Source organism: Desmodus rotundus, chromosome X, assembly GCF_022682495.2.
Source record: "Desmodus rotundus isolate HL8 chromosome X, HLdesRot8A.1, whole genome shotgun sequence".
Lineage (NCBI taxonomy): Eukaryota > Metazoa > Chordata > Mammalia > Chiroptera > Phyllostomidae > Desmodus > Desmodus rotundus.
Window position 1 is genome coordinate 100,235,479 of NC_071400.1, and position 134,986 is coordinate 100,370,464.

The window sequence follows — 134,986 nt, forward strand, 5'->3', positions numbered from 1 at the left end:
GGGAATTGAACCCACAACCTTTTGGTGTATGGGACGATGCTCCAACCAAGTGAGCCACCTGGGCAGGGCTATTGTATGTGTTCAAGGGCAGTGATGATGCTGCTGATGATGCTGATATATCATTATATATATGTCATTAGCAGAGTCCGCGTGAGGTCAGCGCTGCGGGGTTCTGCTTGGCTGCTCACGTGTCTCAAGTGTTGCTTCACGGACCACGCGTCTGTGTAGTTTCTTAGCTGCACTCTTTTGCTCGGCCATCCCCAAGGTCACCCCGATGTGAATGGAACCGCAGCAGACAGGTGAGAAAAGTGCGTTAGCGAGAACGGACCCCAGACTGGGGTGTCTGAACCAACAGACATTTGTGGACAGGAAGATCCTTCAAGTATTCCGTCTGCTCCTGCTTCCTCACGTCCACGGACACTGAACGGCTGCCGTGGCAGATCGTCTGACCTCGAGGGAATGTATTAGTCGCACTGGGAGATCCTGTCGGAACGCCACGTGCAAGGACATGCTTCGCTTTTCTGATTAATGATGTGCTTCTGTGGCCCCTTCCCCCTTCCGTACGCTCACTCCATTCGTCCTGTGAGAAGAAACCCGTGGCGGGGGAGGGGGACCAGACATTCAGACATTAGGCTCCTGAGGTCAGCAGAAAGGGTCCTTCGTTCAACAGCGTGTGTGTAATTCCACACGAATCTCCTCTAACCAGGGCGAGACTTAGGACAAAAGCAGGCTGCTCCGCTTAGAAATGACAGCCAGTCCCAGCAGCCACGCTCCAGGTAGGATTCCCCCCACACCCCCGAAACACTCATCGGCGATACGGTTAGGAGGAACGCCGTTTTTGCACGCTGCATGGAATGTTTCCTTCATCATTCGTGGGGAAATAGCCCTCTGCAGAAGCAATGTGCTCCATGCAATTGCCCTGTCCCTGGGGGATGCTCTCACTGATACAAACCGTGCCCAGGCCCCCAATGACTTGTCTTTGCATTGCATTTGCCTCCGCAATGCAGCCACTTACGCAGACAGAGGTTCCTCAGTGGGCCCCCACACACGGATGACTTCAATAAGCTAATTCGATGGAGATGGTCCAGGACTGGGAAATAAGAATTACGAGACTATAGTTTCTAATCCTGCCTGTGACAGCTACTAATACCACCGAATAAACTGTAAATGTATATATCTATATATCTCCACTTTCTTCAGCATGCATCCGCACACTGGCCATCGAGTAGGGAATGTTCCGACTCGAAGACTCTAGCTGAAGGTAGGGAGCCGGGAAGCTGTGCTGGGCACAGAGAGCCTGGAGGCCCAGCACTCCGGTTTCCACAGAAACTGAATCGTGGGAATCACTAAACGCCATTGTTTTAAGCGGCTACCTGGTGGGGTGAATCGTTACGCAGCCAAGGCGAATCTGCTTTTGCACCCAAGATACAGAACGTGTAATTCAGTGGCCCTTTATGCCGCTGAAACACACAGACAATCATCGTTGGCAGAGTGCGTATTTGCGGGTTCACCTGGTTGCTACAAATGTCTTTGTAACCCCCCAAATCAACACTTACAGGGCTGGGTAGGATTTCGTTGTTTTCGACAGCCGTAATCGCCTTCCACTGTGTGAATGTAGCACAGCTCGGTTAGCCGCTCGTTGGCTGATGGGTCTTCAGGCAGCTTCCACGTCTTAATGTCCACCTCCCCGGCAGCCAGGAAGCAGAGAAAGACAGTGACCGCGTGTCTGTTCTGTGTGTTTGCTTGGCACACGTGGTAGACTCTACGTAAGTACCTGGAGGCTCCACGAGAACCTCAATGGGTCAGTTAACGCCTGAATGGATGGAGGGACCGTGACGAGCAGCGTTCTCCACGCCAGGGACATTGCAGGACAGCGAGGGACCTGGGATCCTCAGGTACAGGTGTCGGCGGGCCTCCCCCAGAAAGGCAGGCCGAGGGCCCACGCTTTGCTCGGCAAGAGCCGCTCCACAGTGAGCAGCCCCGGGGAGCTGTCGGGCCGCCACGCTCCTGTCCTCACAATTACGCTGCATCTCAGCGAGTCCTTCGCACACACAGACTGTGCTCCTGTTATAATTACGGGCCTTCTTCGGTGCCCTGCATGAGAGGTGCCTGGCATCAGGCGTCCCCCACCCTGCAGGAGAGGGAATGAGGAATAACATTGAAGAGATGACGCCTGAAATTTCGTTTCGGAAGCCTTGCCCTAACACCGATATCCAGCAGGACCTCGATTTTCTTGAGAAGGCCCCGGGCTGCAGGTACTGAGGAAGCCCACACGAATCCACAGGGAGCCCTGATTTAGGAATGTATCGCCTCCCTGGGCAGGTAGCTCAGTTGGTTGTAGCGTCGTCTGGATGCACCAAGGTTACAGGTTCGATCTGCAGTCACATCCAAGAATCACCCAATAATGCAGCAACAAATAAATGGAACCACAATAAATGTCCTTCTCTCTCCCTGTCTCTCTCTCACTCCTCACCCCTTCCTCTCTCTCTCTCTTAAATGAACCAAAAAAGAGAAACAGATTTTTCCAGGACCCCCTCTCACGCCAAACTTTCATCACGCAACACCAACAAGCCCTTCTCCTGGTAAGTAAATCACAGGAGCACTCAAGTCGAAGCCTAGCGAGCCCGCTGTGCTGTGGGCCTTACGCAAACAGAGACCTCGGCTCTTCCTCAGGACGCCGGGAAAGGAATCCCAGCTCTCAGAGGGCGTGTGTGTGGGCAAAACTCCGCGCCACTCACAGCTACGCCAAATCCGCTGAGCAGTTTTGTGCTGGCCGCTCAGTCGCTGCCTGTGATTGTAAAGGGCAGTGGCTCCTGAAACGCTTGCCGTGAGTTCATAGGCAATTGCACGCTGTGATAAAAAATAAAAAATAATAAAAAAAAAGGTGACACCTGACTTGCTTCACCTGCCTGACAGGAGACAGCTTTCTGCCACGACAAGCCCACGAAATGACTTCAAACTGGGCATTTGCCAGAAAATACTGTAGGATCAAAGTCTCACTCAGCCTTACTCGTGCGCTGAGAAACCATTGTCGTCACTCAGCATAAGAAGGTTGAATAGATGTGGCCTCTGCTCTTGACACTGTCACCAGATTAACCTAGAAAAAAGAATCCAAAACTCGTGGCGGAAAAGAAAAACTCCCTCGGCAGCCAGAGGAGATGTCAGGCTCCCCGCTGCTGGGAGCTGTCTCCTGCATTTCCAAGATAAGCCGGCGCGACGCTTTGAAAGTCTGGTGACTCTCCAAGGGCAGAATCAGAACACTTCCCGTCAACACTGCTGAAGACAGGAGGAAGCTGGCGGGGGTGTCCAGAGCCCGAGTGTGAATATAAGCATTTACTCTCCTGACTACACGTGGCTCTGAACCGCCACGTGCTCGAGGGAGTCTTTGGAGAAACCCTGATCAGGATGTGGCGGGAATGTCACCCGATCCTACACGCCTGAGGACAGAAAGCTCTGCAGTTGACCTAAACCCACCGTGCGCTATGACAGTCCCCTCTGATTCGTGACAGCCCGTGCATCCCCGTCTCGGCGTTTTCTGCAGCAGGAGGCAGGAAGGCACGATGCATAATGCAGAGCTGGGACAAATGAATGCCGCACCACAGAGACCCTTGGTTGACTAAAATTCTCTTCCCTTCTCACACGTGGGCGGGCCTCTTTCTCCCACGGGAAAAGACACTGGGTCCTTCCACTGGGAAACCAGTTGCTTGGGTGAAAATGACGCCTCCCTGAGTGTGAGCTGTGTACCGAGTCTTATGACTTATTTCTTAATGAAACCCCTCATTGTTGTTTTTTGTTTTGTTTTTTCTTTTTGCAGAGAACAAGGAGAATGAATGCAATGTTTGCGATGAGATAATGAAGGTTTTTTGCGAGTGTGAAGAAAGCTTTCGAGCCGTCACTTTGAGAGGAGAAAACTCGGCCATGCACTTCCCCCGTGCAGCAGCCAGATGGTGCCTTCGACACAGGCTCAGGGCTCTCTGCCTGCTCACCCAGGTCTCAGAGCGCGGGGACCCACCTGGGAGCCAGGTGTGGGCGCTGGGCAGAACGCACCTTCGATGGTCATTATAATCACCAGCACCCGCATCACCACCGTCAGCAGCAGCAGCATCACCATTGAAACCCACACCATCACCATCATCTCCGCCGTGATTAATATCCTGCCGAATTTGGCATGCTATTCCCAGGCTACCATAACGATGTACTTGAGCCCAAATCAGTTCAGAGTAAGATCCTCAGAGTATTTTTAAAAAGCAGATGATAGCTGGACAAAAGTTATCACTTTTATTCCTTTGTTTCTTTTTGTTTTGGGGGTGGCTTTTGGGGAGGATTGGGGGTGGTCGTGTTGGCTTTGCTCTGCTGTGTTTGGGGTGGCGTGTCTTCCTGGTGTAGAGATGAAACAGCTATGGCGGTGGGTGGGGATGAGGGTCGCCCACCCGCGTGAGTGCCCTGGGTGACCCTGAACTATATATACAGTTAACACGGTCAGCGGCTGTTACGGGCATCTGGCCAGAATTAAAACACACACACGCAGAGTTGGATTTATCCTCGTCTCCTGATTTCCAGGCATCCGCAGGGACACATCCTCCCCTTGTACCGGACCACCCCCTTCACAGGGCGCACCTGCCCACCGCTCCCAGAGAATACTTTATATCCGTCATCTTTCTTCTCCCACACTGCTCAAGTGACCGTTTGGTCGGAAGCATCCTTCCCTGAGGACCACGCGGCAATGTTTTGCAGCCAAGCCACACGGAGCACTTTTGTGGGGTGACTACAAGACGTATTTTCATCTGCCACTCGGTTGCAGAGCCTTCTGACGAAAACGCAAAGCCCGAGCGAATAGCAGCTGCTATTTGGCAGCTGAAACCCCAAGACTCAGAAGGCGGATCGCGCGCTATCCTTGGGTCTGGTAATTAACTCCCCAAAGACTGCCTGTCTCCTGGAAGCAGGGACACTGCCCCCACTGCCAGGAGGGAGAAACAGGTGTGCTGTTCCTCCACAGTCCCCAGGGCTCGTGGACAACCTCACAATTGCCTCCATGAGAAATAAACATGATGCTTTCACAGAAAAAACTTAGTCTCCGTGTGGGAAGCTTTCAATCATGGGGCCCAATACATCCAGGGCGACTAGAAAGCTATGACCACGTGGGGAACGTCAAAACCTGGTACACACCTAATGCAATTTTACCAAAGGTAGGTGGACCGGTGGTGTGAAACAAGTTCAAGTTTAATTTTTAAATAAAAGGAGCAGGGTGATGATTCAAAGCTACACTCACATCACACTAGCTTCCCATGTTTTAACACCATATTGACATTGCCCCTCTTTACCTAAAACTACTTCTACCATTCACTGCACATCAGAATTTTCTCATCAGCTCCACTTTAGAGTCTGGATGTGTCTCCAACTCCCTCTCAGAACCTGTCTGTATCTCCTGTCCTGCTTCCAACATTCTATTGGTTGACAGGCTTCCCACACAGCCAGCACATGCGACCGGACTGGCGAGGTGTTGTTTATTCACACCTGGGATTTTAGAGCGGGGGGAAATGAGAGGTAATCTAGACCACGTGTCTCGAGTGATGAGTTTTTAAAAATCGCAGGTGGAAACAACCCAAGTCGTCATCAATGGGTCAAAATAGGGTTTATTTATGCAGTGGAATATTATATAGCCATGAAAAGGAACGGGGTACAGATAATAGGGATAACTTTGAAAATATTATGCACAATCCCCTGGCCAGGGTGGCTCCGTGGATTGGGCATCATCCCACAAACCGAAAGCTTCCCAGTTCAATTCCCAGTCAGGGCACAAGCCTAGGTTGTAGGTGCAGTCCCCAGTTGGGGCATACCCAAGAGGCAGCCAATCCATGTTTCTCTCCCTCTCCAATAAGCATGTGCTTGGGTGAGGATAAAAAATAAAAACTGAAAACAATCTTTAAGGAAAATATTATGCAAAATAAAAATAGTCACAGAAGACCACATGCTGTGTGATTTCACTCATGTAAAATGTGCCGGAACAGCCAATCCGCAGAGAGAGAAAGCAGGATAGCGATGGAGCTGGTGAGGGGGACAGGGAATGAGTGCTCGAGGGTGTCGGGTCCACTTCCAGGTGATGAGAAACTTCTGCAGCTGTGTAGAGAGAGTGGCCGCACCACACTAATGCACTGAATCATACTGAGGTGCAGCCTTCAAAAACGTGAATCTCACATTATGCTAGTTTTACTTCCATGAAAAAAATCGACAGCAGTCATCCTTCACTTAAGAGCAGACAGACTCCTGGCCCCCCAACCCCTCCCTTCTCCAGCTCCATTGGCCCACGGCCAAGCAGGGTCTACGCTTTCTTGACATTTTTTGCCTGACTTGAGGATGTCAACAGATTTCTCTGTGCACTTTTGGGGGTCATTTCTGCAAACACGTATCTCCATGAGACTTTTGGAAATTTGGAAGATGGAGAAATCGTATCCTCTCTGCAACTTTCACTGGTGATGCACAAGACAATAAAGGTGGAAATGATATTGAGGGACAATATGGAATCAGCGGAAACTCCATGAATTAAGAAAGATCCATAAGACGTGGCTCTCCTCCTGAGAAAGATTTGGGCGGATGCGGCACCATTAGATCCCTGAGGGAGCAGATAATCAAGAGTGTGGAGAGGTAACGCCCCTCGGAGGCTGTCCGAGACCCCTGGAAGAAGCACCCCAGGGGTGTAGAGCGGCCAACTCCAAGTGGGCACAGGTGAGTCGGAGCTCTTGGACCTGTCCCAGCACGCCCTCCACTTTCGCTGTGTTTATTTTTGCACACGAGCTGAGCTGTGACTCATTAGAGAAGTCCCAGCGTCTGCCAATGTCACACTGCGTGGTGCTGAAGTGCCTACTTTCTCCCTCACCGGGACTGTGGGTCAAAGGGAGACACATCGAGACGGGCTGTGGTGGGCATCCCCAAGATTTCTAGGTTGAAGTCCTAACCCCAGTGGCCTTGTGTTTACAGATATGGGCTACTAGAAAGTAATAAAAGTTCAGTGGGGTCCTGGTCCCACAGGCTGGGGGCCGTATACAAAGAGAGTGTTAGTGTAATAATATCTGAGTATAATAACAACAGGTGTGCATGACTTCTGTTATGGGCTGAACTGAGCCCAGCCCAACCTCCAGGACCTCAGAAAGGGACTGTGTTAGGAGATGTGGTCTGTGGAGAGGTGACTACGGTACAACAGGGTCCCTAGGGTGGCCCTGACCCCGTAGGACTGGGGTCCTTATAAGAAGAGGAGATGGGGACACAGACACACCCAGAGGGACGCCCGTGTGAGGACACAGCGGGGAGACGGCCGTCCACACGCCCAGGAGAGAGGCCTCAGAAGGAGCCAACCCTGCCCATCCTGGGTCTCAGATTTTAGTTTGCAAGACTCTGAAACAATACAGGTCTGTTGTTTAAGCCGCCCCGTCTGTGGTTTTTGGTTATGGAACCTCTAGGTGACTAAACAGTGGGGCTTTGCCTTCCAACCAGGGACACGTGCGGGTGAACATGTCAATACAAGAGAGCAATGTCGGGATGGAAGCTTTCAGTCCTCGGCACAGACAGTTTGAGCTGAAACCCACGGGGACCAGAGATTTCACCCAAATCCCGCCCCAAAGGTTGCACAGCACCATGTTGGGAGAACAAGGTGCACACACAATTGCAGGTGCAGGGGACTGTGTAGCCTGAGCGATAGCTAACTGATGCTTCGCCCGCTGCGTGAGACTATATACAAATAACGCACCGGAGTGTGCCGGCGTTGACCCCACAGTGCGTCCAGCTGTGGCTCACGGCATGTGCCCATTTCTGGCTCTGCAGAAAATCCAAGCCAGGTCTCTCACCTGATCACACAATGCCACATCTGCATGTACACCCCAAATAACTAAACGTAGGGTCTCAAAGAGATAGCTGCACCCCTGCGCCCTTTGCAGCATTCTTGATGATGGACAAGGCATGGAGACAACCCAAGTGGCCCTCGATGGATGGCTGCATAAGGAAGACGGGGTGCCTACCTACAATGGAGTATTACTGAGCCGTGAAATAAGACGGAAATGATGCCGTGTGTCACAACGTGGGTGCACCTGGAGGGCCACATGCTGCGTAAAGTAACTCAAGGCACAGACAGACGAATACGGGAATATCTCCCTTGCATGTGGACTGCAGTTCTCAAGCCCATGGAAGCGACTCGTTTTCCCAGGGTCTGTGGGGAAAGAAATCAGGAGTGGGTATGGGTATATCTTTAACAGATATAAAGCATCCATCATATAAGACGAGTAACTTGTGCAGACCTGCCGGGCAACAGGCGCCTGCAGTTAATAATACCGCGTTGTACACTTATAACTCTGCGAAGAGGTTAGCTCTTAAGTTAAATAGTGTTCTGACCACATTTTAAAAAAAAAATGCATCATATGCAAGTCCCATCCAAATGTGGGTTTTCTTCATTTTTTTCTTCATCTGAATCGCCATCACGTAAGAATTTTCTTTGGTGGCCTCCCCAGCCCAAAGGGGTTGCATCCCACTCAAAGCTGGGCCACCTACAACCTTCCTTCAGGCTGTGCTGGCAAATGGCTAGGAATTCTCTAGTCCCTGGGCACAGACATCCTCATTTCTAAAATAGCCCTAGCTACCATTCTGCTAGCTGGTGCTTTCATAATTTCCCAGAGCCACGTCCTGCCTGAGCGTAAGGAGAGCCGTTCCCTGCCTTTGCAGTTCACTCTGCAAAATGAACAAAGCGTCTACTTGCGGATTCGGTAGCTGGAGGAAGGAAGCGCAAGTGGAGAGAAGTCACACGTTCCCCAAGCACCCTGTCCGGGTGACATGTTTTGTACGCGGAATTCAAGGGAGGATTTGGAAACCCCCCAGACTGAGGTCAGAAGGACTGGCATGGGATGATGGCTGCACCGGGGGCTTCTCTGTGGGGTCGCAAACCTATTCTAAAGCTGGCCGTGTGCACGATTACCCAACATCGTGAACATGCTAAGTGTTGTGAACTCGAACCCGCGCGAACGCACTCACAGCACCTCGTCCATCCCGTGCGTCCTACCACAGAAAAGGAAGGGGCTCAAGGTCTCAGAGACACAACCCCCCCCAAACCCCTGCTGGGATCTGAGACCAGGAAGGGAGCCCCCCGTAGCGGCAGTGGTTTGGGGGGGACTGCACGTCCCAGTCCATGTCTGCAACGCTCACTCACTATGTCTCTCGTTTAGGGGGAGTGTTTCGTTGTATCTCCGTCAAGAGCTGGAGGGAAAAAAGAAAAGAAAAAATAAACAAACAAACATGTGCATTGTCCCGGCGGGTGTTACATTTCTCCCAGGTGTCTCCTGTTGCAACGGAGCTGCTGCGAGCATCGGCACCCACACTTGCAGAGGTGTGCAGGCGTCCTCACCTCACCCCAGGCAGCACCTGGCACCTGAGCCCACCTGTGCATACCTGTCCAGGTTTTTCCATTGCAACAGCTTCCAATCCTAGCGGCCCTATTCCCCCAGACATCTGGGGAGTGCAGAGAATATCTGGGGGCCGCGTGGGTCCACGGAGCTGAGAGGGGCAGCACGGGGTCCCACACTGAACATTGAAATGCCAGGGCCTCCCCAAGCCTGCTTTCCTTCTTTCCACCACAGGCAACGCTCGGGTGCTCCCACGGGTCCTCCTCCGAGCAGCTGCAAACCCCAGGCTTGCCGGGGAAAGCCAAGGGCTTCTTTCCTTCCTTCACGCCCCCAAACAGCCTCGTTTCTGAATCACAGCCAGCGCGCCTGGGAAGAAACCGCTGCCGCTGAGGATCAGAGGGTCACCGCCAGACAAGACTTACTTTAGAAGCACTGAAGTTCCCTGCCCCACAGGGCCTCCGAGAGCCTCGCCCCACCCCGCCCCGTGCAGGATCTCACTGTTCCCTTCCAGGCCCCAAGTGGGACCCACCTGTACACACACACACACACACACACACACAGAAAAGAAAAAAAACCCAGCTGCCTCTCTGTCTGAGGCTAGATTTCGACAAAGACATTTGTTCTATTTGGGGCAGCTCTTCCCAAAGGGACTGCTTGAAAGCGGGGGTCGCAGGGTCTCCCCTTTCCCAAAGCCCCCTGCGCCTCCCGGAGCCAGCCAGCCGCGTGGGAAGGGGTGAGGGGATTGTGTTTCATCCGCGGTGCCCGCGCTTTGTTGGGAGACGTCCCCAGGGAGGCCCGCGGGGCCGGGTCCCTCCCGCAGCCCGCGCACTCTCTCCCTGTTCTCCGCTTTCACCCTCTGCGGCCGACTGGGCGCGAAGCCACCACCGTGACCTCGATTCGGGCGCAGTAAGAAAACCTCTTCCAAGCCTGCAGAGCACCACGCGCGCCGAGGGAGACATTCAGGGGACACGTCCGCTCAGGCTAGCATCCGAGCTGCGGACACCGTGGTGCACCCGGCAAGAATGAAGGGCAAAATCGGCCCGCAGGACCCTGGGCCAGCGGGGACCAACGTCCCCCCACGTGCCCACCTCACCCAGACAACGCAGGTGGCTCTCTCAGCAGCCTGTCCGCCAGCTGCTGACCTCCCGTTGTTGGGAAAGGGTCCAGCGGGTGTGGAAAATTCCTCCTTAGCCCACGGAGCTCGCCGAGGGGAAACCTGAACCACCATGAATAAGGCAAAAGCCCTTGGCAACGTTTGGGGAGCACAGGCAGTTGATTGAGGGGCGGAAAGCCTGGGCCCTCGCTATTCTCTTGGCCCACGCTCTCTTCCGATGCCTCATCACAGAACAAAGTCCAGCATGGATGGCAGCTTGGAGGAAAGGGCCTGGTGGGCCAGTTGCAAAGTGTCTTCCGAAGACCTGGCTGATTTAAAATCGGCTTCGAGCTGGAGGACACATCTTCCTTGAAAGACTCGGTGTCACGTTGTGAATTAAACATAATCTTTATTTACCTTTTCATAACACGTGCCTTTGGGGGTGTAGTTCTGAGGTCTGGCAGCATGCAACAATTGGTTTTGCATCTTTATTCAGTTCGATTGTAACGTATTTAAAGGGTGCCTCTGTATTGGATACAATTACAAAAATATATTTAAACTACACATTTGATAGATGTTTACAATCTGGAAAGATCGTATACCATCAGCTAGTTATGCACACATCCCTCCCCTTAACGTATCCCTCCTTTTCCTTTAGTTTGGTGAGAACCTGTAACTTCTACCCTCTTTCTAAATTGCAATTATGTAATACGGAATTATGGACTGTAACAGTTTCTTTAAAAAAAAAAAATCACAAACAGTGGATTGAGCACCAGCCTCGTGCGAACCAAAGAGTCGCTGGTTCGATTCCCAGTCAGGGCACATGCCTGGAATTGGGGGCCAGGTCACCAGTAGGGGGCACACAAGAGGCAACCACACATGGATGTTTCTCTCCCTCTCTTTCTCCTTCCCTTCCCCTCTCTCGAAAAATAATTAAATAAAATCTTCTTTAAAAATCACGAACGACAAAATTCCAGCTGTGACCGTTCCCTGAACAGGAAGAGGCAAGAGGAACCTGTGGCTCCCAGGGGCTCCGTCAGCTGTAGCCAGCCACTGTGTCACATGCTCAGGCATCAGAGAAAAAATTACAATAATGGGTCCCCGTGACCCCCTTTTGCAGACAGAAGTGCAAACGTGGGCTCCCCTTTAAGAAAATGCCAACTCACCCCCAGGCACTCTGGGACACCGCTCGTCCCTGGAAAGGGACCTCTTCCACAGGGTCTTGGCTGTGAGTGCCCGCCCCAGCCCGGGACCCGTCGGGAAGGACTCACACCACGTGTGCTGGAGAGAGGGTGCCAGACAGGCTCTGCCACTTTCTCAGAATCACAGGATGAGTGTCAGGGTGCTGTCCTTTCCAAGCTGTGTATCCAGGGGAAAGCACGTGGCCCAAAGTATGTTTAACCTTCTGCCTTTGTGCATCAAGCGTCCGCACTGTGACCGGGGGCAACGCCAGTGGCAGAACCCAGACAGACCCAGAGTGGTCCAGACCAGTGCTCTCTGGGAACGAGAGAGAGTCAGGGCCTCCGAGCACTGTGACAAGCTGAAATGAGGCTCCCTGAGAACGTCTTGGTGGTTTTCTTGTCTTCACACCCGAGGGACAACGATCCAGAGAAAAAGCCCACAGCCGCCGACTCATTTCCTCGGCGGGGACGGGTCTCAGAGTCTTGCTAGCTTCGTGCAGTTACTGTACAACATCCACTGTAACACTTTAACAACAACAAAGAAGATATTCGGAGGGGGATGTTACAGCCCCTAGGCTGATACCCGAAAGAACTGAAAAGTAGGTCGCCCATGTACACACACCTGTAGCATTACTCACAGTGCTCAAAAGGCGAAAACAAACCACGTGCCCAGTGGTGGGTGAAAGCATGAACAGAATGAGGTCCATCTATGCTGCGGAATATTATTCACTCATGAAAAAGGGCTCAAGTACTAAGTCGAGCCATATCCCCAGCCAAGCCAGCAGCTTCCACTCAGCACCCACTCTCCAGGCCATGCATGGGGCCATCTCGGGACTCAGTTCTCTGCCACGCTCCAAGCATCCCCACCTATGCCCCAAGGAACACCCCGTCCTGCACCGGCTACATCTTACAAAAAAATCTTCGGCACATGACAAGGGTGCCCATCGGCAGAGCTTTTTGTCATCTGTTCTCTCTTTACCTGACTGACGCACACCTGTCTCCTTGGAGACGGGTACCTTGAGTTCCAAGCCTGTTTACCCAATTCCCAGTTGCTTTGTGAGCCATCTGAGAGGCGTCTCTTCCAAGAATGAAAGAACCAAAACAAGATGCCTCAAACATCCCGAAACACCCCCACAGAAGCCCCACTGGTCCGGCAAAGACAGCCGCCAAGCTCCTGTGCATTTGCCTAAAACCCTCGGCTGCCATTCTCTCCTTTGCTTTGCAAGTATCTCTTTTTCGTCTAGGTGGGGCTGAGATGGGTTTTATATGAATTCGAATGTTTATGTTTTAACACCACTACCCATGTTCTTTCTTATAAGATTCTCTCTGGATGGAGAGAAGCCGACAGTGATCTGAATGCATTGCCCAGTTTTTGCTGTGCCCTGAAGTGTGATCAGTTCCAAAGCGTATCACCCTGGCCAGGTAGCTCCGTTGGTTATGAACCCAGAAAAGACACCGGCATTCGGGCCGCCCGTCACTGCCAAACCCAATAAGCAAGGACAGCGATTGAATCTTTGTGGGCACTTTATTCAGATGGCCAGAGATCTGAGAAGATGGTGGGTTCGTACCCTAACAGACCATCTTCCCTTTTCTTTCCAGGCCAAGGTTTTTATAGCAGGGGATAAACCAGGAGCAATGAGGGGGTTTGAAATTCACGGAAAAGTTAATTGGATTAAAAAAAAAAAAACCCTCAGCATTCTTGTCCTGGGTGGTGGTCTTTAGCTGTGTCCTGGGTGGTGGCCACCTCCCCCTGGAGCACTAGGGCTCAGATATCATCTTGAATTACTTGCAATCCTGAGGCTCACAGGTGGAGTTGCTCCTGGTCTCCTGGAGTCAGGGTGGGTCCCACCTTCAGTTCCTGGAACAAAGCTTTTACATGCATAGATTACTAAGCTTATCAGCTATCACTTAAACTAAAAATTTCCAACTCCTAAGTCTCCTATCAGTCAGAGAGAATTCCCAATACACCAAAGTTGTGGGTTCAATCCCCGGCCAGGACACAACCACAAAGCAACCAATGAATGCATCAATATGTGGCAAAATAAATCCGCCCCCCCTTTCATCTCTCTAAACTGAATGATAAAATTTTAAAAATTATTTTACAAGTACATCAAGGCTGCTAAAGGAAGGCCGGGAGGCAAGGGAAGGGAAGCTGCTTGAACTCTGTGAGCTGAAGGAAAGAAGGACACAAAGCCGCCTGCAGACATGGGCGTGGGCGGAATGCCTTTGATCTGAAGTTATTTTCAGGTGACTGCCAAGATTAAAGACGAAAACCCACAGCGTCCACTAGCATTGGGAGCTTCGTGAGGATGTGTGAGCAGAAGTATTCTGGCCCCTGATAACAACATAATTGCCTCAGAGGCCTTCCCCCGCCTCCTTCGGAGTGTGTGCACCAAGCAACCGTCGGCCTTGGTGAAGCTGTCATTGGGTCTTATGTCACAGGCAGCTGAGTCGACTCTGAACTGAGTTGACCCTCGTCCAGGTGGGCCTCTCACCTGGAGAGATGGAGGTGTCCCTGTTTCTGCGTTTCTTGCTGACTTCTTTTTTTTTTTAATTGCTTTTAGAGAGAGAGGAAGGGGGAGACAGGGAGAGAGAGAGGGACTTCAGTATGAGAGAGAAACATCAGTGAGTTACCTCGCATCTGTACCCGACTGGGGGTTGAGCCTGCAACCCAGGCCTGTGCTCTGACCAGGGATCGAACCCGCAAACTTTTGGTGTGCGGGACGATGCTCCAAGTCACTGAGCCACCCGGCCAGGGCTTTGCTGACTTCCTACAAGCGGGCAGAACGGAAAGGGAGACTAACAATAAACGAACTTGGTGGGAAATCCAAACACAACGAATAGATCGTTTACTCTAAAACCTGTGTCTAAGTAACGCTTTCCAGTTCACGCACGCATCCCCGGTTTGCAGCTGAACACCAAGAAAACCGAGGCCGTGACTTCCTTCCCGATGCCTGATTGTAGAGACAGCTCTCTCTGAGCAATGACTGAGACTCCCCGAGTGGAAGCCCTGTTTGATCTATCGCTGCTCCATCCTGGGAGAAATGTCATTTCGCCGACAATGGAGAGGAGAGCACATGGCAGGAGAAATGCTTTTCCATCCACTTAGCGGAGTCCAGCCGGCCACAGCACCCGGGGAGGACAGCAAAGACGAGGAGGCCCTGAAATGACACAGGATAATACATGGAGTTTTCATCCCGGGGCATTTCATTGATTTTGGTGCGTGCCTTGCCTTCCAGAAACACCCGGAGCCAAATGCAGGAAAAGGGTTGGAGGAGACGTTCAGAAATGAGCCCCAGTGGTTCTGAAAGGGGGCTCCTTCTCTGGAATGTTCCCTGCCCAGAACCAAAGGAGAACCCAGGTGTCCTTTCCAGAAGCATGCATTCGAACAAAAGGAAGCATCGTGTGGTCTTCTTGAGAACAGAACGATCTACCTTCCCCCTCAGCTTGGACACAGAGGAGTGAAGCCACACCTCCCCGGCGACTCTCCTGGGACTTTGCGGTTCCTTCCTGTCTATGAATCCCTTGCCAGCAAGACACAGGATGGCCCAGACAAGAGTCTGTTGATTGGTGCAGCAACTTCCCAAAAGACTCATGCACCCTTGCACGGTAAAGTATCCCCCCATACTTTGCACCCTAAGATCCTTTGGATCCCACCCAGCAAAAGCCTCGTGGGTACTTCCAGCAGTCCGGGACCATTGGAACTTAATCCTCACTCCTGTTCAGTCTACTCAGCAACAGAACCCAAAAAGGCAAATCTCAGCCCATTTTGGTCCCTTCCCACCTCCTACAGAACACACCCTGGTGTGGAGGAGACTGTGACCTGCGGTGTAGGTGGGGCGCTCCCTCAGCCTTGTCTCATCCGGGGGTTGTGTTTCTGATGTTCAGGAAGCCAGCTCTTGACATCGCCACACACCCACGCAAAGCCACAGCTGTCACTGAAATCGGGTGATGCCGTATTTTCAAAGACGTTTTGTTTAATCCAGGAGGTATTTTCCAACCTGTCTCTCTTTTTCTTTTTTTTCTAAAGGAGATTTAAAATCCAACAGAGATTAATGGATGCTCAGGATTCAGGATAAACCTTAAATCTTACTGCAAAATGTGTCCAGTTCTGTAACTCTCCTTATACCATCAACTAATTTTTTTAATGTGGAGACTTTATTTTACAAAACTACCTGCTTTCTAAAACATGTTAAGGCAACTCATAGAAATTCTGAGTAAGACAGTAGCAGAGCAATTGTTTGCACAAAAGTCATACATAAAAGCATAATTTTTTTTAAAAAAAGAGAGAAAGCTCATTGTAGAAGAAACACGAACAGTATGACATCATTTATGTAAATTTGGTGGAAGTGTTTTTAAATTACTGTATAGGGCTCAAGGCAAAACACCGACCTATCAAAAGTGTGAAGGCAGCGGTTTCACTTGCTCGGGGCTACTGTAATAAATTACCATAAATTGGCTTAAAACAACACAAATTTCTCATCGTACACTTGTGGACGTTGAAAGTTTACAGCGGTTCTCGGGAGACTCAAATCAAGCTGCTGGCAGAGAGGAAACCTTCTGGAAACTCCCAGGGAGAATCCGTTTCCCCCCCAACGTCTCCATTGATGTCACCTCCTCAGAGACAGCCCCAACCTCCCCATCTAGAGCAGTCATTGGGATGGAGGACTTGGGAGATGGAAATTTTTAGTTAAAGCAACAGCTAATAAGCTTAGGGGTCAATGCAGGTAAAAGCTTTTGTTCCAGGAACTGAAGGTGGGACCCACCCTGACTCCAGGAGACCATGAGCAACTCCACCTGTGAGCCTCAGGATTGCAAGTAATCCAAGATGATATCGGAGCCCTTGTGCTCCGGGGTGAGCTGACCACCACCCAGGACACAGCTAAAGACCACCGCCTGGGGCACAGCTAAAGACCACCGCCCAGGGTGAGAATGCTGAACTTGGTTGGGTTTTTTTTTAATCCAATTAACTTTTCCCTGAATTCCAAACCCCTTACCTACACTTTGATCTCCTTTATAAGGCCATTTTAACATGGAATTTAAGATGGTCTGTTAGGGTATGAACCCGCCATGGTCTCAGATCGCCGGCCATCTGAATAAAGTGGCCAGAAAGATTCAATCCCTGTCGCTGCTGATTGGGTTTGGTAGTGACAGGCAGCCCAAACACAGGCGTCTTTTCTGGTAAAAATTACTTTCTATGGAGAGTCGTCCCCAAGTGGAATTCCCACCCTAATCCTGAGCTCTCCCTTGGGTACCCACCCACACATCTTTCCATCCCACCCCTGCTTTGCATTTGCACCAGCTGCACCCCCCACATCGTGCTCGGGGGAAATAGAGGCTCCCTAATTGTCACCCCTGCGTGCCCTCCCCTTGCCCCTCCCTCTCAGGACCCCTTGTATCTCTTCTCCCTGGCACTGTTCCCAGCCGGCTATGTTTGCCCCTTGCGCGCCTCGTTTTTTTCCAGCCTGCCGGCCTTGCCTTCTCTGGGTTACTGGACACCACTTCTAATTTTAGCGCTGCTGGTCCATTTCACAGTGACGGCCTTGATAAGGAGAGACAGTTTCCCGCCAGCCCTGAGGAGACCGGTCCAGATCCATCAGCTTAAATGATAACAGGAGCACCTAACTCGTGGGCAGGTTGAAAATAGCTAGTGAGCGAATAAGGATGGGGAGTCGGAAGACAACTGACCCACGGCAAGCACTATGTAATTGTCGGAGCAGGAGAGGAAGCTTCAAATTAAATATGCACCCCCCCACCCCCCACCCCATCAGAGCAGGCAAAACTTCTCCATAGGGAGACTCCTCATTTAAATACCTTTCTCCTAACATCATCACTTGCCTTTGGTCTGCACCTCCTTCAGAAGCATGTTATGCTGTTGCAGCCTTTCCTATCATTCCTTTTCTCTACAATCCACTCCACCCCAGTGGGGACTCTCCCCAAATCTCAGTCAGTTGCTCTGGACGCTGGGGTGTCAGACTCCTTTGCACCGCGGGGCACCTCAGCCTTCGCAGGGCCGAATGTAATTTGAGGACTGTGTTCATGTAACTGCTCCTTAACAGGGCCTTGTGTTTGCCACCTGTGCCCTCGAGCGACTAACTCCAGAAGGTCTCAGAAGGACCACTGTAGTAGAGGTTGAACCCCCAAAACAGCCATTGAGAGGAGTTTGGTTTTTTCAGCTAAGGCATGGCACACCAGCCTTCCTCGACGCCTCCTCACCAGTGTGGACTGCAAAGCAATCTTGCTAATTCCCCAGAACATACAGAGAGGATTGGTAGCCATCCGCACTCACAGAGCAAACTCAAAATCCCAAGTCAGAATATCCTCAGGGATGTCGTCGTTTCCACATCCGAACCCTAAAAGCAAAGCCAACCCAGGTGAATATTTGCAACGCGGGGCCTTTTTTCCCTCCTCCTCCTCTCCATTGTTCCCTCTCCTTCGCTTCTGAACAGACTCCATGATTTCAAACTTGGTTGTACTCTTTTATGAAAACACAGAGAAAGCTTAAAAATTAGTCCCTGCCGAGAGGCGATCGCATTCTCAGGGGCAGACCATGCCTCGTGCACGATTGGGGTGTTTATTTTTCTCTCAGAGGCATGCGAACAGAACTAAGCTCGAGTCTGCAGATGCCACAGCCCAGAGCCTAAACCTGCCAGCACAATGCCGTGTAGAACATACTAGAAGGGAAATACAACCTCAGTATCTAAACCTGCCAGCACAATGCTGTGTAGAACATACTAGAAGGGAAATAGAACCTCAGTATCTAAACCTGCCAGCACAATGCTGTGTAGAACATACTAGAAGGGAAATACAACCTCAGTATCGTCAGAGTGTGGGTTGGTAGACTTTTTGTTGAGAAGGCAAACCCACATGTCACCTTATTTTACAACATGAGCTTCACAAGCGCTTCTACGGCAATGGTGGTGAAGGGTGGTCCCTGGACCACAAGAACAGCACCTCAGGAACCAGTTGCAAATCAGATCTTCCGAACAAACGCAAACCACCAGATGCACAGACTCGGAACTGTGTTTTTCCAGCCCCCCTGGGTGTTTCTGATCCCCAGTGACATCCCCAGAGCTATGGTTTCAGGTGCCACGTTCTCCTAAGGCGGTTAAAACCGTATCGGGCGTCTGGTGTCTGGAATCCCATTAAGGCTCCATCAGAGCAGAAACCGCAGTAAGCAGAATCCATCCTCGGGGTAAAGACTCAGACGTCGGGTGTGTCTGGTGAGATGAGGAAGCACACACTCTCGGGAGGAAAGCGGGGCTCAGACAAAGATAAACCGCCTCCTGCAGAATCCTGAGGCTGAACACCTTGCCCGTCCGACCTAAAACATTATCTTGAAGATGATGGGTTTACCTTGAACTTGTCCGTGAGGATCTTTGGGGTCACAAATGTATCAGGAATGTGCATCCGTACTCACTGCCTACAGAGAGTTTGCTGCAAAAGTAGAAGGAACTTGGCCTTGGCTGGGTCCCTCGGTGGGTTAGAGCATCATCCCCAAAATGCCAAGGTTGTACGATCCCAGTCAGAGTACATTCCAGAGGCAACCAATGAATGCATCAGTGAGTGGGACAACAAATCGATGTCTCTCTCTCTCTCTGTGTCCCTTCCCTTGTCTCTCTAAAATCAATCAATCAAATGTTTAAAAAGGAAGAAGAAGAAGGAACCCTGGGAATGCCTGGGAAATGCTCTGCATTGGGGTGATGCATGTAGACGTTTGAGTGGGCCACTAGAGGAACACACAGCCACACAGGAAAAGAATCACCAAGATTTGCAGTTCATTCCCTTGTAAGTCCTTCCACCCAGCACGTGCATGAGAAGCAAATACACCCAGGAGGTGGGAAGACCTCAAAGGATTAGCAGGAACCATCCCTGGCACTCACACAAAGCTGTTCCCACAAGTAAGAGCACGAAACAGCTCATGAGTGTTGGAGGCATTGGGTAGAATCGTCCAAACCATATCGGTTCAGGGCTGGGTGGAGGGGAGGAATCAATGACTGAAGCCTGCTTTGGTTCTGCCTAACAAAACTTAAAACAAGACTCAAAAAAAAGAAATCATTTCTGACAATTACGTGCCAGAACTCACCCTATCTAGCTAGCATGCGTGCCCTCCCCCACATCTTGGGAAATGGCCTCTTTCCGGATTATTCTCCAATCAGAAAACTTGAGTATGCCACGTTTCCCCGGCCAAGATCCCTCTGAATCCACCCTGCTTTTGGGGAAAAAGCACACAGGCTGATTTTCGTTGGTAGGCCCTGACTAAGCTGCGTAATTAGGATTATGTAACGTGAGACCGATCTTCTGCCAACATGTCCATTTTCTGCCGTTATTAGAGGGCACGCCCGTGGAGAGCGGCTTCTTTGCTTTTATCGAAATGACCATTGAAACGCTGGTAGGTTGTTGGAGATCATTTATAAAGAATGTTTTGACTTCAAGTGACTTGGAGGAAATGTCCGCTGTGGGAAATAAAGAACAACGTTTATAGTCACGCTCTTTTTTTTAACATGGGTTTCTAGGACCCGTGGGTATGAGGTCAGGGCATAAAACTGTTGCAGGTGAGCCAGGGCATCTAGGAAAACCATCGTTGCGGCTAGGAGAGGACATGTGAGTCATTTAAACAAAGTTAACCCACACAGACACTTGGATTCCCCTACGTCCTTGACAGACAAAAACTCCTACTTAAAGAAGCTTAGTGGGGAAAACTAAGGTTACACATTGATTATACTTATGGATTCTTTAGCTATTTCCACCCCTGCCCCCCGTGCAATGTGTACTAACAGGCACGACCCACCTTCACTTCATGTTGCCTGTGCTGTGACTCACGGTGTTTAACCAGAGCATTGTAAAGATCCCATTTCAGGCTTGTAGACATGGGTAGAATGTATTGGGGGGAAAAAAGGTTCATTTGAGAACAAAATTCCATCTGAAGCCTGAATGTAACATAAGCAATTTGGAATGTGTTGGTAGGATATGACCGATTCCACATTACACAGGAAATGTTGGATTGTCAACTTTGCCTGGGAATTTTCCCAAATGCTTGGGATTTATACTTTACCTGAAGTGCAAGCCAAAAAATCACGTTTCTGGTCCAGAATTACAACTGGCATTTGGGCAGGGGGTGGGGGGGAAGCTTGCTCTGCTGCTTGATTCTGAAACTCACTCTTATACTTTTTCTGATGCCCACACAGACGGTCTTGTCTGAGCTCCTCAGACCGCTCCAGGTGCGGTAAATGTCTTATAGTCTCCCACATAAGTTGACTGAAGGCTGCTCACCTGCAGGGAACCAAACAGGAGAGAAATAGAAGAGATCAGAGATAACATTCAACCCGTTTGTAGAAGTTGCAAATTACGGGAGTCGTTGCATAGTTGGTGAGGGACTTTGTTAAACTGAATATATATACATTTCCCTTCCCTTCCCTTCAGGTCCACATCTCTTCGCTTTTGAATTTATCTCCTGCCCCTTGGTAAGTAAAGCAAAGGGGATATGCATTATTCCACGTGGGCTTGGGCGAGAATCCAGCATCCTGAGACACCAACGCAGCTCGCTGAGAATAAGGGAAAGAGAAATCAGGAATCTGCAGGACCTCTAGGCTGGTGGAAACAAATACAGTTGCACACTCAGGAATCCTGAATTTAAAATAGATGGTGGCGGGAGTCCCAGGTCGGGAAATGCAGACAAGAGAAGGAGCAGAGTGATGACGGAAATTGGCAGGTGGTAGAAGAGAGAGAGCAGGTGAGACTCGGCATGCAGAAGCAAGACTCAAAGCTGGGCAGACCGTGGAGCCACATGGAAGGACAGAGGGGAAGCTCCGGTGCCTCTTTCCGGGGAGGTGCAGGCTTGGAATACCCAGGACTCCTGGGTGCATCTCGTGTGCCGGCTGCGAGGGGCGGTCTGCCTTTGTACAAGCTCAGGAGCCTGGGAGCCGTGAGACGGGAGAAGCCACCGCAGGTGATGCTTTGCAGAAGGAGATGCAACCCACGGGACCTACGTAATGAAGCAGAGAGCCACGTGTGGTGTCCCTGCTGTTTCCTACTCATACCATCTGCAGCCTGCTCCCGAGATGTCCTCTGGGCAGGTTTCTCTTCCACCCTGGAGTGTGGCAGCTTACAGTGACAACTAGGACATGCCTGGACCAGTGGGGAGCTGCCGATTGGCGGATACCGCATTTCAGCCCACTTTCCCACACCATGTTAAGATCCCTGGATTCCCTATGCGTAGGAAGCTTCCGTCGAGGGAAGTAGCTCCTTTCTTGGCTTCCTTCCTTCCTTCCCTGGCCTCACTGTCTCATCCCACTTCCATCAAAGCTTCCTCATATCTTCCTCCCCACTCCCCATCCCCCCCAAAACACTCAGAGGCAATTCCCTAGCTCTGGTTAGATTCCAAGAGAAGCCAGTGAAGCCCCCTGTCCCTTTGAGAGTTCAAAGAGGGTGGAACTGTTTTGGGGGGACAATACTGATGGGAGAGAGACCCCAGGGATTTTCCTAAATGAGCTGGCGTTTCAGGAGAATGTTGACGACTGGACCAAATACAGACAATTTGGGTAACTGGGCCTTAGAAGGATGCTGGCCATTGTGCCTCAGAACGCAGCAAAAAATGACGCAGGTGACAATAAACAGATAATTCAAGGTAAGGCCACACCGTCAGAGCACCTGCCTCTCTCTTAGTTAATCTTTTTTTTGTTTAGAAGCAGCAAAACGTGTAAAATTGATCCTTGTCGCCAGGATAAATAACCAGAGGAGTAACACGAGTTCTGTCCTGGGTCTTCTCATGCCCTTAACCAAATAGTGTGACCAAAAACTGGGGATGGGGGGGGATCCATAGAAAGTAACCTCCCAGGCTGATCTGGTCTTGAATCCCTCACTGGGCCGGCCGTGGTGGGGGTCACTGCGCAGTCCCATAACTTTGGCTTTGCACAAAGGTTTTAAGCCGGTCCTGCCCAATGCTCTTGTATCTGTAGCTAAGCACACCTTTGGAATGTCATGGGTAACACACCTCAGAGGGGATACCTGCCCTGAACAGGGCGCATAATCTTGTTAACTGCCCTGGAATCCGGGCCCCACCTTGCTTTCTCCCACTCCCATGGAATCTTCCTTATGTTCCCTCCTGCATTCCAAACTCATTTAAAAAAAAAAAAAAAAAAAAAACTGCCACAACTGTCATTCTCTGGAGTGTTTGTGACCTTGCTCCCCCGCATCTGTTGTCCGTGTGGCTCAGACAAACTCTCAGAACCGTTCTCCTCCGGGGTGGGTGGGTTTTGCGTTGATAAGGGAATCTCCCGAGCAGGCCACGGTTTCCCCAAACATTCGGTTACAGTTCCTCTTGTCTTTGTCAAGGCTGGTGTGTCTGCCTGTGTGCTAGAGCTTCCCCATCACGGTATTTCCATTCCTAACGAGGGAGGCTCTGGAGACAGCCCGAGGCGAGCGAGCGTTGTTTTCCATTCCAGCTGCGCGTCTGCGTTCCTACCGACAGCAGTTCCTGGAACCTGCAGGACATTATCGGCCACCTCCGAGCGCTTCTGGCCTCGCCACGGAAGCACATCTCAGCAGAGGAAGTGCTTGTCTGCGCTTCAGCTCTGCTTCTTAAAGTCCACAGGAAACCTGAGCCCGGAGACAGGAGAGAGCAGCCCACACCTCCGCGGGGCGCTCAGGAATCTCTCCCTTTCTGCCTGTCTGAGTTTGCGGCAGTCTGGTTTTTTCCACAATAAAGAGAGTATTGACAGACTTTAAACACAAACAAACAAAAAAAGACGACATTTGGAATCCAAACCAGGTTTAGATGTTATGGGAAGATGGCAAAGTGTGTAAGTGGTCAGCCCCTTTGAACTCCATTAAAGGAATAATTCTTGGCAAACGTGTTCTTGCTTTGCGCTGGAAGCCGGTCCATCAGCCCACTGTGACCAGCAGGTCAGCACCATAGGGACAAAACGACCCACCGACGGACACATGTCCCTCTCCTCGGACCTCGTCCATCAGCAGCATGGGGGTGACGCCTTTGCTAAGGCTGTCAGGCTGCTTTGGTTGATACATGTCTGTCCCTTCTAGTGCCTTGGATCTTAACCATCGACATCTCGGGTGCCACCTGCCGGGCCCCCTTTGTGAGGGGATGACCCCCTAAGAATCCATGAGCTCGGGGTGAAACCGAGCAGACTCCAGGCTTCCGAGGGGGGCTCCAATCAGTCCCCTCAGTGCATTCCCTGGCCACAGAGCATGCCTCCGTGAGGCCCCACGGACCCTTAGAAACTCCTGTTAAAACAGTTTCTCCCTCAGAGCCGCATGTGCTGAGTGAAGGGAGGGGATTCGGAGTGCTGCGGCCACAGATGAGATCTATTCAGAGAACCCTCAAACTGCAGGACACACGGAAAAAGTAGGGTGATTCACAAAGCGGGGAAGCAGTGAGGGATGTAGCCCAACAAGGCTGTGGGCGCTTAGTTAGAGGAGGCAACACATCCCTCAGAAGGGAGTGTGTGAGAGAGAGAGAGCGGACACAAGCAGATGAAACAGGCCCCCCGTCCCATGCAGAAGAATCCATAGTTTAAAGATGCCTCACCCTTATGCCCACCAGCCCCATACCTCCCCTTTCGCCCGCTCAGCCACACCCTGTCTGTTCCAACCCATTTTCCCACCTTCACCCCAAAGGGACCACAGCAACCAGAACAGGTCATGTCTCTTCGTTCTATGTCGTGGTGAAAGACTCATCTGTCTTTGTGTCAAAATGCAGCCCCGACAGGGGCACGAGTCTGCAGAAACTTCGGGCTCTGCTAGAGAGCGGTTTACGGGCACAGACACTTCCCAGAGCACCGGTTTTGTGTCCCGGACTCCGGCTAGGACCCAGCAGCCAAACACGGCCCATCGCCCCTGTTGCAGGCAGAGTGGAGGAAGGGTGTCTACGTCGCTGATTGCCCGTGGCAGCTGTCAGGGCACCACGGCGAAGAGGGGGGCCAACTTGCCGACAACCCTGAAATATGTACCGTTTGGCCCTGACAGGACATGACTTCATAGTGCAGAGATTCTTAACCTTGGCTGCCGGCACTAGGCGAGATTTCATAAAATATTAACCCCTGAGTCTAATTTATCAGAGGCTCTGACTCCATTGGCCCGGGCGTCAGCAGCGGGGGGGAGGGATGGAGTTTTCAAAGCTGCCCCCAGTGATTCTCATGCACGAAGGCGGTCCTCTGGTCCGCCGCTGTCTCTCTAAGGAAGCGATATTCTTACTTCTTCCAAGGGGCTGGAGCAAGACGCCGAACTTGTGAGAGATTCGTTTGTCACAGATAGGAATTTTGCTTTCTCTGTAGGCAGCGAACGGATCCCTTAGGGGAAGCAGCCCACGGCAATGGTCGTCAATCAAGAGTGATTTTTTTTTTGGACGAAGGGATGCTCGGCAGTAACTGCAGACACCAGGAGACTTTGCTCTTGGCGTCTAGTGGAGGCCAGAGATGTTACTAAGTATTCTGTAATGCACAAGACAATGCCCCCACGTCAAGGTGGTCGACAATGTCCGCACTCTGGACTGACAAACCGTGAGACTCGGGGAAGATCTTGCCCACCAGCACAATTATACACAGGTCAGCATCCTCCGTGCTTCTCCCTCTTCTTCTCTGAGGGGTCCCCACAGGGTGTGCTTGGTTTGCTGAAACAGGTACGACCAATTTGGGATGGAAACAGAGCAATGTTGGGGCAGGTAAGATTACTATGAAGGCTCAGGGGAGACTGACTGAGAAGGCCTGTCTCCAGCTTCTAAGCGTCCTCTGCATGTTTGTTATCTAGGTCAGCGTTCCTCAGCCTCCACACAACGGACATTTGGCGCAGGGTGACTCTCTGCGGTGAGCTTTCCTGTGCATTTTCGGGGTGCCGAGAAGCATCCCTGGGCTCCGCCTGCAAGATAACAATGGTACCCCCGCACACAAGTAAGGGTGACAATCGAAAATGTCCCCAGATGTTGGCAATTGTCCTATGAGAAGCAGAATCATTCTTGACTGAAAACCACTGTGAGATAAATGATAGATACCTAGATAGATACATAGATAGATAAAATAGGTATATAGATTGAGAAAGAGATGGATGGATGGATGGTTAGGTGGGTGATAGATATGGAGATAATAGAGATGAAGGTGGATGGATGGTTGGATGGGTACATGATAGATGGATAGATAAATAATAGATGATAAATAACAGATCACAGATCCATGATACCCATAGACATGACAGAGATGAACGGAACCAGATGGATGGAATCCGTCGTGCGAAGGCAAAATCTCTTCACTTCAGCGCTGCTGACATTGGAGGCTGCGCCCTTTTGGGGTGCTGTGAGTCTGGTGCTCTGTGAGGTGTTGAGCCGCAGCCCCGGCCTCCACCCACTAGGTGCCAGCAGCACACATGTCTGTGATTTGTGGCCACCAGCTCCATCTGCACCCATTGCCAAGCATCCCGGGCAACAGCTATGCAGCCTTTGCTCTGGAAGGAAAAGGCTTCTCGGGCCCGTTGGGAACGGTTCCTGTTCTCCAAGGCCGACACCGTCAGCCAGCAAGGCTTTGCATTCTCCTAGGATGGAGATGAGTCTCGAGGGTCCACACGGTGTGGCCCCCTCACGGGGCTCCCTATTTCCATCCCTGGGGGATTGACACCATCACCCTGCTTTTGCCCTTTTCCTCCTGGGCGACGTGTGCTTTGGTTTATGCTGTTCTGGGACATCTCCCCCATGTGGAAGCAGCACTCTGTCCCCTGGCTCCCGGAGAGAAAGACTAGAATCTAACTTTATTCACCACACGCGTATGCTTGCGGACGGTCAGATTGCTTGGCAGAGAGAGGGTGTAATTGTCCACCCCCATGCCAGCCTCGTTTGCACGGTGAGAGGCAAGCTACAGCAAAAGCCCGGTGCCGCCAATGCAGGGGGCAACATGACCCCCCCTCCACAGCCAGGTCAGGGCACAGGTCATGCTGCATGACAATGGGGTGGATCTTCCATGTCGACAACTCACCAAGGGGGCAACTGGAGCCAGAAGCGCCATCTGCCCTTGGCAAGACTCTGGCGCTCTCCAGCCACCGCCAGCAGCCATGCGTGCCGGCAGCTCCCAGGAATTCCTGGAGCAGAGACAGAAAGACCCAGGACAGCAGCAGATGGCGCCTGGAAACCTGGCCCCTTGCCTCCTCTTCCTGGAAGGCATATCAGCTCCCCACCCCCCACCTCAGAGCCCAGAAATCACTGAGAAAGGGGATGTGGCAGGAGGACATTAGAAAGACAGGATTTATCCGGAAGGGACTCTATCAAGTCTCGGACTAAAATAGCAGCCTTGTACGTGTCTCCTTGTGAAATCAATTCTATGTGCCAATTCCAGTTTTGAAAAAGCTACGCTGTGACAAACAATGATAAAAAGCATTTCCGTACTAATTAACGCCAAGCAACCTTTAGTCTTCTTAGGTTTCCTTTCTTCAATGGGACTCCATGAAAAACGTCATAAAGGTCGTAGCTGATGCTCCAACATTTGACACGCTCTGTAATCGTAAAGATGAGGAGACCAGTAAAACGCATTATAAGTTTGACTTTCAGTTCTCCAAAAATCCCCATTGAAATGGAAGTATGGAAGCACTGAAATCCTTGTTTGAAAACTCAGTTTGGGTGTGGGTGGGGATTACTAAAAATAAAACAAAAATCGCAACTGTTTTCCGAGAGATAGGAACAGGAAGTGAGTTGCTGAAATCAAAAGCCAAGAAAAAATTCCGTACGTACGACATTGTAAGACTCTGAAGGCCGTGCTCAGCCCTCACACGGTATTTCATGTTCACAAAGCTCATTTTCTCCTGTGTAGTAAATAAAACCAAAAGAAATAGAAGTTCTCAGATTTTTTCATACTTCCATGGATCTTTTTTCCTTCCCTGAGAACACACTCCCTTACGTATCAGCCATTCTAGAAGGCTCTGTCGGAGAACTTAGAAGGCGGCAACCCACCGGGATCATGAAGGCTGCCTCCACGTGGCCAAGAAAAATGATCTCAACCCCCCAACACTCCCAACCTCAAGGCCGTCTGCCGATGGAAGAGCCCAAATACGGGGGCACCTTACTCCCTCGGGCCCGATAACTAAGCACGGAACCGCCTCAAACCTGTAGTCTGGCAAGACGCATACCTTTCTCTCCAGTGAAACATGTTCCTTCTCACCTGAGTTTCGGACACTGGATATTATTCCATAATGAGCATCTCAGTGGTCATTCTCAGCGCACTGTTTGGCCAGCATCAAGAAAGGAGCAGGGCACTGTCTCAGTGGATTGAGCAATGACCAGCCAAAGGGTCGCCGGTTCGATTCCCGGTCAGGGCACATGCCTGGGTTGCAGGCCAGGTCCTTCTCCCTCCCTTCCCCTCTGTCTAAAAATAAATAAATAAAATCTGTTTTTTAAAGGACCAGAGAAAGCAAGAACCCAACTGTGCATCCTATCTCTGACCTCAGTCAATAGTCCTCTGATATTGGGATTCGTGGAGTCTATTCCGTGGTATCTCCAACGGTGGCCTGAGAACCCTGTGCCTGTGGTCAGCTGAGCTGCAGGTGAAAATCGTGGGTTCTGGAGTCCATCCCTGCCTGATGGGTCTCTGGGCTTTGGGTGTGCTCCACAAATTCCTAGTCCAACAGGGTCCCCAGGAGACGGGGGAAATCAGCATGTGGTGGAAACTGGAGCTGAGTCATGTCTGGGACTGAGGTCGGTGCAGGGAGTAGCCGCTCTCTCCGAAGCCTGTCTCGGACACCCCATGGCCCACGGCCTCTCCCGCTGAGCTCCATTTCCCTCGTCCTTCATCTCCCTGCTGACCCCTAGCATGTCTCCACATCGTGTGCTTTCAGCGGAGGTCCCATGCTCAGCCCACGGAAATAGCACCTTCTGAGTTCGGGTTGACCAGATATTCCCGCTGACTCCTAATCTTAACTCCCCCATCAGGCTGTCGAGCAGCCATGGTCTCACGCTACCCAATTTCTCCTCCTTCTCCCGCATGGGCTGAATGCAGAGCTGCTTCTGTGTTTGATCAAATCCCCTGCGGTGGTCCCCGCTCATCTTTTCTAGCAGGGCTCCCCGCACGTCATGGGTCACTGCCCCCTCAAGGGTGGCCCGTGTCCAAGTCAGGTGCTCTGCGTGGGTCGTCCTGGCTGAGCCTGAAGGTCAGAGGTGGAGCGCAGGTTCAAATGATGGGTGATGTGGTCGGGGATGTTACGTGCCCGTCAACCAGTCTCCCCGTACTGCCACGGTCCTGGCTCAAGTTCAAGGAGAATGACTGAATAACGTCCGTCCGTCAAACTTCTCCTTTATCCCAGTTTCCATAACGGTCCCCTGTGCAAATACCCCATGGTCCCTCGCATATGTACATTTACAGGTTGGTTTATGGTGCGACCTCTGTCCCTGTAAGCCATTTGCCAACCCATAGGCCGACCAGGTAAGGTTTATTGATTTTTGAAATCGATATATTGAGTACCAGACAGGCACATGAGCATCATCTCGTAGTCACGGATGGTTAATAGCTGCAAAAACAAATTGCCTTCCGTGGACAAATGCACAGAGTGAGAAAGCAGATTGGTGGTTGCCAGGGGCTTGGAGAGCAGGATGCCAGGGGAGTCTGAATGGGGGTGGGGTCTCCTTTGGGGGGGACGAAGATGATTTGAAACTAGGCAGGGGCAATGGTTGCCCAATACCACAGAATTGTACACTTAAAAATCCTTAATTACACATTATGTGCATTTTACTTTGATTAAAAAAAAAAAAAGAATTTGCTTTCTGAGATCCCTGTGTTGGCCAGAACTCGTATCAAAAGAAGCAGGTATTAAGCAGAAAGCCATCCTCATTTTCTGTGCCGTATTTGTCCTGACTCCATTCATGAGTCATATCGAATTTCAATATGCCCCGGGTAAGGGGTAGCCCCAACAACAGACCCCCAAACAGCGGGGCTTGTGGCATCGCCAAGATTTCCATCTGCCGCGCTGGCTGAAACGTCAGCTGTGGGCAAACAGCCCAAAGCCTGGGTGAGTGAGAAGGCAGCATCCCTTGCCAGCCAAAGCAGCGGCGTGAATGAAAATGCTCAGGGGGAGACGCAGCATCATTTGGGCTTCCAATAACAAGCTTCGGCAGTGTGTCCACTTTTGTCTGGATTAAAATGTTAAAACAAACCAAAGAGAAAACTATCGAGAGAATGGACAACGAGTGGTTGCCGGGACTCTTGGGGAGGGAGGGCAAGATTCAAAGTAGAGGGGAAGGGAATGGATTTTTAGGACATTGAAATTATTCTGTATGGGCCCTGGCTGGGCAGCTCAGTGGGTCAGAGCGCCATTCTGCTAGGCCAGTATTGAGAATTTGATCCCCAATCAGGGCCCATTCAAGAAAAAAACCAATGAATTCATCAACAAGTAGAACCACAAATTGATGTCTCTCTCTCTCTCTCTCTCTCTCTCTCTGTCTCTCTCTCTCCCTCTCTCTGTCTCAAGGTCTTTCTAAAATCAATATAAATAAATTTGTTTTACAAAGAAATGATTCCGTGTGATGCTGGGGCGGTGGGCAGACTTCCTCACCCATTCCTCAGAAGCCACAGGGTATACAACACAAGACGTGAACACAGTATCAACTATGGACTACAGTTAATAACGATGTAGCACTTCCGGCTTGTCAATGAGCATGACGTCAGATGTTAAACCTGGAGGAACCTGTGCCTGTGGAGGAGAAAAGAGGGCTGTGTTTCAGGAGAGGTCCTTGCCGTGTCTAAACTGCTTGACGTATTTGTTCACTCCAGGGACGGGGACTGAAAAACAGGTGCATTCGGTCCTGGGCTTTCTCTGCTTCAACTCCGGCCGTTCTCTGTGTGAAGGAAGCATGGATTCCTGTGTCCTTCCCTCCCCTTCTGGGTTGTAAACACATTGTATCCACCTCTCTCTACCCTCGGCAGCCTCGGTGAGCCCTGGGAGAAGAACCTTGTGGGTCTACACCACAGCTCACCGCACTCTCTCTGCGGTGAGGGTCGATGGTAAACACACACCCCTGGGCGGACGGGCCCTGGGTTTTGGAGAATCCGGAAGCAGGCGTCCAAGGAGATGTTTTCAGTGACGGAAAAGCAACGCTTTGGGGCGTTGCCCTGTGACCGTAAGGAACATCCGCCTCTCTGATCCACTCTGGGTGCGTTGGACCCCAGAGACAGAGCCCGAGGCAGGCTGTCACAGGCGTGGACCGGGGAGGTGCAGCCTCGGGGGCAGACCACAGAGAGAAGGAAAGAAAAGTCTGCCTCGAAGGAGCTGATAAAAGCCAGCTCAACAGGATGTGGTCAGTGCCTGAGCCGTGAAAAGAAGAACAAAACCCGACACCACTTCTGATTAGGGTGCGAGGGGACTGAACAGAAGCCAGTGCTACTTTTTCAAACCTTAAGAAAGGGAACCACCAGATTGGGTTGGGGCGAGGTAGAAAGGAATTCCTTTTTTTATTTTTAGCCTAGCCGGTGGGGTCCAACCTTTTGGCATCTCTGGGCCACACGGGAAGAAGAAGAGCTGTCTTGGGCCACACGCTAAGCACACAAACACTAATGAAAACTGATGAGCAAACACGGTGTTACGTAAATTTACGATTTTGCGTTGGGCCGCATTCCTGGCCCTCCTGTGAGCTGTGGGTTAGACACCCCCGCTCTGCTCGGCGGGGCAAAAGGAGGTTGAGCTTCCAGATTTGTCAGAATTATTCTCGAAGGTAGAGGCTGCCGTCAGCCGCCCGGCCACCCTGTCTCTGTGGCCTCTCAGACCTCCCTCTGGGGCCCTCCTCTGACCAGGACCGTGTGGCTCTGCAGGGCCTGGTCCGCTTTTTCCCCCCCACCGAGGTGGCCAAGAACAAGCACGAAGGTGCTGGGCATCTCTTAAAGCCGGCAAACCAACGTGGTGGCCACGTTCTCTCCCAGGACGTGCTGAAGCCTTCCCAGGATGTGTGGGGTAAAATTCAGGCTGCCACGAAAGCCCCCCCTGACCCCAGGCCCCGATGGACCTGCAGGCCCCGGTTCTGCCTGCAAAGCCCCTCAGCTCCGTGACTCCCTGCAGAACCTCGTCCTGGGGGAGCAGGGGGAGCTCATCAGGAAGACGGGCCACACCTGGCTCACCTCCCAGGCCGGTGGCCCCCAGGCTGCGCTGGGTGAGTATGTTTTTGAAAGGTTCCCCCTTAAGCACAACCACTAGCTTATGGAGCCCAGAGGCCTAAGAGGGGCTCCCTGTCCCCGCCCTGGTGTCTGGCTTTTGTCTGAGCCTCTCCCTGCAAGCACTGGGCATCCTTTTCAGCAGCCTGGACCCCTCCCCCCTGCATTGGACCAAAGGGAAACAAATCATCATCATGATCATGTGGTGATTAATACATATTAACACAAGAATAAACTCCGTGTTTCGCGGACTCACAACTGTGAACCTGCTTGTGGTCCACCCTGCATGACATCACACACCAGTGTACAGGGACGCAGTAAGAAATAGGAAGGCCTCCCACACTCACTTCAAAATCACGTGTTTGAAGAACATTCACCTGTTTTAGGTCAAGGATTCTCAGGTCTCACCGAGACCAGCTGGCATACCTTATCTGGGTTCTCAGTTGAATTTTACATTATTTTATTAAAAAACTGATGGAACTGGAGAGCATTATGCTGAGTGAAATAAGCCAGGCGGTGAGGGACAAATACCATAGGATCTCACCTTTAACTGGAACATAACCAACAGAAGAAAAAAGCAAACAAAATATAACCAGAGACATTGAAGTGAAGAACAATCTCACAATAGCCAGAGGGGAGGGGGGAAGGGACAGTGGGGACAAGGGTTTTTAGGAACTACTGTAAAGGACACATGGGCAAAACCAAGGGGAGGGTGGAAGCAGGGGAGGGAGGTGGGTTTGGCTGGGGTGGGGGGAAGGAGGGGAGAAAATGCAGACAACTGTAATTGAATAACAATAAAGTAATTTAAAAAATAAATTTAATTTAATTTAAGAAACTGAACTAGATCCTTATAAAATGGACAATAAATTGTTTTCCTTGAAAAGAAAACAAGATAATTTTAGAATACCTTTGCCCTAAGGTTTGACTCTTTTACCCATTTGGCTGTAATTGTGTTGGTTTTCAAGGTGACAGGTGGGACTTTTTACGAGGTACGAACACCGATTTGTTGCCTACTCATAGCAGACACGTTCTCCCCAAGTCCACCCTGAGTTTTCACTCTCCTACTGGAGTCTTGAGGCAAACCAGTTCTCAGTTTTAATGTAAAAAGAGTGCATCCGTGTTTTCCTTCCTGGTTTCTGCTGTTGCTTGGTGAGCAAACCTGTTCCTCCACGAGGTCCTAAATAGATTCGCTTACCTTTCCTTCTAAAAGGTGGAAGCTTTTGCCTTTCCTGTCTCGCCACCTAACCTTGATCAGTTGGGTCCCTGAATATGGTATCTCCCTTGAACATTCTTTGGGTATGTCTGTGAACGGGACATAGAAGTTGTGTACTTTTATTGATTCTTGCATATCTTTTAGAAAAACAATTCTAGACACCTTATTTTTTCGTGTTATTATGAATATTTTTATTATATATTAAAATATTTTTGTGTGGATGTATGGCGAAGACATTGACTTTGTTTAATGATTTTGTAAATGGCAATTTGCTAAACTCTTATTACTTCTATGTTTTATTTAGAAGTTGTTTGGGTTTTTTTATTTTCTTTGTTTACATACATATAGTAAATTCTATGTGCAAATAATATGATTACTCTTCTTTACAATTCTTGTACGTTTTGTTCTTTTTTATGGTGGGACTGTACTGGCTAGAACGCCCAAGATTATGCTGGTTAGAAATGATGATAATAGTTCATCTTAAATTGTTCCTCATTTTAAAAAGACGGCTTTCAAACTTTTGCTCCCTAGTGTGCTGTGCAAAAGGCTCTTTGTCGAAAGACCGTTAGATTAAGGAAGTTTTGATTTTCTCTTGGTCTGTTAATGCACAAGTACGCTCTGTTTTATTATTGCCCGGATCAATTGATTTAAGAAGTATGCTTTATTTTGTTTTGATCTCTCTATTAATATGTTGATATTTAATGTATCATCATAAGTTCATGTTGAACCTCCCCCTCCCAATAGAAACCAAACGGATTTAATGTTTTACGCAATTTATTTTGCAAATATTTTGGAATTCAGAACGTTTAGTCACCAAGCATGAGATTATTCTGTAATTTTCTGTCTACCTTCCTTTATTGGATTTAGGGATAAAAATATTACTGGCCTGAGAAATACTTTGGGAGTGTTAGCCTGGAGAAATTTAGATAAGGCTGGAATTTTTAGCTACCTTCGGAAACTCCCCCGCCTAGCATTTTCTTGGTGGGAAGCTTTATAATTACTAATTCAATTAATTAAGTTTCTGTAACTCTGTTCAGGTCTTAGAAATGTACTCCTGTCGGCCTTGGTAACACAACGGTTCCATGAGTGAGTGGCCTGGGTCCACATTTTTACACGCACTGGGACTGGAATTCACATTATTGCAGTATTTTCTTTATAAACACAGCTGCCTTGAAGTTCTCCATCTTATTTACGTTTCATGTGGGCATTCACGGGAGCGTTTTCTTTTCATTCTCGGTCTTATGGGAGTTTCGTGATTCCACTATTTCTGTTTGGTTCAGAGTCTCTTCAACTTTGCTACAAATGAACATCTCACGTAAAAGTGAATTGAAAGGTAAAATTTGATGTAAAATTGACTTGAAAATATTAAAATTAAAGTAAGATATGCTCAAAATAAAATTGAAAGTTATGCTGCTTTTATTAAAGGTCATGTTAAGATAAAATTAATTTTTTAAAAAAATTAAAATGCTTGCCATTTTTGACTGCATTGGTCCTTCCTGTTTTATTTTGCTTTCTCTTTCTTTTTCCCCGTAAACCCGACTTGGGGAGGTGAACGCACATACTGCAGTATGAAGGGGATGTTTTGTAGAATGGTAGCCCTGAAACCTGTATAATGTCATCACCCAGTGTCACTCCAATAAGTGCAATAAATAAACAAATATAAGTAAAGAAAACAGGAGTTTTACAGGCCAACGAATGGGACACCGACATTTAAAACGCGGAGCGTTCGTTTTGTTTTCTGATGTCATAACCACTTGGGTGGGGGGGGGGGGGGGGGGGGCGGGAGTTGTTCGGCTGGTTTTTTTCCTGCTACCTTTGTCTACGTCTGTTCTGCTGTTCTCCTGGCCTCTCATGCGGGACCCTCAGCTCCCCTGTCTGTTCCATGTTAACTTTCCTGGCATAAAATTGTGCTTTTCCACGTAAGTTCCACAGGCGCGCAAGGCACGGATTCCCAGTGGTCCGGAACAGAACTTACGTCTGCTTTCTTGGAAAGCCTGGTCACCTCCCTCCCTCAGGGCACCCTGCAGTTGAACATCATCAGCCTTTGTCCCCCTGTGCCCGACCGCGTCCAGGCGAACTTGGAAAGAAAGGGCACTCGGTGACAGTTTCCCGAAAAAAAACGCGCTCAGCAGGCGGAAGCAGGGAGACGGTGTCGCCAGTCCCTGCGCGGAGCCTTGTGCGCTGGGGCAGCCGCTGGACCTCCCACGTCCCACTAGCTTGGGCCAGAACCATGAGGATCCGCAAGGCTAAGTGACTCCCCAGACACGACCCCGTCGGAAAGCGCTCCAAACGGGAGCTGGCTCTTTGCACAGGGACCCGGTGACGCATGAAAGTGGCATTCCTTCCATCCTTGTCTGGGTGCGCACTGCGTGCGGGTGTTGACGAGAGACTGCGAGGAATGCTGCTGCCCAGGCTCCTCCCCCCGGGGCCTCCTGGTACCCTTTGGACTAAGGCCGTGGCAAGGGGGGTCCATCTGTGGACTTGGGAGCGCACCCCGCAAACTGTCCCAAGCGGAAGGAAAGGGGAAGAGAATGTCCCTGCCGGGGGGGTCCTGTGTGGGTCCTGATGTTTTCTCCCTTTAAAAGTTTATGTTGCTGCTCGTTTTGCACTTTTTGTATTCATTTTGACGTGGTGAAAAAAACATTGCAATGATAGAGAAGCGTACTGAAATGTGGTGGTCCTCCTCACATATATAAAAATGCACAGTACAATCTCACCACGTGCAACTGCGTGGATGGACCCAGACGGCATGCTGCGCCGTGACCTCAGTTACACAATGAAACAGGAACACCGCATGATGACCCTCACATGCGGGATCTAAAGGAGCAAATTAACGAACAAACAGAACGGACTCAGACTCCTAGGCACAGAGGACAGAGTTGGGGGTGCCAGCGGGGAAGGGGCCTGGGGGGCTGAAGGAAGAAGGCGGAGGGATTGAGAAGCACACAGGGGCAGGTACAGAACAGCCCCAGGCTGCAAAGTCCAGCCCAGGGAACACGCTCAGTAATATTGTAATACCTGAGCGTGGTACCAGGTGGGTCCTGGACTTACCAGGGGGCTCGCTTTGTAAGCTGCAGAAATGTCTGACCCCTGCCCTGTCCAGCCGAAACTCACGTGGTATCCAATGCCAACTGGAATTAAAAGAAAAAGACCCAGAGCCTTTTGCTCCTAGAGGACACTTAGTTGTCCTAGTTAAAAACACTCAAAATGCACATAGCAAATAATTCAAACCTAAAGAACTCCCATTCGCGGTTTCCCTAGTTTGCATTCTCAGTGACGTCTTTCTTTAAAGTAGCGCCATTTGGGAAGGTGCCCAAACCCCACAGATGCTCCAAAGTCTATCATTCCAGGCACCACGCACAGCCGATAATCTTGTGGAGGCTTTTTTTTTTTTTTTCAAACACCTGAACCCTATTCAAGCCACACCCCAGGTTCCACCACCACGAACACCCCTTTTTTATGACAAAATCTTTTACTACAAAATCAGAAGCGTGTCGTTCTGTAACATAATACCTTCACACTGAAGCACACCCCGGGACGTTTCCGGTGAACCGTTCAAATAAAAAGTACCAATTAGGACGCCCATCTTATTAGCCGACCCACCACACTCAGGCAGGTGCTCCTTCTTCCAGACTCTGTGTATCTTGCCCCGTGTGTCTGGCTGCGTTAGAGCCCCTGGTTTATCCTTATTGCGATAATTCATATGCTAGTAATTACTAGATTTGGGGCACTGCTTTGCCAAGTGCTTCACACAGGCGATTTAAGTCTGAAAACCTTTTGTGCAAAAGACTGTGACTCTCTTAGTGTTTCCGAGGAAGACACGGAACGTAAACAGTTGAACTTGTAACTTCCGAGCAGGGAAAACATCAGCCAACGCCATGTGAGGCCCTCCTTGCAGATTTAAAGGCATAAAGCAACAAAAGTGTATCTAATGAAGAGCAGGTAAACTTAACCTTTTTCCCCCCCCTTTACAAACCACTATAATAAGACTATAACTGCTTTGTGAATGCAAAAAAAAAAACCCCAACAACAAAAAAACCCCAGACATTCCTTGGAAAGCTTGTGCCACCTTTGTAGGGCAAAGCTCTGATTATATAGTAATTAGGCTTCTAGTGGCACTAACATCAGGCATTGGACTAAATGGTGAGTGTAATTACAGCCACCGGTGAAATCTGTAGTAGGAGCAGGGGGCAGCCTGGCAGGGCTGTGTCCTGTGGAATAGAGCCAATTGCCCGAAAACGAGAGACCCCAATCAATTCCTTCCCCCCAGTCCTTTGGAAATGGACTTCCAACATGGTCCTCTTTCAACACCAAGGAAGTGAAGTAGGAGGAAGGAAAAATAACAGACTATACGGGCAGGGGAAGACAGCTCAGCGGAGCCTTTCCGGGGAAAATATGAAACAGGAGGGAGAATGGCAGATGGAAGACAGCGCTGAGTGTTTAAAAGGGTGTGTTGGTTAGAAACAGGCCAACTGTCAATATTTCTGTGATTGACTGAAAAACACCATTGGTCCGTGTGGTGTGAGACTCTCTGACGAAGTGCCACTTGAAATAAAGACGCAACTCAGAAGGAAAGCGGGAAACCATCAGACTTCATCGTTTCTATCTTCGTTTATTATTTCCTATTTCAATTGTATTTACTGTGTGCTGGAACAGGTAGCTATCCTGTCGGGTTTTCAGACAAGGCTGCAGCTGCCTTCCTTTTTAAGGCTATTTGAAGAAGGTGCCCGTGAAGGTCATTCGTTAGTGGACCGGGAGGAGGCCCACTCCTGCGTTTCCTTCTTAGGAGAGACATTGACAAGACGAGCTGTGGCTGCCAGAATTCTAGGACAACGCTGGGTGGGTTCCGTGGCGGCCCCAATATTCCTGACCACTCAGGACCTCACGGTGGGACCTTACCTGGAAACAGGGTCTTTGCAGATGACACCCAGGGAAGGGTCTGAGGGGAGGTCGTCCTGGGTCAGGGGGGCCCTGCATCCAATGACAGTGTCCTGAGAAGGGACAGAAGAGGAGACACAGACCCAGAGGAGAAGCCATGTGGAGACGGGAGGGATGCCCAGAGCCCCAGGAGCTGGAAGAGGCAGGAAGGACCCCCCTGAGAAGCCCCTACATTATGAGGTGTGTCCCCCACCACACCTGTCCAACCCCAGGTGGCTGCTGGCAGAGAAGCAGCCCAGCCTCCCGGGGGTCAGCTGATAAACCTTGGGAGTCTCTGTGAAGAAGCACCCCTTTCCATGTCCTTGTATCTCTAGGGGTCCCCTGCATGGTCAAAATCTCCTGCCCCAGTTGCTCACCTCGGCCCAATGCCGAGGCTCCCATTCCGCCTCTCGGGGCAGAACCTGAGAACCTGCTTTTCCAACAAGCCCCCAGGTGGTAGGATGCTGCTGGTGCTGGGCTGAGGACCCACAATTCTGAGACGGAGGCCATGTGGTCTCTCTTCACGCAGAGGAACAGGAACTCTTTCAACGAGAAACCGAAGACACGGGCAAATGTGTCGTAATGTTATGGAGCTGAATTCGTCCACCCAGGGCCCCAGGGCCAAAACCAAACAGGGCCAATGGCCGTGGAGAACTTGGAGTCCCTACGGCTCACGCCACACAAGCACAAGAGGAAAACCTTGGCCTGTGAAGCCCACATCCTCCATGTTTTGCAAACAGTCTCTTTCAGAGGCATAGGTAAGGGTTCATGGTCATGGGCTGTGGATCGGTCACACGGAAGTTTCTGTGATTTCCTTAACCTGATTGACTTCTCTCCTGTCTGGGGGTCTTTGCCACTGAGCTGGTGAGGCCTTCCAGCGTCCAGCCCGGCTTAGCGTGTGCCCCTGTGCAGGGTTAGACACCAGCGCTAGCACCCAAGCAGGAGAAAGGCCGGTGGGTCCATTTCGTACCTAGCAGACTGAGTCTCTGTCTTATCTGCACCCGCATGTGTCCCAAACCTGTTTTACAGGCAGGCTTCCAGAATTCCGGACAGCGCCGCATTCCTTCCTAATCTCTCCCTGGAAATCCTGACAGCCAGCTGCGGGGCCAAAGGTAATTCTCCCGCTCGTCCTTCACATTTTTCTGTCTGGGCTGCTAACCGAACCGAGACAGAGTAAGAGGACAAAATGAGCGGAGTCTATTTTATTCACGTGGATTGGGGGGGGGCCCTAAGAACACACGCCCAAAGACATATTGGGGGCCACATTCTCTGTCCAATCATATCTAGTCATAGGCACTTGGGTACTTGCATTTCTTGGCCATTGTAAATGACACTGCCACCAGGATAGGTGTGCAAACCTCTTTTTCATGTTGTGCTGGGGATTTCTTCAGAAGCTCTGGGACATTGATACAATGGAATGCTCCTCAGCCACGAAAGCGAAGGAAATCTTACCATTCGAGACAGCGTGGATGGACCTAGAAGGTCTTAGGGCTCCGTAACACAAAGTCGGATACAGAAAGACGCACGTCATATGATGTCACTCGTGTGTGGAATCGAAAACACAAAGTAAATGGAGAAGTACAGTGGAAACAGAGTGGTAGATACAGAGAGGGGGCTGGGGGGCTGGGTGAGACAGGCGAAGGGCTTGAGAAGCACAGGCGGGCAGGTACACAGCAGTCACAGGTCGGAAAGTCCAGCCCAGGGAACACGGTCGGTAACATTGTGGTAACTATGGATACTGTCACGTGGGGCCTGGAAGTATTGGTGCGATAGCTTCGCAAGGTAGGAAAATGTGTGACCGCTCTTCTGCACACACGAAACTGATACAATGTTGAATGTCACGTCCGACTGGAAAAAATAACAGGCAAGGAAAAGAAGAACACACTTGTTGAGCTTTGTGTGCCTGTTTTGCTGTCAAACCACCGGCAGTTGCTCTGAACAGAACATAAGGAGGTTATAACTTGGGAGCTGCCAGGGTGGGAGAAGCAGTTACCTATCCAAAGACCCCATTTCCATGCAGGTTACGGCCTTCCCATATGGATTTTAGGGCCAGTCAACCCACATCGAAACCTTTGTAAAGAAACCCTGGAGAGCAAAAGCAGGAGGCTGGCACACTCCGTGAACACACCACCTTCTAGAAGCTCCTTCCATGGTGAAATACCCCCACACTAACCCCAAAGGCACTGGGTAGCCGGCTTCCTGTGATGAGTTACTCCACTTGTGCATGGGTTAGAATCCCCGGGGGAGCTTGTTAAACACGTCAGCCCGGGCCCCACCCCGAGTCTGTGGCATCTGAACCTCCTGGGGTGGGGCTATTTTTAACGAGCTCCCAGGTGGTGGCTGGGAGCAGGACCGATTGGAAACAGTGAGCTGCCCCAGCCGTCTGTGGGGAGCTCTGTCTGCTCAGCTTGCTCAACCCAGCTGGCCCCGACGCTCCGCAGAAAGAGTATTAACTGCGTGACGAGCCAGAACTAGAGAGAACCTGGCCACGGTACCAGCGGAAACAGACGGCACAGAACCACCCCTGACGCAGCCAAGGCCTTGGGTACAGGCTGCTTTCTTGGCAAGAGAGAAACATGCAGCCGGGATGGTCGCATCCAAAACATACCCACGGGAGTGAAACATGAGGGTTAAACAGGGCACAGCTCCCACAACCCGCCACTGGCAGGCTGTGCTGTTAGACCCAGGTTTCACTCATGTAAACAGAGCTTGAACTTGGGAACAACCGCTTGCCCCCTGACCACGCCTTCCACCGGGCCTGAGGTCAACCAGTTGTCTGGGCAACATTCCCTCACTTGTCAATAACAGGAGAATAATAGTGTGTTTTGAGGGCTGTTGAGCCCACAAAAAACACAAGATTTTTTCACAGCAAGGAGGGCCTCTTTGAACTCTAAATTGCCTGCTAATTGTGGGTTTTTGTCCACCCCCCGCAACGCATTCTGGCCCCTTCTCTGTCCCAGAGGTTAAGAACTGTGACAGAAGTGACTGATTTTGAATCACTGTCTGGGGAACAGTGAGTGCAGCCCCCAGAAAAGCAGGACGAAGCCCAGATCATTTGCAATGAATAAGCTACCACGGAGCCTCATCTTCTCTGCTACAAAGTGTCCAGGAAAGGCAATGTCGTCACGGCTGAGGAGCGGCTCAGAAATGCAAACAGACACATGGTGGACGCCTGCCGAAGGAATAGCTGCCGTGTCTGAGCTGCGTCCCATAACCCCGAGTGCACCCTGAACCTGCCCGCAGCCCTGAACCCACATGTGGACGCTGGTCTCTGTCTGCATCGTCCCCGGGAGAGTCTCATGACAGAGCCTGCCCCGGGGAAGACAGCAGGGGACCGGGCCCTCCCACCGACTCCCAGGCAGGCTCCCTTTCTTGGTGATGTTGCCCTGGCCTTTTCTCCTACCCCCTTTGTCTCGGTGCCCTCAGTCCTTGGTGCTTCGTGACCGGCTCCGTCTAACCCTCGGCTCTGGGTGTCCTGTTGGCCTGGTATTCTGCGTCACCCCCAACTCCACGCCTCTTCATAGGCTGCCCACGCCTTCCTGCCGGCTCCCTCTCTCCGTCTGGGTGAACTCTACACCTGTTCGGTCCTTCTTCCTCCCAGGACAAAAAAAAAAAAAAATGAAGGGAAACAGGCACTGTTTTCATTCCCCCCAGACGCCCACCTCTCCCAGATGAGAGGAATTAGTCCTGCATCCCCAAAAGCCACTTGCAGTTGCGTCCGAGACCTTGTGTTCCTTGTGTTCCTTGTCCAAGTCTGCCAGCAACACGCCCCGTCAGCAGGTCACAGGACACAAAAGATCCCTATTCTCTCCAAACCCCTGTACGACGCACAATTTCCACTCTTCGTTCTAAGGAACCCGAGAGAACTAAAAACCCAAGGTCCCTACATAAACATGCCCACACATGTTCACGGAAACACTATTCCCCGTGGCCAGAAGGGGATGCAGACAAAAAAGGGTTTCAGAAAACGGAGCCTCACAGGGTGATGAGCTCACACATCCCTAACCAGGCAGCTCCTAGTGGGGCGTCCCGCCCCAGGCCTGTAACTTGTGTAGTGAAAGTCTGGATTCACCTTAAAGAGGCCTTGCTCATTCGCACGCACGCAGGTCAACACCCCTTTGGAACACCAGAACCCCCCTCAAAGGCATCGCTGAGCTCACAGTCTTAATTCTCCTGCAGTCCAGTCCCCACCTGTCTTTCTCCCACCGGCGTGGAATCTTCCTCACCTTGCCGTCCCTCCTTAATCTCCGACCCAGAATGTACACTGTCGTGCCGGGAAGCATGTTTCTCCATCTGCTGACCCTCCGTTGGGCTCTCATTTTAGGGGCCCCAGCACATAGGTCTGTCTTGTTATACTGTGTGTGAGCGTGTTGGTGGCCAGGGACAAGGAATCGTTCACAGAGGTGACACCACATGGCTTTTAAGTGGGGCTGTCTGATCTGATCTGCCTGGCCCTCTTTGCTCCTCCTCACCACACAGCAGGAGCCTGTCCCAAATACCTGCTACCCTGGGGCTGGCCCCCAGCTTCCCGACATCAAGAACAGACGTGAGTGCCCCCCGAAACTTGGAACGCAGCCCCGCAACTCAAGTGGGCCCAGCTCACACTGGAGTCGACGATTTGCTGATATTTTGTATATTGTCCTCATTTTCAGAGAAGCTAGTTTATACTGGGGATGATTTTTTTCCCTCCTAAGGACACTTGGCAGTGTCTGGGGACATTTTCATTGTCCCAGCGATGGGGGGCAGGCTGTCCCTGGCACCAGACACGCTGACCGTCACCCGGCAGTGCAGAGGACGCCCCACCCCGGACAGCCATCAGCCAGAGTCCATGGCACTGAGGTTAGGAGACAGTGACTTCATAGACGGGCCCATGAGTGTCACTTGTGCGCAAATGAGCCGTCGGCAAGGCCTTCCGCTGCTCACTTCTCTGGCCTAAGTGCTTGCATTTTAAGATCTTCGTGCCCAGAGATAAAACCTTTGTATTGTATCTCTATCCCTTGCGGGAGAACAAAGACCACATCGGAATCTTCCGATGCCTTTTGAACGGAGCTTCCAAAAATGCTCCACGTTGTCATCCCTAGGCGAGTACAGTTTGGACTTCTGCTTGATTCTGTGGGAAACATTTAGTTCCACTCAAAAGCCCAATGTAATGTTAAGACACACATTTGGTTTTGTAAGTATGTTTTTATAATAACATGGCTAAGTGTGTCTCAAGTAAATCCTGTGAGTGGATTTGTTTATGAAAAAAAATAAATGCCCATATTTAAGAAATGATTAAAAGAACACTATAGTCCCAGTAGTCTCGGGAAAATTGAGAGGGTGTAGACTCAACCCAGGGTTGAAATTATAATGTGTTTCTGTTCCATCTTTTTAAATTAACGAAAAAGGATTCATTTTAGGTGCTAATTCTACACAGCTACGGATAGGAAGGCTTGTTCCCTCTCTCCCTGTTCACGCAAGTCAGACTCACTACAAATTGTTTTCCCATTTAAAAGTACTTTGTCCCAGTGGCGAGCTTAATATCCATTAGTCATTGGAGAGCTTGGAAACCTCATCCTGCTCCCTTTCCAAAACCACTGCTAAACAAAGTATCAAATGCATGTCACTGGCAACATTGTTCCATCCATGGCATTTGGAACTGTTTCCTTCCATGAGCTCTGGGTCCCTGGCTGGCAAGGAGCTGCAGGTCAAGACAAGGCAGATGAGGCAGGTGCGTGGCCCTCCATTCCCGTCTCTGTCCGGGAGTCTGTCCGAGCTAAGCAAAGCCATTAGGGACGCTAAGGGCTGTGGAGGTAAAGCATGCCAGGGCCTGGGACCTCGACACACCATCCCGGGGTCTCGGCATTGAACACAGTGTACATTCCCTTCTCTCTCCCTACCGGCGACATTGCTGGGTCCCCCCCCCCCCACACAAATATGGATACTTTCATGCAGGCTATCAGAGGAGTCAGCTCAAACTATCTCTAACGTTACACCGTCAGACGGGAGCCTCTTCCTCAGTGAGCATTCTCTTGCGTCAACCCTAATTTTCAGCTGCGCAGGCAGGACTTATGGGAGGCAATCAATCGCCAGGTAGCCACGAAGAGTTTTGGCTGTCTGCCTCAGATTCCTGGCTATACCATTTTCTCTACAAATATCTGTTTCCCTGAATGCAGTCTTTCACGGAGGGTAACCAGGCAAACCCGCGCGTCTCCCAGCACAGGCGGGGCTGAGATCTCCAGGACACACCTTCACGACAAATGGCTTACCTGGGTGGGTCAAAGGACAGATGCCTGCGCACCTGATTGCTTTGTAGGATTTTTCTACAAATTAAATTTGTAGAAAATTAAATTTTTCTACAAATTACAGATTAAATGGAGACAAATCCATAGCAGTGGCGTTTTCTTTACGTGGAAGTTAGAGACAAACTTAAGAGACAGTTTGGGGCCTCTCCATTTCTGTATCAACGAGCGTGTAGTATATACCTGTCTCTACTAGCTATGTCTGTATCTGCTCATCTATTTATTTATCTACCATCTGTTATCTGTGTGCCCGTCATTGGTCTATCTCTCTTTGTATGCACCACCAATTAACACAATGATGTATATAAGTTTAATGTAGGTGTTGAATGTAGGGCACAGGCGGCAAACACAAGGCCCACGGGCCGAATCTGGCCCTCCACCTGGTTTTATCCGGCCCGGCACCTTGTTTCTACCCGGCGGCAGCGCCGAGCTCCTTGCCCCTAGTTAAGGAGTACTTACATGTGTACAGTCCTGAATTACATTCAGCCCCTTGAAGGCAACTGCGAGCCTGATGTAGCCCCCGGTGAATGTGAGTTTGACACCCCTGATGTAGGTCATACACGCTGCTGAGCCAGTGCGTCTCAAACAGGGACGTTGCTTTGCACAGGTGGACATGCCTGGGGACATTGGGGTTGTCACACCTGGGGGGGGTGGGGGCGGGGTAATGGGTGGAGCTCCTGGCGTGTGGGGAGCAGAGCCCAGGAATGCTCCTCAGCACCCTGCTGCCCACAGAACGCCCCACGGGGAAGGATTAGCTGGTTCCAGGAGCTGAGCGTGAGGAGGTCGAAAAGCCCTGAGCTCAAAGTCAGTGCTGAAAGAGCCAGCAAGATGCATCCCATTCTCAGCCCAGGGAAGGGATGCTACGATGAGTTAAGCCGAACCACTCAAATGCTGGGGAGGGTCCCCTGGGCGCCCACCTGCCTCAGGCTCTGCTGGTCAGTCACCGGTCAGTGCTTTTGTGTCCAAGCCATCCTTGCTCCTGTGCACCCCATGCCACGCCGTCTTCCTGCCGCTGAGGAGGACCCCAGGCCCTACCGATTGTACCTGCAAAGGAGACCCCCGAACAATCTTCTAGCAAAGTTTCCGATAAATAAACGACGTATGGTTTTTTCAGTGGTTTTTTTTTCATGCATAAACACAGCTCTCCAGAACCCCCTACATCCCCAAGTGAGCATTGCGTATACCATGCGATTTAACGAAACATGCAGATGGTTTTTCACTGGAAGCTGAAGCAGGGAGTGTGAGAGGTGGGGCTGGGTGTCCGCAACGGACAAGCCAGGAGGGTGAAATTTTGAGTTCATCACACGAAGGGTGTTGTCGGTTTGCTTGAAGGTGACAATGGACTGGGTGCCTTTCAGCGTCAGGTGACCTCAGAGGAAGGAGGTCTTGGCTTTCCCTGCCCCGAAACAAAAAGGCGCGTGGAAGGTGGCACAGGTGAGCGCAATTTTTGTGAACGTCCTCACCTGTTACAACCACGTGCTCCCGATGAACACTTCTCCAGGAAGACCTGAAGTTCAATTCCTTCCTGTGGAATGCAAGGTCGACTCACTGTGGCCCACACGGCTTCATTTGCTGGGGCCAATATAAGAAGCTACCCCAGACGGGGCAGCTTAAACCTGAGACACTTCTTCCTCCCCGTCCTGCAGGCTGGAGGCTGAGACGCAGGGGCGGGCAGGGCTGGCTCCCCCTGAGGCCTCCCTCCTGGGCGTGGGGACGGCCGTCCTCCCCCTGTGTCCTCACACGGGCGTCCCTCTGGGTGTGTCGGCATCCCCATCTCCTCTTCTTATAAGGACCCCGGTCCTGTGGGATCAGGGCCACCCTAGGGACTCCCTTTTACCTTCATCCCCTCTTTAAACACCCATCTCCAAATCCAGCCCATTTCTCTGCTTTTCTGTCTTCTTCCCAAAGCTGCAGAGCCTCCTCCTGAGTAATGTTTTACACGCAAGGACACCTTCCACGGCGCAGCAGAATCTCGGCACTCCGTAGGGTCTTTGTCTGGGGGATTGATTGTAGCCACAACGACCGGCTGTTTCGTTACCATATCCAAACACATCCGTGCGGGGGAAACCCTCCCCATGCTGAGGACTGGGTTTCTCTGGGGTTGCCGATGGACTCCTGGACCAATTTCCTTCATCTCAGATGGCGAACCTACTTAACAACGTGGGTTGAACAAGAAATGCATTCAAAGAAGTTCTTTGCTTCCCCCCCTATTGGCCACGCAACTTCATTCTTTGCCCACGTTGCTGGGACCTGCCCTCAAAATAGAAATCTTTGCTCTTATGTTTTATCTTCTCACCCAAACCAGAAGTCTCCCTACCTAGCAGCAAATGGCTCCAGAATTCCCTTCCTACAGGTGTGAGTAAATGTGCCGTCTCTCAGCGTCCGCTGGACAAGCACTGTTCGCTTGTAAACAAAGGCAGAAAGGCCTGGAAAAACTCCAGGTGGCCCTGAACCCCTGGGCCCAGCCCCGGCCCCACAGCCAGGAGAACCCACCTCTTACAAACTCGGTGCTGTCTCCCGAGAGCAGAGCTGGGCATTGTCTTTCAAATCGGCCAAGTGTGTTCTGCACCAGCCCGGTTCACCTTTCTCTGAATTGCTGTTTGCTTTGCTTTCTGTATCTCCAGGCATCTTGCGATGAGGACGGTTCTTATAAACTCAAAACTAAATCAACAGTCATTAGCGGTACGAGTTCTGCACAGGCCATAATTTCCAGTTCCACGTGGGTTGGCTTAATGACACCCGAGAGGCCTTCAAACATGAATGTGGGGAGATCTCGAACTCCATCTAATAAGACCTATGTAGTTTTCTACAGTCGTTAGGGTTTCTTTGGGGGTTTTGTTTGTTTTTTGGTTTTCTTGCGGGGATGGGGGGGCTTTTGGGGGGGGCCTCGATCAGCTTCATAAATACAGACTGCCTTGTAGGAAAAGTATACATAAGTGCTCGTGGTATGTGTGTGTTCACATGTATTTTGAACTTTTCCTTTTTTATATGCTCACCTGAGGCTATGTTTATTGATTTTACAGAGAAAGGAAAGGGGGAGAGAGAGAGAGAGAGATCATTTGCCTCTTGTCCGCACCCTGACCGAGGATGAAACCTGTAACCTTTAGGTCTACAGAACAGCCGACTGAGCTACCCACCCAACATGAACTTGTCTTCCTTCTTTTTTTTTTTTTTTTTTTTTTTTTTTTTTTTTTTTTTTTTTACTGGAATGTTCTGCAGCCTCTGTTGAGCGTACTAACAAAGTTATCTCTACACATCAGAAGGATTCCTGACCCAGCCGTCAGGAATGAATACCTTTTGAATGTGTTTCTTAATGAGAATGGCATTCCTTCGATTTTGCTGGGCCTCCAAGAGCTCCCGGCCCTCGGCAGCTCTTCACAGGTGCCCGGGTTGCTTGCACGCAACATAAGACCTTCGGGATCGTGGCGGGTAACAAAATTACTTTATTAAAAAAAAAACAACAAAAAAAAACTTTTACAAAATGACACCTCCTGTGAAGGAACTCAAATCGAGTCGAAGAGGGTTTCATCTTCCCATTTAATTCCCCACCCGCCCGTCACTCCCTTTAGAGCCGAGTCCTGGTTTTTAGGATTCACTCAGCCTTTTCGGTGAAAATTGTGTACAGATCACGGAATCGTTCCTGTTTCTCTAGGCCACCAATACATCCTCTATTATAAGCCATTTCTTATCAAGGCTACCTTGGTAGTTTCCCGCAAATGTACACATAAGGAGAAGGCTGGTTTTTTACGGTTCTCAATGAGCACACGGTCGTCGGTGGCAAAGGCACCCATCAGCGTGTTTTATTTTCCACAATAGATTATTTCTTGCAGCATTTTTACATTTACAGAAAAATTAACTTACAGAGATTTCCCATGCTCGGCTTCTCCCGTCACACCCAGGGCTTCTCTCGGACCCCAGGTAGTTGTGAGCCCTGGACGCCGCTGTGGGTTCCTGAAGCTGATCCTCTCAACCTGGCAGGGAGCTCATTGTGTTACCACGGAGCAGACTGGCCATGTTTCTGCTCCCCATTTGACAACGGCCCTGCATGTTGCTCAGAGTTACAGTTGCCAAAGAAAATACTAGACACCCGTGGAACTTGAATTTCAGGCAAAGCACAAATATTTCTTTTAATACAGGCATGTCCCAGAATGTCAGGTCAACCAGGAATGACTTTTTTTTTCATGTAACTATGTCACAAATACGGAGTGGGACATATTTATAGTAAAAGCACTATTCATGGTTAGCTAAAATTCCAATCTAACTGGGCATTTAATATAAGAACATCCAAAAGATTACATGGGTCATGTGTGTCTTAAATTTATCTGAAATTCAAACTCAACTGCACGTTTCGCATAAATATGTCCCAAAGATTAATGAGATATTCACATACTAAAATTCAAACTGAGCCTACTTGAGTTTGGGGCATGGTTATAAGAATTATTATTTATTGGAAATTCAAATTCAGCTTGATATTTAGCATAAATATATCCCAAATGTTGAATGGGGAGTATGATTTATACTAAAACAGTTATTTAGTTTTATTATTTAACTTTTAAAAATTATTAGCTTTTTGCCCTGACTGGTGTGGCTCAGTGGATTGAGCGTGGGCTGTGAAGCAAAGGGTCGCCGGTTTGATTCCCAGTCAGGGCACGTGCCTGGGTTGCAGGCCAGGTCCCCAGTACAGGGCACTCGAGAGGCGACCACACATTGATGTTTCTCTCCCTCTCTTTCTTTTCTCTTCCCCTCTGTCTAAACATAAATAAATAAAATCTTTTAAAAAATTAATAAAATAAAATCGTTAACTTTTCAATGGCCGAGGACATTCTATATTATTAGGGTGAGATGTAAAGACATTTATATAAATCTCTAAAACAGTGATGTATTCTTTACGCCAAATTCAAAGGTGACAGACATGCTATTGTTTTTCTTTGCTCAATCCGACAGCCCTGTGTAGAGTTCAAGGCCCAACCACACTCTCGATGGCCCTTCCCGGGACACGGGACACTCACCCCTTCCCTCCTTGAAGCTGTTCAAATCCCTCCTCCTCTAGAAGACAATGTATAGACGTGCATACCACCCTATATCTGTATAATCGTAAGTGTGCACACCCATCTATTTCGAGATATAGGGTAGTCGTATATACATGCAGATAATTATATATACGGTGACTACAGATAATTCCATTCTACACTCTCTCCCACTTGCGGTCTCCGACTTTGCCAGCTCTTGTTTTCCGCCAGGTCGTTGTCTCCCTGTAACCCACTCTCCGTGCAGGCTGCCCATCGCTGTCCGCAGGTATCCAAGTCCCAGGCCCGGGGGGTCTGCTTACCTCTGCTTCACCCACATGCCCACATTGGGGATCCCTGGCACTGGGGAGGGACTGCACCAGCATCCCCTTGGGTGGACACCTGTCCCATGTGGACTTTGGCTGCAAGGGAGCGCTTGCAAGGGAGCGCTCCTGCAAACACCTGTGCGCACCTGGCCAGCTACTCCGGAAGCCATCGCTGAGGAGGCCCAACCCATTCAAACTCGGCCTTGCAGGGTGTCGGTAGCTCTGAGTACATGTGCCTGTGTGTTTGTACATTTCGGGTGCAAATACATACACACGCATGTGCATGTCGGTATTTCCTTGTCTCCTCTACACACGTGTGTGCGTATACGTGCATCATACTGTGCCGTGATACTGTACTGTACTGTCATACACATCTTTCCATACGTGTGCATGGACATACATGTCCACGTAAAATTGTGTGTCATCGTTCTATGTGGTGTAAGCACGAACATTCCTTTCCTTATGGACTCTCAGAAAAGCATCTGGATCCCAAAACTATAGATATTTTGTATGTAAATTGTATAATAAAAATGGTGTATTTTATGTGTATATTATATAAGTGATATATTTTACATGCGAATCATATATGGTCTATTTAAATTATGTGTTATATGTTACGTATAAATTATACGTGAACTTTATAAATACATAAAATACATAATTTATATTACACGTAAATTATATGACCTCTGTATAAATTATAGGTGATATAAATTATAACCTCTATGTAAAGTATATATTATAAATGGTATATATTACAACGTATACTCTATACGTGCAGTTATTATTGTATTTTAAAAGCCTATACTTACATTTAATACCCTGTGGCTTCGTTTTCACATGTCCATGTTAACACATGGCGAACTCCTCTGGCATGAAGGGTGACAAAGGCATGCTGCTTGTTAAAAACACGGGCATCCCTGTGTGGCTGTCATGTGTGGGGCGAGCCATGTGCTCCACACCCTGTTCACAGACTCCGGGGTAACTCCACAGGTCACTGCGTTTCTCCGAAACTGTATTTTAACTCCTGCCTTTACCCGAGAAAAGCTAGCTCTCACCCCTCGCAGAGCCTCATTTCTCAGAAGTTCACCCCGCCGTCTCTCACGTTGGTTTTTCAGACCAAGGCGGCGGCCCCGTGTCAGGAAGCCGGGGACCTCAGTGCCTCACCTGCGCAGGGGGAAGGGCAGTGGCCGACGTTCCTGTGCAAGGTCAAAAACATGTTCCTACTTCCTTGTGTCCTTCAGGACTTCCGCGTGTCCTCCGTGTGGGTCTCGGGCAGATAAAGGGGCCGGTGAGTGAGGAAGACACTGCTGTGCTGATAAGGCTGCATCCCGGTAGCTGGGGACCAGCTGCAGAACCACAGTTCCTGAGTGGTAACCCCTCGCTTGACGAAATCTGTCCTCCGATCTCTGCATGCATCTATCTCCTCTGAAATCACGTATCGTGTGGTCTAAAGGCTGTTGCCTCATTTCAAAAAAGCCTGCAAGTGCACAACATCAGAAAACAAGGATAAACAGTCTTTTAAGCCAAACATAGCATGTCCCCCAGCAGTCCTACCTTTGGGAGGGGTCGTCTTTTGCTGTGAGGAAGACAGGAGGGTGTAGACTTAGAATGGAGTGGCGGTGTTAACCATCTGTTTAGTCTTTAGGAAGCGTCTGAAGATTGATTGCCCCACATGAACCCATCAGAATAAACACACGTATTCCCTTGTTTTGGGGTGTTCAAAATATGTCTATTATTTCTCAGTAATAAAAACGGCCTTGAATCACGAGAATATGACCGTGCTAAGGCCACTCTCACGGAATACCACACACAGACAGGCTCAAACAACAGACACTTCTTCCTCCCTGTCCTGCAGGCTGGAGGCTGAGACCCAGGGCTGGGCAGGGCTGGCTCCCCCTGAGGCCTCTCTCCTGGGCGTGGGGACGGCCGTCTTCCCCCTGTGTCCTCACACGGGCGTCCCTCTGGGTGTGTCTGCATCCCCATCTTCTCTTCTTATAAGGACCCCAGTGCTATGGGATCAGGGCCACCCTAGGGACCTCATGTCACCTAAATCACTCCTATAAAGACCCGTCTGCAAATGCAGCCCCATCCTGAGGTCGTGGGGGTAGGACATCAACATAGAGACGTGGCAGAAGACGCAACTCAGCCCATAGTCGTGAGCAACTCCAATCACCAAGCTTTGCACGGACTCCCAAAATTAACTCTGAAACACCAGTGTGCAGACACAGAATGACCGGGCCACCGTGTACAAGCGTGAGCATGTCCAACGCCAGGGCGGCTTCCCCCTCAGGGACAGGACAACCTAAGGTGTGTACGAACTGTCTCGTCCGCACGGAACGTCTGGTCTTTGTCAAGTTGGGTGGGTGTTGAAGCACAGCCGCCACATTGCTTCTTGGTTTCCCGGCTTTGATTAGTGGGTACTCTCAACGTTTTTGCTCCTTATGGGAAGGACCCGTACCATGCCTTTTTCTTTTTTTTTTTTTAGTTAATTGTCCTTTAACGCCCTTTGACCAGATAGCAGTCTGGCTTCTGTGCATTCCTGGTGCATCAGATGTGGCTGCTGTAACTGTGTGTGTATTTTGTTTATGCTTCCATGAATTTGTCACACGTACTTTTTTTTTAAAAGACTTTATTTATTTATTTTTAGAGAGGGGAAAGGAGGGAGAGAAACATCCATGTGTGGTTGCCTCCCATGCGCCTCCTCCTGAGGACCTGCCCTGAAACTCAGGCATGTGCCCTGGACTGGGAATCGAACCAGCGACCCTTTGGTTCTCAGGCTGGTGCTCGATCCACTGAGGCTCACCAGCCAGGGCTTGTTACATGTCTCAGGTACTCAGGTGTATTTATCTTCTTACCTGGGTGGTTCTGTCAACCTCAGAACATTCTTCTATGACCTTGCAGGGGCTTGAAAACTCACTATTTTGTTTTGTTCTTATTTGATTACGTTTGGGTATTTTCCCCCTTAAAATTTAAAACTCCGGGAATTCATTTCAGTTTTTGTGTCTCACGATGTGTTTGTGGTATTCTTTAACATGTAAATATGCATTTATCCTGAAATAGATAATGGCTAATAGTACTTTATTATTTATTATGTCTGGAGACATATATGACTTCATATGATATAGTTTTTCTCTTAACTCATCTCTCCCTTATTAAAGTGCTTAGTTACAGGTCATCACTATTATTCCTCGGGTACCAGTTGATCTTGGGAATTCAAGTTCAGAAATGCCCTTAAAAGCCACCAGGACCTGGCAGGGATCTTATATACAAACCCCTCCAACACCTGAAAAGTTAAAACTCTCCACTCGGGTGAGGCAGGAACTCAGGATATCTGAATTCCAGACAGGCGTAGCCCACACGCTATTCCCACTCTCCACGCTTCTCTCTGTGGTTTTCTTCAAATAGTCACTCAAGAAACACGTCAGAGTAGACAGGCAGGTGTAGAAGCGTTATTTTCAGAAATCAGTGCTGCGTACTCGAATAAGAGCCTCTCCATGGGACACCTCAAAAGTCCTTCAGTTGCCTCATATTTTAAAGTATTTTTATTGATTATGCTATTACAGTTGTCCTATGTCCCTCCCCCTTTATTCCCCTCTGCTCTGCAGTCCCCCTCCCACCTGCATTATCCCCCTGGTTTCATGTCCATGGGTCGTACATATAAGTTCTTTGGCTTCTCCATTTCCTGTACTATTCTTACCCTCCCCCTGTCTATTTTCCACCTACCATTTATGCTACTTATTCTCTGTACCTTTCCTCCCTCTCTCCCCACCCATCTCCCCACTAATAACCCTCCATGTGATCTCCATTTCTGTGGTTCTGTTCCTGTTCTAGTTGTTTGCTTAGTTCATTTTGTTTTGGTTTTGTTTTTTTGGGTTTTTTAGGTTTGGTTGTTGATGTGAGTTTGTTGTCATTTTTACTTTTCATAGTTTTGATCTTCTTCAATATCTTAGATAAGTCCCTTTAACATTTCATATAATAAGGGCTTGGTGATGATGAACTCCTTTAACTTGACCTTATCTGGGAAGCACTTTATCTGCCCTTCCATTGTAAATGAAAGCTTTGCTGGATACAGTAATCTTGGATGTAGGTCCTTGCCTTTCATGACTTGGAATACTTCTTGCCACCCCCTTCTTGCCTGCAAGGTCTCTTTGGAGAAATCAGCTGACAGTCTAATGGGAACTCTTTTGTAGGTAACTGTCTCCTTTTCTCTTACTGCTTTTAATATTCTTTCCTTATCTTTAATCTTGGGTAATGTAATTATGATGTGCCTTGGTGTGTTCCCCCTTGGGGCCAGCTTCTTTGGGACTCTCTGAGCTTCCTGGACTTCCTGGAAATCTATTTCCTTTGCCAGATTGGGGAACTTCTCCTTCATTATTTGTTCAAATGAGTTTTCAATTTCTTACTCTTCCTCTTCTCCTTCATGCACCCCTATGATTCGGATGTTGGAACGTTTAAAGTTGTTCCAGAGGTTCCTAAGCCTCCCCTCATTTTTTTTGAATTCTTATTTCTTCATTCTCTTCTGGTTGAAAGTTTATTTCTTCCTTCTGCTCCAAACTGTTGATTTGAGTCCCAGTTTCTGTCCCGTCACTGTTGGTTCCCTGTACATTTTCCTTTATTTTACTTTTCATAACCTTCACTTTTTCCTCCATTTTATAAGCATACTCAACCAATTCTGGGAGCATCCTGAGTACCAGTGTTTTGAACTGTGCATCTGATAGGTTGGCTATCTCTCCATCCCTTAGTTGTACTTTTTCTGGAGTTTTGATCTGTTCTTTCATTTGGGCCTTTTTTTTTTTTTTTTTTGTATTGGCGCACCTGTCACATAGTAAGGGGGCAGAGCCTTAGGTGTTCGCCAGGGCAGGGCAACCCACTCACTGCCCCGTGGTGCTATTTGTGGGGGAGGGGTCCGAGAGGGAACAGTGTCGCTTGCTCAGCTCTCATTGGCTTTCAGTCACTTCCCCCACTACGCACAAGCAAATTTGGCCCTTTTGGTGCTGATTCCCAGGTGAGTAGGTTTGTGTACGTTCTAGGACCCTGTGGGTCTCTCCAATGAACTCACCTGTGAGGCTGGGAGTTTCTCCCACCACCTCAATCCCCACAGGTTTTTACAGTGAGAGGTTTTGAGGCCGTATTTCCCTGTGCTGGAACCCTGGGTTGCATGATATGCCTTGCTCCCGGTAGTTCCTCCTGGTTTACTCATTTGCAAATGTGGGACCCCTCACTCTGCCACCGGCCTCCTTGCCCGCCCGAGTCCTCCGGCCACCGCCTTGCTGTGAGTCCTCTCCATCCCAGCTGGCCATCTCCACCCCTCCTACTGGTCTGTATGAACATTTCTTTAACTCCTTGGTTGTCGGATCTCCATACAGTTCAATTTTCTGTCAGTTCTGGTTGCTTTTTAACTTTGTTGCCCTTCTTTTGGTTGTGCAAGGAGGCACAGTGTGTCTACCTACGCCTCCCTCTTGGCCAGAAGTGAGACCTGCCTCAGATTTTTAAACTTCAATTTCTAGAGCGAGTGGTGTAGGGTTTGGGGTTATGTGCAAAGTTGGTGATGGATGAACGTTTCCCAGAACCTGAAGTTAGTTAACCATGGAGGTCTGTATATGAGTCAATTAATTGTTCTAAGCCCACTTGGAATTCATAGCCTCCTAGCCAGAGGTGTGGTGTCTCTACCAAACAGGGCACTGCTGTCCCCCAGAAGGCCTTTTCGGCTCCCCAGCAGGGCACTGGTAGACATAGGTTGGGTCTGGACACTCTTCTGTACCTGAACTTCTAATGTAACTGGAGAAGTGAGCCCGGAGCTGCTGGAACAGGGCGTTCCATTTCCAGGAAAGATCTGTACCGAGTTGGGTGCCAATCACAGACAGGGTGGTGAGGGTCCAGGGGGCGGGGCCTGGCACCGGTCAAGGATGACCGGTTCTTCTTAAGTGTCATGTAAAGGAACATGCGTCATCGGCGCTGAGCAGAGGCAACAGAAGTTGGACACCACACTAGGCTACCAGGAATTCCTGACAGATGAAACCAACGTGCGTCTGGGGTCGGGTAGTGACGGGGGAGAAACGAGAAGCAGATGCGGGCAAAGCGCCTGCCAGTGCGAGCTTCCACGCACTTGACTCTGTCCTTGCGAGAAAGATGTTCATGAGCATGAGTGACAACACCCCGGGCCCCAGAAGTGCCTTTCTCACAGCTCATCCAAGGACAGCGGGAGCAATGCCCTGGGCCCGGGAAAGGCCTTAGCAGGGACCCCGTGCACAGCAGGCTTTCTGGGAGTTGTGGGAAATCTGCCTGCTGACGTCTCGGGCCGCAGTCCTGGACCCAGACACATCACCCCGTTTCCCACCTGCTTGCTAAGGCCGAATCCTAAGTGGGCCCATCTTTACTCAACAACGTTGGACCCCAAATCTCCTTGCCCCGCCAGGCCCACGTGCCAAGGGGCTCGTACATCGCATGGAAGGCCTCCTTCCAGACATCCTGGGGTGGCCTCTTCCGAAGTGTCACACAAGGCAGTGTGGTACCTCCTCCTGTCTCTTCACCTAGGTGCATAGCAGGCCACACACGTGTAGTTAAAGCACAGTTCATACGGGTGCATTTTAAAATTTATCATTGTAATGCCTGTGAAGGCCGCTGAGCACTCTTCAAAATACATACATTTGAATATATAATAAAATATATTAGAGTGTATGTAACATATTAGACTCTATATTAAAAACATTTAGAATATGTGACATATACAACGTCTAATATGTGGAAATTGTCCGGTCTGTGAACCCAGCTGAACATTTCTTTTAAAACATACGTTTTAGAACATATATAGAAAAGTATATTATATTATAAAATATACTAGAATGGATTACCCTGACAACATAATGTATATAACGTCTATTATTATGTATATAAGTTGTAACATGTGAAGGGAGCTTAACAACTCTTTTATAATATATAAGAACATACGATGAGATAGGATACATAGTATAAAATAGACTATATATTAGAGAACATTTCAAATGTAATACAATCTGTGGAAACTTTAAACTCTGTGAAGGCAGCTGAGAACTCCTTTTATTCTAGTACCTGTGTTAGAAGTAACAGAACATACAATGAAATACATTAGCAGAGATGTCATGGGATGTGTTAGAGTACATTCTACGGCACAGATGACCTCTGAACTCTCTGAAGGTAACCCTACGCCTCTTTGTGGTTTTAACTCAGTATACATGCACACCTCCATGCGTGGATTTGTACACGTGTGGCCACATGCATTCGTACATGCCCACGAATGTGTGTGTGCGTGTGTATACACAAATCATCAGCCCGAAGGAAGCGCCCTCCTGGGCTGTTTTTACTGCTCTTGATAACACCCGAGGGCCGTGAGTCGCCCTTGGGGTTCTCGAGCTCTCCACTCCCAAGGCACGAACGGCGCTGGGACACCTGGCTCGCCCCGGCTTTCTGGTCTTTCCAGGGCCACGGCTGTGGGTTCTGAGGAATGCAGGCCATGTTTGCAGATGAAAACTGCTGGGTACAGCCAGGCGTTTGCGAAACCTGCCCGGGACGTTTTGGGGGAGTGGAGGAAGGTAGGTGGACAGACTCCCGGGGTGGGAGGGGAAGGGGTCACAGCCACTCTGCACCCCAGGATTTGATCCCGCAGTTTCTGGCCGGGCGCAAGTAGGAGGGCAAGGCATGTCCTCAACTCAGCGCGGAATCCGGGCCTTGGGCACTGACGCACAGCAGTCCCCAGCCCCGCAGTCCCAAGATGGAATCCACGTGGAGAGGGCGCAGTGCTCCGCGGGGAGACGCGCCCTCGCCCCGTGTGCCCAGACCCGATGTCCCCGAGCCCCTCGGGCGGGCAGGGCCTGTTGGCCCAGGCGCGGGGTCGCCCCCTTGCAGTCACCAGGCTAGGCGCACGGGTACGTGCGGCCCACTCTTGGCGCGCATTTTTCGAATTCCAGCTGCAGATTTGGCAACTGGGGAGGAGACAGCAGGCGTCACGCCCAAGGGAAAATGCCACCCACAGAGCGCCCATGGAGGGGCGGGGCGAGGCTGGCTGCTGCGGGCCAGAAAACCACACCCAGAGCCGGTTCCGGCTTCCTGTTGCCCCCTCCCCGCGGGCCACCGGGCTGGAGCGGGTCGCTGTGAAACCCTCCCCTCGGGCGGGACACTCCCCCCAACGGAATCGCTGGGACCCCTCAAACAGGGTGGCAGGCACGGTGCCCCAGTTCTGCTCACAGTGGCTTCCGCGGACTGGCACCTGGGACAGCCCGGGGCCTGCTTAGCCCCGTGGCTTTCAGGCCTCGCTGGGCCAGCGGAAGCCAGCGTGCGTTTGAACCAGATTCCCCGGGGGAATCGTGGCCGTTGAAAACGCAGGCCCTCCAGGGACATTATAATTCCCGATGCACACTCGTCATTTCGTAGTGTATCTAAATCTCTAAATACGGCCTGCGACACACGCACGAGGGAGGAATGGCCTGCTTGTCCAAGTGTTCCTGGTGCGTCTGGGACTGTGGCCCATCCAGTCGCACGCGCCACCTCTCATTGTTCTGTCTCTGAAATCTGTTATTATTAGGCGTATTATTTTAACGGTTCTTTTGAAATGGTTATGCGTGGCAAGGAAGCTGTACAGAAACGGGATCGGGGCACCCCGCGCCCGCGACACAGTCAGCCTCCCGCCGCGCTCCAGTCCCACAGCAACGGCAGGAAGCTGACCCGGCACCTCCGTGGGGGCTTGGGGGGCACCGCGCAGCCCACCAAGCCTCCCATCCGCCTTGAAGTCCTCGTTAGGTTTTATTTTTTAACTTCGCTTTGCATCACACTCTCCGCGGCCCCAGCCGGTCCCACCTCCAACTTTCCCGGCTGCGGCCCAGCGATCTCTGTGGCCAACCTCGCGCATCCCCCAGGGGAGCTCGGCAGGCACCCCACCCTGGGGTGGCCCGGGGTGCAGAGGGGCGTGGGCACCTCCCCAAAACTGCGCGCCCCGGTGTGGTTCGACCAGCCCCCCCCCCCCCTCGCGGTTCCAGGGCGGGGACTGGGCGGGGGCGGAGCGAGTCGGGGACAGCGAGAGACCCCGCCCCGCAGGCGGGTCCCGGAGGGCGGGGAGAGCGCGCGGCCCCGCCCTGGCCGCTTCCGCCGGGCTACCTATTATACGCACTCAGCTCCTCCGGCATCAGTAGAGCCGCACTCGGGACACGAGGAATGACCAGGGATCCCGGCTCCTGCAGCCGGGACCCTGCTTCGACCCCGCGCAGCCGAGCCGAGTCCAACTCCGGGTCCAACTCCGAAGCCGCGCCGCCTGCCCGGCTGCCCGGCCCGCGGTGCCCGCCCGCTGAAGCCGCCGGCTACTCCCACCAGCTGCTGTTGCTCCTGCTGCAGTGAACGCCGCCCCGCGCCGCGCCATTGTCCCCGCCGCCCCGCCAGCCAAGCCGGGCCGCCGATCGGGAGGCGAGGAGCGCGCATGGGTGGGCGCTGCTGATGCCACCGTAGTCGCTGCGCTTTACTCCGAGGCTGCGTCCCAGGAAGTCCGGCTCCCCTCTTCCCCGCGTCCGGCTACTCGTCCCAGACTGGAGCGCGACCCCATGGAGGCGCCCGGGCTGGCCAAAGCGGCTGCGGTAGACCCCGACCCTCCCAAGAGCACGGGAGAGACCCCCGATGAGGCGCCCGCTCAGGTGCCGGGCTCTGACACCCCCGCGTCCGAGTCGCCTACATACCGCCTGCAAGATTTCGACACGCTGGCCACCGTGGGTGAGTGCGAGACGTGGGGACCTGGCCCGCAGGGGCGCTCAGCGCCGCCCGGGACGCGGGCGTCAGACAAAGCTCCCGGTGTGTCGTCCCCCGGCTGCCTCCTGTGGAGCTCTCCGCCTGGTCCCGCCTGCTCCGGCGCCCTCGCTCCCACAGACGCCCGGAGAGTTGGAGTGAGTCCCCCCGGCCCCCGAGTACCTCCCTTAGCTTCCAGCGCCCCACCTGGCGCCTCCAAAGGCACCTTATTTATACCTGCCACGGTTAAACCACTCCGGTGCCTGGGCTCCCCGACGTCACAGAAGTTCCTGGAGCTGACCTCACATTGGGGACCTCAGGCGCCCTCCCAGGCAGGGACCCCCAGGGGAAGAGGCGGCCACTGGGGAGGTGGGCAAGCGCTCCTCCGCCGCATGGCAGGAGGCAGCGTCGAAGGTGGGCCTTGGAACGAACTGCTTTGGGCACAGGTGTTCCGCGGCGCTATGGGGTGGGGACTTTGGGGATGGATTAGTCGTTTCCTGGAACCGCTGTGGCTTTTCGTCTTGTGCATCCTGAACTTGCCATCCTTTCTCCAGACGTAGATTTCCTTCTCTCTTGTCTGGCAACCTAACTTTCGCGTTTCCTGGGCGCCTGGATCCCGAAACGCGCCGGCGTGTGGGTCCGGCGGGACTGGGGGGGAAAGATGCCCGACCCTGCGAGGTACTAAGTTCCAGCCGTGCGCACGACTCGCGGGTGGGTGCTTAGCAACAGCGCCAAGGTGTTGCACCAACCTGTTGTGGCTGGATGTGGTTGGGGGGCATGCTGAGAGTGGCCCGTGAGGCAGAGGGGTTTAAGAACTTTCTTCCCCCTCTCTCCACCCCAACTTTGGAAAAGAGGAGCGGAATAAAGTGAACTTAAGGTCATGAGGTCCAGAGCCAGAAGGACAACGAAACCACCAGTGGAGAGAGGACTTCTCTTTTCCACGTGTAGCTGCGTGTGAGGAAGGCATCCGCAGGCATCCCCATGTAGGGTGGAGGGCGTGGGAGGGGCCCCCTCTCTTTCAATATCTATTCATCTACCTGTGGGGAAGGTGTGCAGCAAAGGTGACTGTGCCTTTAGGGACATTTAGCGATGTCTGGGGACATTTTGGGTGGTTACAACTGGGGAGGCGGTGCTCCTGCCGTCTGGTGGGTGGAGACCAGGGAGGCTGCTCAACACCTTCCCCCACAGGGCCCAGGACGCCCACCTCTGAGCGTCTTCCAGCCCCAAAGTCGGGCTGTGAGGCTGAGGGAGAGAGGCTCTGAGTTCAGCGTGAGACACTCTCGTCTTTCTCTTTCCGCGCCTTTCCTTCTTGCATCCATCTGTGTATCCACCTACCTGGGTACCTGGGTACCTGTCTGTGATCTGTGCATCCGCCCGTCCGTCCGTCCATCCATCCATCCATTATCCATCTAATGATACCGGTCGTTGATCTATGTACCCCTCCTCCTTTGTCCACTTTTCCTCCTTCTCTCTTTTCCTCTATTTCTCTCTCCTTTTCCCTTCTTCCTCCTTTTCTTCTTCTTCCCATTCTTCTTTCTCTCTCGCTCTCGTTCTGCTGCGCTGATGACAAACATGCCTGTGTTTATTAGCACATGTCCACAAAGCGTCGGGAACCCAGCCTCGGGGAGTCACACGGGAGGTAGAAAGCAGGTAGAACAATGGAAAGTTGATGGCGGACCCGCCGCCCCTTGGCACCTGCTCCCACCATTGTGTTCCTTTCGGGCGTGATTGGGTCTGTTGGGACAGCCACCGGGGCTGCAGGCCAGGGCACCGAGTCGGTGCCGGGCAGGCGGGTGGGCTGCAGACGTGACCTCGTCTGGTGCGCCGTGGGTGCTGCCAAGTGGGCATAGGTGCCCAGTGAGTCATGTCCTTAAAAACAGAAGGTCACCACCTCTGGGGACCGACCAGCTGGCCGGGGCTGCGAAGGGGGCTGTTTCGTTCTTTCCTCTGGGCTGGTCTGAATGAAGACGATGCTGGGGACGGGGACCCCCATGTATGTGCGTGGCCCTCTTCACAACCCCTGCCAGTCTCTGCCACCTGGGACCTAAACTCCTTTCTTGGATATTGGTGAGAGATTAATCTCAGCATGATGGATTCAAGAGATTAAGAATAAGCTTTAAAAAAAAATAACAAGAGTTCCCCAAAGCATCAGAATTGGGTGTCTCTGACTCACCCTGTAGGGTGACCTCAGCTCATTGCAGATGGTGTAGTGGGCTCCCTTCCTGCCGTTAGAAGGCTGTCAGGGTGTGCGTGCTCTGCAACCAAAGTCCAGCTCGGGACACTGCTCCTGGGTCCCCTGCCTAAGCGTGTCCCTGCCCCACACAGGCGCCCACAGGGACTCAGTTTTCTGAGGGTGTTTGTGTGCAGTTTTCCTGCTGACCAAGGCGATTCTCTGTCATGTGCATCCAAGCCGCAACCCCCCGCACACACACAGACACGCACCAGAACCCCCACCCTCTGTTACCCTTTCTTCAGCATCGCCATTCCCGCCCCTCGCCCCTTGGAAGCTTCTAGGACAAGCCACGGTGGAAAGGCAGGGTTCAGCTCAGGCTGCTTTCTGAAGGGTGTTTGGAGTCTGTGCCCTGCGCTGGTGTCCCCGTTTCTTTGGTCTGGTCTCTCCCCGTGGGCATGACAGGTTCTTGTTATCACCCACATACTCTTGTGCTTTTCACCCCTTTGTTTGGAACATCAGCTCGGCGTGGTCCCCATCCACGAAACACAGCTGAGGTGACATTGACGATTTAGTGCACGTGGCTTTGAGGACGGCGGGACCCTCTGGGAGCTACCACGGGCCTGGGAGCCGGCTGGGAATAGACAGCTGGGTTGGCAAGAGTGGCCCCCATGCCCAGGGACTGAATTAGAACAGCACAACGTCACGAGCCGTCCCATGTCCTCATTCTGTGCGTCAGGTTGTGGGGAATCCTCGGCATTGCGGATGGACCAGTGGCCCGCGCATTCCCAATTGCTTGGAAGAATGTGTGGTGTGTGTTGGTGAACGGTCTCATGGGATGACGTTCTCTTAAAGCCCAGGGGAATCTGTGTGGTACAGCTCAGCTGAACACAGACGGGCAAATTTGGAGATGAGGCCGCCCCACTGCTCAGTGGGGAAGAAAGGGTTTGTCCCCATATTCCAGGATGCTGGTTCATGGGGCCAAGCTGGGTTCCCCCACCTCCTTGTTTATGAACATGGGTGCTGATTAAACACGTATATATTTATAGTGACATAATTATAACCTCCAAGGGGATTCCAAAAGCCGTACGTAGAGTCCGGCCCCTCCCCCCATGCTGAGGTCTTTCGTAGCCGTAGCCCGATATGGAAACCAGGATGGCTGCGTGGGTGACATCCTTTCAGAGACGGGAGACCCTGCTCACTGCTCACAGCTTCTACGGAGTCTCCTCGGTGTTTGCACGTGTGGGTGCCTGTGTATTTCTAGACAGGGCAACCACTGAGACCCCCCCCCCCCCAAATCAAGGCACACAACTCATTCCCTCTTCACCAACCACGTCCTAATGCCTGATGCTTTCGTTTCTTTGCTTACACCATCACCAGACGACAAACCCGTATTTCATTAAAATCTCGAAGACTTTCCTTCGTCAATCAGTCGTTATACGCCGTTCTCTCCCAAGCATCGACAAGCCTTTTCCAGCATACTGACATCACTTTCTCCTCTGATCTCAGTTTCCTTGAACTGGCCCTACTGTCTCTCATTTCAACCCAAGTTGTCCTGTACCTGAGCACCCCTGAGCACACCTGAGCACCCCTGAGCACCCCTCCAGACCGAGTGCAGTCGGCTCCAGTGAGATGTTGCTGTGCACAGGAATGGGCACTCGTGATGGTGGAGTCGCCATAGCAATCGGAAGTGTTGTTTGTTGCTCAGCAACACGAGAGCATCCCCTTCACCCTTTAATGCTCTCCATCCTGAGAGGGCTCTGTTGAGCATCCTATCCCTCGGACATGGATGACGGTGCCAACCTCAGACCACCCCAGGAAAGTTAGCAATCAGATAAACTATGAGGGAAGGACATTGCCAAGTACAGAAGTCGGGCAGGTAGTTGTTCCTCAATTTTTTACAAAGACTTTATTTATTTTAGAGATAAGGGAAGGGAGGGAGAAAGAGGGGAGAGAAACATCCACATGTGGCTGCCTCTCGTGCGCCCCCTAGTGGGGACCTGGCCCACAACCCAGGCGTGTGCTTTGATTGGAGGGACTCGGCCATTGGCCTGGGGATGTCTGGCAGCCCCAGGAGCTGGAAGAGGCAGGAAGGCCCCTCCCTGGAGCCTGTGGAGGGACACCTGGACCTCAGACAGACACCTGGCCTCTAGGATGGGGGTGCAGTGAAAGCAGGAACTCACGTGTTTCTTCCGAGGAGGCGTCTGTGATTCCCTGCGTGAGGCAGGAGGTCAGAGCTAGGTGGAGAGAGCCGAGAACTTGGTTTTCCCTTGTCCCTTCCACCCCCCACAGAGAACTGTGCCCTGCACGTGGTGTGCCGCTCACCGCATTCCCAACCGTAAACCTAGGGGACAGCCCGCGTCCCACATGGTCGGGCCAGAGGCTGCCATGTTGAATCAGCCCCGACTGTGGCATTTGTGTCCATTTGTTCTTCTCTCACTAAATACCCGAAACCGGGTGGCTTAGAAACCACAGGGGTTTACATTTTACAGTTCTGGAGGCTGGAACTGTGACAGCTTGGTGCCGACGTGGTTAAGACCTGGCAGGTTCTCTCTTCTGGGCTGCTGATGGCTTGCTTCCTGGTGTGTCCTGGCATGGCCGAGAGCAGATAGGGGAACCATGTCTTCTTGTGACTCTTGGAAAGACATTCCTCCCATCATGGGGATGCCACCTTCGTGATCTCATTGAATTCTAATTCCCTCCCAAAGACCCACCTGCGAATGCCATCCCATTGGGCGTTAAGGCTTCACCACACCTATTTCCAGAGATGCTAACATTCAAGCCGTAACATTAGATTCGTCCGTCAGATGCTGCTTTGCCTTTCTTCTCTGGAAATCGTCCTTTGGGGGTGAAGGTGCCTGCTCCAGCATTAGTTTGACTTGGTCACATACTGGAAGGCCCAGGGAGGACCCCCCTCCTCCCTGTGTCTGGGGACTGCCCTCTGTGACCCAGCTCGGGTCTCCCCTGTGGTCAGGGCCATGACACCACACTCGGTGGTCTCAGACCTGCATCCTGGGTGAGTCCCTCCACAGCTGAGGGCCACCAGAGAGACCACCTCTGTCACCGGGAGAAAAGGGCAGAGGTACCACATGATACACACAGTCCGAAGCTTCACTTCCACCTTCCCCTCCCTGAGGTCACAGGGCGCTTCTAAACGCAGGGACAGATGAGTTCAGAGTTCTCCATTGGCTACTGTCAGTCTCGTTGGGAGCCCCTTCCTGGGGCTTTCTCTGTATTTCCCCCACAATGTTTTCCAGACAGCCAAACACCGCCACGGCGGGGCCCTCTCAACAACGTCCCTCTTCCCCTGATTTCCTCGGAATTCTCCGCAGGCTGTTTCCTGCGGAGAAGAATAGTAGGATATAGGTCCACTTTTTTCTGAGATTGTCCACAGTGTGTGGGGCAGAGAAAACCGGCGTGCCTTGGTTTTTTGCAAGGATTCGCGAGGGGTCGGGGACTGTACACAGCCCTGCGGTCGTCCCGTCCTGTCCCTCGTCACCCTCTCCCAACGTGGCTGCAGTGAGAGGTGCAGAGCAGGCTGCAAAAGAGGCTGAGTGCTGACTGTTTGGGTAGCAAGCGTCCTGCTCTTCTCCATCGTGGCTGACGCTCACAGTGCTGAGCTGCTGCGGATGGCAAAGCTAATGCATCATCCACTGTGGTGTTGAGCGTGGCGGGGGAGTCGTGAAGGACAGCTTCCCAAAACACCATCACGCCTTCATTTATTCGCTTATGCGCAGGGGGGCTGGCATCGCCCTGTGTGTGTGGCACCTTCCCACGTCACACCAAAGACACCTGCGTCTTCTTCATTCCTTCCCTCTGGCTCAGGAACACGTCACGCATTGGACGGACCCTGGTTTGGTCTCTGTAGAGGTTCCGGTAATTTCTTTAGAGGGACAAGGTTGGAAGGCTGGGTGGCTTCAACAACAGACACTTCTTCCTCCCTGTCCTGCAGGCTGGAGGCTGAGACCCAGGGGCGGGCAGGGCTGGCTCCCCCTGAGGCCTCTCTTCTGGGCGTGCGGATGGCCGTCTTCCCCCCATGTCCTCACACAGGCGTCCCTCTGGGTGTGTCTGCGTCCCCATCTCCTCTTATAAGGACCCCGGTCTTATGGGATCAGAGCCCCCCTGGGGACCTCAGTTTAGCTTAATCACCTGTAGAAAGACACAGCTATGTGAAACGTCCGATGCACCTAGCACTGCTTCTGTGCCTCAGAGTCCCCATAACGCCGTAGTTTTGCATCTCACCAGGTAGATTTGGCTCACGAGCTTTGAGGGCAGGAGGCAGCATCCTTTTAAGACGACAGGTGGAAGGCTGTGCTCCTGGTTTGAAGGCGTCCGTCTGCTTGGTCTTGGCCTCAGCTCTGTATGACCATCCACCACACTTTTTTCCTGTTTTCCCGGTCATCTGTGACTGCCACATCAAGGTGTTGTGACTGCTAGGTAGATGGCGGTCGTCCACTCTAAAGGCTCTTTGTTCGTTCAGATGACAGCTTTAGCACCCTGCGCGGGAGGCGGGCACTGTTTCTTCTGCAAAAAGTGGAAGAACCTGTCGTTCACTGCTATTGCCCCTTCCCGGGGATGCTGCATGCAGGTCCTGGTTCTGAAATGACGGATGTCACCATCACCACCATCATCCTCACCATTACTTTCTCGACATAGCTCAGGCCCACCTCATTTGCAGGGATGGGTGGGGGTCTTATTTGCACGGATTTGGACCTTACTCTGTTCAGCAGACCTGCCGTGAGTGTGCCAGGACCTTCACCCGTCCCCTGCACGGGCCGCCTCCTTGTTCCAACTCCTGGGTTAGGACAGGGTGAGACCCAGAGGACGCCCGCTGCACGATCATTTTTCCTTGGTCCCCTCCTGTCGTCTGTCTCATGAGCTTTCACCCCGTTTTTGCCTCCTGCCCCAACAAATTGCCCAAAACTGAACACCTTAAAACTACACGCATGTACTCTTTCACAGTTTTGCAGATTCTGAGTGTGAAAATGAGTCTTAGGGGGTTAACATCAAGGCATCGGCAGGAGTGGTTCCTTCTGGAGTCCCTAGGAGGAGGCCTGTTTCCTCGTGTTTCCCAGCTTCTAGAAGCTTCCATATGCTCTGGCTTATGAGACCTTCTTTCACCTCCTAGGCAAGCCATGTGGAGGGACTCCCGTAAATGGCGAAACCACAGGAAGAATGAGAAGCTCTCCCCTGTGTCCCCAAGAGCAGAAAGGCTAGTGTTGATTAACAGTGGATGTGGCTGTAAATGTTCACGTGTGTGTGCGAGGGAGCGTGTGCCCGGGAAGGAATGAATGGAGCTGTTGGGGCTCTCACATCTGTGTGTTCTCCTGCCTGGCTGGAGCTGTGTCCAAGGACTAATTGGCACCTCTCTGCGTCCCTCCCTCGGGCTCAGCCAGCAGAACCAGTTCTCACATCCTGAGGGAGCCCAGGCACAGGATGATTGGAAGATGAGATGGCCCAGCCTTACCTTCTAGGAGGGCGTCCTGGCCGGGAGTCCCACAAAGAAAGCTGGCTTCCACCTGGAGCAGCAAAGCACAGCGGGGGGTGGATTGTGCTTTCCAACAGCCAGGGGTGGGTTGTGCTTTCCAACAGCCGGGGAGTGGGTTGTCTCCAACAGTGTGGAGCATGTTGATGAATTAACTGATAGCATAGGTACTTTAAAAATAATAATAATAATAATAAACGTGGCAAGCACCTTTTTCTCTGAGCTGCTTTGTGGAAAGATAATAAAACCAGCACTATGAATGCTTCTCAGAAGCTCCTAGTTCAGGGGTGCTTTTCCCCTCCATTATACGGTGGGATCTCCATTTCCACGCCGGGTTGGATGGAGAGGGTGCCACGCCTTTGCTTCACCATTAAGGCACTTAGGTGGAAGTCCAGTGGGGGTCTGGCTTATGTTTGAATAGGAGACAGCGTGATAAATAGCCGTGAATTTGAACCAGTCCAGCCATTCTTCCATTAAAGCGCTGCGTGTCCTTAAGTTGGGATGGATGGGATCCATCCGCAGTGGGATGGGAGTGGTTGAGCGCGGAGGTGTGCGAGCCAGAGCACAGCTTCTGTCCTCCTCCGGCGCGCCCGGGCCCCCACGTGCCTGTGGTGTCAGCGCACAATGAGGAGACTCTCCCGTGGGAGGCCACTCCCACTTCGGTGAGTCAGCCAGGTGTTCCCCAAGCCGAGGAGTCTCCCACAGGGCGCCTCAGACGGGTTTTCCACGCTTTGATCTCCCACCAGGGGCTCTCGTGGCCTCTGCCAGACCTGCTCGGGTGTCCCCACCCCCTTACACCCAAAGGACTGCCAGGGCTAAAGCCTGGGTGCCCGGGGGGCCCACCCACGGGTTACTCCCACATTCCAGAACATGATCCCCCTTTCACACACTGTGTTTCCTGCTGGGGTTGCCGACCCTGTTTAACCCACTCGGAAATTATACCGGTTGTTCTACCAGCTGCCAGAAAAAGGAAATGAGGAAATGAGAATGGACAGTTCTTACAGGTAACTGCAGCCGGTTCTACGGTACCTCGACAAGGTCTCAGGTGCGTTCTATTGATTCTCTGGAGCTTGTTCGTCGGGACGCATTTTTGATGAACTTCTGATGAGTCACCAAAGAGATATGTAGGGCAATCTTCGGGGTTTTGTTCTGCTTTTTTTTTAACCATCCCCTGAAAACATTGTTTTATTGCTTTCAGAGAGAGAGGAAGGGACAGGAAGAAACACTGATGTGAGAAAGAAGCATCGGTTGGTTGCTTCCCACTTGTATCTGGACCAGATTATAAGCACCCGGCCTGGGCATTGAACCCCCAACCTCGGTATGTGCCCTCACTGGGAATCGAACTCACAACCCTGTGGCTAAGGGATGACCGTCCAACCACCTGAGCCATACTGGCCAGGCTTGCCGAGGATCCTTTTAAAAGACTTGACCCACTCTGGCTGTGTCTTCATTTGGTTAGAGTGTCTTCCTGATAGGCCAAGGTTGTGGGTTCAATCCCTGGCCAGAGCACATAACAAGAATTAACCAATGAATGCCTGAATAAATGGGACACCAAATCCATGTTTCATTCTCTCCCCTCCACCCCATCTCCTTTCCTCTTTCTCCATAAAATCAATGAATGAAAAAGTCAAGAAAACATGAGTCCCCTGAGTCCTTGAATGTCAACAGTCATTGTGAGATGGGATTTCACTTTTGAAAACTTTCCTTCACGTCAGCCTTAGCAGCTCAGCATTTTATTTTGATAACAGATTCTTTGGGGCCCATTGTATGGATCTCTTCAAAGATCCGGCATCTAGTTTCTTTGATTATTTTTTTTTTCCTCTATTGGTTTCCTATTTTCAATTTCATTGATTTCTGCTCATTTTTCTTATGTCTCTTCTCCTGCCTGCTGTAGATTTGTTCACCTAAAACTAAAGGGCCTTTCTAAGGGAGAGGCGATTTATTTGAGATCAATAAGACCAGCTACTGGGGAAGTGCTGACTCAGGCAGGAGCCCACGTAGGGTCCCGATGAGGGGACAAAGGGGAGGCACTAACGAGAAGGGGGAGGGGACAGGGACACCCACAGCAGGGAGGCGTGGCTGTGGGCGCAGATGACAAGATGTCGTGATGCTGATTCTCAACAGCATGTTTCATTCTCAGTCTTGTGCTCATCCGTCCACTCGTCACCCCATCTGCCATCCTGTCACCTTTGCAGACAGCTCTGTGGGCCACATGGTGGCTTTGGCTCAGTTCAAAGGTCATTTTGCTCTGCCATAAAGTGGCTCCATTTATATTATCGTGTACAGGTTTATGCCAGTCTTGTTTGTGTAGTTTTCTTAAGTATTTTTATCTTGATTAAGATCCTGGGCAGCTGCTTGGAGTGTGTCAGGGAGCCACAGAAGAGATGAAGTGATAACCCAGGAAATGGTCCAAGAAAACACCACCTTTTTCTGTATTCAGTGTGTGTTCAGGGTGGCCCAGTGGCGGACCCTGTTCTCCAAGCGTCTGCTGTGTTCTCTCGTCTGTGTCCGCTTGACGGTCTTCACGGACTCATGCTTTTTGGTGGGTTTCATTTCTCTCTCCCAAAAGTGGTGCTGTAGCTGGGACTCCCTCCCCCCACGTAATCAACATGCCAGCTTCCTCCCCACCAAACAAGCCCCAGTAATTACGAAGCCCCAAGGAATCAACGCGGCAGCCACCTGCTCCAGATGTGTGTCCCACACTGAGTTGCGTTCGGGGTGCTGGCCTTCCTTTCAAAGAAACAGATAACGCTGCAATCAAAGCCCGTTGTGTGGACTGTGCTGTAGGCCTTGGGTTCAGAATTCCCATCCCAATGTGCGGTGCGGCTGGCGAAGCCATGGTGGGGTGGTTGGGTGGGTGGCTGGTTGTGCCTCCCAGTCCCTTTACCTCCTGTGTTACGGAGCGGAGTCCCCTTAATTCTGTAATAACGAAACGCACTTGGATGGGAGTGTACCTCAGTCCGGGGCACAGGGACTTTTATTTTATTTTATTTATTTTGGGTTTTTTTTTAATTTTTAAATCCTCATCCAAAGATGTCTTTATTTTTTTATTTTTTGAAGATTTTATTTATTTATTTTTACAGAGAGGGGAAGGGAGGGGGAAAGAGGACAGAAACATTAATGTGCGGTTGCCTCTTGTGCGCCCCCTACTGGAGACCTGGCCCGAAACCCAAGCATGTGCCCTGACTGGGAATGGAACCAGCGACCTTTTGCTTCCCAGTCTGGTGCTCAGTCCAGTGAGCCACACCAGCCAGGGCCTGAAGATGTGTTTATTGATTTGAGGCAGATAGGAAGGGAAGAGAGAGAGGAGAGAAGCGTTGATCTGTTGGTTCCCATACCCACGCCGCCCTGGCATGTAACCTGCAGCCTTCTCAGGTATGGGATGGCGCTCCAACCAGCTGAGCCACCTGGCCCAGTCTGCAGGGATCTTTACAAGGTTACTGCCTGACACCCTCAAATCCTTCCAGACCCTCCTGCCGGAAGACGCAGAAGCCCCTTAGCTGGGTAGCAAGGGATGGACGATGTGAATTGCATATCCATCCCCAAGGACAGGGGAAAAAACGATGGAGGAAAATTGTTGAGGAAAAGCACCGTTTTTAGTCACATTCTCAAATGGCACCTTTGATCGTAGAGGAAAAGTTGTGATTTGAAAAGCAACGATTCGAAAGACGTCCGGTGGAAGGGGGTTATAACTCTGGCTGTGATGTCAGGCTATGTCACTTCTTCAAGATGCTCGGCGTGTCCGCACGTAGTGTCTCGGGCTGTTCTGTGGTAGCTAAATAAATACTAAACGAGAATGAAAAGGGCAGATTGAAAAAGAAAAGAAAACCCTAAGTAAAACCAGCGTCTTTTTTACTGAGCATAAACTGAAAATACCTCTTTGTCATGTTTGCTGACTCAAAAGAGGGGAAGAAAATGCATGCGTTTGTTGCATACTGGGCGGCCGGAACCAGCCGGTCGCTGAGGCCAACGGGGTTCTCCCAGAGGCGTGCTGGGATCCCCGGGATCCCCTGAGGATGTGACCAGGGCTCCGCGGGGTCACGGCTATTTCCGTCACACTAGGAGAAAGTTGTTTCTCTTCCCTCGCTCCTCCAGAGGCTTCCTGATGTCTGATGACATCATCTCTGACCACAGTGGAATGCCTCCTTTCCTGCTCTTGGGCTCTACCTATTTCTGTTCATACGGTGACTGTCGCTAGCTACGAGCCCCACAAGCAAACCGAGGCTCCGTGGCATCCTGGACAGGCTTCTGGGGCCAAAGACTCCTCGACCGCACGGTCTGAGAGCTCCCGTTGACACGCGTGTCTGGGTCGAACTTGATCTTCATGTAGCAAGGCCTTGGACGGGGGTTGATTAATGATGATTCCAGAGTCTACCGATATGCCCCCTCCTGTCAGAAGCATACCTGTGGAATGTTTCGTTTTCCACCTGAGAGCTGCCGACTAAAATAGACACATTCAAGTAGACACCTTCAAATTGAAAAATGCCTTTCATTTTTATCCTCACCTGACGATGTGCTTATTGATTTTACAGAGAAGGGGAGGGAGGGAGAAAGAGAGGGAGAGAAACATCGATGTGAGGGACAGACGTGGGTTAGTTGCCCCCCGTATGCACCGCCCCCACCCCCGACCGGGATCGTGGCCAGCAACCCAAGACATGTGCCGTGACCGGGGATCGAACCTGTGACCTTTTGATGTACGGGGAGGGGACGACAGCCCAATCACCTGAGCTACCTGGCCAGGGCTCACCTACACTCTTCTAAACATCTATCGTGCCAAGTCCTACATTGACCCCTTTTATTTTTATACAAACTCTATTACCTTGAGGGTTTTATGGGGGAAGGCTTTGAAATGAGGCAAATATTTGACGAGTTTGTCAACAGGCCACGATATGGTGGAAACAGCACTTTGTATATTATTCCACATAATGCATCACCGTGTTTCCCCAAAGACTCTTTATTTTGTGTGACGAGCTGTGTGCACACGCCTGTCACCGCCCACTCTTCTCAAGTGGGGATGAAGCTGTTCATACAGTTTGTTTTCATAAACCCAGGAATAAAACACACAGACGCACGTCAGAAAGGACACAGAAGGGCCCTGGGCAAGTCGGAAGTTGCATCCGACTTCGGGAGGTCCCAGAGCAGGTAGAAAAGTGCAGGGTGAATGAGGAGGGGGCTCTCGCAAGAGGGGCTCTTGGTCGTCCTCCCCCCGGACAAGCTCTGATGTTTTTTCCCCCGAGGCCAAAGCCGGAGAACTCTGCAGTCTCCTGTGTCAACCACCGAGCTCAGAAAACCATCCGCGTTGTAAAAACACAAAGCTTTTTTTGTGTGTTAAAAAGTAAGCAAATGGGAGGTGGGTGCTCGTTGACCTTTCCCTCTGAGGGTCCCTCGACGTCACAAACACATGGCTACCGCAATTTCTCTCTGGTGCTTCACTGTTGGTTAGAAAATGGTCTCCAACCTGGGGCTGATCAATAGCCTAGACGTTGAGACACGACAACAAAAATCAAGACAGGAGGTCCCGGAGGGAGGACGTACTTCTGGGAACCTAAGAGGAGGCTAAACCAAAAAGGGAAACATCAGAGAAATTTTTTCAAAAAACTGTCATTTTGAGTCATATATTTAGAAAAGCCTGAGAATGTTCTGTGTTCAGCGACAAAAAAGGGATGTTACAATAATAGAGAAACAGAAAGAACTTTCCATTGCTTAATTTTTTTTTTTTTTAATTAAAGAAGAGCCCCGGCTGGTGTGGCCCAGTGGATTGAGCGGCAGCCTGTGAACCAAAGGGTCGCTGGTTCCATTCCCAGTGGAGGCACATGCCAGGGTTGTGGGCCAGGTCCCCAGGAGGGGGAGCTCGAGGGGCAACCACACATTGATGTTTCTCTCCTTCTTTTCCTCCCTCCTTTCCCCTCTCTCTAAAAAATAAATAAATATAATCTTCAAAATAATTCAAAGACGAAAATTTTTAAAAGATGCATTTGCCCTTAAATGTACCGCTCTAATCTCCGTGTTTGTCTTGGGTGCCATGGGGGAGGCTGCAAGGCCGAGCCTGAGTGCTCCACATCTCCCTGCACATTCAGTGTGCCCTTCATGTGAGCCTTCTGTGGTTGTTGTAGCCTGGTGGCCTCCAACAGGCATTCACCCTCCCCCATCCTGGAGGCCAGGCCTCTGAGGTCCAGGTGTTCCAGGGCCCCACTCCCTCCACAGGCTCCAGGGAGGGTCCTACCTGCCTCTTCCAGCTCCGGGGGCTCCCGGCATCCCTGGGCTGGTGGCTGCGTCCCTCCTGTCTCTGCCTCCGTCTCCACGTGGCTTCTCCTCCTTGTCTGTGTCTCCTCTTCTGTCCTTCTCGGGACCCTGTCATTGGACGCAGGGCCGCCCTGACCCAGGACGACCTCCTCTCAGATCCTTCCCTCATCCCACCTGCAAAGGCCCTGTTTGCAGATAAGGTCCAGTTCCCAGGTAGCCCGAGTTAGGACCTGGGCGTATCTTTTGGGGAGAAATAACGCCACCTGCTGCATTCCTTGCCCTCAGCATCCCCACAGGTCCATCCAGGAACTTGGCGTTTTTGTCCCCAAACAGAATAACTCAGCATGCGTTCGCACACCAACCCCAGCGACCTGTCTGTGTGGCTGCTGTCAGCCTCGGCTCGGACACCCAAACCGTGCGCTGGACTCATTCCTCCTCCCTCCCTCTCCCAGCCCAGTCCAGTCCATTCCCACACTCAGGTTTTCACTGGGCTGCAGCCACCTCTTGGCGGTGCCTGTCCCACCAAGCACAGCTCACCCCGCTGGTCCCTGGTGTCTGTCTGGTGCGTGCCAGGGTCCCCTCTTCTTTCTCGACATCCTTTGGCTCGGCTCCCATGACCTCAGGGAAACCTCTACAACAAAAGAAAAGAAAACCATGCACACCCGAAACCCACCCAGGCACTTCCCTGCTCTCGGCCTCGTGACTTCCTGCTGCCCTTGGCAGAAAGAGTTCACTCAAAGGATTTCAGAGTCCCTTCCTTTCGTCGACATGTTTCCCCCAAGCTCACGAGTCTCAGCTCTCTCTTGGGCTGTTGCGTCTGCCAAGCCTGACCTCCTCCCAAGCACCCTACACGCGAGCCCTTGGCCTTCACTCGGCCCACCCTCCGATTTTCATTGGAATTTTGCTTCCTCCTAAGTCGGCCTGTCTCTCAACCCTGAGCACAGGGCATGCTCTTGTTGCTCAGCCCGCTGGCCTTCGGAAACGAGCTGAGAAAGTCTGAGATGAAACAAGCTCACTGAACCCTCCCAAGCCCACCAGAGGCATCCTCACCGTGATCTTGAATGTTTGGGGTCGGTCGTCAAGGGTAGTGGAATTGGGGACCGGCCTGCTGTGCATCACGACTGTTTCAGCCCCATCTGGAGCACCCAACACACAGCGAGGCATGCATGGTGGGGGGGCAAACACCGTACTTCCTTATATGGACCCCCCCTTTTTTTAGAGAGAGAGAGAGCGCTGGATTATATCCGTGACACAGATGCATAGCATTTGGTGTCACAGACGGAGTTTGCAAACTGTTTCTCGGTTGGCAGTGGAGAGTGGACATGAGAATGGAGTGTGAGCTGAGCGGTAAAAAGTGGAAATTGGAACCCTCGAGCCGTAGGAATGACCGTTAAAATGTCGTGGCTACAGTTCACATGCTCAGGGGCCCCTGGGGGAGTGTGTGGCTCTTGGGTTGGATGGTACATTGGGCGGGGTGTGTGTCATCTCAAAGCTCTGGTGGACGGGCTTGCTCTGAGCTGGTGGCTCTCAGCTGGGGGAGATGCTGCTTCCATCAGACGCTTGGCCGTGTCTGCAGACACTTTGGCTGTTGAAGCAGGGGGTCGGGGGTGATGCTGCTGATGTGTGGTAGGTGGTGAGTAGGGAGGCTGCTCAACACCCTGCTGTGTACCGGACGCCCCAGACTATCAGTGTGTGAGGCTGAGAAACCCTGACCTAGCACAGATAATTCATTCCTTCTCTCTCTCTCTGTCTGTCGGTCTGTCTCTCACATACAGACATGTCTACCTCTATCTTCTCTGTACATCTGTTACCTGTCTTCTATCCATTCATCTATTTATATAAACTACCAACCAATAATCTGTATTATCTGTCTATCCACCCATCCATCCATTTATCCATCCATCCATCCATCCATCCATCCATCCACCCATCCATCTATTTTTCCATCTATCTATCTATCTATCTTTCCATCCATCAATCCACGTATTTATCCATCCATCCATCCATCCACCCACCCATCCATCCACCCATCCATCCATCCGTCCACCTATCCATCCATCATCCATCCGTCCATCCATGTGTCCACCATCCATTCATCTATCTGGCAGTGTGCTTCTCAGAAAAGAGTGATTCTGTCCCCCAGGAACCCTTGGCAACCTCTGCAAACATTTCTTGTTACCACATGGAGGATGCTACTTGCATGTTGGGGGTAGAGACAAAAGATGCTTCAGCGCCCCCTACCCCAAGGACCCCTCCAGCCCCAGATGTCCCCTGTGCTGAGCTTGAACAACCCTGGTGGAAAGGGCATTCAGTTGGGGGACACCGTGGCGTCATTCCGTCCCATCCTGGATGGCGCTGAAGGCTGTGGGGTTAACCGGGCTGGCATGCGCTCTGCACACGTGAAGACCAGCCCTCGCTCCTCTGGGTAGAAAGTCCCAGACGTGCCCTCCCGAGCCACAGGCGCCCCGCCGATGGCAGCACCAGGCGTACACCAGGAATGCCAGGCATTTCCCTTCCACAACATCGCCCCGTGTTGGGTGTCAGGGGGCGGCTTCCGGTGCGGCTCCGTCCTGTGGCGAGTGTTTATGTTCCATCTCTCCCGGCAGAGAGGATAGCTTTGTAAATAACGTGCCAAGAGAGAAACGGAGCTTCTAAAATACCTGCTGTGTTTTTATCTTGCCGAGTCGGGCCCTGCAAAATTGAATGTTGCTTGATTCAACAAAATTTCCAGGGAGTTGCTAGTGTGTGCGTGTTTTCCTAAGCTGTCTAGACAAGAGAACTCAAAAGAACTGCCCCTCCTGCCCCCCTGTGCTGAGCTGAGTGGATTCAGTTTATTCAGCTGATCTTTGCCTACACAGTCCAAGTTTTTAAAAGAATCGTCATAACATTACGCGAAGCACAGCTCCTCGTTTTGGCTCTCTTTGATGATTGACACATCACATTCGCAGCGTGAGAGTCAGTCTTTTCATGCCTGCAGCTCCTGCTTTTCAGTTTAATCACAGAACGGGCACCCATTTAAAAATAATTTTTAAAGGCTTGTCCCCCCATAAAACAGAGGCTTGACTATCCCTCGTATGTGTAGCAACCGTTTCAAAAATCAGCCTGTTAAAGGAGACCTGAGGGCTTTGGGATGCTGTACATGGTGGTTTTGTAACCTTCTGCGGTATTCCTGGGAGGGAGGGAACTCCAAAGGAAAGAAGGAGTCTTACAACGATAAATTCGTACATTATGACACACTCATTATTCTGCAGTAACTAGGTAATCTATTCATTTCATTTACTGTATCAATTCTACTCTTATGTAGAGTAAACACTTGCACAGTTTATGAATAAAAAAAAATTAAGACTATTGTATCACGGAACGTATGTCTTGTTGCCTTCCACCTCATGTCCACCGCAGAATACGTCCAGCTAACATTCATCACCTGGCACCGTAACACCTTTACTCCCGGGGTGAGAGCTTTTTTTTTTCTTTTCTTTTCTTTTATTGCTGTCCAAGTACAGTTGTCTCCATTTCCCCCTCACCGCTCCCCCCCAGGATGAGAACTTTTAGCATCTTCCCTGTCTGCAACTTCCCAACACATGGTACAGTGAGTGACTATAGCCTTGTACATTCGATCCTCCAAATTTAAGTCACCTTACGGGTGGAAGTTGGTTTTTCTGACCTTCTTTACCCTTTCCCCACCCCCACAGCCACCTCCGGCCACCACTGCTCTCTGCTGTGTATCCGTGAGTTCATTATTTTTAGGTCACACGTATAAGGGACATCATATAACATTTGTCTTCCTCTGTCTGACTTATTCCATTCACCGTAATACCCTCTCGGTCCATCCGTGTCGTGGCCAGGGCCGGGATTTCCTCCTTTTTTGTGGCCGAGTTGTACCCCACCGTGTGCATCTTGGGTGACATAACCATATGGTCGTTGTTACCTGGTGCAAAGCTACAGAAAACTGGCCTTTTCCGCTTTCTCGTGGGAGATGCTGAGAGGCGGGGGTGCATGTGAGGCAGACTCCGGGCACCAACAGGAAATGATCTCTTCACTTTCCTTGTTTCCACGGGGATCACCGCTCGATCCCAATACCATTGGCTCTCTTTGGCTTCGCCGCTTTTAAACACGTCACCTTCAAGATGAAAGCATGCTGGGTTTGTCCACCTGGATGCGGGTGGTGTCCCTGGGTGGTCCGATCGCCAGCTTGTGGCTCAGGGGTCTCCCCACACCTCCCTGGGGTGACTTAGGCCTGAGGTTCGGGGCTGAGGGATTTGAGTCCTGGGTGATTATAATTCACAGCTCAGAGAAAGCTTGAGAAAGACGTGGCCAACAAAAATCCTAAAAAATCTCTTGCGTCATAGTGTGTTACGGTTCTCGTGGGCATTGGCACCTCTCAGCAGGGAGCCAATCAAATACGAGTGCTCAGAATGCAGAATAGAGTCTAGTCAACACCAGCAAAAGGAATGAATCCCTTCACATGGGCAACAAACGAGATGATAAAGGAAAAAAGGGGCCAGGGACACAAACGGAAGACCAAGCCGCACGACCTTCGTTCTGTTACTAGAATCTTAGAGTGTGGCCAGACTATTACATCGTGCGTAGTGATACTCCTGTGCTTTTGAGACATGAAGTGTGTGAGTGCAGAAAGAGTTCATTTCTTCGACTAAGGTCATAGATTAAGCCGAAGGGCAATCGTGGACTGCCCAGCGTGTTTGCAGCTGAACGCATTTTGCTTAATGGAAACATCCTCTTCTGCAGAAAAACGCCTCAACTATATCAGGCCACTCTTTGCAGAGCCCTTTGCCTGCTGCCTCTCTGTCTTGATCATATCCCACATTATTTTATCAGCACGATGCCCCCTTCCTCCCGTACAGTTCTGGGTTTGCTTCCAAGCGGCCTTTTCACGAGAATATACTTTTAAAATGAATTACTCATCATTTGCCGTTCCCTTTCTTGCCTTTTGTGGATCGCTTTCTGCTTCTGCTGGAATAAAATATTCATGATGGAAATTTTGTTTGAAAGCCAAGGTTCCATAAGCTCCCCCCACCCCCTGCCCCGCCCAACCCTCACCCCATTACCCAGTAGATTTATCTGGTCTCTTGGGGACTTCAATTTATAGAAAATGCTGAAAAATCACGTTGCTTGAGGATAACTGGGTTCTTCCTTGGTTGTTACCGTGAGCACCTCCGAACTGTGTACCAGAAAGAAAGGAGCCGCGCTGTTTAATAGTTGTGCGGTTGCGTTGGGGGGCTTGTGTCTTTTCAAGCCGCCCTTGGATTTCTCCTTCCTTCTTTCTCTTCCCCTTGATGGCAGTTTTCCCAGCCAGGGAGCTCTGTTGGACGAGGATTTTCTACATCTCCGTGCACTTCTTTGCGTTATCCTTTTGGTGGATTTGGACATTAGAAGACCGCCGCCGTTTATAAGCACACAGACCGATTTCCGTTTTTCTTCCCCAACTTTGTGTCTCGTCTGGCCTTCGACGACATCCCTTCCATACTGTTAATGACATCATCGCACAAGGGATTGCCAGGCCGTGTGAGGATAGAGGCTGAGGCTCACAGGACAAGCAGGGTCGGGGAGCAGGCGGAGCAGGGCAGGAATACGGGGAAGAGAAAGAGCTGGGGTTAAGCATGCGGCGCATGAGTGTCCAAGACGGTTTGGGGACCTTCCATATTCGCAGTGGTTGCAAGTTTTAATTTTGCTGTCTTCCATGTGTGTCCGTTTCTTGTGATGCCTGGCAAGCTGGATGATAACCACCCAAGCGTGCTTATCAGCAAGCTGTCGTGCGTTAGAGGCTTGACGCAGACGGCCGAGCGCCCTGTACGCAACCAGAAAGCCTGAAACGAGAAACGCACCGGGAAGGAGACTGGACTTGGGGAGGCGCACACACAATACACGGCGCAGATGCTGTAGTACGGAAATGTGTGCCTGAAACCGCTGTAGTGTTGCTAACCTACGTCTCCCCCATAAATTCCATCCCAGCGACATTTTAAAAGCGACACATTGAAGGCATACATGTACCACACTTTGCCATGGTACCTCTTGAGGTACATGTCTGTACATGCATGGGGTATATTCCCTGAGATGAGTCATTTGCAGAAATGATGTCCAGCGTCCCTCCAAATAAAGGACCTTGCAGAGGCAGGTGACCCTCTGTGTCGATGCGTGTGGGCCATGTGTGTGGCCCCCCATGGAAAATTCTAGATGAGAATGCCTCAGCACACACCGTGTCACCGGCGCCTTAGACACTACAGAGTGGCTCCCCCCACTGTCCCACACAGGTGCCAATACAGCCTCGTCTCTTGTCCCCCTGCAGGCACAGGGACGTTCGGCCGGGTGCAGCTGGTCCAGCTGAAGACGGCCAAGCGTTTCTTCGCCCTGAAGGTCATGAGCATCCCCGAGGTCATCCGCCTGAAGCAGGAGCAGCATGTGCACAACGAGAAGTCGGTGCTGAAGGAAGTCAACCACCCCTTCCTGGTCAAGCTGTGAGTCCCCACGCGGGGCCCGTGCCCAGCTCCTTCTCTCCGGCCCCGCCCTCCCCGTGAGGGTCCTTCTGGGGTCTTGTCCTTCCTTTTCTCCCTTCCTGGGATCCCAGGCACGGAGTGGAGTGAGGTCGTGGTTGGTGCACGTGTGAGTGTGCCAAGCCGCCCATCCACACCATCCCATTTATTGGCTTACGTTGGCTTCAGATCTTGCAGACGTCGTCCTGCCAAGGATGCTGACCCCAGGGTGGCCAGGGCTGCAGACAAAGGCGCCAGTTCCTGAAATGCAGTGTCCCATCAGGGCCTGCTGCCCCAGCTCCCTGGATTGGGGGTGTTCCAGGGGCCTCGGCCACCTTCTCACATTCATTCATTTCCTCACCTCTTTCCTCGGGTCTGTTACGAGGTCCCGCAGACCCCTCTCCCCAGTGGAAGGAGCCCAGAGCGGAATAGAGACAGAAATTTTTCCCTGTGACACTTGCTGCTCCAGAAGAAGACCCCTCCGCACCCCAGAGCTGGCTGTCTGACTCCCTCCCTGGGCAACTTCTGTCCATTTCCCACCTCCTCCCTCTCACGCCTTCCTTGCACTCCTTCTCAGGCCCAACGGTGTGGCTCGGGCGCCCCTTGTCTGCCCTGATTTTCTGTCCTGGCATCGCCCCTCTCTTACCCCCACCCCAAACCTTGCTTTCTGCCAAAGCATCCTTCACTTTGTAGCCATGGTGGTACTTCCCACCTGCCTCTCCAGCGACCTGCGTCTCTACAGAGAAATCTGTGGCGGGTGTGTGAGGTGCCCAGAACCAGGCCCCAGGGGCTTAGGGTTCTGCAAAGAGTTCGTGGGGGCTGTTCCTTCACCTCTGTTTCTCTTCCTCCACCATTGCGTCCATTGAGCTACAAGAGGATGTGGGAACATGTCCAATGCACCTGTGTGCATGGAGACAGGTGTTATGCACCCTGATCTCCACGCATGTTGCACACACCCCAGCACAGGGAGGTACACCTCTGAACCCAAACACTCCCAAGCAACCTCCTCCAAGCCTGAAACAGGGTCTTTCACAGAGCTGTCTCAGGGGGCCCATTGAATGACGGGAGAAGAGACGCGGAGGACTTTTTGTTTTATTTTTCTCTCCTACATGCAAAAGCAGCTGGTGAGTGGACACTCCACCCCTGTCTGTTAAGTTTGGGTCTGCGCTCAGCCGGGGGCCGGGGCAGCTAGAAGAAACCGATGTTGTGGGTCTTCCTACGGAAGGAAGAAGAGCTCCTAGTGATGGGTGTTCTTGGAACGGAAATAGGGATTCTGGGGAAGACTTCAGCTGACCGGTGTTTTCAGTAAATCTTGTCTACGGAGACATGGTCTGGGTTACAATATCGCCTAACTGTTGTCGTCTGAGTTAGGGCAACCGTCTCGGGCTGTTACCCAGCACGGGACGTCTCAAACTATAAGCAGGGCGAGGGTTCCACAAGGTGATTTCTAGCGGTCTCTCCAAGGAACACCGCGCGCCGGGCGCCAGGGCTCCTCTTGGTCTCTGGAAACCACGAGGCGAGAGTTGTAGCGTGTTGTCGGTGACGCTGGGTGACGTTAGGAGAAGTGGAAAGAGGAGCGAGGGGGATTCATGTGAAAGCAAGAACACTTAGACATTGCTGTTGAGAAGCAACCCGTGTTGAGAAGATGGAGAAGCCAGTGGCAGGAGTGGGCGGAGGGGACCCACTGAATATATGTAGTTCTGGTCGCTGCATCTGTTCTGGAGGGCAGGCCCATTTCCCAGGTATGGTTAGAGGGTACCCATGGAATGTTGGGGGCGAGGCCTCCAGCTGTGGGAGTTCTACCTTGTGGCGAGTTAAATGCTGTCCTCCCCCAGAAGGTGTGCCCAGGGTCCCACACATTTAGTCCTCCCCATCCTGGAGGCTGGGCTGGCTCCTGAGGCCTCTCTCCTGCGCGTGTGGGTGGCCGTCCTCCCCTTGTGTCCTCTGGGTGTGTCTGCATCCCCATCTCCTCTTCTTATAAGGACCCCTGTGCTGTGGGATCAGGGCCACCCTGGGGACCTCATTTTACCTTCATGCCCTCTTTAAAGACCCATCTCCGAATGCCGCCCCTTCCTGAGGACCTGGGGGTCAGGGCTCCAGCCTGTGAGACTGTGGGACCCAGTTCCAGCTGCAACACTGACTCACAGGCTTTGCTAAGGGCACATTTCTCCGCGCCCGGGGTCTTGTTATAACGCACTTCAGCATATGGTTGTTTCTGTGCTTTGTCTGTGCCGTGCACCGGACAGGCAGGTATGTTTAGCACTGGCACGACCCGGCGTGGCCAGGGCTCCCCGAGCGTGCCTAGCGCACCACAGCATGTGGTATCTGGCCAGCCCGGCCCGGAGCCGGGACCTGGAAGGGGGCCAGGGCCTAAGAACAAGGGACGTGTGTTGGTGGAAAAGCACCACGAGTGAAGAATGCCTTTCAATCCCTGCAGCTGTGCATTTTCTCTTGTCAATGTTGGGGTCGCCTCCCCCAACATCTGCTCTCCATACTGTTTCCGGAAACCCCGAGCATGGTTTTTGCATTTCGTCCAACCGCACGGCCCGGCGGAGGGTGCCAGCCGGCGCGCCGGGGCGAGCGAGCAATTGCTGTTCGGAGCGTGGAGTTCGCCTGGGACGGTCGGGGAAGTCACCAGAGGTCTGCGTGCGAGCTGCTACTGGTCGTGTTTTTGAAAAGGTGCCCGGGCACTCATTCAAGGCGCATGAAGGAACACGCTCTGCTCTGGGAGGAAGCCGCTCCCCAAGGCCAGCTCAGCCACTTGCCGAGATAATTTTAGAAGAGCCGAGGCACTCACTGTCCAGGGTGCAGAGGGGGTGTGACAAAGCCAAAATGTCCAGGGACCAAGGCTTGCAGTCTTCAGGCAAACCTCGATCCCTCCTCGCCCTTGCTGCCTTGAGAGAGGGTGGGTGTTTGCACCCAGATCAAGGCTGTCCGACTGGGCCCTGTTGACAGCTGGGGACAGATCATTCTATGTGTGTTGGCGGGCGGGGGAGGGAGGGGGCTGTTCTATTTAGTGTAGGGCGTGGAGCAGCATCCCTGGTCTCTCCCCACGTGATACCAGCAATGTGCCCTCTGCAACAGCAACAAGGAAAAGTGTCTCTGCTGTTGTCAGAAATAGTCCCAACAGGGAGATTCTCCTTCATTAGAGACCTCTGCCACAGGTGGACAGATGGATGGATGGATGGAGGGATGGACGGATGGGTGGACGGATGGGTGGACAGATGGATGGGTGGATGGATGGATGGATGGATGGGTGGATGGATGGATGGATGGATGGATGGATGGATGAGTGGGTGGGTGGATGGGTGGATGGATAGATGGGTGGATGGATGGGTGGACGGATGGACGAACGGATGGATGGATGGATGGATACATTGATTCATGGATGGATGGATGGATGGATACATTGATTCATGGATGAATGGATGGATGGACGAACGGATGGACGGATGGATACATTGATTCATGGATGGTTGCGTGGATGGATGGATGGATGGATGGATGGATGATGGACGGATGGACGGACGGATACATTGATTCACGGATGGATGCATGGATGGATGGATGGACGGACGGATGGATAGATAATTATTGCACCATAGCCAATAGACGATAAATAGATGGATGACACATTAATGGACACAGAGAGACGGGCCCAGAGAGGCACAGAGACACAGAGAGAGTGTCTCGTGCTAGTAAAACAGGTTTCTCAAACTCCGCACCGTGGACACTGGACGCTAGCTGATGGTGTGCTGTGGGGCATCCTGTGCCCTGCTGAGCAGCATCCCTGGCCTCGACTCATGCCAACAGCCGTGCTTCCTGTGCCGGGTGTCATAGCCGGCAGCGTTCCAGCCCCTGTACGGTGGCTGTTAGATCCAAAACACGCCTTTCTTTTCTATTACACGTGTGGTCAACTTTCTCATTCTCTTTGCCTTTGCAGTTTATTTTTTATTGAGTTTATTGGGGTGTCATTGGTTAACACAATCATATACATTTCGGGTGTACAGTTGCATGAAACATCATCTGTATATTGTATGGTGTGCTCAGCACCCCAAGTCAAGTCTCCTTCCATCACCATTTATCCCCCTTTACCCTCCTCTACCTCCCCCACCCCCTTCCCTCTGCTCATCCCCACACTGTCCTCTGACTCGAGTATTTTTTTTTTTTTGCTTAATCCTTCACCTTTCCCTGCAGCCCCCCAGCTCCTCCTCCCTGTGACAGCTTTCAGTCTGTTCTCTGTATCTATGAGTCTGTTTCTACTTTGCTTTTCCCTTTATTTTGCTCATTCGATTCCACAGAGGAGTGACATCATATGCTAGCTGCCTTTCTCTATCCGGCTGATTTTTACGATTTGGAAGCAGCCCAAGCATCCATCAGCAGATGAGTGCATAAAAAAGCATAAGCAATGCTACGCAGCCGTAAAGAAGAAGGAAATCTGACCCTCTGCTCGCACGGACCTGGAGAGCATTATGCTGAGTAGAATGCACTTTTATTTATTTGGTGATAGACTTAGGGCAAGGGCCCGCGCCCTGCAAATAATGAGGGCTATTGGACCCACGGGTCGCCCGCTCGCCTTCAATCCTGTAATGTTCTGACCTCGGGTTTTAATTCACTCGTGGAGACACAGGCTCTGTTTCATCAGTACACAAACCCCAGGTGATGCCTTAATCTTTGTAAGTGTTGTGGGGATGGTGATATTAGCCTCGCTTTGAATATTTTGGTTCTTAGCGTTAGTGACATCTGACTCTTTGTAAATGCTGTGCATAAAAGAAAAGTCGTATTTTTGGAGATTTGCAGGAAGGATGTGCCTGAGGAGTTTTCTTCCCCCCTCAGGATATTTCTTCCACATCCCTAATTGGAAGAAAGACGAAGGAATCGGAACCGAGGCTCTCGGGAAGTTTTTCTTTTCATAGCCAGAGTCTCTCTACTCATTATGGAGAATCTTTCTGTGGAATCTATTAGTGCTCAAGGCTGCTGGTAGTTCATTTCGTCATTCCAATTTCATGTGATGTGTGGGGGTAAAGATGACTTCAGCCACATAGTTGTGAGTGCCTCTCGTGGGCATTACGGCTTTGTCAGTGTTGGGAACGATTTTGCTCAGAGGTCTGTGGAGCGCACTGAGCTTCCCACAGCCCGAGATCGTGGGGTTCCTCTTCCCCCATGCGAGGCAGCCGTCCTGGGATCTCTGGTAAGAACTACATCTTTGGTGCTTCCTCTCAGTTTCCGACAGAGCTTCTGGAACCTGCTGGGATTTCCTGTGACAAGTGCGATAAAGGCGTGTTTTGTTAACGAGGGGACTGTTGGACCTCACCTAAGGATGGGGGCTGGTTACCCGGGGTGGGGGGCAGCCAGGAGATTAGGGGTTTAAACTGTCAGCCCTCCCCTCTGACCTGCAGGCAGAGGAGAGGGGCTGGAGTTTCAACCACAAACCCCATAAAGCTGCCATCATCCTCCAAGGATGCACTTGGCGAGTCTGTGGGTTGATGAACAGGTGGAGATGTTGGTTGGAGAAGGTATGGAATCCCCCCTACTCCTTCATCTCCCCCATCTTCCTGTTTCTGAGTTACCTCTTTTTACAAAAAAAAAAAACCAAAACTGGAGACCTAGTGAAGGACATGTTTGTCTGAGCTCCGCGAGCCACTGTAGCAAATTCACTGGACGTCGAGGGGGTTTTGGGAATGTGTGCTGTAAACTCCTGTCTCTTTTTGCCTCGTCTCCTTGACATGCAAACATTCTTCCTCCACCAACGCCTGCCTTCCTTACCTCCAAGATTTCTGAAATACACCCAACACTCAGTTTGTCCCCCCTCGGCCCCATCCACCCTTTTTTCCACTTCCTGATTCCTGGCGGTAGCCTTCCCTTTCGTGACCAATGCCCACCGATGCTGTGTAAGGGGGCTGCCTCTCCCTGGCTCTCCCGGGCTCTCATCTCCTGCCCGTAATTGCTTAGAAACCTCTCACTTTGGAGCCTGTAATAATGCCTCCGTCTGCTGGGGGGCGGCAGTCCGTTCATTCGCTGGAAGTCTCCAGGCGCTGACGATGTTGGCTTGCTGAACTGGGCGTGATCCCTGCCAGTCGGTGGACCCACGGGGTGCGTGTGAGCTACAGATGCCAAAGCAAATGGTTTCAACAGGGCAGCTTAAAAACAGATTTATTTCTCCCGGTCCAATAAATGGCTTTCAGTGTTGTCCACCTGTAAAAGCTGTGTCCAGGGCCTGAGACACTTCTTCCTCCCCGTCCTGGAGGCTGGAGGCTGAGACCCAGGGGTGAGCAGGGCTGGCTCCCCCTAAGGCCTCCCTCCTGGGTGTGTGGACGGACGTCTCCCCCCTGTGTCCTCACACGGGCGTCCCTCTGAGTGTGTCTGTGTCCCCATCTCCTCTTCTTATAAGGACCCCAGTCCTACAGGATCAGGGCCCCACCCTAGTGACCTCATGTCACCTAAGTCCCGTCTTTAAAGAGCCATCGGCAAATGCAGTGCCTCTTTGAGGTCCTGGAGGTGAAGATTTAACTATAGGGATTGTGCAGGACAGAATTCAGCCTGTCAAAAGCCGTTAGCCACTTTATAACCAACACATGCTATTTACTCACTCCCATTCTCCAACTTTTTTTTTTTAAGATTTTATTTATTTATATTTAGAGACAAGGGAAGGGTGGGAGAAAGAGGGAGAGAGAAAGATCCATGTGTGGTTGCCTTTCACACGCCCCCTACTGGGGACCTGGCCCGCAACCCAGGCATGTGCCCGGACTGGGATTCCAACCAGGGAGCCTTTGGTTCACAGTCCGGGGCTCAATCCACTGAGCCACACCAGCCAGGGCCATTGGCCAGCTTGTGTACATTTAATAAGGACACGTGCCTCTTTACGAATATCTAGACTCATGATGTCACTTCTGTGTGTGCGGTATTTTCAATTTATCTAAACGCATGACCCGCAGCCAACCAGCGCCAACCTCTGCAAATAGCTGCTGCTAGTATCTGACCTTTTGAATGAATGGCCTCACAGTGATGCGCCCTGGATTGCGCCTCTGCGCGCCCCCTCCCACCTGTGCGCCCCTGCCCGGGTGTCCCCGGAGGCCCAGTGCTCATTCCCGGCCTCCCACGCAGGTTCTGGACATGCCACGACGAACGCTTCCTCTACATGCTGATGGAGTTCGTGCCCGGCGGCGAGCTGTTCAGCTACCTGCGCAACCGCGGCCGCTTCTCCAACAACGCGGGGCTCTTCTACTCGGCCGAGATCGTCTGTGCCCTGGAGTACCTGCACTCCAAGGAGATCGTGTACCGCGACTTGAAGCCGGAGAACATTCTGCTGGACAGGGACGGGCATGTGAAGCTGACCGACTTCGGGTTCGCGAAGAAGCTGGTGGACAAGTAAGTGACCGTGCTCCCCTGCCTGCGCCCTCTTCCCGCACCCCATCCGTGCACCCAGCCGCCCACCTGCTCTGTCTTCTGCGAGCTCTTCCTTTTCTTCACGATTCCACATAGAATGGAGATCGCACAGCATTCGGCTTTCTCTGTCTGGCTTACCTCACCTTCTAAGTCCATCCAGGCTGGGTACTAACCATTGCACTAACCATCGTTTTGTTTCCACATCCATCCATTGGTCAGTGGACACTGAGGTCGTTGGGATGTATCCTGGGCAGCTGTCCATACTGCTGCAATGCGCGTGGGGCGCAGGGATCTCTTGGAGACCCCGTCTTTATTGCCCGCTGTTTTACAGCTGCCCCGTACTGCACCGTGCAAGCGTGCCATAGTTGTTCTACCACTCCCCCATGCCCGGGCACCTGGGCTGCTTCCAAATCTCGCCCCCTGTGACTCACACTGAAACGAGCATAGGAATGCATGGCGTCTTTTAAATCACTCTTCCGAGTTTTTTTTTTCAGGTGTATCCCCAGCAGTGCCATTGCTGGGTGAGAAGGCAGTTCCATTTTTAATTTTTTGAGGATATTTCATACTGGTGTTTTCTGGGGGTTTTTTTTGTTTGTTTTTTTTTCCTCACAGGGGCTGCCCCAGTCTGCATGGCCAACCACAGGGCACTGGGGTTCCCTTTTCTCCGCAACCTCGCCAGCCCTTGTTATTTGTGGATTTATTGGTGGTAGCCATTCTCACCGGTGTGGTAAGGGATGATGTCTCTCAAGTTAGCTTTTTTTTATTTAATCAGAATCTCTGAGCCAAGGAGCTTTGTCTCCACACTCACCCGTCCCCACCAGTTTTTCATTTCGGCTTCAGATCCCAGGTCTGGTCAGCCAGCACTCCTGGTCCGTCTGCTGGGCAACTCCCAAAACTACTGTATTTTCTCCTTGTCCCTTAATTGTTGTGAGTTACCCTTAAAATTATTTTATTTGCACAAACAGATCACTTTTATTGCATATTGGAAACGGGCAGAGCTGAACTTGTTTAATTTCACCGTGTTTGACAAAAACAGAATATGCATATAAAAATAGCAAGGGCATCTTTATGTATTTTTTAAAAATCCATGTTTTGCTTTTTATTTCTTAGAATAACAAAACACAAAAAAGGTCCTCTCGTGAATACATAGTTTATTACATTCAGTGTTTTCTTATATAAATAAAAGTATGGTACATACACTCCATAAATATTTAATTGTATTTCAGATTAATTCTAAACCTGTAATGTAGCTTGAACTGTATAATCTATACTTTAATGTAGACTTCCAAAAATGAAATTATTGGGGCCAATATTTTTTACCATTGTTAGTACCAGAGAACTGATATCATTCAGAATAACAACTTCACTCAAATTTGACACAGTTCAGTACGAAATATCTTCTGGCTTCATGTACCGCTTTATCCGACTGGGGAAAGAAAACGGTTATAACTCGTGTGTCTAAATCCATCACACGTAACGTCAACTACGGTTGACACTGGGTGTTATGTTAGGTGCAGGCGTAGAACAGGAGTTCTCCGTGGCGTTTGAGCAAGTGGAATTTAGCGGGACATATACAAGACTCTCTACCCTGATAAGTGGCCTCTAATTCCTGCCACACAGTCTTGGTTCGATTACTGAATCAACGTGATGGATGGACGTTGATTTGCATCTTTTAAATCCCATACACGTCACAGTTGCCCCCGTTTCATGTCACGTGTTAGTTTTCCATTATTAGGTCTGCCGTTCGGGGGTTCTTGTGCCTTGGCTTATATTGTCGCTTTTCTTGTTGGTTTTATCCCGTAGTAAAGCGGGAGCTTGCTTTCTCCTGTCCCGAAGGGCTCACCAAGTCGCTGAGCACCGTTAAGCATGAACACAGCCACGCCCAGGCAGAAACGTCTGGGACAATATCATTTCTAATATCAATCACCCACAGCTGGTGACGATAACATGCCTTCATAAAACGTTCGCACTGCACAATTTTACTCATCTATGTTTCAAAACTCCTGTTTATCTAGAGCACCACTGTCTAATACAAATAACCTCCCGGGTTATTTAAAATTTTCCAGTAATCTTTTTTGATTAAGTAACACAGGTCATTTGACTAACATGCCTCTTTCATTCAACATAATACAAGGTCATTCATTTCGACACCCAATCCTAACAAAAGTGGGGAGTCCCCACGAATGTTTGCTGCCAAGTTTTTGGAATCCCAGGTGCATTTTTCTCTGAACCGGGGCCCTAAATTTGTATGAGAAACGCTCGGTCCCTAATACTTACAGCTGCAGAGGGTTGTTTTTTCAAGTTTTAAATTAATATCGTTAGATTAACATGGGAGTTTCTCAGGGCATTTGAAGGGCTCAGTAGGTACCTATCAGATAAGGAGGCCCTGAGAAGGAAAGAACTGTATTCATCCCATTGTAGACACATCTGTATTTAAGGGGAATCTAATTTGGGGCAGACAAATAACTCTCTGATGGTTTGTTAGGGGCCATTCCGTGAGCTTCTTATGAAGTTCAATGCGATTTCATTTTCCCTTATGGAATTCCATTGGCTACATTTCTAAGAATGAAGCAGCTAAAAACGAGGCGTTTTTACACCGTAGAAAGAAAAACTCATTTTTTAATGATTGATGTCGGCTTCAGTACATCAGTGCTGCCCCCTATTGGCAGCACGTGGTATAGGGTGGACCTTTTATTCATTTCTAATTCATTTTATCGGGAAGTCGGATTCCTACGAACCAGGAAGAAAATGTTTCTCAGATGCACTGGGTTACAAGTTTGGCAAAGCATGTTCCTATCAGCTAATCTATTTACGATTCAGCAAATGAAATCAGTTCGGTATAGAACAACACATGATTCGTGAACTTAATGAATAGGTTGGTGCTTTGCAAACACGGCCTTATTATCAACTTGATAGATGCATTTTAGAAAGAACTTTTATCTTCCCAGACACGGGCAGTGTGGCTTGCAAAGATTTTTTTTTTAGTCTTTTTTTTTTTCTTTCCATGTGTTCCTCTTGGTTTGCTTAAGCAGCCCTGTCTGAGTCAGCTCTCCCCCAAGCAGTCCCGACATACGGCCAAACCAAGCCATTCCCCAAAGTCTCCAGGAATCACGACAAAATAAAAGGAACAAAACAGAGAGACTTCATCCTGAAAAATATTTTTGAAAATACAACCGAGAGAAGCATGTTTCTCTCTCTTTTTTTTTTAATGCCTTGAGGGACAAACATATTTTGGCACGTTGCAATTCAATACCCTCCTTATTGTACGAATTTATTTTTATTTGCTTGCGGTGGCTTTACTTAGGATGCTTTTCCGCGATGTTTTTCTCTTGCCGCTTGATTTTGCAAAGCTCTCATGTTCTCCCGGTGACATTTCTTCTTGTTGTTTGAAACGGTTTTGCAGACCGATGTTTTCCGCATTTTTAAATCATCTTAATTGTTCGATGACAGTTCGATGACTGTGTTCCTTTCCCGCGTACACCCAGTGACGAGACATTCAATTTATGGGATGATCATCCCAATCTATCTCTCACCTCTCTGGCCCTATGCATCCATAGTTATTAGCATATTACTGACTCTCTTCCCTGGGATGGGCTTTACATCCCTGGGTCGATTCTGTACCTGCCCATCTGTGCTTCTCAATCCCTCCCCCTTTTTCTTCCAGCCACTCACCGCGCTCCCATCTGGCACCTGTCAAAATGTTGTTTGTATCCATGAGTCTGTTTTTAGTCTGCTTGTTTAGATTCAATTTTTGATGCATATGTGTTTATTGCCATTTTAATATTCATCGTTTTGATCTCCTTCTTTTTCTTAGATAAGTCCCTTCAAGAGTTCATGTAATAAGGGCTTGGCGATGGTGAAGTCCTTTAGCTTGAGCTAGTCTGGGAAGCACTTTATCTGCCCTCCCATTCTAAATGGTAGCTTTGCTGGATAGAGTCATCTTGGATGGAGGTTCTTCCTTTTCATCACTTTGAATATTTCTTTCCATCCTCTCATGGCCTGCAAAGTTTCTGTTCACAAATCAGCTGACACTCTTAAACACACAGCCCTCCTCCTGAAAGACTGACAAACTAGAATTATTCTGGATGTTCCCAAATGGTCAAAAGAAGCTACCGAGAATATTTAATTTGATTCTACAAGTAAAATACGTAGGATGTCTTCTCAGTGATGGTTTTCTTCCTCTGCGACAGATTTTTAGTAGTCATTCTATTACCGTTTCGTTAATTCAGGTGTTATAAATTAAGTAACTGTCCTTTGAATTTTTATCTCTGGCATCCTGCTAGGGATGCCAGGCAACATGATATTTCCAACATCCCCCTAATATTTTCAGACACACACAGAAGTGCAGAGAAGAGCCTGCATTCACTCCCCGGCTCCCCATCAGCCAGCTTCCGTAGAGAGCACACTATTGCCACCTTGTTGGGTTTCTCCACCCGTCTGCTATTTTGGTTTCTGGAATTGTTCTCAAGCAAGTGCCCACCATCCTGTCTCTAACAGATGACTCACTTCCAAAAACCGACTTTGATACTATTACCACATCTTAGAAAACGTAAGAGAAAAACCCTTCACAGCCTCTAACACTTCCCCCAAATCTCTCGGAAACATCTCTTTCCCCCTGCCAGTGGGAATCCGAAGCTAAGCCAGGTTTCTACATGGCATTGGCTTGATCTCTCTCTCCGCTGCCTCTAATCCATAAAGGTCACCTTCTGACTTTGTTGCTCTCATCTTGCCATTTATTTGCAAAACACACCAGGTCATTTGCCCATCAGGAAACCCTATAACCTGGGGGCGGTGGACTGCTAGCTCACATCCTCATTTTTCTGGGTTCCTGTAAGTCTTCCAAACTGGAGGTTAGATCTCTGGGCTGGGTGAGATTCAGGGTCTCTTCCTTCCTCCCTTTCCCTGTGTGTGTGTGTGTTTTTTTAAACAAGTGGTGCAGTGTGGGTTCTGGGTTTTTTTTGGGTTTTTTTTTTGCTTCGTAGCGAGGAGTAGGCACACCTCCCAGTTCTGCCATAAACCAGTGGAAATGACTACTCTGTGGGTGCCAGTGTTACCAGACTAACCCACCCCCATCAGGCACACTTCCACTCCCCTCATCCACCGTGGAGTAGGCATTAGGCACTCTGAGGTTATCATTATCAACTCCATCACCACCATCATCACCATGGTTACCATTGTAACGCACCGAATTGTGCCCCTCCAGCATCCCTGTGCGAAATCATTAAGCCAGGATGCCACTGTGTCTGCAGACAATGCCTTGAGGAGGTGGTAAAGGTTAAACAAAGTCGAGAGTGGGGTCGTCATCTCCTAGGATCAATCACCCCCTAAAAATTGGTTTCTCAGACTCCCGGAGGCTTCAACTCCAAGGTCAGGGTGTGGGCCACTTCCTGGCGGAGTTGTCTTCCTGGATTTCATGGGACCCCCTTCTCAGCACGCCCTCACATGGCACGGAGAGAAGCCTGTGTGTCTGTCTCTCTGTCTCTCTCTTTCGGTTTCTCTTTGTCCTTTTTATAAGGCTGCCGGTCGTTGAATGAGCCCCATCTTAATTCCGTATGAGCTCATGGTAGCGTGATTCCATCTCCAAGACCCTGCTCCCAAATAAGGTCCCGTGCACAGGAACTGGGGTGGATGCCTTTTGGCGGAGAAACACAAGTCACCCCAGTCCAGATGGCACATTAAGCAAGTGGGGGAGTACGGCCGTGAGAGCTTCGGCCATCCTACTTGACCGAGAAGCCCGTCTTTCCGTGGCTACCACGGTGTGCCACCCCTGCAGGGGTGGGAGGGATGACAGCGAGCATGCTGACCACAGCAATGTCACCTTCCCTTCTGTGTAAGAGCCACCTGAGCAGAAGGAGATAAGCCCAGGGTCATGTATTATTCAGTGCCCACCAGCCGCAGCCTCCCGAGTACACAGGTACGGCTCTTGTGCACACCTACCTCAGGCCTGACGCCCTTTAACGGCATGGCTGCCTCTCTGTCCATCCCAGAGACTGAGGGGCTTTTGCAGGAATCTTCTCCCCTAACCAAGTGCCAGTGAGGCCCCCTAGAAACTGGAAATTTATCAGGCTGTACCCCGGACCCCAGGAGGGAGCCGAAGCACAGACTCACCTCCCCAAGTGTAAGCGGAGACGCTGGTGTGGGAGGCAGGTCCCCTTACCTGCGGCCGCCTCCACGTGGTCTCTGATATCAGCAGGAACCAGGCGTCCGGCCACAAGAAGAGAGACAAAGAGAAGCTTCGGTCTGAGAAACAGCAGTCGGTCGCCTCCTGCATGCGCCCTGACCCGGAACTGAACTCGCCACCTAGGTATCTGCCCCGGCTGGGAATCCAATCAAACCCCCAAGCTCTGGGTGTAGAGACAATGCTCCAACCAACTGAGCTAATGGCCAAGGCTCTTGTTTTTCTTTGTGTGTGTTTTAACTGAGATATAACCAACACAATATTCTATTACTTCGCAGTCTAAACCACAATGATTTGATAGATGTATGTATTGCAAAAATCTAGGTAACGTGCACCTCCTCATTAGTTACAATGTTGCTCTTGTGCTGACAAATTGTTACATCTATTCTCTTAGCAACTTTCAAGGAAATGACGCAGTATTATGATTAAATAACTCTAGTCCCAGGGCTGTGCTTTTTAAGTGGAAGTTGGTACCTTCGCCTTTCTTTTTTCTTAAAGATTTTTATTTATTTATTTTTAGAGGGGGAGGGAAGGAAAACGAGAGGAAGAGAAACATCCAGGTGTGGTTGCCGCTCGGGCGCCCCCTACTGGGGACTTGGCCTGCAACCCACGCATGTGCCCTGCCTGGGAATCAAACTGGCGACCCTTTGGTTCACAGGCTGGTGCTCAATCCACTGAGCCACACCATCCAGGGTGTACCTTCACCTTTTTACAGGTGAGATTGTTAGCAAAATTGCCCATGTCTTCTTATGCAGACTAGCAGCAAATCAAGACAGTCAGTCTTGCATTTTGCATAGAGCATAAAACTGAGATACGGCTTCAGAAACGTCCCAAATCTATCGATTGGAATTGAACGTCACGGTTCGTTTTAAGTGTAAAGAAAATTCTTTTATAAGGAAAAGAAAGGAACTGTTTGTCCGTTTGTTGTGAAAAACAGGCAAAAAAGGGCGGGTAGTAGCCAGCCAACTAAGCAGAGAGCTGCTGGGCTGTTGAGAATCTCTTGCGTCCATCCAGCTGTCCTCTAGGTGGGGCTAGAAGCTAATTTTTTTTTTTTTTTTTTTTTTTTTTTTCAAATTATGCCTCAACTGCAGAGAAAATGCTCTCACAAACCCTCTGCCTTGTGTAATCCCCTAACACCCCCACCTCCCTTCATGTGAGAAGCCTCCCAGGCCATTGAAATGATGGCAAGCACTCTGAAGCCTTGCTGACCCTTTGCACCTTTGCTGGAGCCTGTGGAAAACAGAGGCAGCTAGGGCCTCCAGCCTCCCTGGGAGGACAGATCTGCCTTATTCACGCCTGCGGCTCCATAAGGGGTCCCTGAGATGGAGTCAGGGATGGGACGCTTCCATCATTCTTTCTAAGATCCTTTTTTTCTTTTCTTTTTATTTTTAAAGATTTTATTTTTTTTTTAGAGAGAGGAGAATGGAAGGAGAAAGAGAGGGAGAGAAACATCAATGTGTGGATGTATCTTGTGTGCCCCCTGCTGGGGACCTGGCCCGCAACCCAGGCATGAGCCCTGACTAGGAATCGAACCGGCGATCCTTTGGTTCGCAGACCCGCACTCAATCCACAGAGCTACACCACCCTTGGCCCACGTTCCTATTTTTTCCTGCCCCAAGGAATTTAATTTTGTTTTACCCGGTGTTATTTGGGCGACACAGTTATTTATTAACTTTATTTTCAAACCCCCACCACGACAAAAAAATCAGCTTTGAAAACCATTTCGCCCAATTAGCAAAACTGTTGAAATACACTTCCGTTTCGTTTGTTCTGAGGGGAGTCTCTTGGAGGCAGCATAGACCTGGGTTTTGTTTTCTTATGGATTCAGCTACCTTCTGTTGGTTGAAGCATTTCATCCATTTATATTGAAACTGATTATTGGTATAGGTACATAACTAAACATATAGGGGGACTTCTCCAAACTACCTGATTTTGGAAGCACCTTACTATTGCTCTGAAAGTCATGCCGAATAATATTGAATATAAACTCGTAGAAAAATGTACATGTTTATCTATATATATGTACATGCGCATCTATATAGAGATAATTTAAGTGTCTGTGTATAAATCCAGATTTTTTCTCCCCTACACTCCCTTTTACTGGTCAGTGGCAGTGGGCATTCACTGTTGTTTTACAGTCGTTTCGGGTGTGGCTGGACAGTTGTGTTGTGAACCCTTTGGACAGGGGTCGCTGAGCTCACTGAACCCCTTTGTCTCCACAGGACTTGGACTCTCTGTGGGACCCCGGAGTACCTGGCCCCTGAAGTCATCCAGAGCAAGGGCCATGGCCGAGCCGTGGACTGGTGGGCCCTGGGCATCCTCATATTCGAGATGCTTTCAGGGTGAGTACTGGCTTCCAGGGAGGGTCCGCACACGCTCCCCAACACGTCCGCCGCCTGCTCATGTCCTCAGCTCTGTCAGCCCCTGGCGGGTGTGTGCAGGTTGCAGATTCTTGGGGTACGGTTCCCACCTGGATTTCCCAGTGCTATCATTGACCGAGCACCCTGAGAGCGCAGCTGGCTTCCTAGTAAGACCAGAAAAGCAGAGCGGTTTGTCACGCCTGGGGACACTCTTTATCCTGTGTCTCAATGTCTCTCTTCTGTCAGAAGAGAGTATGATTTTCTTCTCTGCACGGTCTCTTTGGAGCCGAGTACGCTCCCTGGTGGAGCGTATCAGCACATCAGAAGCAATTTAGGACTTGGTGAGAGCGACCGGGAGGAGAGAGTGTCTGCTTTCCTGAAACCCCGGACTGGCGTTGAAGGACATTTGGCAGGTCACGTCTTCCGCTCGTCCACTTTCGTGAGAGGTTGACCATTTGCCAAGGTGTCCTAGGATGAAATCGGGAAGTCTGGCTTTCGGCTAAGGGTGGTCTGGTACCCTCGGCCAGCTGCGTAAAGCAAGCATCCCTCTCCTAGGAATCTTGGATGTCTGGACTCTGACATCCTAGGAGCTGAAGGCTGTGTCTCCCCTTTCCTGGTTCTGTTGCCGGGCAGCCAGCCCGGGCAGTGCCGGGACCCTTTCTGTGGACCGTGGGGCGGGGCCGCCTCTCTGCCCCTCACACCTGCTCCCCTGACCTTAGCTTTCCTCCCTTCCTCATCCTGGCTTCCTGTCCGTGAGTCTCACAGTCACACTCAGTGTAACTCCTGCTTGTAGCAGAAGCCAGACCCTGCTGCGCACCTGAGTGAGGCAGGAAAAGTCCGCAGACTGTACCTGGGAACCTTCCCTCTCAGGGGGAAAGGAAGGTGGAGGGAGGAGGGATTTTTTTCTGCATGGAGAGGGGGATCGGCCAGAGTGGAGTCTATGCAACCCAAATTTATTTTTCTACCTGTCTAACCACCGTGCATCTATTTATAATTAATTCATGTATCTATCTATCACGTATTCCTATCATCTATAGCCTAGGTATCACCTATCTGCCTATCTGCGTATCTATATCCACCCTCCTGTACTATCTATTGATCTATTTATCATGTATCTATCCATTCACCTGTGCTATACCTGTCCCTCTCTTTCTATGTATCTATTATCTCAATCATCTCTCTATAATCTATTCATTGATCATTCATGTGTATATCTATTTACCCACCTATCGACCTATATATCCGTCCATCCGCCTGTCCACATGTCTGCATCTGTCTCCGTACCTGTCCACCAGTCATCTCTTGGCATCTACCTCTTTATCCACCTAAGATTCTGTAGAGTGTTCCGTGACTGTTTACTCCGAGGTCTGTAGCGAATCACAAAGACCCCACTGCTTTACGTGCACCCTCGCCCAGGAAGTCCCCAGGCAGAGACAAAGGCCACCCTAGCCTGCGTGACAGGGGACTCTGTGAGGAACATGCAGAGGTTGCTACCGTGCAGCCCCGATACTCCGCTTCCCCTCGGGCGTCCTCCCCCGGCTTTCCTCCTGCAATGCTGTCGACCCCTAGAGGGCAGCATTGCCCTCTGGTCATCGTGTCCTGGGGTCCAGTGACCTTCACGCTCAATGTGAGGGTCCCGTGTCTCGGCTTTACTAGTAGGAGGGTAGGAATAACATTACCGAACATCATCGTATGCGATGTTATTCGCAAGCACAATATTAAAACCCAGGACACTGTCGAACATAATATCAACAGAATACAGTACGAAATTGTGAAACATTAAAAGGGCGCATCGGAATGACATAAAGCATTGTTACAATTGCTAGGATGTAATATACTTCCATATGAGAATGTGTTACAGTGTTAGAAAAGGCAACATTTCTATTATTCTAAGGATATGTCTATTCCAATAGGACATTTCTATAAATCAAATAGAATACTAGTAATAGACTATTTCTAATATTTTACTAGCATAAGAATAGGAAAGGAAATAATAGGCCTGCAATCTGATTTATCATGAAGCTCTATTATTACAATAATTAGTGAATAATTAAGACTCTCTGCAACCCTAAGCGCCGCATGCTGACCTTTGTAGTCCCTAACAGGCAGCCAGGGTTTGCTCACGGTGAGTATGTTTTCATTTTCCCCTGGAAAGAGCCACGTGTTCTGGGTGGGATCTACCTGCCCCGAGGTGGGCTGCAAGCCTGCCTGACCCCCCCTGGGTGTTTCCTGGCTCTGCTCGCTGCCTCCTAGAGACGAAGGGGGGGACTGAGGAATGATTAACTCCAAGATGTTCATGGGGGCAGGGATAGGAAGCATTAATAGGCCCCCTTTACTACCGAGCCTGGCCCGGGCAGTTTCTCACTGTGGGTAGCGCATAACTAGAAGCCGAATCGTTCTTGTTGGGAGACCTTTACAGCCGCGCAACCTTAGTAGGGCCGCTGCCTTCACAACACAGTGTCTCTGTTTATACCAAGTGTAGAAGGAACTGATTGTGTTAAAAGACTGTTTCATACTGTGTCCAGCAAAGCGGTGTTTTTGTACTGACTCAGGATCCTTCATTTTCCCAGCGCACCGACTCTGCTTCCCATTGATTTCCCTTTCTGTAGGTTATACGTCACTTTGATTTTTCCCGTTTTTCTACTTCTCTGATGGATATGGGCAGTTACAGTGTACCGTCTGTGTGTGTGTGTGTGTGTGTGTGTGGCCTGGCTCTGTCCCAACCAATGACCACTCACTGGGGGGCTTTCAACCACAGGCACTCACCCTCCCCCATCCTGGAGACCAGATGTCTGAGGTCCAGGGGGTCCCAGGGCCATGCTCCCTCCACAGGCTCCAGGGAGGGTCCTTCCCGCCTCTTCCAGCTCCGGGGGCTGCAGGCATCCCTGGGCTGGTGGCTGTGTCCCTCCCGTCTCTGCCTCCATCTCCATGTGACTTCTTCTCTGGTCTGTGTCTCCTCTTCTGTCCTTCTCAGGACACTGTCATTGCACCCAGGGCCACCCTGACCCAGGGTGACCTCCTCTCAGATCCTCACTTCATCCCACCTGCAAAGACCCTGTTTCCGGATAAGGTCCGATTCACACGTCAGGGTGAGAACTTACAGATCTCTGTTTGCAGACCATCTGTCCACCCACTACACTCAGCTTTTCTTTCCAAAGTTAAAGAATTCATTGGAAAACAAGAGAATTATTTTTGCTCACTGAAAGTTGCTGTCATTGATGCGGATATCACTGGAAAAAACCCATTTTATCCAATGTTTCCATTGCTGGTTTCGCTGACTTATAAGACCTCGTTCCACAGCAGCGAATTAGGGGGTATGCTTTTGAGTTGAGGGTGTTCGCATCTGGCGAATTTGAGAAAACGTCAGAACGAGATGCGTGTAGCTATGTTGTATGTATTCATGAAGTCCTCGATGTGCTTAGATTTTTCTTGTTGTTTACACATGTAAGTGTAGTTCTTCTTTAGACGATTTCTGACTTTTTTTACTTCCAGATATTAGAAAAGACAGGTCTGTTGATTGCTACGGCACGTCTACTACAGACAATAGCTAAGTCCCGTATCAATAATCTTTATTCATAAGATGAGGCTGTGGGACGTGATTTGCCAACCAACCCCCCGGCCAGATCTTTGGGCCCCAGGTTGCAAGCTGAAAAGCAGCCTAGGGGATTCATCAATTCTGGAGGTTCAGATATCAGGTTCTGTAAAGTCGTGGAGTGTCCCTCCCGGCCAGGTGGCTGGGTTGGTTGGACTGTTGTCCTGTACTCCAAAACGTTGCCGGTTCGATCCCCGGTCATGGTGCAAATGGGAGGCAACTAATCGATGTTTCTCTCTCTCTCTCTCTCTCTCAAATCACTAAACATATCTTAAGTGAGTATTAATAGTAAAAATTAAGTTATGGACTGCGGTAGCCAAAAAATAAGACATAGTGTTTCCATCCTCTTTGATTTCTCTTGTACATATTTATTGAAGTCCTACTGTGTGCCACCTGTGGCCGGATGAGTGAAGACCACGAAGAGGGCCCCTCACAGTCTACTGTAGTGAAGTTTGTCATTTGCACAAGCCGCCACATCAGAGCTGGTCACATGGTGTCTGTGTGGTCACCTCGTCTCTGCCAGCCTGTGTGGCTTAGACTAATCCCTTCCCTGGGGTCCCCTGACAGGGCTCCCACATGCAGGCAAAGGAAACATGTTCAAGGACTTACGTCCTGTCCCTGCGGACCAGCCACAGCCCCGTCACCCAGATTTTTCCATCCCCGCCGCCTGCCCACTGAACATAAATCTTGATGCTTCCAACAGGTTCCCTCCGTTTTTCGATGACAGCCCATTTGGTATTTACCAGAAAATTCTTGCCGGCAAGATAGATTTCCCCAGACATTTGGATTTCAACGTCAAGTAAGTGAAAAGTTTCCTTCGTCTTCGGGCATGTTTATTTTTACAGCGTCCAAAAGAAGAAGAAAAAGAAAAAAAAATCGTGGGCCAGGCATCTGCTGAGCAGGAGACGGTATTGCGTTATTCTCTGTGTGTTGTGTTTAAACTATTTTGGGCATCTTTTTTCCAGGGAGAGAGAAAGGTTTTCACGTCTTTGTTTTAATGGTGTTTAACCTGTTCGTGAGTCTTGCCTATAGTTGGCACCTTCTGATATACATGCCATTTGCCAAGAGCACGTAAATACACTTGTTATACTTAACGAGAGAGACACAGGGGTGTTCCACACAAAGGGGGGTGTTCCCCCCTTCTCCAGCTCACGTTGCAGTTGGCCTCCGTGGTAATGAGTTTAGCAGAGTTTTATCTTTTCCCTGCTGCCCGAATTATTCTCATTCTTCAAGTCCTTTTGCATGCAGAGGCTGCACTTAAAGCTAATGCCCTAGAAGAAACCCTGCCCCGCAAATGGTGAGATAGTGAGCTGCAAAGACAGCGAGAGCAATCAAAATCTACTTCGTCCAGAAACAAGGGAACACTACCATATAGGGTTTTTCTTCCAGGGTATATCGGAGTCGAGTCACGGTATTTCACATGGGTAGCAAAACAATCTTAAAGTTGAGTTCTATATTTACAGTAATTGGCCAATGATAAGATTAAAAGCTACTCCCAACCATGGGTAAGTCTGGCCGTAGGTGGCCAGCTTCGGCCGCCTAGAATTCTCCTGGGTGAACCCAGGGGTTTTGAAAATACACCTGGCTCAGGTGCACCCTGGGGTGGGGATGGGGGTCGGGGGGTCCTGCCCTCAGAGGGCGTGACCCTACAAAGTCTTCGGCAGCTCAGGAGATCACCAGATGTACTTCCCTTTGTCTGATACAGAATGACTTCAACTCTTCCGAGGGAAGCTCCCCAAGGAAGGACATTGCAAAAATCTTAGGCCATTCATTAGGGCATTCCCAGGAAGGGCTTAGATCATTGCGATGGAGACGTTGCCTAGGCTTCCAATGCTTTGTGGAGAAAGAAGGCTTTGTAGAAATAACCACCCTCCTCCCTTTTCCCGTTTGCATTCTCGTACGTTATTTTAGTTTACATTCCTTGGCATTTATCTCCTTCTCTCTCTCCTTTCTGTTGTTTCATTTCTCTCTTTCCTCTCTCTACTCCCCCTCCTATCCCCCCAAAAAAGAAGGAGAAAAAGAAAAAAGAACTAAAATCCTCATCATTTATGCAGACCCAGGTCCTCCCCTCCAACCCTGGGCTTCCTCATCTCCCATCCGAACGGGACCGGCTTGCTGTGTTTTGACCCGGTCTGCCGTGTAGGGGGAAGATCTAATGAATGTGACATGAGACCTTAACAGGCCCCCATGCTCTGTGTGCTCATGGAGAGAGAGGCAGGCGCTGCTAACCCAGGATCCCGTAAATTCGGAAACCCGCAGGGCAGAGCACGACTATCCTGTTTTGGCGAGAAGAGGGGTCTTTTCGGGAGGGACCGCCTGACAGGCGCATTTTCCGTTCAGCCCCACAATTCTCAGAGCAGGTATAGATGTGACTCATCGTCTAGGTCCCTTTTTCTGTGCAAAGGTTTCATCAGCCTCTGTCCCCGTGAGCTCACGCCCTGTGTGCAGGCAACGCAGCGTCCCCTCAATTGTTTGGGGATGGATAATGCTGAAACGGAAGTGGTAGGAAATGTTAAAAAGTGTGAGCAATCGAACTGTCGTGCAAAGTCTGCTCTGTGGGTAGGTTTCATGGCTGTTGACGTGCTTGTTTCTCTCGGGTCTCTGTCACGACATGTATGGCTTTCATTTCTTTGTCTCCTTTTTCCAAACAGAGACCTCATCAGGAGACTTCTTGTGGTTGACCGGACCAAGCGCCTCGGAAACATGAAGGTCAGTATGTGCCCTTGTCCGTGGGGCGGTTTCCAGGAGGACTCGCTGTCATTGATGCCGCACTTGGGGTTTTTGGAGAAAAACAAAGGCAGGGTGCTTGTAGCATCAGATCTGGCTTTCTGGGCGCGCAGCATCCAGCAGGGTCCGCGCCCCATCTCGCGTGCACACGAGGAAATGACTCCACGGTGATCTATGAGCTATTAGTCATGCATCAGTGTATCAGTGCATCCATTTATCTTTCTACCGTCTATGTTACCTATTCATCTATCCACGCATGTATCAGCCATCGATTTTCCTTTCTCTGTCTCCATCGTTATCTGTGTTTTATCTGTGTACCCACCAATCATCTGTTTTTCTACATGGGTCATCTAGTGTTGACCTATCCATCTTCCACCATCTCTGTGATCTATCTTTTTATCATTTATGTTGCCTATCACATATGTACGTGTGTGTATCTATCATCTGTCCATCCTCCTTTCTCTCCATATCTCCCTCCCTGCCATCCACCTGTCACCTGTTTTATCCATCACCTGTATGTATGTGTACGTGTGATCTGTCTCTCTCTCTGCATATCTACGTGACCTATCGACCTATTATGTCTTTCTGTGCACCGTCTATCTTTCCATCTTTCTGTCTGTCTGTCTGTCCATCTCTCTATCTTTCTGTCATCTCTCTGGACATCGTAATACCTTAGTATCTGCACTAGAGTTTGAACTACTTGAAAGCAAACTCCAAGCCTTTCTTGCCTTCTCTCCACACCAGTGAAGGTGAGCCCCCCACAGCTATCTGTTGTTGGACTCTGATGTGATGGTCAAATATTTTCTCATTCTCCCAGAGAAGAATTGTCAGAAGGGTGGCATTAGAAAAAGCCAGCAACGATTCACATCACCGTTTCTGTCCTTTCGTAGTGGTGGTAATGCCGAGTTTTCTCTTCTGTGGGTGAAAAACATTAAAACTTTAAAGATGAGGAACCGGATACATGTTTTGAAAACTTCGTGTTGAGTTGAGGTCCCGTTTCCTGTGTAACAACAGTAACACATTTCTATCTCACCACTTCCAACCTTAAATGGATTTAAAAAGTTGGCAAAAGTATCATTTTTAAAAAAAAGGGCATTGTCGTAGGGTTGAAGGAGGAAGACTTGGGAGGGATTTTCGGAGGTCACGGTGAACTTGGTGTCAGCCAGCTGGCCATCAGCAGCCCCCTGGGGAGGGACGCGGACAGACCCTAGCTCTGTGGTTCATTGCTGGGCAGCACTGGGCAAGTTTGGTCCTTCAGCGAACCTCCGTCTCCATGTCTGCGGAGGACAATGAGCAGCAGAGAGCTGTAAGGATGAGCAGAGGTGACAAAGTCACAAATGACTGGCTGTGTCACTTTGCGCTGAGAGGCTGGCCCGAGGTTATGTCTTCATCTTCATTCCAGACTAGCACCCAAGGGGTGTAGTGACCATTTAGTTTTCCTAAGAGGGGACGTTATAAAACAAAACCAAGTCCACTGAGAGTGTTTCCTAATAGCTCCCACGCCAGGAACACTTACCGAAAACCTACCGATCGATGGGGTCTGTTTCTATCCTAAAAGAACGCAGGTTCTTTAGAATATCTTACCTCCCGTGCCATCACAATCCGTGCCCTGACCACGCATGTTTCTCCCCAGAACGGAGCTGACGATGTGAAGCGCCACCGCTGGTTCCGCAGCCTGGACTGGGAGGCCGTCCTGCAAAGGAAACTGAAGGTATAACGTTCGCCCAAGGGCGACTCGGAACCTGGCGTCCTGAGGAAAGGGTACAAAATCCTGAGTCCGCCACGTACTTGTTTGTGGCTGATCCCTGACTGATGGGCACAGTCTGACCCGTCATTTGAAACCGGTCATACGCCAGGTTACCTGTTCAGCGGGTGTCTTATTGCTGAAGAGGCACCTTGATGGGGGGTGAAGACCCCAGGTTTGGCAGTCGGGCTGTCGGACACCCGGCTCCACGTCTCCCTGGCTCGGTGGCCACGATGAGCAAGCTTGTGCGTGGGAGGGACTTGGAGTATGTTGCCGTGATGGTTGTAGACGAGATAGAAAGCGCACCCGGTGTGGAGCATCTTCCCTTGAACAGAGCGTGTGACTGACGGCTTTCCTCGTAGAGGGACCTCAACATGGTGCTTCAGAGTGCAAGGGGCGGCTGCGACATGCTGGTGCCCGGGCTCCGGCCCGCACTTGGGGGTCAGCCCACACCACCAATGGGGATAGCCTGCAGAGGGAGGCGGGCGGACAAAGACGCAAGTGCTCACCGTGCCTTTTTAACCGTGCCGTTGTGTCTTGGCCACTTCCATAGCCCCCCATCGTGCCCAAAGTGTGTGGGGAAGGCGACACCTCCAACTTCGAAGCTTATCCTGACAACGACTGGACCACAGCTCCCGCGGTGTCTGCCAAAGAGCTGGAAATGTTCAAGAATTTCTGAGGCCGCGAGCCCACCCTTGGAAGGTATGTCTGTCTATTTAGTAATTTAAAAACAAAACTCAAAACACAGCGAGGTTAACACAAAATACAGAAGATGTCTAACCGAATTGTACACCTGAGATCTATATAAGTTTATTAACCCAGGTCACCCCAATACATTCAGTACTATTTTTAAAAAAGAAAAGAAAAATAAAAAGGAGTGAGGTGGACAGGATCCCACGGCAAGGGGGTGTTGTGTTGATGGAGTAGGGCTTCCTTCTGCCACGCAATGCAGCAGAGACAGTCCTTCCAAGTTCGTCCTACAAAGACCCCGGTCGGCGTTACTCGGTGTGTGTGGTGTGGCCCCAGTGTAGCAGCCTCTCCTGCAAGATCTCCCTCCCCAACCAGGTCAGCCCGGGCAGAACCTGTGTGTCAGAATCAGACCCCTTGGAGAGTTGGGTGCGTCTAAATATTCGACAGGCACAGCTGTTTCGGGGGGGTCGCAAACCCTTACTTCTTGTGTTACGCAAAGCATGAGTTCCAAAGCAGCTTCCTCACAATCCTGACCGGTTGGTTCCAAACAATTTTGGGCCTCCTTTTGGTTAAAAATGGACTCAATTTGAGCGAGACTTAATTTCAGGTTTCCAAGAAATGATTTTGGTATTTCATTGAACTTTTCAAGGACTTGTGTTTCGATGACCGTGACCTTGAAGGTCAAATGTTTATCCTATACTTCAGAGAAGCAAAAATACTCCAAAGGCTTCCCAATTCTTAATCACTTGTCTACCCCAGTTAAATAGATCTTGCTTCCTTTAAGATTCAGGCAAGAATCTTAAACTTTCCCACGAAGACAAACGCAACATCGCCAATGATGTCTTTAATCATAGACCTGCCTTGTTTTTCCCCATTATGATTTTCCCAGTAGCAGTTTGAGGACCAGAAAAATAATCTAATCATGTGGCCAACACCATTCATAAAATACACCGTTGCTACAGCTTGGGAGGAAGGGACTCGCCTGGTACGTGGGAGCCTTCCCTTCCTACCGGCATTTGCACGGCAGCGCCAGTGCCAGGAGGAGAGCTGGATGGAAGTTACAATGCGAGGGTAGAGGACAAGACAGTAGAGTCATAGGTGGCTGCGTCTAAGAGAAAGTCATGTGTCTCTTAGGCATATTTTCATCTTTCAAACATACTGATCGGTTTTACGATGTCAACTGGTTTTTGTAACATCACTGTGCCTTTATCTGTCTGAGATACTTCACAGCTAGGAAGGTCCGGTGAGGGCTTTTAAAAGTCACAGAATCTTCTTGAATCTTTAAAAAAAGATTTTTCAAAAAGATTTTTTTTTTTCTTTCTGCTCCTATTTTGTCTGCCGTGCTTGTAATGTTTTAGGATTGCCTTTTTCAATACTCTTGAAATGATTAAAAGACTTGCTTTGTTTTATGGTGAACAGTACTTCATTGATAAGCCAAATGCAGAAAGTATTTTTTTTTTTTTACTATAATATTGTGAAATTTACTTAATGACATAAAAGGCTGCCATCTGATAGATTTCTGTCTCCTCCTTGGTGAAATGATTAAAAGACTTGCTTTGTTTTATGGTGAAGAATACTTCATTGATAAGCAAATACAGAGAGTTTTTTTTTTCTATTATAGATATTGTGAAATTTACTTAAAGACATAAAAGGCTGCCATCTGATATTCTGTCTCCTACTCAGTGAATAGTTTTTTATCTCATGTCCCTAGCTGCCATATAAAAGTGTGCCTATAGAAAGGACCTTTCTCAGTGTGATCTACCTTCTTGGGAAAGTATATAAACAGTATTTTTCCTGGGGGACTCGTTTTTAACGTACTTTGTCCAAAGGGGGGCAAAGGGCTTGAAGACCTGCTTGAAGAATAGTTGGGAACCCCAACACCAATTCGTGATCACGTGGTTTTCTAGTTATTCAGCAAATCTGGATTTTGCTCTTTTCTTTGAAAACCCCAACACGTTCATATTTTAACCTTTCTCGGTCCTTTTCCTGAATAATTTGTACATGGGGCAAAACCAAGACCTGCCGTTTCTAGGAACAGCGATTAGGTGTGGAAATACCACGCAAGAACGTCATTCTTCCTGAAGCAAAACCCTGCCCCGTTCATAAGACAGCTTCCGCGTCAGCACTGCCTCCACAGATGATTAAGAAAGGTTGACTTCACTGTTTGTGTCCAAATTACCCTGCGGGATTTTCAGCATGTCGGGGAGGCAGCTAGGGCAGCTGGCCAGGAAGGAGACTCCTCATTTTCTCTTTTAGTATCGTTCATCGTAAGCACCTTGAAACAAAGACCCAGTTTTGCGCGAGCAATGAATCTGTTGTTAGCATAGCATATAAATGTGGAAAGCCCGCCTTTAAAATACTGCTCAAAAAAGAGAGAGAGAGAGACAGAGAGAACAGAAAACAAGGTTCAGTTTCTCTTGTGAGGCCCCACCCTCCCCGCCATAGAATTCAAGGTTTGTGGATCTTTGCGGTAAGAAGGTGAAAGACAGTTGGGTTTCTCTGGTGCGATTACTATTATCACACCACTTACTCACAGGTCAGACACGAACCAAACCCTTTGTCCTGTTTCATGCCAGACACGAGATGACATCAGCCTGCCTGGGACGAAGGCGTCCAGCTACCTTGGGGACACCCTGCGGATGGGACTAGGATCGGACCACATTGTACCCACGCCCGTATCTCTACAAAGGGACTGCAAGCCACACTGGACACTCACGGACCTCACGTTATTCAAGCAACTGGAAGTCGACGGCACAGGAGGATGCTGTGAATAATTGTTTGGTTGTAGATTTTATGTTGTCTTTTAATGCTGCGGGTTCTTACTGTGATGATACCTGGTTTCCTCGGAGACTCAGCTTTATAAGCTTGAACTGAGTGGTGCTTGGCTGTAACCACAGGCTGTGTTTGTGTGCGTGTGTGCGTGGGTCTGCAACACCGTATGACAAACACAGGGAGACAATGTTCACACTTTGCACAGCCGGCGGTTTCCAGTTTTCCCTGTTCTCTCTCTAGAAACTGCTCTCTGGGGAACGACGCCTGAAAAGTAGGATGTGTTGTGCATTTGCTTCACCACCTTCTATGCATTTGTGAAGAAAGTATCGTGGGGCATTCCATAGCTAGCATCTGAAATGCTTCAGACCTGGTAACGGCGGGCCTTGGAAGCAAAGGCAAGGGACAGAGACTTGGGTTTGGATGTTAATCCAGAAATCGTCAGGGAGCATGGTAGTTGCTCCAGGAATGCAACCCAATTAAGAAATTCTTCTCTATCTTCCCATATTTCACATGGCTACATATAAAAATTCTAAAACGTACCCCCACCAAAGCTAACTGCTGACTTGATATTGTCTCCATGGCATGCATCACCTTCAGCCAGAAATTTTCTCTTCATTTTCGTGTAGTCCCACGAGCTTCACCTGTTTCTGCTCAGTTTCTTTTCTTCTCGAACGTGGTCCAGCTGACTGCGTCCTACACGCCGTGGTCTCGTAGACCGGGCAGGTTTGAGGGAGGTCAAGCGGGTGAGATTTCTTCTCTGTGCAGCTGGTGCTGAGTGTACCTTGAGAACAACCCTGCCAACTCTTCCCCGTAAGGGTGACTTCCTGAAAGCCAGACGTGGGTTGGCCACCAAGTCCGTGTGGTTCGATGCTAGTCTTCCCCCAAAACGGGGCTCTCGTGGGAATCCTTGGTGGCTGCGATGTCCATAATTTCTTGTCTCGTCCACTTGCCTGCTTCGTGATTCTGGACTTTGCCGCACAAAGCTAAGCAAGGTGCCCTCGCTGCGTCGACTGAGGCAGCTGGGAAAACAGTGTTGCCCGAATCACTGTGTATTGGTCCGATGGCCCAGCCATGACCTCCCCCGTGGAGAGGTGACATCTGTGCATTTAAGGAGTAGCTTCTGGAGCCTTTGGTGGCAGCAAGGCCATACCTCTAAGACCTCTGTTGTCCCCTCCCCGCTTTTCTCTCATGCCTTGTGCAGACGGGTCCAGCTCCTTAGGCAGCTGCGATAGGGAGAGTGGGCCCTGGGGTTAGATGGGCGGACACGGGGCCAGAGACATGGAGGGCCGTGTGCCTTCTTAGGTTTGTGGAGCTCAGGGGTGTTCTCCAGGCACCTGGCAGTTCTTTGCTGTCGATGCCGCCGTCTTCTGTCCTGTGCCCCGAAAGGCGTGTCTTCCCATACCTCTCGCTACCTCTGTCTTCCACACATAAGTCGAGCAACGTGAAGAACCACCTTTTCACCAAGCCGTGCATCTTCTTTCAGTCACCGCATGTCCAAGGCAATGCATCACCTGAGACGGGGGCAGGTTCCACTGACACATCACAAGGCCCCGGGTGTATTTGCAGGTGAAATGAGGACAACTTGCATGTCTAGAAGTGTAACATTAGACAGCACAGGTGAACATGCTAAAGGTTCCCCCTTCTCAGACAACACCTAGGAGACAGGACGTGTTCTTCAAACAGGAATAACGCTGCGGGCGCACCTGAGTACAGAATGTAGTGAAACCCACACGGGACGTGGTGAGAAATTGTTGCCAAATGGGTTCTGTGCACATGTTCTCACAGAACTGGGTGTCCACTCTGCGCTTCCAGCCACCATCCTGTGTGGGTTTCGCGGAGGGCCAGCCTTGCCTCTAAAACTTCGGCCATTTCTAAACCCTCTCATCAGCAATGCTAGATTAGGTTGGCGCGGTGAGCTTCTGCCCTCACTTGTCCACCTAGAAAGACAAGCGTATCTCATATCTTCTGACTATAACATAAATTATTATCATTATTATTATTGTTATTTTTATTATTATTGTTATTATTATTATTATTATTATAAAATCACTTTGGAATCTTCTGCTTGAAATTTTTAAAAAAGTAAATGAAAAATCATCCTTGATTACAATCAACGCATTTACCATTATGCATAGGTTTAGGCTTAGTTCTTAACGGTCCGGGATTGACTCAGTGGCGTGGAGATAGCATCACACAGCATTGGTGTGGATGGCCTTAACTTTAAACAAACTTTGAACACATTGTGCGCGAACCACAGATGTTTGGATGCACTGGTGACTTTGCTCTTCGAAAGCATGGTCGTCGGCCCTCCGCCACACGACACAAATGAACAAAGAAAAAAAAAAATCCTAACAAGACCCGATGCTGTTCATACTGACCCTGGACAGTCACACCCATTTTAGACGTCACACGCGTGGTGTGTGAAGCGTCCACGGGGAGGTGTGAGTTAAACTGTGTGTCAATGAAAAAGAATGATTTAATCAAAATGAGTTCCCGGCATAAAAATATCTGTTGCCCGAAATGGGCACACGTTGGTGGCTGCTATCCATATGACTGATGATTATGCAAAAAAAAACCCCCAAAATCCAGCAACAAGATCCCGTGTGTTCGCCTCACACCATCCACAGCCAGGAATCCGCTGCATGAAGTGTCTAGAACGTTCCATCTCATTCCCCACGTCTAAACTTACACACCAACGCGGTGCCAGTGGCAGAATCCTCCTCACACCTCTACATGTTGGACCGTTTTAATTGTTACTATGTGGCCAATGCTCTTAGTCAAAAAACCACAGCCCAGCTCTCTGCCCTCCCGCTCCTGACAAATGAGTCCGGTGCAAGGGGACGGTGCCCGCTGACCAAAAACAATGAGCAAAGCACAGGAGCAGTTGGGTGAATAATGGATTGGGATGGTGTGTTTGGCGTGTGTGTGTTTGTGTGTGTGTGGGGAGGTGGAGGTGGAGTGTGCGGGACTGTTTTCACCAACCACACCCTTGTCAGTCATACCAAGTTGGCTTTGCACCCCCCGCGGGCTTGCATCCGAAGGAGCAAGTCCTTCGCAGACAGGAACATGCTCTGTGATGATTTTCGATAAATTATTGCTTTTCAAGGTGTTTGATTTTGCTTTCACTTGCTCTTTCTTGCCGTGCACTTGTGTTATGTAAGCAAAAGTCATTATGTATCTATTTTATTGGATGGGATGTGAAGCCATTCAACCCTCACGCAGTCCTCACTTATGCTCTGGAGCTTTGCTTTTTCTCACACTGTGCCGTGGGCCACCTGGCAGGGTTGCCCTCACTCTCCTAGGGCCGAGGAGCTGCCAGAGCGTGCCGCAGACAGGAGTGCCTTTGTTCCCCGCGGCACACCTCGGCCACCCAGCCCTAGGATCCCTGCCAGGGGGTCCCAGCTTCTCTTGCGGGGGCGGAAAGCTAACTCTTTCTAATCCGTTCAATTCCTTGCACAATGAAAATCACTGTGATCTGTATATATGCCCTTGGAAAATTCTACTGCTGTCTAATTTATGGAAATCCTGTTGATTCCGAGTTTGTTTAATAAAGACTTTGTATCTTTTAAGAAGTCGGGTTCTGGTTGTGGGTTTTGGTGTTGCCAGAGAAGGGGTCAGCTCCCTGCTGTTATCTAGTCCAGGGGTCCCAGTACTTTTCATTTTTTAAATTTAATTTAATTTTTTTAATGACATATAATGGACCTATAACATTCCATTACCTTTGGGTACACAGTATAATGATTGGATATGTGTACATATTGCAGAATCATCACCACAGTAAATCCAGTTAGCACCCATCACCACGCACAGTTGCCAGTTTTTTCGTGGTGAGAGCTTTTAACATCCACTCTCTTAGCAACTTTCAAATAGTCCCCTGCATAGCACAGTGTGACTGTATCTTCATTTCTGCAAAGGGCCAGGTGAGTGACGTTGCATAATGGCGACCGTGGAAAGCTGAACCACAGATCAGGGGGATACTATGTGCTTGATGTAGGACCTTGAGTAGGTGTGATGGGCACCTGGTGTTGGTTTGGACCATTTCTACGTCACAATATGATGGGCCCTGTAGCACCCAGTAGCGCCTCTGTCAGGTGGGGCACGGCGACAACTGAGTTCCCGTCTCTCTGCCAGCGTGATGATGGTAACAGTGTTGCTGTCTGTATTTACTACGCGTCCCGTTACACTTGCAGGACTTACTTAGGTACTAGTTGCCACTGTGGACCCTTTAAATAATACTTCTATTCCTTGCATCCTAGACCCTGGTCATCACCATTTTATTCTTCATGATTTTTTTTTTAAATCATACATATAAGTTAAATCACACACTACTTGCCTTTTTTTTTTATTTCTCTCAGTGAGCCTAAGGCCCTCCAGTTGCATCCCTGTTGTTGCAAATGGAGGTGTTTCCTTTTTCACGGCTGAGTAATATTCCGTTGTATATACGGACCACAGTTTCTTTGTGCACTCAGTTGTCGCCGGGCACTTAGGTTTTCTTTATATTTTGCAAACATTGGAGTGTGGTAGCTCTCTGACGTGCGAATCAAAGCCACACTGAGGCACCTTACACGTGACCCCTGCAAGGATGGGTACAATCAAACGCTGGTGGGAATGTAGAGGGAAGGGACCCCTTGGGCACCATTGGTGGGATGTTTAGTACATAAATCCACTGTAGAAAGCAGCATGGACCTTCCAGAAAAAAACAAAAAAACATTAAAGAGAGAAGTACCCAAGGACCCAGCAATTCCACTGGTGGGTCCACGTCCAGTTTTAATACTTAAAAATACTGTGAAATAGGATATCCGCCCACTTGAAAGGTAGCGCCATGGAGGCCAACACAGACGAACTTATTTGCGCAGCACCTCACACTTAATAAATCTCAGGGCCGAGATGCAAACTCCATCTGGTCCTGCTCCTTCCAGTGAGCCCAGGAGGGTTCAATTTAAAAACTAGGAAGACGTTCAATGAAGACACGAAGAACCGGATTGCCGAGATTCCGATGAGCGTATTGGCCAAACCGGCCAACGGCAAAGATGCACAAGGAGCGCATTGAAAAGCGGATGCGGGGTTAGAAGGCGCCCTTTAAGGCAGAAAAATCAGGATGCAGTCCCACTGGCTAAGCAACCTCTTGGAGAATCAGGTTTTATTTTCACAGGCACAGTGCCCTCCAGAACCACATCCAACAGACCATTTCATAAACCTGTGAGGCTACAAACTCAGATACTTCATTTTTATGGTGGTAAAAAAATAAAATGAAATGAAATAAAACCCACGCACCATGAAATTGGCCCCGTTAACAAAATCTGAGTGCACAATAGAATATTGCTCACTCTAAGCAGCATGAGGGCTAGGAGGTCTCTTGAAGGTACTCCGTTTGCATAATCAAAACGCCGTACCCGGGGAAGAGGGACACCTCAGTTCCCTCTCCGCGGGCCCCCTGGTTTGGTCTCACATTGGAAAAGTGAGGGGCCTGACCGCCTGGGTCTTCCATTCCGTGGGAAACCTTTGCAGTTCAGGGACGTCACACAGAGCAGACCTGGGTTTTAGGATCTCGTTCTAGACGTCTGGCTCCCAGCCTGTTGCCGACTCAGCTTTACCGGCCCCCGGGGGGCAATGTCTCCGAGACCCACTGGCCGAAGCACAGTTCTTCAAAATGAATCAGAACCGGCGCCTTGGAAGAAAGGAAAAAATGTATATATATAGCCAGAAAGGGCAAAGTTTAAAAAGTGATGTCACAGTGGGGAGTGAGCAGAGGGGGTCTGGCCAGCAGAGAGGTCTGAGGTTTTACGATTATTTTCCACCGCGCTTCTTTTTTTCTTGGACTGACGAGTAATGCCCACAAGGCCTCCAAGGCTGGGGCGGGAGGGAAATTCATGTTATGAAGGAGACATCGAAGGCCCTAGAACTATCCTTTTTTTTTTTTTTTTTTTTATGGACAGATGTTCAGATGTCTGTTCTTTTTTACACATTTTTTAAAGGATTTTATTTATTTATTTTTAGAGACAGGGAAAGTGAAGGAGAAAGAGAGAGAAATATCAATGTGTGGTTGACTCTCACGCTCGCCCTACTGGGGACCTGGCCTGCAACCCAGGCTTCTGCCCTGACTGGGAATTGAACCGGTGACCCTTTGGTTCACAGGCCGGCACTCAATCCACTGAGCTACACCAGCCAGGGCCCAGATGTCTTTTTCTGTCTCTTCATGTCCTGTCTCTTTCCAACCCAACCCTCCACGACCCTTCTACTGAGAAAAGCAGCGCTGGTGGTCTGCTATGGGATGCTTATGCCTCTTTTACTACATAATCTTGAAATTAGTTGGGGCTGGATCGAAGATCCTGTAAGCCATGTTTTGCAAACGTTCCCTGTGGCCAGAGCGAGCAATATATTTGGCGTATGTGGGAGAAGCCTCGAGAATTCACACGCACACGTGTGTGAAGCTACATGTAAAAAAGACAATCCCAGCTTTACAAAATTAATAGCATAGAGATCGTGTCCTCAAATATGACTTTATTAACATTCAACTGAGCACTGGTGGTCTGGCTGTGTGGCTTGGTTGGTTGGAGCATAAAAAACCAAGGGGTTGTGGGTTTGATTCCCGGTCATGGCACATACCTAGGTTTCGGGTTCGATCCTCAATCAGGGATCTCTCTCTCTCTCTCTCTCTCTCTCTCTCTCTCTCTCTCTCTCAATGTCCCTCTCTGTGTCTCCCCCCACTTCCTCTCTGTCCCTAAAAATCAAGAAACATATCCTTCGGAGAGGGGGTGAGGATTAAAAAGGAAAGAGACCACTGGTTTTTATTCCAAATTATGTGGGAATCCATAGTGAGGACCCACGAAACTGAATGCACGGGTTTTGCTTACTAGTTGAACAAAAATGCTCTTCTAAGAAAAATGTGCCTGCTCCGAACGTCTCCTTTGCCACGTGGCCGGGGGTTTAACGAGGAATTTCACGCCCGCCCGCGCGGGTCCAGAGGAAACCCGCCGGTCGGGCTCAGGGCATCTGGGAGCGCAGATGTGCGGAGTTTGTTTATTTGCGTTTCCATGGTTCCCCCTGGCACCCGCCTGCCTTCTGGCCGCTAGGGCGCGTCAGGGTACCTTGATTAATGGGGCGCCGTGGCAGGGGTCTCATTTTCCTTTTTCCACCTTTGTTCTGCGTCTCTATAAATTTGTACTTGGACCCAGAAAAAAAGAGTGGGTCCAGCTATTTAAATTTTTTTTTTTTTTTTTTTTAACAAATCTTGGCTTAAACCTGCCTTTGCCAGTGCACTTCTCTATTAGATTTTTCCAACCTGCCCTCTGGATGCGTTTGCCTTGCAGATGGGGCGGGCGATCGCTGGGTGGCAGCGAGGCAGGCAGCCCCCCTTACACAGAACCTGCCCGGTTCTCCCGGACGCTCAGCTGGGGGTGATGTGTGCAGGCCCCGGGGCGGCTGAGGGAGTGTTCTCTTTCCAAAGGGGGGCGAGGGGCTGGAGGTAGAATGGCATGTGTGGGGGAGCGCTCTTGTCACGCCGCCCCTGTACAGGATTAGAGGCACCGGGGGGGGGGGGGGGGGGGAATTACAGACAAATGCATGCCACGGGACAGACAGACAGACACGGTGCCTCTGAGCGAAGCGCCAACCAGGGAGGCAAGAGGGGCAGACACCGCTGTGATGGATGCACAAGAGCCATTGCTGGTGGCTGGCTTCTCATTCCACTGAACATGATAATAATAACAATAAAATCAGCAAACATGCAATTCTTTCCCGCCAATGCGTCCCTAGTTTAGCTTGCGCCCTAGCACCAAGCGCTTCCTAATGGCTTATACCCATTTCTTCTTTATTAATTTTTATTCTCCCTCTCTCCATGGGGACAGGAAATTCGGTCTTTGCTTTAGTTCGGTGCTGCCTCCCTGGTGCCTAAAATAGTCATTAGGGAAAGGGAGGTGCCTCATTCACAGAAAACCATGTCATTTACGGCTCCCAGGAACTAGGTACCGACCTGCAGCGTCTCTGTTCCCAACGGTGCTTGTTATTCTAGTTTACAGATAACATGCAACGTGGACCAATTAACTGTCTGTTGTGACCAATGCTACATAAAATGCCACAGCATGTTCGTGCGTGTGGCTGCGTGTTTGCACGGGAGTGCATGGGTGTGCAAAGTCGGGTTCAAGGAAATGCGTCGCTGCATCGAAAGACTTAGATGAGCATCAGGCATCATGAATCATAGTCCAGAACGACTGCTTCATTTTAGCCCATCGGCAGTGAACGAAATCCCTTCAAAGCTTCGTCCCCATCAAATTTAGCCAACGGTTACGGCCTTGGTCGCTGCCTTTGTTTACCAAACTGACATCTCCGTATCTGTAATCCACATTTAGTTCTTAGTGACATTTTTAGAAGCCTTTTTGGATGTTTTCAACATCTACGTTTCTTTGCAATTGCTATCCTTTGCCCAGGATTTCATGAGTGGGGTTCATGGGAAGTTCTGGGGGGCTCATGCTATAGTCTCAAGGTTATTTAGGGATTCTTTTCTTTCCAAGTAAGTTAAGACTCACAAGAAGTCGCCAGTAGAAAGCAGAGGCCCTGTGGACCCTCACCCAGCGTAACCCAATGAAAGCATTTTTTATACCATAGGACGTGGTCAAAACCAGAATTCTCCTCCCTCTAACCTGAGAGTTAATTTCATTTTCTCCAATCTGCTCTATAGAATATAACTTTAGGTAACACATAACAATAAATTGCATAATTTTACTCAAAATGTTTATGGATTTTTCTATATTTAACACAGGGATGTGACCTCGTCTTTGCTCGAAATGATTGCAGTCAAGGGGTTTCGCGCTTTGGAGCAAAAGTTATAGAGAAATCACTATAACTCCCCCTTCAGCAACCCTTCAGCTTCCGAACTTAGCAGCCGATCCCGACTGTGCCGAGTGCCGTTGTTATTTCAGCTTATCAGGGCCAAATAAAACGCTTATGCATTTCATTTTCCACAAGCGTCCCCTTTGTATTCCAGTTTCTAGTTGGTGTGGAGGTTGGAATGAGTATCCATCGGTGTACGCAGATCGGAACGCTTCCTGCGATATTTGAAAGTAAATTAGCAGCTGTTGAGAAGGACGGTATTGTTCTTCTTGCCAATTATGCTGAACAATAGGGACCCTGCCTTGAACTAGGTTTCCGCCTTCTGCTTGGTGTTTGCGTGAAAGCTGATAGCGGAAGGCATTTCCCTCCTCAAGTTACATTTAGCCTCCTGGGTCTTCTCGCTCCCCTTCACGGGGACCTTTAGGTAGCTCACAGTTTTTCCTAGAGGTGTTCTAGATTTTCTCTCTGTTCTTTATTTTTCTGTCGGCGGCCAGCATCGAGGTCACGCCCAGAAAACCATTTTGTGGCTTGCGGAGTATAAAACACCCCTTACCTATCACATTCCTGCTAGTCCCTTGAGCGTCTAAGAGTGTGTACATCTCTGCAGAAGCAATAAATACGTTTAGAAGGTCTTAGGCTGGGGAGCGTGGGTCAACCAGCTGTCCCCAGTGAAATAAACACCTGGCTTTCAGCTGTTGCCAATTGCTGTGGTGTAAATACTTCCACTGTGACTGATCACAAGTTACCAGCAATTGAAAAACAGGATCACAACATTCTCTATCAGTCCTGTTTTTTAAATTTTTTAATTATTGACACTATTACAGATGTCCTCACTTTCCTCCCTTTTGCCTGCCTCCACCCACCCCCGCTCCCTTCCCTGGGTCCGCACCACACGGCTGCCCGTGTCCACCGGTCAGGCATGCGTGTTCTTTGGCTGCTCCCTTCCCCTTCTTTCCCTCAGGCCTCTCCCCGCCCCTCTGACAGCTGTCCGTCTTTCCGTGGTCCATGCCTCTGTCTCTGTTTTGTTCGACAGTTTATTTTCTTCATTAGATTCCACATTCAAGTGAGATCATCCGGCTCTTGTCTTTCTCTGATGGGCTCGTTTTACCGAGCACAGTGCTCTGCAGACTGCAGCAGCCGCTCTGTGAAATAGCGTGGAGTTTCCTCCACAAACCAAACACGGAACCGCCGCCCGACCCAGAGATCCCACTGCTGGGGTCCTATCCTAAGGATCCCGAAACACCAGTCAGAGACACGACAAGTACCCGTGTCTGTTTACAAAGACAAGATCTGCCAACAGCCCAGGTGCCCATCAGTGGATGAGTGGATAAAAAACTGTGGTCCATTTTCACAACGGGACGCAACACAGCCACAAAAACGAAGGAAATGAAATTTTAGCGTTTGCCATAGTAGCCCTCTTTCAAGAGCTGGAAAAAACCAGCTCTTGGATGTCTGGAGGGACAAGGAAGAATGCACTATTCTCTTCATCTTCCTCTTCCTCTTTTCCTGGTGCATCTGGGAGCTTATGAGGCATCATTAAGGTCCTGTCTATAGGCAGCTAAGGGACAAAAGGCAGGGCCACCCTGTGCAGGGAAGCAGCACCTATACCAGCCCTTGATCCCTGTGTCCCTGGAATTTTAAGTTGAAACGCCCACACACAAGTGAAAAATAAAAGAAATGCGTCACCCTTCCTCTCTCCTCCTCCAACTTCCACCGAAGACCCCGATTCACATCATTGTGTCTTTACCCCTCAGCTTCCTCTGTCTCCTGGTGCTCGGGATTCAAGCTCCGCCCGGGCGTGGCCGCGTGAGGCCACAGTTCTCGATAGAAGTTCCTCACGCAGCTTCTTCAGCTCTAACCCAGCATCTTATCTGCACATATCTGGCTTGAAGTCCTGACCGGTTGCCTTCTCCCTTTGGATATGAGCTGGTGTTTGTAGACCGTGGATGTGCCTCTCAGCTTGCCACGCCTTGCCGGGCGCAATTCCTCCCTGTGCGTTCTCATCGACATTGTGTGAATTCACTTCTCCATTCATTCATTCAATAACAGCAGCGTTGAATGCAACGCCTCCCTTGTACAGCTGCGTCCTTTCCATCGAGAGTGCTGAAACAAAGTCGAAAACGTGAGACATCACAATTCTCAGGAGTAGGCACAGGACTCCTTTCCAATCGGAATCATCGGGAAATTGCCTATATTCCAAAATTCCTTCCCAATAGTTACAGATCCCAAGTACACTTTGCAAGTTTGCTCTGTCACCAGGTAATTAAAGGTTATGAGGAGAGATTACACTTTTATTTGGCTCCGTAAAAGGGAAACGATGAACATTACGATTGTTCTATGATTTCAGAACTTCTTGTGGTAAAGAGGGCCACCAGATGGGAATGCCGTTCATTATTTGATAAATGGTTCGTGACAGATAATTGCAGAGTCTATTTTTGGGGTCCTAATGTGGTGCCTGCGGGTTCTGACAAACTCACCTGTTTTCGTTTACTTTAGAATGTTCTGGAAGCCAGAGGGAACTTTTCTTTCTAAAACACACTTCTATCCCACGGCAAGTCCTCACCCACGTGTTTCAAAGATGTGCTCTCGTTTTCGTACTGTTTGGGCCGAGATTCGAGTCAGGAATTGGCACTGCGTGAGGTGCGACTCCCTTCTGAACCGCAGATGTGCCCCTAAGGATGGGGACTCCGTGTCCAAGCGCAAACAGGCAGGCCCGTGAAGTCACGCTCTCAGTTGACAGCATCTGGGGAAGCGGACCGACACGCAAGAAAATTGGTATTTAAGGGAGCATTGGGGAAGAGAATAATAGGGCCATTCTTTTTAAAAGCCAGGCCAACCGAACAATTTGGCAAACCGTGAATAGAGAATTAACGCAACTTTAAAAGAGTATTTGCCAGCCAAACGAACAGTCTACGCCCTCCTAACCACCACGCTGTATGTTTGAAACCGTTGCCGTTTGACACAGAATTGCCGACTGCCATTTAAAAAAATCGTAAGTGAAATTAAACAAGCGAAAAACATCCGCCGATGGCGTTCCTCATCTCGGATTCGTTAAGGCACATTCGTAACTGAAATTCTGTTTCCCCCGTCGATGGGTTTGTTTGGGTTTTTTTTTTTTTCAAATTGAAGGACATTCTTTAGGTTTTTTTAAATTTTTTTAAAATTTTTATTCAGTTACAATTGTCTGCATTTTCTCAATGGAAAGAAAGAATAAAGGCAACAGAGCCCACACCGAGAGCAGAACCAGAGCTCCAAGTGGAGCACCCTCTCCATAAGGAGCCCGTGGACGGAACTGGACGTAAGGGATTTTTGTAGTGCCTCCGAAAAGCATGAGCTGTTTCCAGGAATGAACGGATTCGGAAGACCTGCCAGGCTGCTGGGACAACGCGATGTAAATAAATCATTTCTGCATCAGCAGTAGACCCTACAATTATCGATAATGCCCGTCGAGGGTCGGTGTCTGCCAGGGCTGTCGGGGCATGGCGTTCCTGGTATTCGCGACTGTAACTGACACGCAAGACGCAGGCACACGCCCCCACACTCACGGTTGCGTAACCATGTAAGCAGGGCCCACGCGCCTCGTGTTTTCTCGAGGAACCGCCAGTCTCTGCTCCCTGGGCCCGGACACCGTTCTACAAAGCTTGCGCTTCCAAATGCCAAAAGCCATTTTCACCATTTGGGGGCAGGGCCGAAACCGCTGTGAGAAATAGCTGTTGAGCGCTTTCTTCATCTCCCACAGCGCTAATCTGAAAATAACGGGGGTTTGGACCCAAGGAGACCATTCCGAAGGACTGAGGTAACTCTTTTTTCCCTGCGTCCAGTCACGCTGGCCTTGTTATTCATCAAATCCTCCATCTCCACTATGAATGAGTAGCCATGGAAACGGGGCTTATGATTCTAAATTCTTGACTCTCCCGTCGTTCCATGCCCCCCACCCCTCGGGAGACCTCTGAGGTAGGAGCTGTTACCAGGTCCACTTACCACACCAGTACTTGGATCTAGCTCAGCTGTACCCAGTAGCTTGATACTGGAATTCCTCACACGGTCCAGACTCCCCGCTAGGCTCTGCTTGCTCATTTGCGCCTTCGCCATCCACCTGCCCCTGCTCCTCAGAAGGTGCGAGCCCCCCACACCTGTTCGGAGCCTGCCACTGACAGCAGCTCCTTGGTGCGGTCTTGATTCTCAGACATTCTTGGTCAATGTCCTATTCTCAGGAAGGTGTTGGGACCCAGGCCACCTCCTCCCTCCAGATACAGAGCACAGGAAGCCACCGGCCCAATTTCAAACAGCGAGGCTGGGCCCGAGGGCTCCATTAGTAAGCTTTGCTTTGAGTCCAACAGGAATTTATCTCTGAGCGATGCTCACAGTCCACAGGATGTTGTCGCCTGGTTACTTGCAAACCATCGGTGCTCACGTTCAAGGTGGCCGAGACACGTTCCATGTCGCAGAGAGAGATAGACGTGAGACCCCCACGCTGTCTCACTGGCAACAAGAGTAGGACGACGTCCGAAGGACGACAATGCAGTCTTGACCCCGGCGAAAATGGTAGGATGGTACCAACCGCCACTCACCAAAACACAGAAACAGCGAAGCCGCCGTTGAAGCAACTAAAGGCAGAGTTGCCAGATAAAGCACGGGATGCTCGGTTTCAATTCTGGGTGAATCACAAATAGTTGTTACAAGTATAATTGTATCCCATGTACATGTGGGACATGGCTGTGCTGCGGGTGAGTGTAAGTGTATCCCACGCAGATATATACAGAATGCTGTTACAAATTTTTCTGACCCGTGAATAATCTCTAGCAACCTCCATATGCTTTCACTCAAAGGGATGTCTAAATGGGATCCAGTTGAAGAAAACACATCTTAACAAATAAGACAACAAGGCTCTCATTCATTAAAGGAGAGGGGATTGGCAGACAAAAGAAACTGTTTTTTAAAATAGTGTAAAAAAAAAATGGCACCGAAAAGAAATTCATGCAGGACGTCCCGAAGGCTCTTTGCTGACAATGGCATACTCTTGTCACGGTTGGCTTTTACCCCAGCATCAGCAAATCCCACCACGTCGGAGAGGAAAAAATACCTTGGGTTTGCATTTGGGTCAGGGATGGCTGTTGTCTCAGCCCTGCCTCCGCAAATGGACGATGCTACACATGAGAAACCCCAAGTGATTTCAACATTGTCCCCAGTGCCTGCCGGATGGTGCTCCTGTCCCGTTAGGGAACGCTTCTTCCTATTTCCATTCATTTAGACTCTCACGTCTCATCCTGCTGTTACTGTGGATGTCCATATTATTTCGTGTCGAAAAATAAACACCGGATCCACTTCCCACTGTCTTGTAGGCTTTATAATAACAAGTAAAAGGGTCTTTCCTGACCATCTCGTATTTATACAGGTGGGGTCTATTTCTCTGGGCAAAAGAAAGCATTTTGAATTAATAAATCCAATGCATTTCCTTTTTTTTTTTTTTTTTTTTTTTTTTTGCTGGGATTTTATTTTGGTAGAACAATGGCCCAGAAAGCCAAAGCCTAGGATCCATGCAAGCGTGGCCTACATCACACAGGCAGAGGAGCTTTGAAGAAAGTCCGTTTTCCCTGATGCTGGTCTCCACACACTAGCTGCAGGCACAGCAGAATGCATAGCATGGGGGGGGTGTTCAATTGCTTCGCAGAGGCAATTGCAATGAACAGAAATGTTTGCACCCCCAGGACTTGAAGAACAACTGAGTTTTACTGGGATTCTAGAAAGGAGACGAGATGAACACGACTCTGTGTCTTCTTATGGCGTAGTGCCTGACTTCCTTCTTTTTAAAATGAAGTTATCTGTGGACTGTAAGGAGATAAATGGATAAACAAAACAGAAGCAAAGTCAGCAGGAGAGAGAGCAGACTGGTGGTCACCAGATGGCAGGAGTTTGGGGGGAGGAGCTGGAAAAGCACAAAGCACTGAGAAGTACAAGCTGATGCTCTGAGGCACACACCAACCTGACCCCGCGCAGTTATTACGCTATTTTTGACTGTAGCCCCACGCTGTACTGTGTCTCTATGACCGTGAATTCTGCAAATGTCTCACCACTATGCTCTACACCTCCAGGCCATATAAAATGATACTGAACAGCAGCTGTACTTGAAAAATAACATTTAAAAATAAAATAAAAATAGCCCTGGCTGGTGTGGCTCAGTGGATTGAGTGCTGGCCTGTGAACCAAAGGGTCGCCAGTTCGATTCCCAGTCAGGGCACATGCCTGGGTTGTGGGCCAGGTCCCCAGTAGGGGGCGTGCAAGAGGTAACCACACACTAACATTTCTCTCCCTCTGTTTCTCCTTCCCTTCCCCTCTCTCTAAAAATAAGTAAATAAAACTTTCTTTTAATAAAAAGAAAAATAAAAGAAGTACAAATTGCCAGTTATACAAACAGTCACAGGATGTAAAATCCAGCACAGGAAATGGTCAATAATATTGTAAGAACTACGTACGGGGCCAGGTGGGTGCTGGAAATATTTTAAGCATGTAAATGTCTAACCATTATGTGGTCCCCTGAAATGAATACGATGGCACAGGTCCATCGTAACTACAAAATGAATCTTAAGAAAAGAACAACTTTGGGAGGGGGAGGAAGGCGTCTGGGAAGTTCCCAGGATTCGGCGGGAATGATGACCCTAGAAGCAAAGACAGCCGGGATTCCTGGGATGTGGAACGGGAAGTGCCGATGCATTCGTCAGCGGGGAGTTTGTGGGCCGCTGAGATTATGTACCTTCCTGGAACAGAGCATCTCATACTCTTCTCCAAGTTCTGTCACTTGATGGTCGCCTGTGTCGGCTTTTTCTAGGAGAAGTCTGCACTCTGAAACGCCGCGGCAGAGCGGCAGAGAAACCGAGTCGGTCACCTGGCTTGCTTTCCTTCTCTGACACGCCTCCGGTACCACGGAGGCCCCTGGGTTTCAAGACGCCGGCACACAGACATGGTTTCAATGAATAGAAGGAAGTTCAAACCAGTAGTAACGGCACAAATTCTCCTTTTGGTTACCCTCCAGGTATGTTACTTCACAACCAAAGGAAACCACGCTTTACATTCTTGCTCAGTAGAATTTTTCTAATCTCATGTTGCAGCAATATCCATGGTAGGTGTGACCCCCACCCCCCAAATTCTTACAGAAGCGTGCAAGGTGATACATCTCAGATGCTTCCCTTGGCGTTGGGAAGTCAAGGCCGATGTGGGCAAAGCTTACCACCTAAAACTCCTACACTGTGCTGGACTCACAGCACAGACAGCTACGAAGCTCAACAATGACCATGTAGGAGTCCCCGCAATCTGGCCAGGTGAACACACAGGGGTGAGGAAGCAAGGCAGAACTGAGCACAGGTAGGAGGTGAACACAGCTCGGCGCCCTCAGGTCAAGGTTTCCTCATCTTGTCACCACCGGCGTTTCGGGGTGCATCGTTTGCTTTTGTGGGAGACTTCCCTGCGCGTTGCTGGGTCTTGAGCAACAGCCCTGATGAGTGTGGGCAGCATCGCAGGTTGCGACAACCCAAAATATCTCAGGCATTGTCCCCTGTCCCCTGGAAACAGGGACAGAGTCCTCCCCGTCGAGCACGGCTGATGGAGGGGAGAGCAAGGTGGTGTGATGTGAGTGGAGTGGCCACGGGTGCCTCACAAAATATTCCACATGCTACTTGAACCCTCTACACACAAGGTGCAGACTGGACGTCACTCCCACTTGTGGCCCAGATTTCCGAGGGCTGGCGTCACGTATGAAGCCCAGGCAACTATTTGACGGTCTCCAAGATGCTGTATTCGTCGACTTCCCATCACGGGTACTTCTGTCATTTGAATTAAGCTTCCGAATTAACGGATTCTTTACTTGCTGTTTCTTTACATTCAGTGGGTTTCTTTCACGTCTGGGCTCGGGTCTCCTATCAGCTCAGAGGAGTTTTCTTCTACTGTGTCTTCTGTAATTTCGTTTGGTTGCATGGACTTGTGGTCTCGGAGGAACTTTTGTGTGGGGAGCCGGAACTCTTGTCTGTATTCAAACTAAACAACAAACCTGTTATCGCTTTGATCGCAGCAAACTTTCCCTCCGAGGTTCATGTTTCCCGACTTTGTCTTCTGCTTCGTGCATTTGAGGGATTGTAGGGCGTGGTCTGAGCTTCGCCAGGTGCCGAGAATTTTTCTATCCTCTTTTGGGGTGTTCACGCCTACCCTCCCAGTCCTGGCTTGAAAACATTTCTCGAGCTTTGGCAATGCATGTGTTTCAGAAAGAGCCATTGTCCTCTTTTCTCAGGAGACCTGTTTCTGGACAGACAGACCTGTTTCTTTTCCTTGTCTTTGCGGAATTAGTGGAAAGAAAGCTCACCTGGTATCGCCTACACTCATTAGGTATATACGGCTTTTCTCGGGTTTGGGCGTCTGAGTCCTGACTCCATTGTTCATCCTTTAAACTTCTTTTTTCTTTTTTTTATGGCCGAGTAGAACTCCATTGTGTAAATGTCCCATGGTTGTTTTATCCACTCATCTACTGATGGACACTTGGGCTGCTTCCATGTCTTGGTGATTGTAAATAATGCTGCAATGAACACAGGGGTGCATATGTTCTTTTGAATCAGTGTTTGGGGTTTCTTCGGATATACTCCCAGAAGTAGGATCACTGAGTCGAAAAGCAGTTCCATTTTTAATTTTTTGAGGTGACGGCTAGTGATGCTGAGCATCTTTTCCTATGTCTCTGGGCCCTCTGTATGTCCTCTTTGGAGAAGTGTCTATTCAAGTCCTTTGCCCATTTTTTAATCGAGTGGTTTGTTTTTTTGGTGTTGAGTTTTGTAAGTCCTTTATGAATTTGGGATATTAACCCCTTGTCAGATGTATCGGAGAATATGTTCTCCCATCCTGTGGCATTTCAGTTCTATTTACCAAATTCTGAATGGCATACATTCTTTGGCATTTTGTCAACATTATTTATTATATTCTTCCCATGGCAATTATTTGGGAACCTGCGGGGTAACATAACCAATCCCACGCTTTCTAAAATTTTACCCAGAAGTCCGTGACATTTCTTTACAACGTTAAAAATTATGTAAACTTCTAGTTTTACATGTATTGTGCCACAAAATATGGTAAGACTCGATGAGTATCTGTCTCTTCGTTCAAGTTACAAAAGGCCATTTTCCTGAAAAGTAAACGCCAGGCAAAGTCAAGAAAATACCCCACGTTATCCTTGTACGCGAGAGACATGGAGCATGGATTTCATGGGATCCTCAGGAGTATAAAATTTGCTGATGCTAATGCGCACAGGGAGGAAATTCCTTCCACCAAGATAATTGGCTAAAGAAAGAGTAAACCCAACAGTAACAGGCTTGGAAAGAGTGTTCTTCTTTCCTGCGGATTGATCTAATAGAAGTGTTATTGCCAGTGTCCTATCCGCTGACCTTTGTGGGCTGAGGCGTTCCAGTCGGGACTGGCCCCTAACTCCGAGAGTATCAGCTGTGCGGGGGTGGATCCCTGAGAAAACGATTACACGCAGAAAAGCGTGCTGGGTGCCTCAAACCGCAAACAGCTGTGCCTCGCAAACCCCTGGGTGCGGGTCATCCATTTTCCAAATCTTAGGTGTGGCTCTTCCAGAAAAAGGCATCATGCTGACATTATTATAAACTAGTCTTGGGAAAGGACAGAGGCCAGCTGGAAACGGAGAGACTAGCACCGACTCCAAATATTTCCCTGACTTTGCTTCGGCTTGCAGTTTATTGGCCTAGGACGGCGTAAGCCACACCGTCTGCTTTCCCACCAGCTGCAGCTCCAGGGTGGAACCCCACAGGATTCTTCTGAGGCTGCAAAGGGCTCCAAGTCGCACAGAGAACTTGAACAGGCCCACTTCTCTGAAGAAGCATGAATTCTTACCTGCCTGGAAAGACACGCATCGCTACATCTCATCCCTACAGTCCGTCAAATTCACTGAAATCTTTCAAGAGACCCTTTGTCCCGGAGTCTGATCAACCCGTTATCGGCAATGCCGGTTTTAGAGAAGGGAGCTTTCTTTCTTCTTCTTGTTTTTAAATCCTCACCCCAGGGTAGGTTTACTGATTTGAGAGAGAGAAGAAGGACAGAGGTAGACAGATAAAAACATTGTCATGAGACAGAAACATCCGTCTATTGCTTCCCATAGGCTCCCCGCCCAGGGATCGAACCCACAGCCTAGGTATGCGCCCTGCCTGGGACCTGAACCCACAACCCCTTGGTGCACAGGACGATGCTGCAACCCCCTGAGCCCCCCGGCCAGGGCAGGCACCGAAGATTTCCTCATGAGCTGACGCCACAGTGCGTTTGTCACTCCTTTCCAGAAGGTCACATTTGGGGAAGACTTCTAAAGCTTTTAAGTATTAAACATGTATCTTAGAAGCCAGTAGGCACTGGGCTTTGGCTCAGCTAATGTACACAGTGTGCCTTTCGGATTCAAAGCAAATCATGGTGTGGAACTGGCTTTTATTTGGGTAGAAGCTTTGCTTTCCTTTAGCACGACCTCCAACCACACAGCTCCGTGCTGACCCCACGACAGACACGCTAGACCCTTCACCTGAACGGCTGAGGTGAGGAACACAGGTGCCGTTACATGGATGCCCATGAACATCAGACTCCCAGCGTAACCGGACGGGCTCTCGCCTCACAGAGGTTACACCTGGCTTCATCTGACAATTCGAAGCCGTTGACGTCGGACACACAAAGGCGACAGGTCCCACATTCCGCGGCGGACACGTGGGCGCCGAGACCCAGAGGACTGGAAGGCCAGGCCCCCAACACCTGGCCAAGCCTCGTGCAAGGCTTAGCAGCAGCTATGGTTGGCCTGAGCTTGAATTGTGATACCTCATTGGAAATACGGGTTGCCCTAAAATTATAGAATCAAATATATCTTTATAGAATAAGAGTGGAAAGAATCTCAGGCCAAGTAATCTTTTCCTAACTCCGTCCAGGAACATACGCACGGGTTCTGAAATGCCTGGAACGTCACAGTCCAATAATGAGGGCTTTTAGCTAAAATTTCCAGTGTGGACCTGCAGGGGCCAGTGACCTCATGTGTTCTTCAGATAATGTCTTATCCTTCTAGGACCATCCCAATAGATGTGCATGACGAAAACAGAGAGAAAAACCTACCCACCCTGGGTGTTAACATGTTATTAATATTAAGATTAATATTAACAACGTGTAATAGGTCTAAAAAAAAAAAGACCCTAAAAAGAGTTTAGTCTTCTTGGAATTTACATGATCATCTTAAGGTGGCTTTGAACATGCACCTCTTAGTTTTAGGACCAAATCCCTCAAAAATGGGTCTCTTCGTACAGACATTATTATTATTATTGACTTACTGTTCCGGTAACCAACAGTCCACAGCATGGGGATTAAACAGTTCACTGTCCCGTGGACCTACTTCAAAAGTTGTTTGGTTCCCAAGATGAATTTATGCACACTGTTCATTCTCCATGTGTTTGTGCACAAGCAAAACCTTGGTTTCGTTTTGTTTTTCACTCCTCACCCCAGGACACGTTTGTTGATTCTAGAGAGAGAGGAAAGGAGGAACAACGAGAGAGGGAGGAGCGCCGGTGTGGGAGAGAAGCACGCACCGCTTGCTTATGATACTCACCCTGACCGCGTGTTGAACCTGCAGCCTACGTCTGTGCCCTGACCGGGGTTGGAACCCACAACCTTTTGGTACATGGACATCACTCCCAACCACTGAGCCACACGTGGCCAGGACACAAAAGCCACGTTTTAGCACAGTGTGAAATGAGTGTCCTTCTGTCGACATTTCTTGGCCTCTCCTGCCAGGAAACTCTCTCCAGTCCCCACTGTGGGAGCCCAGGTGTTGTCCGCCAGCTCCTGGGCCCCCTTCTGTCTTATGTCTCCACCAGCCCACAAATGCCAGGCAGACGCAAGGGACAGCACAGCCCTGAGAGTCCCCCACGGAAGCCACTGGTGACACAGCCCCTATCTGGGAACACTTCCTCTTGCAGACACGTGGAGCCCAGATGGAGCAGCCCCTCCCACGTCCGTTTCTAAAATGTGCTTCTGCTGCAGAAATTAATGTTTCGGTGATGAGAGTTAATGGGGATTCTATTTATAGCCCGCAGCTTGAGTCGCACCATGCCGAGGGGATGACCTCACGCATTAAATATACACACATCTTCCCGATGTGGGTGCTCAGGGCAGGAATATCATGGGGGGCAGCTGCTCCATCGCTCCCTGAGGCCCTCCTGTGTGGCGCGGGGCAGGTTCTTCCTGAACAGCCCATCACGAGCTCCCTGAGAAGAAATCGTCCTTCATATGGACGGGGTGCTAAATACTCCTTCTCTCTTTCAAGAGCTCTGTGGGTTTTGTGCCAGGTTTACTTATGGGAGGAGCTCTGGCTTGGTGGCGTAAGGCATCTCCGGGTCAAGAAAAAGATTGATTAGAACCTAACAAAACAAACAGAACCAGAACTAAGCAAGCAAAATAGAACCAGAGACATGGAAAGGAAGAATAAGCTGACAGTGACCAGAGGGAAGGTGGGAGGGGGATAACGGGGGGGAAAGAGGGAAGGGTTTTCAGCAAGATCGATAGAGGACACGTGGACAAAACCAAGTGGGGGGGTGGAATCAGGGGAGGGAGGTGGGGGTGGCTGGGGTGGGGAGAGTGGTGGGGGGCAAATGGAGACAACTGTACTTGAACAACAATAAAAACAAAAACAAAAAAAGAAAAAAGATTGAGTGAAGTGTAGACTGCAAAGGAGACTTGAATGAGGTCATGGCGGTTTGCGGTGGTGGCCCCCCAAAACGAGTGTGGCTCCCCTGTGGAGGAAGCCAGGTCGCTCTGCTGTGGTGAGCAAATAGCCCAGCCGACACCCGTGCCAATGGCCACCCATGTGATGGGACTCCAGCCTGGGCCATCCGCCCATCCTCAACCAAAAGACACTGGGCCGTTGCCACACACAGAGGGCCAGCAGGAAGACCCCCGCCCCGAGCCGAGCCCAGTCTAAATGGCTGACCCACAAAGAGGAAGGCAGATACAGTGGTGATTGCTTTTAGCTGTTAACTGACAGGGCTCTTGAACGAACTAATACTTCATTTCTTCGACATGTGGAAGCTCTCACACTGCCGTTGACAATGAACTCCAACATGGAAGGTGAGCTTGCCCCTGGTTCTGTGGGCCTGGAAGGGACCTGAGGGTCCAGCAGAGTTTGGGGACAGGTGATGGCTGGTTTTAGCTGCTGGGCACTCTTGGGAGGGCACAGACGTTTTAAATGGATGATTCGTGGACCTGAGCCAGGCTCAGCGTGGGTTTCCAAAGCGCACTCCCTTAGAACCAGGGAAGTTGGACAGCACGACAGGAATTTATGTTTTAGACAGGATTTTGTTTGTTTATGACTTGGCTTGGGTACCGGACAAGGGCTTTGCTGCCTAATCTGCCGTAGTTACTCCATCATTATCCTTTCATTGTTCCCCCCAAAAAGCCCTGAAAATGTACATAGTGCAGACTCCATGTGGTGTAAAGAACGGAGACACAACGTTCCTGCTTTCTATGTATTATCTGAGTTTTGCTGGGCACAGTGACTCTGAACCACACTGAAGATTTTTAAATGTTTCTCTTTGGGCGATGGCTCTTCTTCGTTAGTCCTCTCGTTTCTAATCCCTCATCTCCTTAACGGTTAAACGCTTGCATAATCCAGGGAAGGATCAGTCGATCTGTTTCTGATTTATTTTATATTAACTCACTGAATATTTTTTGTATGTACAAGACGTCTTCTGGGAGTATTTAATATACTATTTTGATCTTGCTTTGCTAAAAGCATGAACCCTTATTTTTTTTTTCCCTCAGGGTGGAAATCTGGAAGAGATTTAAATTATGATCAAAACAGCAAACTCATGAAGTTTGAATGGTTTCTAATCTTGGAAAAAAGAATTTCCTCAGCTTTCATTCTTTTAGAAGAAAATTAGGTTTCAACTCCCTGGCCTGCACACAATGTCCACACTTTTCCCCCTTGCCATGTGCATAAGACTTAATTTTACAAAACACATTGATTTTCCTACCAATCCTATGGTACCTCTTTAAAACACTTCAGAAATATGTAAATCATGTAGATGATAATTTAAAACATTTCCCCCCGGGCATAGGGAGATGATTAAAAGACATATAGAGTTTAAATATGGTGATAGTTTTTTCAGGAAACTTCAGTCATGCCATTTTCCATCAGAAAGTCAGAACCGAACCAATTAAGGCGAACACAGATGAGAATTGAATTTGCGTGGAGTTCCTTCTACCCACCTCCCTGGGGGACAGCTGGTGGATTAGAGACACGAAACTTCTCCCCCCAAATCACTAGCAAATATCAGAAAGTTTCCCCAAAGCACCTCGGTATATGCATGATGGAGGTATAACCATGAGGCATGATGAAGAACCACGCTCAGCTTCCTTTTGGCCTGACATAAAAGCAGAGGCGTCAGAACCGCAGTTGGGGGAACTCTGCCGGGAGAAACTCGCCAGGACGTCTCTCTTATTGCTCATTATTCTAAAAAGGGTTCTTACCAAGGAGCTGCTTTTCAGCATCTCCTCTCAGCTGTTCTTTGGAGCCGAAAATAAGCCCCCTCCCTGTTGGTAATTGGATGTGACCAGTTGTAATCAGGGCCCTAATTTAGGATGGCTTCTGTGGGAGTTGTCAAAGGAGCTAAGTCTCACCTCCTTGGACGTGGACAGAGGGGTACAGGTGGCCGGCCCAGGGCAGGTGTGAGGGAGCTGGATGAGGAACATCTGGGAGCCTCCTGGCGTGTGTGTGTTCGGGGCAGGTGTGTGTTGAGTGGGGGAGATGGACCAATGTCCAACACTCAGAGTGGACATGCTGAGCGATGGCAGCCAAGGTTGGGGCAGGACAGGGCACGGCTCCGCACAGCCGTACAGGGGCGGCAGAGGGCCGCTGAGGATGGAGAAGCCAGTGGATAAAGGGGAGACAAAAATGGGGCAACTATAACAGCATAATCAATAAAATATACCTAAAAAAATAAATAAAATGCACAAATTAAAAAAAAAGAAGCTTGACTAAAATAAATACTATGTGATAAAAATAAAATAAATAAGACTGGCCTAAAAAAAGTAAAACAAAATACAGGCACCAGAGTGGCAGCTGTCGGAGAGGAGGGGCGGGGGTGGGGGAAGGAAGGGGAAGGGAGGAGCCAAAGAACACACATGTCTGACTCACGGACATGGACAGAGTGTGGTGCAGACACAGGGAAGTGGGGCGGGATCTGGGGGAGGTGGGCAACAGGGGGGAAATGAGGACACCTGCAATAGTGTCAACGATATACATAAAACAAAATTATATATATATATATATATGTGCAATAAAATGTTGTTTTGCTTCCCTACACATGCATGCCAAGAGTGCAGAGATGACTAGCCCAGAATCAGTACCCCTTGGCTCACTTGACGTCTGTTCCACAAGACATCATTTGGAGGGTTGGGTTTTTTTTTCAGTTTTTTTCCAGACACGAAGATCCTGGTGGGTGACATGCAGAGGCCAAGATCTTTGGCGACCCTTTCATTCCACTTCCAGGCCCCTGACTTTCAGAAAATTCAGAAGGCGAATACTATTCAGAAGGTGCTAGAAGCCTATACCAGTGGAGGTGCTAGACCGCAGGCTGCTGAATTGTGCAGTGGAAAACACCATTAATGAAGTAGGTCTCATGTTAAGTGTTATTACCACAATAACACAAAATTTGTTTTAGAAAAACATCTCTTTACCGAAACAAGGAAGCAGCAACTCGTGTTTGTCTTGGGTCGGTGGTGCAAAGCGGTGCAAGAGGGCGAACAGACAAGCTTATCATCTCCGTCTTGGACACAGGAGATTAAAGAGCTGGGCACGAACTGTGCTCCATGTCGGCTTTCCAAAAATTGACCAAAAAAAAAAAAAAACGAAAAAAAAAAAAAAACAGTGAAGCATTTTTTTCATGAATTCAATCAGTCAGAAGTGTGCCTAGGCTCTTTTCCCCATACCTGTTCTTTCCGCCTGCACCTCCTCCTTTCAACCTCAGTGATTCAGAAAGCTCAATGACCAGTTCCCTTCCTCGTCCTCACCGCTCATTCCCAAGGCCACATGGAAGGCTATTCGGTTTCCTTGGAGCTCGCATAATGTTCTTCAAAGGTAAGGACATCAAAGTAGACACAGAGTGAAAAGGTGTTTATTTCTGCGTTGCTTTTAATGTTTGCCGTGCAGATATCAAACAGCAATACGAAATAGTACGGAATCATAATATTGTCATAATTTCACACAGCTGTCTGGGAATGCTTGCGGGAATTTCTCGTATTTTTTAAGCTTCTTTTCATACATGTTCTCTGATACACCGGCTGGCCATCGATAGTCTCTGGGGGGAGCTATTTTATGCGTTTTCGCCTCGTCCCCTGATTTTGTAAGTCGAGGACAGCCGGGCGTGCCTCGCACCATGGGACCCAGACTCAGGTTTCAGAAAGTTTTCTGAGAGCTGCTTCCTTCCCTGCCATACGTTTCTGACAGAGAAACAATTGCTGCATGGAGGGCCACACATGGCAGCGCAGGGAGCGGATGGGTGTGTGTGAGTGAAACATTTAATGACGTCTCGAAACCAAAGCAAACCTACAGATATGTTTTCGAGAAATAAACAATTTTTTTTTTTGTCAAGGATTTTACAAGAGAAGAACCTTCCAGTTCTCTGACTTGTAATACGTGGGTGAATAAATGAGCTAAAAACCAAAGTCTCCTAACTGGAAATGGTACCCTTCACCATCCACCTTGAATACACATGGGGATGGATAATTGATCGACAAATGGATCACGAGTCACTCCCCCCACAAAATCACGATGCACGCCTCGTTCTCAATAAAGCTGTTAAATTTTTAAAAAAGAAAAAAGAACAAGAAAGAAGCTCTGGCATGTCAGTCCATGTGGATAAACTTCAAAAACATGATTCAAGAAGCCAGACACCAAGACCACATAGGGTGTGATTTCATTTACATGAAATGTCCAGAACAGGCAAATTCACAGAGACCAAAAGGCATGGGCGAGGGGGAGGTGTGTGTGAGGTTATGTTCTGGGGAGAGGAGGAGGTCTTTGGACTGGACAGAGCTGTTCAGTGTGCACTTTATGAATGCACTAAATGCCTCTGAATAGGCCACTTTAAAATGGTTGTTTGATGCAATTTTTTTCATTCTCAATTGGAAAAAAAATAACTGCTTGCTCAAGGAATGTTAAATCCAGATTTCTCAAGAAAATAAGAGAGAAGCACGTTTTGGCCCTGCTGAGCTCCCCAGCAAATAGATAACAGTTTATAAAGAATGAGCTATTCCAGGAAGATCATCAGATTCCAAGGCACGGTCTCTCCTACCGGACAATGAGTATGATGTGAGAGTGTCAGAATCCATCCATACCGCAGGGCTTCACACCACCAAGCAGTTACATCCCGATGGCCTTGGCACTCGAAGGCCTGTGGGACAGTGAAAACAGTGGGACTCAGAGGAAAAGATGAGCGAGGGGTGAGAGCCTGGGTCCTATGATGAGACGAAGGGAAGCAAGCTTCTCCCAGATGAATTCTAGAACCCCTGTGTACTAGTCAGGGAATCAGAACCAACAGGATGAATAAAGTAGGTACACAAGGTGTATCTATCTATCATTCATTCATTCGTCCAGCTACCTGTCCGTTCATCCATTTGCCCATCCATCCATCCACATGTCCACCCATCCATCCACCTGTCCATCCATCCATTGATACATCTACCTATCCACCCATTCATCCATCTATCCATCCACTTACCAGTCCATCCATCCATCCATCCACTTACCTGTCCATTCATCCATTTGTCCATCCATCCATCCATCCATCCATCCATCCATCCATCCATCCATCCACTTACCTGTCCATTCATCCATTTGTCCATCCATGCATCCATCCATGCATCCATCCATCCATCCATCCATCCATCCACTTACCTGTCCATTCATCCATTTGTCCATCCATCCATCCATCCATCCATCCATCCATCCATCCATCCATCCACTTACCTGTCCATTCATCCATTTGTCCATCCATCCATCCATCCATCCATCCATCCATCCATCCATCCACTTACCTGTCCATTCATCCATTTGTCCATCCATCCATCCATCCATCCATCCATCCATCCATCCATCCATTGAGACATTTCTTTTAAGGAGTTGACTCACACAATTGTGGAGGTTTAGAGAGTCCAAAATGTAATGGGTAGGTAAGCTGGAAGTCTGGAGACTCCAGGAAGACTTCAAGGTTAAGTCCAAAGGCTGTCTGCTGCAGAATTCCTTCATCTGCAGTCTTTGCACCCTTCAGACCTTCAACGGATTAGATGAGACCTACCTGCGTTACGGAGGGCAATCTGCTTTACTGATTTAAATGTTAATCTCCTCCAACCTCCACCCTCACAGAAATATCTCGACTAATGGTTGACCCCATATCCGGGCCCAATGGCCCAACCAGGTTGACCCATAAAATTTATCATCACAAACCAGGACGAGCTGAATTACAACTGGGAATGATCACGTTGTAGTAGGTTGACATTGGTGGTGGCCGGTTGGGGAGATTCTGCCCCCCACTGTATATTTGGCATCGTCTGAAGATGTTTTCAGTTGTCACCACTGGGGGGAGGGGGTGATACTGGCAGGTGGTGAGTGGAGACCAGGAATGCCGCTCCACACCCTACATGCACCCGGTAGCTCCTGTGAGAGATAATTATTTAGCCCCAATGTCAAATATCCCTAAGACCCAGAAACCCTGGTGGAAGCTGTGTAGCAAAGTTCAGAAGAGTCACATGAACGCTTCAGAATACAAGTTTGATGACTAGCTGTTGTTATCAGTAGTTTCAAAATAGTGCAAATACTTTTGAAAGTTAAGTAAACTCTTTGTCTTTTTATGAGATATTTGTGCACGGGCTTTTATATGTTTCCATGTTAGGCAAAGACATTTCGCTTCCCCCACTATCTGTCTATTTATCTATCTCGGTTTAAATATGTACTTGTTTACCCATCAATTATGCGCCTAACCAGCTATCTC

At 49.9% G+C, this 134,986-nt stretch overlaps 1 protein-coding gene across 4 annotated transcripts; it reads left to right on the forward strand.

Moving 5' to 3' along the window:
• The first annotated feature begins 58,625 nt into the window (after positions 1 to 58,625).
• Positions 58,626 to 110,646, forward strand: LOC112313358 (protein kinase cAMP-dependent X-linked catalytic subunit). 4 transcript variants are annotated; one of them, XM_045203248.3, is made up of 10 exons: positions 58,626 to 59,252; positions 79,467 to 79,635; positions 86,755 to 87,018; positions 93,227 to 93,340; positions 95,437 to 95,556; positions 99,870 to 99,965; positions 101,818 to 101,875; positions 103,527 to 103,604; positions 104,191 to 104,339; positions 106,904 to 110,646. In XM_045203248.3, the coding sequence occupies exons 1-9, from the start codon at positions 59,087 to 59,089 to the stop codon at positions 104,314 to 104,316; spliced, it is 1,191 nt and encodes a 396-aa protein (XP_045059183.1). In that variant the 5' UTR covers positions 58,626 to 59,086; the 3' UTR covers positions 104,317 to 104,339; positions 106,904 to 110,646. The 4 variants fall into 4 exon arrangements, with proteins under 4 accessions (XP_045059183.1, XP_045059184.1, XP_024425675.1 ...); XM_045203249.3 differs by having other exon boundaries at positions 93,230 to 93,340; XM_024569907.4 differs by lacking the exon at positions 93,227 to 93,340.
• Positions 110,647 to 134,986: the final 24,340 nt, after the last annotated feature.

Bases quoted from the DNA above. Each gene is read 5' to 3' on its own strand.
- LOC112313358 (XM_045203248.3), top strand. From the start codon at position 59,087: ATGGAGGCGCCCGGGCTGGCCAAAGCGGCTGCGGTAGACCCCGACCCT. The intron at 79,636-86,754 runs GTGAGTCCCCAC...CCTCCCACGCAG, and splicing joins CACCCCTTCCTGGTCAAGCT to GTTCTGGACATGCCACGACG. The intron at 99,966-101,817 runs GTAAGTGAAAAG...TTTTCCAAACAG, and splicing joins CATTTGGATTTCAACGTCAA to AGACCTCATCAGGAGACTTC.